Here is a 121,896-nt window from a genome sequence, read left to right on the forward strand (position 1 = left end):
CTTGCTAGAAGTACAATATGCATAAATAATTAGACATGTTACACAAGATCAAGCAGAAGTGCTACTTGAGAAAGAACGGAAAACTTAATCTCACAAATAAATGTGGGCACCAAACACAAAGATCCTGGCCATTTGGAGATGCAGATGCATTTTAAGGCAAAATGGGACAAGTTTAACATGAGGCTTAAATAGGATGCTTGCTTCAGAATAGGAAATAATTACAGATCAACCACATAGTGACTTAGCACTCCATTTCCTTACTGAACTACTATAGTGGTATGTAATTTGCATTATATCCAAGGAAGACGTTTCACTTTTAAACATCAATGATTTTATTAATAGCTTCTGGAATATTAAATAGAAATTAACATCACAAAAACTACCCACTTATTCAACTCATGCTTAGAATATTCAGATTCAAAAGAAATGTATTTGGGATTAAAAAGAAATACCTATGTTTTGCTAAACACCATGTTCTTAAAATAGTGATCCAAGAGCTTCAAAGTAAGCAAGTGACTAATACTATTTCCAAGATGAACTGCTTTTTTGTAATATGATCATACAGTACAACGAACAATGGGAACTTTGCACATGAATTTTAGGAGGTGCTGCTATAAAATACCATTGTTTTCCACACTTTCCAAGAGCAATAGCTAGGATGTGGCCTTGACTACCTCAGTTATTTCTCAAAAAGAGGGAATTAATTTAGGTCCAGAATTTTTTTTTATTCCTTTCAAAAGAAAAAATTGTTTGCCCATGACCCACTGTAATGTTTTTTTATTTATTCTGAATTGTTAGAAAGCAATCTCCGCAAGTGTTTTCAAGAATGTGTTGATGTTTTCAGGTTACTACCATGTGTACCATAGATGAACTTTTGGCATGTACTGGCAAAGTTCTTCAGAGAATCAATCTGTCCATCTCCTTCAATATCTCAGGATGCAAGTCCTGTATGCCCCAATTACAAACCACTGAACCCACATCAGTGTTTGAAATATTTTAGTCTGCCTGTCTCCATCTCTATTCCTCTGTTCCTCCTTCTTCCTGCTCTTACACCTGTATTCCCCCATATCACACTAAAAATACTTTATTTGACATAATATGTACTTGATCCTATTATACATTTTTGGGTTTTTTCAAATTACTCAAACACATTAAGGATTGTGTAAATATAAATTGACCACTTTAGAAAGTAACTCAAATATATGAGAATTTTCAAAGATAGTACATGAAGAATGCCTTCCTAAACATAAGCTATTTGCATAAATCTTCAAGATTAAGTTAACGCCAACTAACCATGCAACAAAGAGTGAATGCTGAGCCTGTCTGAAGGGGGATTTGGCAAACTGTGTTCAGCAAATGGCAGCAATGAACCCCTGCATCAGTAACTTCTTACACTATATTCCAGCCACGCTAAAGCATTAGAGGGCAGCTGCTCCCTCCTCCTTCCCTCACAAGGTCAAAAATACTAATTTAAAACAAAAGAATGAAAGAGAGGGGAAATTCCTAGAAGCGGGCACTGGCCTTGCCTGACTAGTAGCTGAGACTTGTGGTTGTTTTGGCTGATCCACTGAGTCTTCTGAGTGAATACCAAGCAGTGTCAGTCCACCTGCACTGCAACACATTTGAGAGACCACTCAGGAACGGCCGCGGAAAGGGAGCTTTACCCGGGTATCACGCGGCAGACATTTTGCAGGCTGCCTGACTGGCAGGCAAAAGGTGGCAACGACACTCCAAGTCCCATCCTGTGCAGGATTAATCAGGCTAAACTACAACAGTTTGATCATTTTAAGTCATCTGTTCAACATTTCCTTATAAAAGGAATGCTCTGAGGAACACTCAGACTATCAGTGACAAATGCATGACAATTTAAGAAGCAGCCAATTTTTCCACTGCAGTGAAAGCATGTCTAGCCTCCAAGACTCCCAACTCAAACCCTCATCTATTCTTTCACACCCATATGGTGTGAGTCTGAGCTTGCTCTCAACTATGGGACTGGTCAGCTCATCTTCTCCCCAACTGCTCTGCTATTTTAATCACACTGTGCTTGAAATTAAGCGTGACAGTCTCTCCACTACTGACCGAGTCAATCACTGGTGCAGCCCCAGTAGCGTCTGTGGCAGCCAATAGCACACATACACGTAAGACAGCAGAGGACACAGTTCACAGCTCAGCCTTTCAGAACCTCACCAAATAATTTCTTACATTGATCTTCAGGAGAGAAAGCAACAGGAGAGGTGTGATGAACTGAGAATCCCAACAAACCTTTCGGTACCACACAGGCATCGCCAGGTGCCATGAGAAAGGATAATCCCATCCATCAACAACCGAACCTGAAACCCAGACGTCAAATTACAGCGACAGCTGGCAAGAGCCAGTATGTCTCTAATGATGAAGCTTTAGCCCAATGCTGCAAAATTGCTTAAGTGAGTAATTTTGAAACGTCATGAAGATGATAACACAACTAGGTCTCGTGTTTTTCAGATATGCAAGTTTTACCATTGTGCTGTAAAATTAACCAATCAGCAACACTTGCCTGTGTATACAAAACCCCACAAATGATACTGGAGTTCAAACTTTGCTCTCACTCAAGACTACCATAAGCCCAGTTGGAGTTTTGAAGTCATGACCAACCTAGCGCTTCGACCAGACTGCAAACTGTTAAGTAACTCATTGCCAAGGTCAATTTGTAAAACTTAAAATTGCTGTTTAAATTAAAAATCAATTCTGTATAATGTGAGTTAGATTTCTGACTGAAAAGGATATGATGAATTCCACCACTCTAAGAGGGTTACATGAGAACAATTTATGGTATTGAGTCTCCAAATCTAGAACACTTCTAGATTTTTTGTATTTTGTTAACTGTTTAAGTATATCTATGGTCCTCTAAAAGCAAATACATGTATTTGCTTTATCTGAATTTAAAAAACACAAATGGTTTTACTCTGCAGCATTGGCTGCAAAATAAACTGGGCATCCTGACTCAATTCTTTTTCTTAAGAACAAACTATATTAGGTTATCATTAGTGATCAACACAACTACTGTTTTCTGATCAGCCTTTAAAGAAAATAAAGCGGGGAGAGATGTAAATTTGATTACTAGAGAGCAGGGAACAATAAAAGATAATGCTGAATGAGAACTGCCGACTTGCCCACGTAAACTTTGGCTCTTTAGGTTCATTTTTTTAATGTTCACTCCCTCCTGCAGTCTGCAGTTCTGAAGGCTAGATGCATTTGAACCACCTTTTTCCATGAAGCCCACCTTGACACAAATCCAATTTTTTATTTCTAAACATACGAAACACTGACTTATGGAACCGCGATGAGTGGGAAACCCGTAACGTAAAATTCCCCGGAGTTACTGATGCGTAATTTATAGGCTCGTTCTTTGCTCGGTGCTCGGCGACAGGTCTGCTCCGCGGTGCCGCCCTGGGCATTCCCGAGTTGCCGGCGCTGCTCCCCGCCGGCCGCTGCAGCACCCGCGCTGCCGGAGGGCCGTCTTGCTTCTGTTTGACCCACAGGAAACTAAATGTACCGAGCCGAAGCCGTGGCCCACCTGAAGATGCCTAGGCGAGGAGTTTTAAAGTTATTTTTGTTCGCTTTTCCCGCACCACGCCGGAGGGCTCCGCTGCCGGAATCTTTCGCGTTCAGCTTCTCTGGCAAGAGAGCCTCACCGAGCTCACCAGCCCGGCACGGCACGGCGGGAGGATCTACCCCGACCGGGGTCCCCGCGACCCAAGGCCGGGAGTAGGCGGCCGCCCTCGGGCGAGCGGCGGGGCAGGGCAAGCCCCGGCTCCCTCCCCGCCGCCCCCGCGCCGCCCCGCACGTCTCCACCATGTTGTCTCGGTGCGCAGCGGCGCGGAGGAGGGACCGCCGCCGCCAGCCCGGCTCCGCGGGGGCCGTCCGGCTCCTCCCCGCGGCCTCCGGTTCGGGCGCGGAGGCGCTGCCCCGCCGGGAGGCGCGGCGATCCCGACCCGGAGCGCATGGAGGGAAACGCGGTGCGGAGGAGGGGCCGCGGTGCCCACCGGAGATCCCGGCCATAGGGGCGGGGAGTCTCCTCCTCCTCCTCCTCCCGCAGCGAGGTTCCAGCTCCCCGCACGCACCGGAGCGCTCGGCTCCCCTCCTCCTCGTCCCTCCTCCCTTCCCCTCCTCCCCGCTTCCCTCCCCGGGTCGCCGCGGCTCCGGGAGGAGCGGGGGGGCCCCCGCTTCCTTCCCTCCCCCCCTCCTTCTCCCACCCGCCACGCCGAGGAGAGGCAGGTGAGGCCCCGGCCGCGTCCCCGCTCCGCCGCCCCACGGGAGCGGCGGCCGTGATGGCGGCGGCGATGGAGGCGCTAGGCCCCGGCCGCCCGCCCCCGGCCTCGCCCCGCCACCGCGCCCCGGGGGCGTGGGGCGTCCCGCACCCCCGGCCCCTTCTCCTCTGCAGAAACTTTCTCGGCAACTTTCTCCCGGGCCCGAGCCCCTGCCCGCGGGGCCGAGGGGTCGGGCGGGCGGGAGCCGGGCTGGGCTGGGCGGGCTGCGTGGGGCGGGCTGCGGGGAGTAAGGTAGTGGGGGAGGGCCCCGTGACCCCTGCTTGGCCCGGGTCCCCTCCCGGCCCCTGCCTCGGGCGCCGCGGCGCTCGCCCCCCGGCGGAGGCGGCGTTCGCCGCCCGGGCTGGTGCTCGGCGTGAGCCGCTCCCGGCTTCGCTCCCGGCGCGGGGCCGGAGGATGTAAAAAGGGCAAAACTCAGGAGTCGCCTGTAGCTTGGCCTGCGTGGTTTTATATTCTATTAATTTTTCTTCCCCCCGCCCCACTGTTCTGGTTTATCCTATTATCGAGCCCGGAACATGACCGCTGTGCATTTCTGAGTCATTAATTTAAATGTTCAATCATCACACTTCATCAAGGCTTCTTGTCTTCCTTACTGTTTAAGAAAAGAATGTGTTGGACACACACAGGCCCCTGTTCCTGCGGAGTCTGCACATAACTTTCTGCTCTCCGTGGACCCGCAGGCTTTATGTGCTTAAACTTGTGTGCTCAGACCAAGGGCTAGTGTGACTCCTCCAATTTTCATTATTACAAATCTGTGAAGTTTATGATATGGTTATTTATTATGTTAATGTATGGGCTTCTGCGTGTCTTGTATGCATGTGGGTATGGTCCACTTGGCACTGGCAAACTAGGACAGAAATATTTCTGAAGCTCATATTGTAAAGGTGTATTCAGATGTACCTGCTGGATTTAACCGTAGCCAGTGGCTGGTCATTAATTAAAAATTAGGTGTTTGGATTTACCTAAAGTGGCAGAATGTTCCAAAACCAGTTTTGAAGCTTGGAGTGTGTTGACAAAGAAAGTGTATTGGTTTTCACTTAATATAATTATTAGATAGTTGAATGATATTTCAGGCAAATTTTGCAAACAAAATTGATCTTAAGTCGGGAGGCAGATACAAAAGTTTACTTCAGAGTCTTTTTCTTTCCTTTTTGGAAAGTAAGCATTGAAGAGGGATAGAATTGCCTTGTCGGTTACCTTTGCAGGACCTCTGTTTGTAGGTGTAGCCCAGCCATAACCATGTTTTTGTTGGCTTCACAGAAGTAAGAATGTTTCCTTTCCAAACAACAAAATCTCGTACTTCCACTCTTACTTCTGGTGTGTATCTGTAAATTTAGTTATAGGAGGTTCCTAGTGAGCATAAGCATAGAGTGGAGACTCTGTGTGTGTTCTGCACAGCCAGGGTGTTGTGGTTAATTTTGGGACAAGGTAGCATCTCTGATGGCAACAGGGACAGCAGCATGGGCACTGTGCTCCTGCTGAATTTTGAAGAAAAAGATCCTGTGGTACCAGGTGTGGCAGTAGTTAGTAGCAGCAATTGCTAGTAATTAATTATTCCACGTGCTTTGTTAGCTTTATTTCTTTAACAGGTGCAGCTCAAAGAGAGCTATAATCTCTGTGTGCCTTCAGTCTCTCTAATAACTCTTTTAGCTGTTAGAAGATTTCAAATAAATTTGGCAGCAGAGGTCTCCCAGGTGGGCTGTTTCTACCAAATTTCTGGAAGTAAGGAAGCCTGGTAGAACGGTGCTTTTAACCTGCACAGCAGAGAATTCATGGCAATGCTTACCTCAAGCTGGAAATTGCTGCAGGAAATGGGGCCTCCCTGGTTTTGCTGCTTGCAGAGCTACTGGTCCAGTTTTCAATAGTCATTTAATAACTGAACCCCAGTACCATTCTATTTGGAATGAGACTGGTGAGCCCAAGGTAGCTTTAATCTGTATTTTGCATTACAGTGAGAGATTTTCAAGGAAATACTTGTTACTCAACAACCATTCTTTGGGTACAAAACAAATGAGTGGAACTGAAAGTATACTTAAATTGCTGCATTATTTTGAAATAGGTGGAAAAATACGTAATACATTTTTGGTGCGCTGCATACTGTGTAACAGAATTACTGAAAAACTTCACATTATAGGGGTTTTTATCAATATTCATGCAACAGAGCAGAGAACTAGTCTTCTGCACCAAAGAAATGCTCTTTATTTTGAGCTTTGTGCACTTCTGCAGCCCCTGAAGAGCGAAATTATCGCTCTGTTCAGTCTGATAAATCATGGCTGTCACGTGACAGCGATGCAAAAGTCTGCAGTGTGGCACACATCAGATTATGTGGTCAAAGTTTACTTTTTGAACAACCTGGCTGCATGGTTTTACTTTTCCATATGCGCTACCTGTGGACAAAAGCTGTACATTTTCAATAGACACAATTCCTTGTGTTCAAAAAATTAGTTACAAGAAAAATGTTCTTTCATTCATATTCCCTACTTGCATCCAACTTTTCCACATTGTTTGATCACAGTTTGAGTGAGGTGCCTTGATGTTAATTTAAAAATTGGTGTCAGTACTAACACAAAAATGACTTTAGGAACGCGTCCTTATTCTGCTGTGTCACATCAAGCAGCCGTTTTCAGATAGGACACGTTCTGTGCATACGTACACAGCCTGTCGTTTCTGTGAAGTCCTCCTGAAAGGTTTCAGGCTTCTAGTACTAAAAGTCCTGTGCCTGTTGATGGAACAGATTGATCCATGAGGAAGAACTGCAGTTTCTCTAACTACTGTTACAGAATGGGTTCGTTTTTGTCTTGGAGGAGCCACCTCCCAATACAAGTAGGTAACTCGGTCTCAGGATTTTTTTCATTTCTGTTCACCTTTAGAGTGCCAGTAGGAGGCTGTTTTATAGTGATGGATTTTATGATGTGATAATCACTATTTTTTATAATTTTTTAAAATACTGCTTTACAATTGCCATATGGGAACTTCCTTCAGTCACTACAGTCCCTGGCTGCATTCACACCAATTATTAGAGCTGTAGGGTTCCAGATTGTATCACCAATTGCCAGGTTTTGGAGGTAAACCTGGACATGTGTATGCTTAGTTTAGTAGGGAAAATGTAATATTGAAAAGACGCGGTCAACTAATTGTAGGACAAGTTTAATTTTAGAATATAAGAGATTGTTCTTACTGCCTTTTGCACTTATGGGGATTTATCCTTGATGGTGCATCAAAACAGAAACTGGCACCAAAGTAAGTTATTGAAATGAGGGGGCTGCACCCTTAGGTAAAGTTAATACGCATGGCTGATTGCAGGATCAGAGATCAAGATGATAGTAACTTTAATGCCAGAAATTGAGCATGAGTTTTGTTCCTTTTAAACACATATTCTTTGAAAATGTAAAGGGTAGCTGGAAAAAGGATAGGAAATGCTCTCTGTAGTCATTTTGCATAGGCACTGCATAGACCACTGGGTTTCACGCTGTGTCCTGTAAGTCAGTGGACCAAAGCCATGCACAGCTGAAATCAAGCCCTCGAGCTGGACTTCTAGCTAGCCCTGGCTGGTTATCTGAGCCTCACAGCTCAGTGGGCTGCTGTTGTAGAGGTCATCACTAATAGCATGTAAGGTTGTGTTGGCTGTTGTGACCAAGACTGGGGTTTTTTTTCGATTTTTCTTGTCTGCAATATTAGGTAATGTTATAGAGCATGGTTGGAGAATGCTGAGGAAGTAAAACCTTGGACTGGAATAATTTGTATTTTGGCTTCTTGAACACTGTTAGTTGTTGAGTAGAGAATTGGATAACTTTTTTTGCTAACCTGGCTGTATTTTATCTTTGCATTTTTGGAAGGTAAATGCTTTTATAGTAGTGTTACATGAGACTTTAATAAATACCAATATTGACTGCACCATCTTAAATGTTTATGTAAATTTTGAATTCTGATGGTGATCCTGAACATCAAATAATTTGTCTTTTGACTTGTCACTTCAGGGAAATGAAAAACTTCTCTGGCTTAAGGTGTTTCTATGGTTTTCTTCACACCAGAAGTCTAGAGAAGTCTGGGAAAAATAAATGATTCTTCAGAGGTGATGAGCCCTTTTAGTTGAAATTTTAGGATTATCTAGATGAGGCTTACAAGAATGAACAACTTTGTTTAGTTCCATTGACAGTGAAGTTGAGTAAACACACCCACATAAGTAAATCTTTGCAGATCAGGGCCTTTAAATTTGTTTTGGAGAAACTTTCAGGAGACTTTTGTGGCATTAATCACACATTGAAACTCAGTCTTCGTATTGGAGGAGTTTGATTTAGTAGGGTTAAGTTCCTTTGCACATGCTCCGAGCACTCTGTAGTGTTGCAAAACCAAGGCAGTAGTAGTGTTTTATTCATGATGTGAATTATGGAGTTTAAATGCAGTCAGGCCTCAGGTATGCTTCCCAGGACTGACAGCCCTTATAGAAAAAAAGGGTCAGAGTGGAGGATGGTGTTCACGTTCCAAACGTTTGCCCATAATTCAGGCAAACATTTTGATGGTGCATGCAAACTTTAGAACTAAAATAAAGTATCTGGGCTAAAGGTTTTGAGATTTTCGACCCTACCTAATGGCTTCACAATTGTGAGAAAAGGCAGTGCTTGTGCGAAGTATTTAAAGAGTAATTAGAGGGTGCTATGGATCTCTCGTGTATTGCAATTGTATAGCATTATAACTGTTTTGGCAGTCAGCCAGGAAAGGGAGACTTAAAACAAATTAATAGTGAACAATCCGGTTTTAATAAGTTATTTTAAGTATGGTTAGATAACAACATTAATATTTATGCTTGAACTGTGACAAAGAAAAAACAGGTCTCAGTTGTTATGTGTATCTTCTTGCTTTTCAAGAACATTTTATTGGAAACTAAAATCATGACTGACACTTGTAACCACAGAAGAGTAGAAGAAAAACCCTCCAAGGTCCTTCTCTTTCTTTACATACTTTTCATGTTTCTGGTTGATTTTTACCAGCTCAGCCTGTTCAACATAAATACTTTATTTTGCCAGTAATAGTACCCCAAAGTCCAGAAGCTAAAAGACTGCCCCAAGGACAGCATGGCCACAGACTTTCCTAATTCTTAGGCTCCCTTCCTGAGCATCCAGTATTGCCCAGCATTTCAGATCGTGGGGGCCCATGGTGAACCTCTGGTCTGACTCAGAGGTGTTTGGGCTTGATGGTCTAATTCATAAAAACTGGCCTTTCGATAGGCTTAACTTAACATGTGCCTCACAGATGAACAATGCTTTTAAGGTTTTTAAAGTATGCTTCACTGAAAAATGAATATAGAATTAATGTCTAAAAAATATTCTTGTTTGTAAAGTGCACATTTATCTGAAAAATAGCATTTGTTTGCCAAACTTAGTAAAGAAAACATTATCAAAACTGAGATTGAGGGAGGAAATTTAAAAATAAATATGAAAGTTCTGTATTTCATTGTAAAGTGTTAAAACCAAATCACCATGATTAATCATAGATCTTTTTAGTTCTCTCATATGTCCTTTCTTTGCCTTGATTTTGATCTGTTTTTCTGGAGGTCTGCAGTTTGAGATTAAAACCTTACATTACTGATTCACAAATGGTGGTCTTCAGAAGAATATTAACAGAAAAAATATGTAGTGCTTCAGTTAGAAGTTGATCAGACTTAGTCTGTGAGAAACACAGAGCTAAATGTAACATTTATATCTGAAATTTGTATAAAACAGGGGTCTCCAAACATCTTAAAAAATTACAAATCTGCACCAAACCTAATAGCAAAGTTCACATTTTAAAAATCTGTAGAGACATGGCATTTATATTCATGTGAAGACTAAGCAAGGGTGAGATGAAATGGGAGGAAAGCTTATGGTGATAAAAGCAAGTGGTTTGTGTCCTTCTTCTGGTACCTTGAGCTGAAAACAGAACATGCCAGCGGAACATTTTCCGAGTGCTGGTGTTTTGTTCATACCTGGTATTTAATGTTTGTGACCAGCTCTGATTGTGGTAGTCAGTTGAAATACTGCCCATTTCCATAGAGGTGTGAACTTACAGCGATGCTCTGATGAAGCTGTGCATGTACTTAGTAATGCATCTTAGGAGCTCGTAGGTGATCTCTCCGAACAGAAAATCCTGCAATACTTCAGTGACAGGTGAGCGGGAAAATACAGATATTTGTCGTCTTTTTTCCTAATGCAAATTTATGCAAGGCTTAAATAAGTTTTGCAAGACAAAGACCATTCTCTGCTCTGTGTGATGACTGGCCCAGGTGATTTGTGTATCATTCTTAAAAGAAGCCTGTCTCTTACTGAATGGGGATGGAAAACTTGTAGTTTTCTTTTGTTTGGGGTTTTTGATCCTAAATCTGAACAAAGTTTCTCTTTGATGCACATGTTCTTTAGGTGAAGCCTACTAAAGAGCAGTTGTTATAAATCAGACCAGAAGTCTATCTAGGCAAATATCATGATAAATTCTGAATGTCTCAAGTAAAAATTATTGGAAGTTTAGTTTGAGGCTAATTTTCAGAATGAGTTATTTGAGCAACAGATGGTACTTCTCATTCTGTCTGTCCTAAATAAAAAGTATTCAGGTTTATTCCAGCAGCAATGCCTTAAAATGTAAGTGTGCTCTCTGGCTTCTGAGACATGTGATATGTGGGGTTTTTGCCAAAGTATTTTCTTTGGTTTTGTTTTTTTTGGGATTCCCCCTGCCATATATTTTAGAATATAAGTTGCATTACAGAATGACAAAGCCCTTAAAGCAAAGAGAGGATCGGTTTGTTGATACTGGTGTTTAATATTTGTTTAATGGATGATTAAAGGTTATAATAGCATTGGCCACATCAGCTCATCCATACCTAACTGAAAAACATTCACTGGGGAGAGAAAAAAAGTATATTAGTCTTGCTGTAGACAGCCATGCTGAATTCTATTTTCATAGTAAAGTTAAATACTCTATTCAGGAGCACTTGGAGCATAGAGCAAAATAGTATTCCTTTTGAAAACAATTACCCATGAAGAAAAGGGAAAACAAGGATAATTCCTGAGGTGTTACTACTAGTCAGTTGGGGAAATTTTCTTGAGTAATATTTCTTTTCTCAAGCCTGAGAAGTAGGCATTGTATTAACATTCTGTAGTTGGTGGGAAAAAAAGGGTTATGTGTATTTATTTGGTGGGTTTTAAGGGGTGTTTTTTGGCTTTTGTTGTTGTTTTTCTGTGGTTCTGAGTGAGAGAGCAAAATGCAAGTACAAAATTTTCAGCTTCAGATCACGCAAAAATTAAATTCTAACTGTATATGGCTAGGAAGCAATAGTAATATGGGTACCTTTTTATTTTTTACTTTCAAGTACAATTCTGTACTGTATTTTAAGCACAGCTACACACTTAAAACACAATTCATAAATCATAGTGATTGAGGCTATTTAAAGTGATAAGCTTTCAAAATATCTTGCTGAATAATTGCATATTATGTAATTTGCTAAAGATATCAATCTTTTTAGTTTTAGGAATTATTTCTTATCTTGTACACTGTAGAAACCGTAGAACTGATTGATTCAGGCTATCATGATGTGCATAAAATGAGACAAGTGTTAGTTTATAGATGAAAAATTATTTCCCTGGAAACGTTTGACTTGTTCATGCATAGTAGGTGTATTTGAATATTCTGGAATTCATTTGCATTGGTTATGAAATCTAGGGCTCTTTGATTACCTCCCCTTCCCTTTTGCTTAGGTCTGACATATCATCAGAATACTATTTAAATCTGGTGCATACATGGTGAAGTCATAGCCAAGTTAATACATGACTTACATTAACAAGCATAACACCTTTATTTTATATGGTTACTTTAAATTACTATTTTACCTCAGATTTACACTTGGGCTTCTTCGTTCTTTTCCCAAAGAAAGACGTTGAGCCTTACTAGTCAGTAAAATATATTGACTCTACATATTAGATTTATACTAATTCTGTTAGCTTTTTGCCAGGGGCATGGATTTTCTGTGTGTATGTTTAATGTAATAGTAAAGTGTCTTAATAATTCTCTTAAGCTATATACATAATTATTTAAGCAATGACAGTGCAATTTCTATGCAAGACATTTTTATTTCTTCCTAGCATGTGTTCAGTGGCATTTGAATGGAAATTCTGATTGAAATTCATATAAATAACCAGTGTTACATTTTAAAGTACAGGTTAATATGTTGCTTCCTAGATAAGGATATGGAGGGCAATAATTCTAGTGCAAACCACATTTTGCTTTAAATCTGATAGATATAGTTACAAAAGAGAATGTTAGCTTTATTTTGTGAATAATTTTTGGTCACTACAACCTCTAAGGCATTAGAATGGATAGATCCCATATTTCCAAGTTTTTGTTTTCTTAGATACATAAATAGAAACAAAAAAATCTCTCCTCTGTCATTTAACCTTGTCTTCCCTAAATGTGTCTGAGATTCAAGTGAATCACTATGTGGATGACATTGAGGGGTGGAATATTCTTTACACTTGCTACAGCTTTGGTTACTTTAGATATTTGAATATTCAAGTTCTGATTTCAGGTGGTTATGAATTAGGTCTGCCAATTTGGTGATTTAAATTTGTTTAAAATTTTGATAGCTAACAACATAATTTGAGTATGTTTTAAAATTCAGTATAGGTTTTCCTAAAAGTAAATCTGTGTCTTTCTAGGAATTTCAGTTAAAAATAAAATTCTTTCTCCACTTTAAATATTAAAAAAAATGCCATCAGAAGGGTAGTTTACTATTATAACTATATAGGACATGTAGTCAGTCTGTGTAAGACTGAATTTGGCTTCACAGGTCTGTTGTATTTTTGCTGTTACACAAATAGTTAGAAATAAACATTGTTTACTGCATTATGTGCAGTACAGTGTAGCCTGGTAACCAGGTAATATATGTGATGGAATCAAATAATATTTAGGCCAACAGAGTAACCTGCAAAGACTTCTGAGCCTGTTGATTTATCACAGTGTAAGAAGTTCTTGAGGAAACCCTGATTGCTCTGATGGAAAACTGAAAAGTTTGCTGGTCTTACTGTTGCAGGATTTCTACAGCTTGGAAACCATGCCATTAAACTGTTGCTTCTCTTAAAATATTTCCTAGATTTGATGGATTTTTACTTTTCCCTCTAGTTCCCCTGAAACTGAAAGCCAAAGCAGATGCAGATAGTACAGTTTTACAGTCAGAATATCTGAATGGGATCATTCTCTTTAAAAACATTGCCATGTTAAATAACTTCTCACATGCTTTAAACTGAAAGGGAAATTCAATTTTTTTATTTTTAAGAAGTTTGTTTTAGGATTGTTTGTTTGTTTGTTTGTTTGGGGCATTTTTTGGCTAATTAGGACTGGAAAATCTGAACCTGTTTTTATTCACAGATATTTTAGCGTTGCTATTCTAGGATGTGATCCTTTTTCACACTGAAGTCAAGTGCAAAATTCCCCTTGACTTCAGGGAGAGTTGGATTAGCTGTACACAAAAGGACTAAATCGTCCTCTGGGATAAATGGAGGCAACTCTATTGAAATAGACTTCATTAGAGTATAAAATGAAGACAAAAAAAGTGTTGCCTGCCTTAACAGGCAGTGAAATTGGATCTGTTAGCTCAAACAACTAGGTTAATTTAGCAGTTGAATCAAAGATTTTTGCCCTTTTTCAATTAGATTGTGGTTATATTAGTTCACTGCACTGAGCAGTGAATAACAATATGTCACTTAACCTTGACTACAAATATTTTACAGAAACTAGAATCTCCATGAACCTTTTTTTGTGGCTTAAGAATTGTCATGAGAAAAACACTTGGTAAACGTTAAGCAAACTTTGGAGGAGTTTATCCTTAAGTAGATTAAAGGAATCTGTTTGATTTGCTGTTTAAATCTAGGCTTTATATGACAACTTGTGTGAGGTTTGGGAAGCCTTGTTTGTATTTTCAGCCTCAGGCTGGCATCTTGAGTGTCTTTATGTAGTCTTGCTGAGGTGAGAATTGGGTAATTCATTTACACCGAAAATTGAACTGGATGTTATCTCACGTGTTTGCTGGTGGTGTCTGGAGTAATCCCATTGAGTTCCACAGTAGACAGTAGTGCCTTTGGCTTCTTCCACTAATGCTTTTACACGACGCTATCTGTTTTGTGTACACAAATGATGAAGAAATAATATTTGACAAATGAACTCAAATGTAGTGATTACCTATGTAATACTCTGCTATACTTCTTGTAAAATGTAACATTTGTGCTCTTGTGTATCAAGATTTTTCTTTTGGTGCTTCTGGTATCTGTTGGAATCATTAATTAATTCGATTATCTGTGTGATTATTATAACCTAAGCACTTTCTGTTTGGGTTTCTTGTACTTCCTCTTTGAAATTTCACAAGGGGAAGGGGGATGGGAGTATTGTAATCTCCTTAGAATAATTTGAGAATGGGCCCTTAAATGCTGCCCCACATTCCTTTATTAACATTTCAGGGGTGAAATAAAATCCGCTCCCTAGGAAGCTTCACAGAGCTCTTAGCTGTTTAGCATACACAGCTCTGGAAAAAAAACCCTCCCCAAATAACTGTTGCTGCAATATTTAGCTGGTGTTAAGGGGTTAAGTAGTAAACTGAAATTCTCTGAAACACTTGAAATGCTAAATTTACAAAACAAGACACGAGAACTGTTTTAAGATTAGTCATAGTTAGGAAGCTTATTGAAGCACCGGCACCTTCCTGGATACATCCTGTACTTTTGTGTCTTCAGTCTGCTTCATCTATTCACGGTCCTGACTGTTTTTGGTTTTTAGAAACTCTTGCTGCAACTTCTTTGTGACTAAGATGCATTGTCAATCAGTCTGGTCCTCCCTATGCCAGCCAACTGCCCCCTTAATGCAGCAATTCACTTGGATGAATAGTGCTCATACTTTAAGGAGACAATTGTCTACCAGAGATAGAGAGTGCCAAGTTGATTTAACTTTGTAAGGGTGTGAAAGAATTTTTAAATGGGTACTGTCAACTAGCATTGGCCTAGAGCATCAGCTGCTTGAAAATTGTGGTAATTGTTATAATCTGATTATATGATCTGAACAAATCAAAATTTGTTCAGAATATTTTAGTCAATCACAGAGCTGCAGAGAGCATTAGTACCCCAGAAGTGGTTGTCAGACAATCGCTCGTGGTCTGTCCAGAGCTGTAGCAGACGTGTCCTGGCTGGATGTACAACATGGCTTTTTAAATGGACTTCTTTTTTGGCAGTGCATCATTAAATGGGTGAAAGAATATAGGATTTATGTTGTAATCTGCTCTTCCAGTTCCATTTAATGTCACAGTGTGTGTTTGAAACACTTAGTTGGGTGTATAATACAGTGTAAAACCACAACTGTAACCTATTGTTACTGTAGTGCCTACAGAGCTGAGCTACCATTTAGCCAAGCCAGCTACTTGGATTATCCATTACCTGGAATTGTTTAAAAGTGGACAGAATTTATGAAAATTGCATTGCTTCTTTGCTGACTAAAGTTTTTTGATGCAGTTTTAGTTTTAGTGGAGGTTGAAAGGATGGTTGCCTTCTAGGTACACCATCACTTGAGTGCAGAGGGTTTCGTGCTGTGCTTTCTTTCATTCATGATAGTGTAAGGATAGACCTTTACTAAGCATAATCTGGGCCCTGATATTTCTTCACTGCACTTCTGAAGGGAAGAGAGGGTGAAAGAATTAAGAAAAAAACATATGGAGAAGAATGCTCCCTGAAATTCCTCATGTTTCTTTTTCAGGGAGGCCAGGAAATCTGAGAAAATAAGTTACTTCTGTCAAGAGCCTGACAAAATATGGTTATTATCCTAAATGTGTAGAAAGGATGCTGTTAACAAAATACTCAGTTTAAAGGAGAGAAAATTTCTTACGGACATGGTAGTAAGTAGTGAGTATATTTGGGGGCAGGGAGGAGGGTGTTTTCCATGCATCTCTGAGGTCATTAGGCCATTACAGCTGCAACAACATTGCTACTAGCTTACATACATTTGTGGAGAAAAAAAGAAGCATTGTTGTTTCAGTGCCTGGCTGGAATAAGCAGTTTGTTAAGCAGCGCTGTAAGATTGTTGTTTTAGGGACATCTCCATTAGTAGATGTGCAAATATTAGTAAGTGTATTGTAGACATCAAAATAAAAAACCTAAAAAACCTAGATTGGAGAAGGTGAAGAACAGGAGCCAGAATAACTTTCAAATATGAAAGACAAGATATTGATTTGAATTTGTCAGCATAACATGGAGAAGAAATCATGTTTAACCACCTTGTCTGATGAGATTGGCTGGGTGGATGAGAGAAGAGCAGTGAACATTGTTTATCTTGACTTAAGTGAGGCTTTTGGTGTGGTCTCCTGTAGCATCCTTATAAACAAACTGATAAAGTGCATGCTGGGTGGGTGAACAGTGAAAGCAACTGGAAACTGTCTGACCTGATGGGCTCAAAGGGTTGGCATCAGTGGCACAACTTCACAAGTGGCTCAAAAGCTGGTGGCCAGTCACTAGCAGTGTACCCTGAGGCTCAGTACCACAGACAATCCTGTTTAACACCTTTGTTACTGACCTGGGAGTCCCACAGAGGTGCACCCTCAGCAAGCTTGCAGGAGGAACTAATAGACCAAAGAGGGCTGTGCTGATATCCAGAGGGACATTGACAGAGGAATTGTCTGATGGGAACCTCCAGAAGTTCAGTAAAGGGAAATTTAGTGATCCTGGGGAGGAACAACTCCAGGTTCCAGTATGTGGTAGGGTCCAATCAGCTGGAAAGAAAGTGCAGAAAAGGACCTGGGGGTCCTGGTGGGAAAGATGTATATGAGCCATCAATGTGCACTTGCAGCAAAGAAGACCAGAATTGTTCTGGACACATTAGGAAAAGTTACCAGCAGATTAGGGTGGTGATTCTTTCCCTTTACTCACCACTGGTAAGACCATGCTTCAAGTGCTGTGTGCTTCTGGGCTCCCCTGTACAAGAGAGACATGGACACACTGGAGAGAGTCCAACAAAGGGCCACTAAGATGACTAAGAGTCTGGAGAATTTCTCTTACAAGGAGAAGCTGAGAAAGCTAGGATTGCTCAGCCTGGAAAAAAGAATGCTTGGGGGCACCCTATGTGTGTAAATAACCTAATGGGGTGGAATAAAGAGGATAGAGTCAGGCTGCTTTCAGTAGTTTCCACTGATAGCGCATGAAGTAATGGGCACAAATTGTAATGCAGGAAATTCCATTTAAACATCAGAAAAAAGAGAGGTTTTTTGTTTTAAGGGTGATAGATCACTGGAACAGGTGGTCCAAAAAATGTTTTGGATTCTCCATCCTTGGCAATAACTCAAAACCAGCTGGACACAGCCCTGAGCAACTTGCTGTTATTTACATGCTTTGAGCAGGGGGGGTTGGGGGAGGCATCCTCCAGATGTCCCAGTTTCAGCTGTTCTGTGATTTTCATTTAATGATTTAAGAGGGCCAAACTAATAAGTGTGGCAGTAGAAATTAAATACAGGTGTTGAAAGGCAGAGTATTTTTGTTTGTATTCACAGACAAGTTTGTTTGTTTATTTGTTCCTCCCAGCTTTCTTATGACAGCTTGGGAAGAGGGGAGAGAACTCTTTGTAACTGCATTGTTCTCTGGGGTGCCTTAGCTTTCTGCTATTAATATCAAGGCTGTGTATGGCTTTATTGTCAGCTGTGTCATCTCACTCTCGCAGCAGCAGCAGTGAGGCTGCTGTTAACTTTCCTGCTGCCCAGAAGACTGAGCAGCACCAGAGGCTTTAAGACAAGGAAAAGTTTTCATCTCGTGTCTGGAAAGGTGTTTTTTCAACATCTGTAATTAGGGTAATTTTTTTTTTCTTCTTAATACTGTAAAAACATAGGATGTGAACACTATGCTTGCTCCAATGGTCTTTTTTCCAATCTTGATGATGTTTTTCTTAAAATTTTCTCCTTACATTTGATTTAAACATTCTGAATTCATTCATCCATGCTGCTCTTCTGTTGGTATTAGAACTACAAGCTTCTATTAGACTGATGCAAAACACGGAGGTGAAAAAGGAGATGAAACAGTTGCATATGGATTTAAACATTCTGTTATATGTAACTGTAACATCCTGCCAGTAGAAATACGGTCACAATGAACATTTGAGCTTGCACCACAGAAAAGCACTTGATCAGTTTGTAAGACTAATTTTCAACTCTTTGTCTTTGGATATGTGAGTTAAAAGAGATGAAAGTTGGCACTATGTTTCAGGAAATTTGTGTGAATTTAAACCTGAAACTTAGATAGCGCTTAAAAATTTTGTAAAACTTGTAAAACTTCAACTTCACACAAAATTGGTGAGCCTGAAAATACTTGTGTACATTGTTTTAGTCCTTATCTCAAGTTGCCTGCTTGTTAGTTGTAATTTCCACAGAAGTTCTCCAATTCCAGAAAGATGTTGAAAGTTTTACTTCTGTTTAAATGCTGTCTCATTTGCAAATGAATAAGTGTGTCTTCACAAGCTCATTTGTGTTTTCTGGTAATTAGGACAGCTATTACATAGTTGAATGGCCACTGCTGCACAAGAGTATATATTTATGGAACTGTTATTTACAGACTGGAAAGATGAGAGAGACTTTTTGATGCAATTAAATGTTTGTAGTATTACTGTTACAGTAAATTTTTATGATGTACTGATCTTCCTAAAGATAATGCTTAAACCTTCTGTGGAAAAAATGAAAACCACTTTCATGTATTTAGAGAGGCCTGCTTTGCACTTTAGAAGTACAACTTTCCAAACAGCAAGCAAGCAAGGATCATTGTACTGTAGACAATAAGCAACAAACACAACACCTAGCTAAGATACAAATTCATGTGTGTGTGATCTATAGTGTCCTAATCTGTATGTGATACTATTTTTAAAGAAGGCTTCAGGACAGATCTGGGGAACTACAGATTACTAAGCCTGACATCTGTTCCAAGTAAATCAGTGAAAATAATAATAATGAAAATAACATGGATAAACATGATGTATTGAGGAAGAGTTAGAAGCCTGCTGTGAAGGGATATCATGTTTTGCAAACTCGCTGGAGGTTTTTTGAAAGCAAGTACATGAATAAGCAAGATCTGACAGAAGCAGTTTCCTTGGATATCCAACAAGCATTTGACAAGGATCACTACCAAAGAATTTTGAAGAAACCAAGCAGTCATGGGATAGGGGGAAAGGATTTTATGTGGTTAAGTTAATCTCTAAATTATAAGAGAAGGTTTGGAGTAAATAGAGTAGAGAGGAGCTCCAGGTAATAATTCTCCAGGGTTATGTTAATGGAGCATGTTCAAGTTAATAAGGTGTATAGAAGAAAAGTGAGCCCACAGTCTTCACTGATGGGTAGCAGATGCAAAGGCAGACCCTAGAATTACACAGGGACTTGACATTGCTCAGCAACCAGACATTAAAATGGCAGATGAAATTTCCCATAAATTGCTTTATGTGTTCTTTTTGGAGGTGGAGAAGAACAATCTTGCCTTCTCATCTAAAAAGATGACTTCAAAGCTGACTATTGCCACTAGAAATGGTTAGGAAAGAAAGGGAGAATAATGATTATAACTTCTAAGAAGTTTAATCATCTTTGCAGTTTTGCCCTGCTTACACCTATCCCTGTCATTGCTGTAAAAAGAACATAGTTGCAGTTTCAAGGAAGAGAAAATCTGAAATATGGAACAATTTCTGTAAGGGGAGCAGCATGAATTTGCTAAGGTAGAAAAGGTGACTGAAACTGGTGTGACAGCATCCTGTTAAGTGTTCAGCAACTAATGAGACAAAATAGGGGGTGTTTATTCAATGTCTTTTTTTAGTGCATGCATGCTAAGAGGTATCTAATGAAAATAGCAGCTGATGAATTGAAAACAGACAAAAGGAGGTGGTTCCCAACAGAACGTGTAATTAAGCTATAGAATTTCTTGCCTCAGGAATTTAAGGAGTCTAAACATTACATCAGTGTAGAGGGAAACTGCTGTTTCGTGGAAGAATCATCAAATACCTACCTATTCCTGTTCAGGAAATCCTGCTTCTGCAAACCATTGGGGGATCAAAGAATATTCTTGGGAAACATTCTGAGTATCTATTGTATTCTTGCATGCTCCACTCTTGGCTGCTGTTAGTGAGAGGGTATTTGAATGGACATGGACCTCTGGATCTTACTTAGTACAGCCATTAGTTTGTTTCAAAGCTTTCCCCTTTTTTATTTTTATTTCTCTGTTATTAGTTTTCCAGAATCCTTTCTAACAGTAGTACTCAGACTTTGGCCCACAATGGGGTGCTAAGATATTTAAGGAGGGTTTTAAGGCCACTGGTTACATATTCTTTTCTTTGTGAGACCTTGTGCATGCCATCAAAATATAGAATCTCCAAAATATAAAATCTGATCATGTTCAGACCAGGGATAGGACTGCAGGTACGTGTCAGTCAATGGCTTAATTTCAAAAGACTTTATCCTCTTACTGCTGGTGCATAGAACATTTTGGTCATGTAATGGATGTTCTAAGGAAGAGGTGGTTTTGAGTGTGTATAGGTCAAACAAATGCATGGCCTGGGCTGACTGTAGACAGATTATTTCTGCTTTCCCTTCTGACTCCTTTGCAGGGATTTTTTATTGCACTTCCTCCTCCTCCAGACATGCTTACTGGTAATAATATACTTCTCTATGTCTCTAATGACTATTGAAATAATCAAGATATCTTACTACTTGTAAATTTAGAAGTAATACTGTGTTGGACAGCAATATTCCATTTGAGAATCTTCACACTATTTGAAACAAGAGACTGCTATTTAGTATAGCTGTCCTGTTCCTTTTGTGAAGGTGGCAGCTCTGCAAATAACAGGTTTTAACTGTTTGGTTTAATCATAATGTATTATTTTGATTTAGTACTATACTTTACTATGTAGCTTATTATTAAATCCTTAGTTCCTGCTTTCTGTAGAAACATTTTTGAAGTTTAGGCTGAGGTTAAGGAATTAGTAGACTTCATAAAATATTTTCATCCAGTTACACATTGTTATCTGAAGATATAGATTTCCTGATAGCTTTCCTTATATAGTTGCCTTATTTTTAAAAATTATTTCATATTCAACAGATATCAAGATTTGTAGAAAGATGTCAGAAGCATGTGTAATAATATTTGAAAGGTGTGCTTATTTTTCCATGAACAAACCCCTATTTGTTGTGCAGGGGGAAAATAATGGGTGCTAATATATACATACAACTTAAGCTAATTCCAGTTACTAATTTGTGGCAGTGCTGCTTCTCACCCTGTTGAAGGACAACTTTTCTAGCCTGATTTTTTGAGACTGTGGAAGGAGATGACCATTAGGCATGCCATGCCACTTAAACTTGTGCATTCATTAGCTGTCAGGAGACAGGTTTGTTAATGCCAGCTTTGGCTGCCTATACATGAGCTGGTTCTGCAGGCTCCCATTATAGTCAGTGGAGAGAAATAAGCACTTTCACTGCATGATTCATCTCACCCCCAGATGGATGTCTAAATTTGGAAGATGAATTCCACCTGAAGTCCATTACTGAATATAAATGTCATTAGTTTAAACTAGGGAATTATTTTTAAAGGACACTAACTTGACTGGCTCAACAATTGAGTAGAAGTCTTTTGTTTTCTTACATGAATTGTGTTTCAGAGGTTTAAAATCAGCACTCTGTAGCCTGTTTCATATTTTGTGTTGTTTGGAGCTGCTCTGCCTTTAAAGCAGGTTTGAAAGTTACAAGTCAGATATATTCACATTGCTTCATTTCTAAGTGTCTAACTCTGCCAGGGTGCCCGACTCTTCCTGACAACTGGTTTGATTGCTGGTGTAAGGAGATGACAACAGGGTTATGTGCCCTGCTCTTCTCATTATGCTAGTTCCTGTTGTCAGAAAGATGTCTTTCTGCTCGGAACTTTCTGCTAAATGTTAGGCGTTAAAAAAAAAAAACAGTGTCCTTAAAATCATTACTCCTCTACAGAAGCCTGTGTCTCTACAATGGTTATACACAAAACTTGTGTGAGGTCATCCAGCCTTCAAATTTTCAGGTACAAAAAGTAGGCAGTGCAAATACCTTTGTTGTTTCTGTTTGTCTGGAACAGACACTTGGTATGACTGGTATCCTTTTAAAGTACTTTTCATGCTGTGCCGTGGTCACACATGCCCAGAATGCACACACACACCCCCCCCTTCATTTTCCTGTTTATAGGTGTTGATTCCTGTCATGGGCAATCTCAGTCTATTCTTTTTTTTTTTTTTTTCCTCTTGGAAACACTGCTTTTTGTGCCATGATTTGTGGCAACTTTTTCTTCATGATCACACTGATCAAGTCCTGCCATCAGATTCTATCCTAATACTTGAATCAAATATAAAGAATTATTACAATCCCATTGCTATTGTACCACTTCTATTTTTCTATACCATTTACTATTCTTATGTCCACTTATATATCAAGGTTGGTAGAGTTCTGTCAGGTCTGTTGGGTTTGGGGTGTTTTTTTGCATTGAAAGGAGTATTTTTTAGTTTCTACATCAGCCTGAAGGTTCTAGAAAAATAGTTTGGGGTTTCAAAATAACTCACAAGAACATTTGAAGTTATGTATATAATAGAAAAATATATATATATATATGTATGTATATATGTATATAATAGAACATCCTTTGAGCATGTTACTCCACCAGATACAACCATGGTGGGGAGAGGAGTTCCTCACTAGGAACTTAGAGGAAATCAGTGGCTGGAAACTTGGACCCAGAAGGTTATTGGTGTTCCGAACTGGGAGGACTGGATGTTGTACTGATAGTGTATGGGCTCCTTACTTGTACTGACAAGGATATAAAGCAGTTCTCAACTCTCTTAAAAATAGCAAAAGTGAGAAGTAGCAGCTATGTCAAGCTATGGAAAGATATGCAGGCAGGTAAAACCCATCACCAGCCCTTAGCACTAGCAGAGAATTTATCAAATAGAAATTGCCAGGCACTTTTAGAAAAAAATACCCCCTCGAAGAGGGGACATAAAAATCCTATTAGTCTCTACCAGTTGGGAGTGGCTGGGTAATTCTTCCAATTCCTAACCTGGCAGTTTAATGCTGAGTGTTGTATGAGCAGAAAATGCAAACCTGTCAGTTTGTGCAATAAGGAGCAGTTGCTGAGCTCTCCATTGGATGTTGAATAGGACTTTGCTTGGGGACAATATCCCTTCTTCCTGTTGAGTTACAGCCAGTACTCAGTAGAAATATGAAGTACTACCTACTGCTCCCCTGCAGACAGTTGCAAAGGGGTTACTCCCTTCTGTATATTTTTCCTTTTTTCTTACTGTGTATTTGGGATTTAGTAGTGTATTGTGTTGATCTTACCTTAGACCAGTCACCAATGAACTGTGCCACTCCTTTGGTGGCTGCAGGTACAGGTATTTACCTCTAATTCTGCTCAGGCTCAGAGTTATCCCTCTTAGTACTACTCTTTGTGAATAGCAGTAGATTCTGGTGCACAGGCCACAGATTGTTCCAAACAGCTGAACCCGTTTTTCAGCAGATCCATTTTGTGTTTAGTCCAAAAGACAGTGTTCAAAAATATGCAAAATTAATTCTTAAAGCTAACCTGTGGAATGATAGTATTGCATTGCTTTCTGCTGGAAAGATGACATTTAGAAGTATTAAGTTTATAAAGCTGGTAAGGACTTAAGGAATTTTGGAAATTTAGGAGCTTAGCAAAGAAATCCCATTTCTGCTGGATAGAGATGATGTAACTTTCTCTCAGATACATCTTGCTTCTTCAACTTATGAGAAGTGAGAAATGCAAGTTTTTACACATCTGTAAGCTATCAGTATGAGAAGAATTAAAACACTGAAATAAGTAAGAAAGCTACATAAAAGGACTTAAAATATGTCTCCCCCACCTTCCAGAAGAGACATAGGGCAATAGGAAGACTTTTTCCTTTTTCTTGTTTTACGGTGACATGATAAAATTATTTTATATGTTATTTTAAATGCTTATATTTTTTATTTTGTTTTCAATAAATACTTGGGCTTATTGAAATTTTCAGTCAGACATTCAAATCTGCAGCAAAATGGTTTTCATTTAAGCTGTTTTAATCATGCTGCTTATTTTTGAAGATGAGCAGTTCTGTCATTGAAATATCTCTATCAGGCAACATTAGTTCTTTTTGAGTAGTGTAAATTTGTTGTTTCCTTGTTACTCGTGACTGAAATCATTCTGACCTGTGACCAAAATGTAAAAGACTCATGCAGGTTACTGAGGAGTAATTTGTTCGGCGTGCGTGCTTCTGCTAAATCCCTAACAACTTCCTTCCACCCTTCAATTTAACATTTAATTGAAATGGAAATAGTCCTTCCTTCTGGCAGTACTTCTAGAGTTAAAAGAATATTGCTAAAAGCCCTGCTTACTGGTTATGAACAAGAAAATTTGTTACTAAACAGCAGTTAATTAGCCTGAAGAGAATTCTTAAACATACATTGTTTACTTCTGAAAACAAGGTTACTAGAGGGATTGAGAATACAAAATGGCCAAGGCCTTACTTACCTATTTATAAAAACATTGCCTGAACTGGTCAATAAAAATTGAAGGATGTCTTTGTGCTGTGGTGTACCCTTTTGGAAGTTAACTGTATTTACTAACATGAAATATACCAAAACTATTTCCTATTGCTCTTTGATTATTAGTGGTTTGTTTCTCTTTTAAAGATAACTTTCAGCCCTCTAGGTGTTGTTCCAGCATCTCTTCTCTCCTTTACTCACCCTTCTCTTATCTATTGTTTTATTTGGTATCCTGTACCATGGCTAAAACTTATCAAAGTTATCTGTTGTGTTCACTTTGCTCATGTTCAGGGAGTGGTGACTGATGATGTGTGTTACATGTTGTTGGCCAGTTCATACTTGGAACATATATTAGAGGGAACTATGTCAGAGGAAAGGCCCATTGACTAATATGGAAAACCTTCTTTTAAAAGGGAAACAAAACTGATGTCATCTCTAAAATATCATTAGAAGACTTCAACATTGTTTTTGAGCTGTATCTTGATAAAGCTGCCCATCACAGGAAATAACTAAGATGGTTTCCCTCTGCTTCACTCCATCAAATAAGAACACCCTCGGGGAAAAGTTTGTCTTTGACATCTTTTGCAGAAATGCTTTTATGAACTGAGTTTAAAGCCCTTTCAGTGGTTTTAAGTGGTAGAGTGAAAATCAGCAGAAGGTGAGTCGAAACAAAAGCAAACAGAATAGGAAGCAAACACTATGTGGTTCCACATGGTTACGTGCTGTCGTTGCAGGCTTGGTATGAGTCTCTGATTGCTAGTCTGGAGCTGGAAAGGGTTGAATATTTTAATCCCTTAAGCAAATGAAACAACATGGATGTAAGGGAAGGTAGTATCCTAGTTTTAGAAAGCAAAGAATGAATATTCTTTTTTTTCAGTAGCAAGTTAATGAAGTCACTAGTGAAATGCCCACATTTGGAAGAAAACTTTTTTCTGCTGGGGACACAGGATACACCTACTTTGCAGGAACCAGCCCTTGTTTAGCACAAGTGGCTGTAACCTGCAAATAAGCTAGTCCTGCTTACAAAGACAGGAAGAATGTGAGTGCTTTCCTGTGGTGATGAGCTTGTTGAGGTGCAGCAGATATGTCTTCATCCTCCAGAAGCAAATTAACTTGGAAGGTAGAACTGTTGCATAGCTGAGATCCATGCACGTTGCGAAACAGTGTCAGGTGCTTGCAGGGCAGATGATGAACAAGGCAATGCAGGATTGGCCATAATCGTAAGAAATTCTGGATAGAGTAGTGGTGAGACTCTTACTGTGTCCTTTTGTCTCTGCTTTCAGATAAGTGATAGACTTTTGATTTTTTTTTTTTCCAAATTTGTTTTGAAGTTCCAGGATTAGAGTTATCTGGATTAACTGAGAGTCATGTCTGTTTAAAGCAGAAAAATTAGTACTTACATTGAGCAAGAAGGACGTGCACCATGCTTTCAGGATATGGAAAATTCTGTTCAAGAGCAGTGCTTAAAAAGATCTAAGAATCATTATGCTGCTGTCAAAATAAATACTAAAGATCTCAAATGGGCCCAGGGAACATCATGATTTTCCACAAAGACAAGTGCAAGGTCCTGCTCCTGGATCTGGGAAATCCCCAGTAGCAATACAGACTGGAGGAGGAATTAATTGAAAGGAGCCCTGCAAAGAAAAAGGTGGATGTTGGTGCATGAAAAATTGGGCATGAAGTGACCATATCCTGGGCAGCATCAGAAGTGTGGCCTGTAGGTCAAGGAAGGTGATTCTGCCCCTCTGCTCTGCTCTGCTCTGGTGAGACCCCACTTGGAGTGCTGGGTCCTGCTCTGGGGCCCTGAACATAAGAGCAGTGTAGAAGTGTTAGAGCAGGTCCAGAGGAGACCACAAAGATGAGCAGAGGGCTGGGGCATGAGGACAGGCTGAGAGAGTTTGGATTGTTCAGTCTGGAGAGGAAATGGCTCCAGGAAGAGTTATTGTGGACTTTAAGTATATAAATGGAGTGTGTCAGAAGCACGGAGAGAGATTTTTACCAGGGCCTGTAGTGACGGATCAAGGGGTAGCAGTTTTAAACTGAAAGACCATAGCTTAGTATCAGATACAAGTGAGAATTATTTCAGGATGAGGCTGGTGAGACACTGTAACAAATCACTCAGAGTTGTTGTGGATGCCCCATCCCTGGAAGCGTTCACAGCCAGGTTGCATGGGGCCCTGCACAACCTGAAAGAAATCCCTGCTCAGGGTCGTGTGGGCTGGAACTAGATGATCTTTGAAGATCCTTCCCAATGCTAAGCATTCTGTGATGATATGAAAGAAGGATTAAGGAATATCCCCTACTTTGAATACCATGTCTGTTCCTGATGATCACTGTTAATGGGAGTTTCTGAAAAAACTGAGAGATCTTGGAGGAAATGAGATGATTGAGTGACTGAAGAGCCATTTGATAGACTGGAACCTAGTGAGACTGCATGCGTCTTGTCAAAGGGAAGGTTTAAGCGAGCTGTGATCTTTATTACACTGGAAACAGGAACAGGGTAGTGGTAGGGCTCCAAGGCAAAGGTGTTTTCTGGATGTTGGCATTAAATTCAGCTGGCATGTGAGGCGTGTACTTTTAGTGGTTACTGTGCTCAAAATGTCGGACTTGTCCAGACTGTGGGTGAGCTTTCCGTAGCAGTCATTTCAGATGAGTTTGGGCATGTGTATACATTCAAGACCATAAAAGGAAACATTAATTTAGGGGAGCCCTATGGCCTCTATTGTGCAAGTTGCCTGACAAGCTAATTAAGATAATTTCTCCTGGTCTTCTTGCCTATGAACGCTGTTATATCTATCAGTAGAGAAACAATAGAACATCACTAATGATAGCTATTAGCATAATAATTCTTGTTTAAAAATCATCCAGCTCTTTCCTTTTCATAAGGGTGTTATTTAGAAGGTGTCATCTTTTTTGTTTGTTTCATTTTGAATTTCCTTACAATTTAATTGTACTTTTCACTTTTTTATGTACAAAGGAAAAACACTATTAAAGCTATTGATTAATGAAGAACAATGTACATGTGTGTTTGTAATTGTTTATACATACTTTCACTTTTTGTTTTAGTGCAAAGGTTGATCTTTTCCAGCTGTCTTCTTGAAATCTTTGCTGTTACTCAGCAAAGAGCTAATTGAAGGAGGTCTGGGTATATGGTCCTTGAATAAATGAGCTGCAACGTTTTGTCAGTAATTTGACTTAATAATTGGATTTAAACACTTTATTTACTGATTTTTTCTTAACATGGTAATCATGTCAAGTATATTAGGATAAAACAGCATTGAGAATAAAGGATAACTTACTTTCAGCTTAGGGTGATGTTTGGTAAAGAGTAGATGGGAAATTCATGTCTGCAAAGCAGGAATGTGCAAGTGTAAAGTACAGTGTATCAAACACAGAGCAAATAAATAATGTCTTAAGTGCCATGAGATTCCTTATCAGTGACCTTTGCTATAATTTGGATGGATATAACACTATAGGGTGTTTCATTGATATATCTCTTTAAGTTGCTGCAACTGTTCCTTTCCTTTATATTTCTAAGTTGACTAATGAAGTTGCAAGAGGATTCTTGCTGATATTGAATTCCTCTGTCATCTTAAAGTATGCCCAGCTGACAAGATGAAAATGATTCATAAGAACTTCAGTATCTGAGTTTCTGGGAGCTTGCAAATGTTGTCATCCTTTTTTCATATGTAGTTCATAGTTGAACATTGAAAGAAATTCCTTCTTAAATTATCTTCTCAGAACAAAAATGCTATTTGTTCTTCTCCCATGTAAGTTTAATGTTGGTTTTTCTGTAAGGCAGATGTCCCTTGGGAACATGTGTTGCATGCTTCATTCTGTGAGACCCAGAAAGCCAATGTTAGTTTAATTCAGTAAACAAAATTTAAAAGTGGCTTTTTAAATAACTTTTGGATACTTTTTTAAAATTCTAAATATACTTAAATAGAATATCTGAAAACTTGATTGTATGAAAATGGTATAGGTTTGTTGTTTTCCAAATAAAATTCAATGAAAACAAGATATTTCTATTTATAAACTGATTCCGACATCCTGTCTAAAATATCCTGGATATCTTTGACAAGGTATGACATGCCTTAGAATCTGAAACAATCTTTTGGCCAGACTTTTTAAATAAACCAAACTTTTTGCTTTTAAGATACTTCTAATTATTTGCAAGTTAATAAAAATAGCCATTACACTATTAAAAAAAACACAGCAGAATTGTTCTTTTCTGCATTTATTTATTGACTATCTACTTAAATGTTCAAGACAATGCAGCAGCAGTAATATTGTCTAGACAATATATTGGTTGTTTTGTCTCTAGTATAATCTGTTGTCAGAGAAAATGTCTTTGTGTGGTAAGGGCTTGAAATTGTATGGCTAGACATTGTAACTCTAAATTTTAAAAATGGTCTCATGTATATGTATTATATATTTCATCACATAAAACTGCTTTTGCAATTCTGATATTTTAGTTAATCTCTCCCTTGTGATCTTGATTGCTGGAATAAAGAAAATTAATCCACCAGTGTTACATATTTTGCATTGTCTGCCTTTTCACCCTTTCTGAAAGTGAAAAATATGTTGACTTCAGTCAAAATTCAGTATACATCCTGAAAACAAACTTTCTTTATGTAGAAGCTGTATTTGGCAGTTGGTAGGGGTTTTAAAAATTAATTTTAACTATTTAACTTTGCCATATTTTCTCTGCTCTGCTTTGGAAGTTAGAAACAGCTCCCTCTTGATGTCAGTCAGGTACCCCAGCTAGGCTCTCTGGCTGCTGCACAGGGTTTGGGGTGTTAGGCATTTTGTTGTTTGCTTAGGGTTTTTTCCCACTCAGCAACTTCTTTATTTTGTGCTTTCCATTGTCTTGCACACAAGGTAGGCAACTTCCAGCTGAAGTGGAGATTGCTCCTGTGAGCAGCTGGAAGCCAAGGAGGTTGATGGGGGGAATGTGCTTTTTCAGATATTGAGCAGTTTGAATGAGGCAGCCTTGCACTGGTGTATCAGACTAGAAGTCAGGCTGCTGCAGTTGCACTTGCAAGATGTGAGTCCTGGCCTTGGCTGTGATACTCACCCCCTGTGGGTTTTCCTAAGCTTTGTTTAGATCAGAATGTTTCTAATGTTTAAGTCAGTGTCAGCATAGTAATAACTACTTCTATTTTCTTGGATAAAATTATTCTGACTTAAGCCAGTAAGCGTAAAACAATTCAAGTGAAGACATACTAGAATGCAAATCCTGTGCAGATGTTGCATCTACATAAGTACATTAGTTTAAATTCATAAGCTGGGACATACCTGTTGGTGTTTTCTTCAGGTAGCTGAGTCTGTAGTCTTCAAGTGGAATTTCTGAGCTACAGGTTGGTGGAGGTCAGACCAGTCTGTACTCATCCTGCTTGTCTCATGTTCCAATGCATCTCCTGCTGATGGCTCTTTATAAAAAGAGACAGCCTTTTTTTTTTTTTTTTGTCACAGTCCAGACCCACAGTGAAGGGTAGAACTCCTGGTTGGAGGCAAAGGCCACTATTGAAGACAAAATAATAAACTAGGTCTTCTTTGACTAGAAGTGTGTTTAAAATTACAGTAGGCTTGCTTTCTTCCACTTCTAGTGTGTCATTCTTGGCCACTTCCTAGACTGATTGGAAGAGCCACCTTTTCTTGCATATAACATCTGGTCAAAGAAAACCTACTACCCTAGATAGTGTAGGTGAAACTCTGACTATAAATAAGCACAAATTTATGAATATGTATGTTTTGCAGAGCCAGCTGCGTATCAGCCATGATACGGTCATTGTCTCCAGTATGCTTTTGGAGCCTTTGCCTGTCTCTAAAGTAAAAGACGCTTTGGAGGTACACAAATCTGTACCTTTACAGATTCAGCTGTCCAGGTACAGAGTGAGTGGGAGGAGATCCTACATGTGTTTGACCCAGATTTTTATCTGGGAAGAATGTAACTGAGATAAAAAATACAGTGTTCACATCTCTCCTAACTTTGCCTCACTGATAACCCTTCATTCCACTTTTGTTTTTAGAACTTCTCTTTGCCATAGTCAGTTATTCCTTCAACTTTGCAACCTAGCATCCAATGGGACCTTGCAGTTGGATTGCTAGGGCCTGTTGTGCACTGGTATTAGGGTTGTACTGCCTGCTGGGGCAGTTCCATCTCCTGCGTGTTAGTTCTAACAAGGACAGTAAGTGTTTCTTCAGTAGAGAAGCCTTTGTTTGGGATGATCCAAATTGGAGGACTGTAAATCCTTAGGCTCCTGCATAGGTACGATGTCCAAAGTCTGATACATCTGGGTAAATCTCCCATCTCTAAGCCATTCAGACCTTAGAGGAAACATTGGAACTTCTTCCATTCCAAAAAAAAAAAATCAAGGAAATCAAGGAAGGACATGAAGGATTGAAGGACCTTATTCTTTTAGCAATTTCTGCTTATTCTTGTTTTTCAGGTAGCATTTTGGAATCTCGTATTCCTTCAGAGCACGGTTGTTGTGATTTTGTAAGCCAGTTAACTGGTTCCTCCAGTAGAAGGATCAGTATCAATCATTAATTTAAAGCAAATTCAAAATTCTGCAACCTGTAAAAAACACAAACCAGAATAGCAATATGTAATATTTCCAATATCTTTTGACTCTGGAATGCAAAATATCCACCTAAAAAGCATTTTTATACTCAGTTTTTTCTCTGTACAGAATCCTCTGTTTGCCATAATGGGTTTGCTAGCTGTAGCTTTATTAGAAAACAATCTGGAGTGTGTTCTGTTGCTATGAAATCAAAATCATTATCACAGCAGCCCCAGATTTTTTTGTTTAATGTGTTTATATAGTCATGATCAAAGAAGCACTAAGTCTATACAACCATTAGGATTCAAAAGTTCAGATTGCCTTAGTAATAAAGAGCATGGTTTTTAATACCTATTTTAGTGTATGGGCAAGATGAGGTCTAATAGTACTGGTTTGTAGTTACTTTTTGGTGTAGAACTCCACAAAGATGTGTGGTAAACACCGAAATTCCAGTAAAATAAATGCTTGCTTCAGTGGGTTTTTTTTTGTTTTGTTTTTTTAATGCTTCTTCCTTTATCTTCACTTTTTGTTCCTTATTAGATCGTTAATTGCAAGGTCATGTCAGTTGCACTTTAAATGCATAATGATGCAGACTCTCTAAGGCCTCATTACACTAATGTTGCTGCTAATTATAAAACTGAATACAGTAGAACATCATTCTTTGAAATGTCATGGATTGTTCATGGTAAAATAAGCAAACCCTGCAATTTATGACAGCTCATAAAAGATAAATTATATCCCATGATAAAAAACGCATAATTTTTTAAAAATTGCATGTACTCTGCAAAGAACTCAGGGCAATTCTTTAGTTTACTGTCCTTTATAAACAAGGCAGGTTGTTTTGTAGACAAGAAAGCCTACTCTTGTTTTCATACCAAAGCAGTGACCTGTTAAAGATGGACTGAATTAGCTGGATGTTATAGTATTGGCTAAAGACATGTTAGCCTCTTTACTAGTGGTTTTCAATTTTTTCAGTCCGTGTCACATCTAATAAATGATTTTTCAATACCACCAGCTGAAGCCAGCTGTTTGGCAGATGCTCTATGCTGTTTGCCCAGTGTACAAAAAGCCAGTATAGGCTCTGTGTCTCCAGTGACATGTGGAATCAGCTCTACACTTGTTTGAGCAAATAGACAGCTGCCAGCTAATGGATCCATTAGCAAACTTCCTATTGAATGTCCTGTCTTTAGCACTGCATGAAATTTTAATAACTTTAAATCATTACTTTAGTTGAAAGTTAAGAAGACCTTTTTGTAAGACCTTTTTGTAAGGCATTTTTTTCACAGAAGGGAAGGCATATCTTTTCTTGACAGAAACAATTATTTTTTATGCTAACACAGAGAAGTGAAGCTACAGTAGCAGTGGAAATCATCAATGTTTTTTTCATCTTTTTATTAGCTATTTGTGAACCTCAAATTATTTTTCTGTGTTAGGTAGCATGGGGAGTTACTTTTTAGTTGGAGGATTTTTTGTATGTTTTAGGTGGGAAAATATTTGCAGTCTTGCCTTTTCCTTCTGGAAAGAAACTTTTTGCTTGTTCTAACTTGACTTACTCTTTGTAGTAAAAAATCACTTCTGTGCTCTTTTTTAACTGTATGAACAATTTCAGTAATCAAAAGTAATGAAATCAAAATGTTGCAAACTGCCCTTCCCTTAGTGATTTTCTTTTGCTATACCTCTTAGTTATGGTAGAGTACCCAGTTTATATGAGAGGTTGAAAAGAGAGGAAGTCCCTAGAGCATCTTTCCTCTTGTGGTGCATTGAAACTGCTACATGTGAATGTCACTCCTGGCCTTATTCAAGATGAAATCTCCAAAAGGCAAGTGGGACATGTTGCATTGTAACACAAGAGCAAGATCAGAGGAGTATTCAGTTGGCCCCAAAAGGAAATACCAGTTTTCTTGTATGTCTTTTGTTTGGTTGTTTTGTTGTTGTTGTTGTTTTTGTTTTGTTTTGTTTTTAATAGTGAATGGGTTTTGTTATCAAATGCATTACAGCAAGTGAAACAAACATGAGTCTCTCCCAGCCCTTTGGTACAGGTTTCAGATGCTAACACCTAGCCCTCAAATTCTCAGTGCTGATGGGGGAAAGGGAACGCAGTGTTTAGAGGCATTTGCAGGCTGCTTTGCTCTAAGGCATGTGGCTGGAACACAGTCAGTTTATCCACCTGAGTTGAAATCCCCTCTTTCAATGAAAACTTTATCTGATCTTCCTTCATGCCAGTAGGAGACCTTCACTGAAGCACTCCTGACAATCCTGTGTCCGAAGGAACCAAGGAATAACTTCTGTAACTACCAACTGGAAGGAGCAAAGACACCTTAGATAAACGAGTAGGTTCTTTGTGACACCCACCTCTCTGGGCTGGATGGACAGGGCTGCAGACACCCTGAGGGAATTTGTCAGTATGCTAAGATACAATGGCTTTAGAAGGAAAACTTGTTTTTCTTGGTCTGGTAGCTTATCCTTTAAGGAAAGCAGAAAAATGCCAACACAAAGACTTTACTGGCCACACTTTTCAATTCTTGTTGAACAAAGCTTTCCTCTCATCTGGCACTCTGCTATAAAAAGGAGTTGGGAAGATAAGAGGGCAGCATTGACTTTCTTGGAGCTCTCGGTCATAGTGGCCTTCTTCATTGTCTGAGATGTTTGTAGAGTATTGAATGACAATTATCTGTTGCCCTTTATATTACTTCTCCAAAAAGTGCAAATCCAGTGAGATGCTACTAAAATTTCATTTGATTCCTACTTCCTGGGGTACTCTCAATCTTCTGTTGATTTCTGTGGGCATCCTGTTAACCTTCAACTGTCCTTAACAGTGATCATTTTAGCTTCTGTTTCTACTTGAAAACATTCTATCTAACATAGGTTTGTTTTCATCTAGAAGGTGGGACAAGACAGCTGGGTTTATAAGCCATGCCTTTCTGAACATGGTTTCCTAATAGACCTCCAGCAAGCTGACTGCCACCCCCTCCCACTCAAAATGTTTGGGCACAGTGATCAAAATCAATAGGTGAATGTTTGTTTCAAAGAAAGAACAAGATGCTGAAGTTACTCAAATAGATTGCCTCAGACACCAGTTTGGTGTGAAATAATGATCTAACTAGTGGGAAGTCAGTGGCTAGTGAATGAGATACCTTGGGCTAGCATTTCTTTAAATAGATGGACATCTGCAGTGCAAATAGGAATTTCCCATTTGAATCTATTTCTAAAGAGTTCAGTGCATCAGAAAGAGAGCTGTTAGTTTTTTATGACAAACATGTATTCCTTAATATGTTTTTGCTGGCCAGGCAAAGGTTGATAAAAATAGGTGTAAAGTTATTTCAGTTACATACATTTTTGATAACAAATGTAATACCAGAATAATCAAATCCAGCATTGCACACCAGCTGCTTAGGGATTTTTTGTTCTTTATCCAGCAATTTATTATAAGACCAAACAGTACTAAGTCGTTGGGGGTTTACCCCCACAGGATGGGCAGTCAGGGATTTTTTTACTACTCACTCTTGGTTTATGTCTTCTTCCCTCCCCTTATGCCTCTAACTCGTCCTCACAAATCCATACAGTATTTTACTGCAGCTCTCACCTATATTTTTTTGCTTTTGAAAGCTAAGGAGTTTGCTTAATTTTCTTTCGTGGGTATGCAGTTATAAAAGTGGTTTACATTTTTGTCTGCTTATTTCTGAATGTCTTTCTCTTTGAAGTGCTGATTGAATCTCTGCTGTTAATCTCTTTAACCCCTGGAAGAAGATTACCTTAACAGTGAAGTGGCTGGGGAGGGGAGAAGCAAGGGAGAGGCTGATTCTGTTTATCTAGAATGAATTCAGGTCTTCAGTAAGGGCTTTTCTTTGTGACACTTGAGCGTCCCAATAGTAAGTTCTTGCTGCTAACACAGCCTTAGCGGGTGAGCAGGGGTTGATAGTAGTTACCAGCCATTTGATCAAATCAGCAATTCCTTGGGCAGAATCCAGCAGTTTTACTGGACTTGGTAAATTCTTTATTATCTGTTTTTTACTACTTTTTTTTTTTTTTTTGTTTAGTCTTGAGGTCTTATCAGCCTGCTAAAGTTAGGCAAATGGCAGAAGGAAGGAAAAATATTTGTGATGGGCATTTGGACAGATGTCTGTGTGTTTCCCTTTTAATCTACTTGATTAACATTAGTAGTGTGCTGGACTTTTGAATTGTGTGCTCAACTTCCAGCCAAAGGCAAAGAATCAGTGCTACTAGAAAAGGCATTTTTGTAAAGGTGATTGGATTTTTATTCAATGCTAGCAGAAAACAGAATTCAAGTTTTTTAGAAATAGTCAAGTAGGCCTCAGAGGAAGACAAGAATTCACAATAGGCAGCCACATGGCCAAAAGAAATTATTTTGGATTGTAGTGTCTATTTGCAGTGGTAAAGAAATTAAAAGGATGTGATTCTGAATGTTTGACTTCTATTGTGAATTAATAACTGGCTTTTCTACTGTAGTTAGCAATGTGGTTTTTGTAAAGTATTTAGGCACATTGCATTCTTATTCACATATTTGAGCCTTGCTCTGTTAAGATTTGTTCATAGTTAATAAGTTGGCAATAATAGTATAAGAACTAAAAATAATTGAAAAGGTGTGCTTTGTGATGATTCATTATTCTGTGGAAAACCTTAAATGTGATTTGTAAAAGGCAGTTATTTGACTTCGTTGCTGCTTCTTTCTGCATCAGTAATTGTATTACATTGCAGTATTAGGGGCTGAAATGGCAGGGTGAATATACTTAATCTTTTTCAGCATTAAATTTTATAGGGTGTTTCACTGTCTGTGGACCTTGTTCTTTTCAGGAACTCTGATTCATGGTTCTTGAGGAAATTACAGTATCTTTATTATTGTAACAGTTAGTTATACAGAGGGTGTTATTTTCTCTCAGCGTGACTATATTACAGCAGCATTTGTTTAGTAAAATTTACTTTGTTCCGTATTTCTGTGTCTAATAGTTAACAAGGTAAGAAGGAATTGAGAAGGAAAAAAAGAATTAGACACACACTGGGAAATACTGTGTTTCCCTAATTGTTAGTTAGAATCCATGAAATTGTTGTACTTATCAAAATACGTGGTTTTCATGCTTTCAGGCTCCTGCTGTTTATTTTTTTAATTGATTCATTAGAGAATATGGAGCAGTTGATTTCCTGTGTCTGTAGAGGTTTTACTTTTGTAGTTAAAGTAGATTTTTAAACCCCCTCATGTAAATAACACAGGGATTTTAATGCCAGACTAGTACTGCATCTAATAGATGCTGCTGTTTTCTTCCTGATTTGTTTCCCAACTGGGGTGAGCCAGAAAATGCCTGCTACCAGTTGTCACCACCTGATAAATCACAGGTGGTGACTTCTTACAGCTCAGTCGGTGTTAATTGCTGGTGACAGGTCTCCTCTGATTCCCTTCAGCAGCAGGTGATAGGTGCCCCCACGGTAAACAGCTCTGGCACTCTCTGCCTGTAGTGGGAGCCGGTGGCAGTCCTGGGCCATCAGGGATATAAATTGTCACCTGTCTGGGCACGGTTCAGTTCCTAAATCCCTTAGGATATTGTAATTACTCTTGGGTTTTTTGCAGTTTTAGTTACTCTAGAGCTTAACCCTATCCTGTGGCTGTGAATGTCTGAGGTTTGTTTGTGAGATGTATTTTTGGGGCTGGCAATGGTTGAAAACTTCTCTATGTCTTTAAAGATGTCAGCCGTTGGTCAAGACTTCATTGACAGATGCTTAAAAAAGAAAGCAGGGATGCCCCATTCGTTTTCTTTGTATAATTGCTTTGGATTTGCTTCCTATAATTGAGTCTGGATTTGTCACATGTGTTTCCCCCTCCACCCTGCTATAGAAGACTCCAGTGTCTTTTTCTCATCTGTCACCTGATTCCCCCTTTTTTGCTTTGTTACCATTTACAGTCTATCAAGTAACCAGGATGAAGAGTAATCCAAATGTGCTGTTATTATGTAAAGTTGTAGGGGAAAATAATTAGGGCTTCCCTGGTCTGGTAATAGTGTTGTTTTTATTCCAGAACACTTTTTTGTCAGTTTACACTCTGCATGGGGTTTATCAGTAATAAATTCACATTTGGATTAACATTTTGGGAATATCCTGTGTTAGCTGTCTTAAGACAACATGAAGGTGAATTCTTTTTCTTTTTTTTTTTTTTTCCCTCTCATCCTCACAGAAGCAGCAATGGGGTGCATTAAAAGCAAAGAAGGTAAAGGCCCAGCCATGAAATACAGAACTGAAAATGCTCCAGAACCTGTTATTTCCCATGTCAGTCATTATGGATCAGATTCCAGCCAAGCAACACAGTCACCGTCAATAAAGGGATCAGCAGTTAATTTTAATAGTCATTCCATGACTCCTTTTGGAGGGCCTTCAGGAATGACACCCTTTGGAGGAGCATCATCGTCATTTTCAGCTGTGCCAAGTACATATCCTAGTACTTTAACAGGTAAGTGTTACATAAAATGATGCTATTATTTAGTATTATAGTCACTTGGCAGCCATAGTAAAAAAAATACTGTGACACCTTGCAAATTTAAAATTAAATTGCAAATTTAAAATAAATTGCCTTTTAGAGATTCCTAATTTTCAGTATCTTTACTGCTCATGTAATAATTCAGCCTGTATTCACTAGTGATGGGGGCATGAAGGATGACTGTTTAGGCTTTTATTTTTGTGGAGACAATTAAGATCACAGCACAGAGAAATTTAAGAGTTACTAAAGACAATAATGGGAATAGTTACATTAGAAGTTGTAAGCTGGTGAAAGGATCTGTATGGGACAATGGCTTTAAACATGGAGAGATGTACAAAATGAAAAACACTTCAGCTTCAGGAAATTGATATTTAAAACTGGTTTTAAGTCTGATTACTTTTAAATTACATTAATGAAACATTGAATGAATCTAAAAAGCTAAACAGGATTTGCATTATATTCATGTACTTTACTATGGGAGCAATATGTGTGAAATGAAAGAGTAGAATTCCCATTTCTGGTGGTCATATGAAAACCAGAATGAAAAATGTAAAGATAGAATTTGCAGCATACAAAGACCTTTTTGGCTGAGGTATAGAAGATACAACATTTTAAAGCAACATGCACATTTGATGTTATAAACCCACCTTAATTACAAAAATACTGATTTTTGTCCCCGTAACTAATTTCATCATGTTGATGGATATTTTTGAGAGGAAGCTGTGATTTATTCTTTTTTTGAGAGACACTAAAAATACAGATTAATTTATTCTAGAAGCTCTGTACAGACACTTCAGACAACAGAGTAAATAATTCCTTAATAGTCTATTTCTAGTTTTCCCACAAACCTCTAATGTTGGCACAATTACAGTGCTGAAGTGTTTGCATTGTTCCAGTGGCATTTAAAGTCTTTTAAACACATTCTGACCTTGGCAATTCAGGAAACCAAGTATGAATTGTCAGGTAATGATCACCTTGTAGTCCTTTTCTTGGGAATACATTAAAAATCAAATAATTAAAATGAACATCTAGCCTGTATCATTTATGAGTCAGCTCTGAATCCCTCTTTTGGATGAACATATGCAGAAATTGAATAAGGACAGCATTTATTTATTTTCATTAGCTCTGCTGAGGAAAGTTTATTGTGTTTCATCTCCCCCAAGAACATTGGAATATTTCTTCTTACTAGATCTGGTTCTTTGGTCATGTAGGAATCTCCAGCAGTGCATGCAGGCACTCCAGGGCATAACCAGACATCAGGGATGTAGCCCCCCACTGGGTACCACAAATCCTTTGCTGCAGAGACCAGAAGGGATGTTCTCTTGCCTGTTCCTGCTGGTTGTTAAGCATGTTATCTCTTGAACCAGAGTCAACAAGAGAGATTTCTCATGAAGAGAGAGTCTGATATCTCATCAGTGTGAAATCATTTATCAGCAGGCAGGCTGATTTGTGTGAATGCTCCCATTGTTTTGCAATTAGGCAAAATTATACTGCATGTGAAATTATGCCTTCTTGTTCTGTAAAACCAGCCCATCCACAAAAAAACATACATACATAAATACATACATACATAAATAAAATTGCACTAACAATTATTTGGTACATTCAGTACTGCCTTTCAGATCAATCAAAATTGGGTGTTTTTGTGAGCAAATGAGATGACACCCTTCATCTGCTGTAAGCTTTTTGTATTTGTGACCAATAAATCACTGGATCACATTCTGTCAACCTTTGCTTCACAAGAGAGGAGAATAGATGGGCTTGTCAAACAGCATGTAAATGTCAGTCGTACTTATCCAGTTGATCAGTGATGAGTGACAAGGGGATGATATGGTTGTCATCATGGCCTGTAGTGAGGCTGAAAAGTTGAGCCATCTTTTATTCCTCTAGAGCAGAAAAGGAGAAGAAATCTGAGTTAGTCACACTGTTCCTGTATTACACACTGTCTTCAGATACTTTGAATTCATAGAATATTGCTGAAAATCAAAACAGAAGAATGGACTGCTGTTCTTGCCTTCCATGAACCTATGCTAGTGCTCTGTAATCCCCTTGCTGAACAAGAAGGTAAAGATTTCTCTCCAAAACTAGTCATAGATTAGAGGATGGCATACTGACCTAATAAAAGAAAAATCTTTAAGGGAAGTCTTGTGGCTACAGATAGTTCGAGCAGCTAAACTAGATCACCTCACAGTGTTTCACAAAGAAAACAGCTGCAAGTACTTGAAATATCATTTGACAGTATCTTTGTTTAAATCAGTCTGTGCTGATGCCATTCTCTTCAGGTATTTTATTACTCTTTGCTATGAAAAAATAACACTTGTGACTGAGAATAAAAAGAGGTTGTATGGTAGCTGAAATTTTTCGAGTTTCTTTATATGCAGTTAAAAACTTCTGTGATATTGTGACTTGAGATTAATGACTGTTTTCATCTGTTGAAGAACTTTCTGGGGATGGTTTATTTCCATAAGACTTGCTTTCTGTTTATGTGAATACAGTTGGTATCATCACTATTTTCTTGCTCCACATATCAGTTTGTGTCATCAAAAGAATGTAGTAATAAAGAGAAAAAATGGTAGAAGTGTTTTGATTTTTAACTTAAATTAGGAGGTGCTAACTTCTAAGGAACATTTTAATTCATTTTGAGTTCATAAATCACACTTAAAAAAAAAAAAAAAAAAAAAAACACCTCAATTACTCTAACCTCCTGTGGGGATTTTGTTCTGTTTTTCTTAGCAGAACTGTAAATTCATTTCCAGCTGAAGCCTGCTGAGAGACTATAACCACAGGAAGACTCCAAATCAAACTATTTAGGTGATTAGGAGGAGCTCTTATATCAGAAAGTGTACATTGCAAAAGAATATTGCTTACAGACTGTCCCCATTGCATTATGTATTCTTCCTTTCTGATCACAGTCATGCTAATTTTAAGACCTAAATTAGATGCAACATGTTTCTCTTGGTGGACTTTCATGTATATCCTGATATATACATATGCATATTAGAGATGTAATATTATACATTTAAAAATATGTTATTGCTTGGATGATCATTAGGCTTCCTAAATGTTAATTAGACTAAGAAATAGCATTTCTAGGGCCTAAAAAGTCTTTCTGAATTGTTTATTTGTGATTTTCTGTTTTAACTTTCTCATGGTTATGGTACATGGTTCTTTGTTTTTGCTAGTAGCTTGTCATCTCAAACAGCCTGTTCTCTTTTTGCTCTTCCTCTTCTCCCTCTTCCCAGTTTTATAGATTAGTTCTTTGAAGTATAGAAAAATGTTTTCTGCTGGTAAGTGTAGAAGCCTTCCTGTCATCCGCCTCTCTCACATCTGCCCTATTTGGGGACATGTTCAACAGTGTGAGCTATACCAGCAGTGGGATGGGAAAGCAGATTCCTTAGGGTTGGTGGAGTGCAGCTGTTCCTCTTATGTCCTGTCTTGGTCCTTGTTCTCTGGAGTAATGCACTGATGGATCATCCTGAGCAAGGGTCTGCTTCACGGGTGGGGAGACTTGGTGGCATCAAAAAAATCATTAGTGCTAAAGCAGAGGAATGTCTTTGTCCCCAAGAGAATACTTTAATTTCTGGTTCAGTTTCTTAGGTAGGTCTTGATGTGTAACCTCAAAAAGTTGGGAATGCATCAGTTATTTATAGCTAAGTGCTATAAACTTTCACTTCTGTGAAAATTAGTGGCTGATGGTTCACCATTGTGGTGGTGTAGGTTCTTCCAGAATTGCATTTCTTAACAAGAAGCAAGCTTAATAAAGAAGCTATGGGTTTGTGTTTCTTTACTGATGATGCATCATGCAGGTTTCTGTATATAAGTGCTGTAATTATTAATGTAGTTCCAGTGATGTGTCTAGTGGCCTTTTGTGGTGTGGAAGCATATTTTCAGAATGTCTGTTTATAGGCATAGCTCTGTCCTAAGAAATTAGCAGGTTATTGATCTGTCTTCCAAAATGAGATGCAACCCAGAGTGTTTAGTTGCTTCCAAATCAAAACTGATTTATTGTTTCATGGACAAGTCCTTAAATCAAGTGTTACAACATTATTGATTTATCATATGGGATTTTTTTCTTTTTCCTAAGGTGGTGTTACTGTATTTGTGGCCTTATATGATTATGAAGCTAGAACTACAGATGACCTTTCATTTAAGAAAGGTGAACGGTTCCAGATAATAAATAACACGTAAGTGTTCTCATTCACAGACCTCACTGGGTTGTTTGGAATAATTAGATATTTAGTTCTTCTGGAAATCCATGTATCCTATTTCAGTGAAGGGTAGGTTTGTTTTTTTTTTTTTTAAATACATTCAATATTCAACAAGCATGGGGTTAAAATATATAATACTGCTAAGACAATAACTTTTCAGGTTGAGATCAGGGTTTGGGTGCAGATGTAGAACTGTAGCAACTGCAGTAACCCCAAGCTGCTTCTCGGTTAGGTGACTTCCTTCCCCTCCCTGCCCCAGCAAGGCACAGCTACCCCTTTTGGGGCAGCAAAGGTGGGCACAGGTACTGCTTCATCCCAGACTCTGCACCTGGAGTTACTCTCTGATCTGGAGAGGCAGATGAAAACTAGACAACTCAGAAGTTTACTTACACATCTCTGCCATAAAGCATTTTGGTTTTACACGAAAAAGAAAGCAAGTCCCAAATCTTTAAAATATGAAATTCCACTAAGAGGCATTTGTGTTGCTCACAACACAAGATGTACGTAGGTGCAGCGCAAACTATTTGAGATGCCCTCATAATTAAAATAACATGTTACCTAAATTTACCTGCCTCTCATATGTGAGTACATTACAGCTGCTACAGAATTATGTGTTGTTTATATGTGGAAGAGGTAATGATGTTTCATTGCAGGGAAGGAGACTGGTGGGAAGCAAGATCCATTGCTACAGGAAAGACAGGCTACATCCCAAGCAATTATGTAGCTCCTGCAGACTCCATTCAAGCAGAAGAGTAAGACATTGTATCCTGACAATTTTCTACACTTCCTACCCTGTGGTGATACTGTTTTTTAAATTCATTATGTGTAACATTTAAGGGTAAAGTAGGGAAATACTGTTAATGACAGGATAGCAGTACTACTTGGATTATGTCAAAGGTGTAATTATTAGTAAGCATGAGGTGGACACGCATGCAGATGTTTTCTGCCTGCTTGCTACATGCAGAGAAAGGATGGGAGAATTCAGTAATGATAAAAATTGGAGGGCATGCCTCCAATTTTGCTTTATCATATAAAGCAAAAATTTATGGGTTTTAGCTAAAGAGTTCACACACCATCAATTATAGGTTTTTATCCCTATTTTTGCTTGCCAAACCGTGAGACAAGATCAGCTATATACTTGGTATTACCTAACCTTACATTCTAAAAAAGCATTTGTGTGCACAATTATTGTTAACCTATTAATCTGTAATAACTCTTTGGTGGTAAAATTGTTTGATATGCTAAGGACTGCTGTGAATTTGGAAAATTATACTGCTTTGTGTACCAGTACTTCCTACATTTATTTAGTAACATCCTGGAGTGCTTAGACAATCACATAAAATGACTGTGGAACCCGTAGGTTGGAGTAGAATCTTGGGTTATCTTTGTTCCAAGGGATTATATTGGTTGTACTAGAAATATAAAGTTGCACAGCTCTTGTTTCAATATACAGGCATGATACTGCCAATCAGCAGTTCACTGATATGTGATCTGTGCACTTCTGTTTGCTACTGCACATCTGGGAAAAGTGCCTGATTTCCAAAATGTTCCCTGAATCTCAAGCTGAGACTTTAGCATGTTGCTGCTACTGCTGCTCTCACTTGGCTCTGAGCTATTAAAACATGACTGCATCAAAGATGCTCTGTTATTTTACACCCTTGAGTTTGATCTGGTTTTAAAATTATTAACTTTTGTTTATTCTTTGGGATAAAAGGTTAAATATTTATTTTTTTTAAACCATGCAATAAGAGCTTAAGGCATTACAACTGCAGTGGTCGTAAAATGGAAATTATAACCCTTTACAAAGAAAGTATGGCTCCTAAACACTGGCCAGAACAAAGTGGTGGGATTTGTCATAGGTTTATGTGATGACTAGAGGTGAGAGTAAAGGGTTATGAATGAGGAACCTTCTAAAAACTGTTTATTTTAAAGAACCAGTGCTAATTTTATGAAATATCCCCACAGCATTTGGAATGCAGTTCATTTGCTTTAGAGTTTGTTAGCCTTGTACTTTGATAGAGTCTGTAGATTTTGTGTAGCGACTGCAATTAGCGATACAAGTGCAAATGCCATACAGAGCCCCAAGTGGCCAAGATTTTGTCTTTGGCCTTTTCTAAGCCTGGAGGCATTTATAGCAGAAACTGCTTTTGACAGGATCCATGTTATTTGTGTGCTTTTTTTAATGACACCATAATATAAATGCTTAATTGTCTCTAAAAAAGAAAGCAATTCAACCCTGCTATTATGTTATAGGTAGTGAAATAAAACAACACTTGACAATATAGTTTGTAAATTGTTGTAATCTGGGGAAGAGGCATTTTCATGTGAAGTTATGAACTAGGATTCAAGTTTGCTTCGGTAAGATTTTAGCTTACATCCAGATTGTCTCCAGTGTATATACTCTCATATCTATTTCTAACTTTGCACATCTCCTTCAACACTCAAAATTGCAAATATAACAAAATGTAAGAATAAGTTTCAAATTCCCATGTGATTGCACAGGCCATTCTGTTCATGGCCAACAAAGTGATCCCTCTTTATCTACATTTTTTCCCCAGAAAATATTTCACACACAAAGCCATTGTTTGGCAGCAATTTCCAGTACTACTTTTCCCGTCACTCATGAAGCCAAATTAGCTTGACGATAAGATAGTGACAGACAAAATGTTTGAAATTTACACTATACATCACTTTGTAACTTCTGAGGTGTTTAATAAAAATAAGATGTAGTTAGAAATAAATCTTATTCCAAAGTCTGTGGATTCATATGAAGATGGACTTAAAATTATCACTGGCTCAGGACAGCACTGTGTATAGGCTGTTCATCAGGATGGGCATGCTGTGGGAGTATGGAAGAAAAAACTCCTTATGCGAAAGAGCTGAAGGCAAGAAAAAATGCAAATCTTCTAAAACATCTGTGTTCTTTTTGGCATCAGAATAACTCTGCAATTTGGAATGTTACTCACGGGGAAATAAATGACCTTACCGTAGGGTAGGGTCCTAAATGGTCAATAGGAAAAGGTCTCAAATGTCTCTACTGAGGTAGAGAAAGATGGGAGGCAACAGAAATTGAAACAGGAGAGTTTCCAGCTGAATATAAGAAACATTTTTATCCTGTGGACAGCCAGGTGGGGGTACAGCCTGCCCAAGTTGGTGGTCTGTCCTTCAGAGTTTCCAAGCCTGAAGAGGACTACATCCTGAACAGCTAGGTGTGACATCACTGCTGACCCTGCCTGCAGCAGGAGGCTGGACCAGAGAACTCCAAGGGTCCTTCCAACCGGAATGAATCTGTCATCCAATGATATTTATGAATACTCACTTTGCGTTAAATATTGTTTTCTAACATAAAGCAAAAACTTTTTAAAGAAGGGAGTTTCAGCTGCTGAAGCTTTGAATGTGCTACCAAAGTGTGTTATCTGATTCATCTTGGCCTGAAAACTTAGCCTGAGGAGGGTGGTCCTTTCATTGTTAACAGTTGATGTCCGTTGTTAAACCAGCAGAAAACCATAGTATTTGCAGATACAGGCCTCTTTACATGTATTTTGTAAGTAACAGAAATGAGAGTCGTATAGAAATAGGTCACCTTAATCTTTTGTTTATATGAATATCATTGCTTTTGTTGATTTGTGTCTGCTTTGGGATAGTTGTAGCCCAGCAACTGTTTTGGAATATTAGTGGATATCAGTGCTTGAGATATCTAAATCTTTTGCTTATATGAGTACCAAAGCATAGGAAGCTTTCATTTACACATTTCCTTTTAAATTTTCTAGGTGGTATTTTGGTAAGATGGGCAGGAAGGATGCAGAAAGGCTACTTTTAAATCCTGGAAACCAGCGTGGTATTTTCTTAGTAAGAGAGAGTGAAACCACTAAAGGTATGTATGTGTCTGTGTATCTCTTCTCTCTCCCATTCCTTGCTCTCCCCAACACCAAGGTGAACATTTTTATGCCTGTCCCATGATACACATGAATGTGCACACCATGTACAATGACACTTGGGGAGATAGGTTAAATACCTTTTTATATTTTGGTGAAGAACCAGATGTGACTTTTTTCCTAGGTGCTTATTCCCTTTCTATACGTGACTGGGATGAGGTCAGAGGTGATAACGTAAAACACTACAAAATCAGGAAACTTGACAATGGTGGATACTATATCACAACCAGAGCACAATTTGAATCTCTACAGAAGTTGGTGAAACACTACAGAGGTAAGCCCAAGTTCCAGTGTCCCAATGTTACCCTGTGCCTACTGTGAGGAAGGACTGCGTCCATAGCTTATTCTTAAAATTCACAACTATAAAATTTCTTTCTGATTTCAACAAAAAGTAAATGGACTAGATCTTCTTTATCAACATTAAGGCATTACTTTTGTTATAGTCTTACCCTTGCTTAACTGTGAAGTTGTTAACTACTTTTTCTGTTTTCCAGAACATGCCGATGGGCTGTGTCATAAGCTAACAACTGTGTGTCCCACTGTGAAACCACAAACACAAGGACTAGCAAAAGATGCTTGGGAAATTCCTAGAGAATCTTTGAGGCTGGAAGTTAAGCTGGGCCAAGGATGTTTTGGTGAAGTGTGGATGGGTAAGAGCTTAATGTGACACATTTCAGTTGTTCCTGTGAGTGTTTTATTAGTATTTTAAGTAAATCATTATTGGGATCTGAAAAGAAAATATCATAGAGAAATGAAGGGGAAAAATACCAGTTATGATCATGCATGTAATGGTAAAATTAATATTCAGTATAGTTCTAGTTTATGATTATTCTGTTAGCTAAGAAAACAGAAGAAAAAAAAAGTTTCAGCAGAAAATCTCTTTAGTATTGCAGTGAGGAATAAAACCTGATATGTTTTTCTAGGAACATGGAATGGAACCACAAAAGTAGCAATCAAGACACTAAAACCTGGTACAATGATGCCAGAGGCTTTCCTGCAGGAGGCTCAAATCATGAAGAAACTACGACACGACAAGCTTGTTCCACTGTATGCAGTCGTTTCTGAGGAACCAATCTACATTGTCACTGAATTCATGACAAAAGGTGTGGGACAGGATAGTTAGAAATACTACATTTCAGAGGTTATTTAAGACCTCAGGAACAAATCAAATGTTTAATTAATGTTACATATAAGCTAACTGGAGTATAAGTGTTAATTTTGATTAAATTAAAATGAGCAACGGTTGACCTACTTGGAACAGTTCTGATTTAGATTGTGGGCAGAGGCATGAGTTTTTTGCACATCTGTGTCACCCTTGCTAATCTTCCAAGTACCAAGATTGGGTTTTTTTTTCTCCTTATTTTTAGTGTGTACTGTCCATCACATTTAAATGGAACAGCATAGCTGGGAGTATTATTATGAGAGTATGTCTGCCTGTAGACAGGTCATGATAACAACGAAACATATTGAGCTTTGGGTCTTTTGTTGTGTCTTTCCCAGCAGAGTAATAGTAAATTTTAAAAAGGTTGAGTGTTCTTTTTCCCAGACTCCCTCCTTTATCCCCTTGTTTTCAGTCTTTGATCCTTCTTCCTTTGCTCTATGTCATTTCCCCCTCCCCCTGCTGCTGAAACAGAGATTTAGAGATTTAGGCGGAATGTAGAAATAAACATCATAAGCATATGACTGTTAAGAAGCAGCAGATTTCCAAGTCAATTATTCCATTTTTTATAAAATGCAGACATCTGTTCAACTCATAGAGAAATTTTGCGGTCCTCATAAGATACAGAAGCAAGGGAGTAGCTAGTTGTGTTCAGTACTACACTACAAATGCATGGGTTTACTTTTTTCCTGTTGGGATGGGATTTTTAAAGGGTTATATAAGATTAAAAAGGTAAAAAGGAACAGAAAATGTAAAAACTTCCTTCTGCATTTTTGTTCCTAATAACACTAGACATGCAAAATCAGTTTTCATTGTTCAGAAATCAGGCTTCAGCAAGGCAGTAAGGAAAGAATATTTATAACTGTCTAAAGAAAAGCAAAGCTCACTACCAGAAGGGGTTACCTTGTAAAAGCAGAAGTAAAGAATTATAATTTGTCTAAATTATGGATTCAAAATGCTGTTGGAAGCTTCTTTTTATAGCTTTCCTTTCACTTTTCATATTTTACAAAAAAAACCCTTAGAACTCCTTTGTTCTAAGCTAGTAGAACAATTTATTTTTATTTCCCCTTTTACAAGGAAAAGAAGCAGGTACAATTGCAAAGTATCCATCTGTTTTTTGCCGTGTGGACAGGTTACTAGAAATCAGTGTGAAATCTTTGCTCCTCTTCAGTCCTTTGATCTCATGAACCAAGGTCACAAAAAGTCTGTGTAAATACACACAGCAAACAGCAGCAGCAGTGTGGGTCTGGCCTGCCACATTTTTACTTTCACTGTGCAAAATACAGCAAGTTACTAAAGATATGTTGGAGAAATCTAACTCAGAGCTACTGCTATGAACTGCTATGAATCCACTTCAGGATATGCAGTCAAGTGATTTCTTTCTCCACCATGGCTACATTTATAATTTTGTTACTGTAATTTGGACAGTGACAAGAGTGATTAGGTACCAATCTTTACCAGTTTCTTAGGAAAGAGGTCATATTCTTACCTCATGTGACATAATGCTACCTGTAGGGAAAATGTTATGTAGAGACAAAGCTTTACTGCACAAGTAAAGGTTGGAGTCTTAACAGAAGCACAGGACCTTGGGACTGATTTCAGATATTGCTCATGTAATGTTCTGGGTATGATTGCATTATATAAATGGGAGAAGATAAGGTCTCGTAAAGAGTGGAAGATAGTTTTCCCTGTAGGAAAGAAAAAGCAACAAAATTAAAGCAACAATTTCAGGATAATTTCTCTAGTATATGATTGAGTCTGGCAGAAAAATGTAAGTAAGGTATAGAGGTTTTTTTGTTCTGGAATTCTAAATCTCACAGTGGAATAAAGTCCAGCTAGGAGGAGCACAATTCCAGTGTATTGCCAGAAACAGCAGTTTGTTTTATTAGTGTTTAGTTATTTGCATTGTTGAAATGGATTCCAAACCACTTGGATAGAATTGCACTAACTAGGTACCACTGCAGAGGTAACTATGGGCATGATCATTGGGTCACATATTCTAGTAAATGATAGATTTCATGAGATAAATGTCTAGTAAATGACAGATTTCATGAGATAAATGTGTCAATCATAATGTATAAGAAAAAAATCTCATTTGTGTTTTCAGGTCAAGTTAATGTTTATGTTTTTTCCTCTTCTTTTCCCCCAAAATGTGTTATGTTTTACAGGCAGCTTGCTAGATTTCCTTAAAGAAGGGGAAGGGAAATACTTAAAACTTCCACAGCTGGTCGACATGGCTGCTCAGGTACCAAAAAAACTGTATTTTGTGCTTAGAGAAGAGGTATCACATATCAACTAAACATAAATATCAAATGCTCTGGCTGTTGTATGCTGCTCTGTGTTACACCTTCTGTTGTGGGTTTGTAATTTGTCAGAAAGGAAACAGTCTGGTTTGCAATTAGCAGATACTGCACAGCCAGACACACTAATCAGTGCCAAGCTCTTGGTTGCTAAGCTGCAATTCCTATACTTATACAATGGGAATAAAGTTAAAATAAGGGTATGCAACTTAATGCTTGGGAGAAATGTATATAGTAATGAAAAATAACCTTTTATAACACTTTTCTTTTTGAGATTGCGGATGGCATGGCTTACATTGAAAGAATGAACTACATCCACAGGGACCTCCGGGCAGCTAACATTCTTGTAGGAGACAATCTTGTGTGTAAAATAGCAGATTTTGGTTTAGCAAGGTTAATAGAGGACAATGAGTACACTGCAAGACAAGGTAAGGCCAGTTAATTTATTTAATAAGACCAGTTGCCTTTCAATTGCTTAGAACTATTACATTTAGCAGAACATGCCTGTGTATTTTGTGTTCATGGATAAAGATCATGTGCTTTCACAGCTCTGTTTAGGTGAGCCCCTCACCTAAGTGCAATCCTAGTAAACTTCCTTTGTTCAAAGTTATGTGGCAGTTTGTTGTGTTTTCAAAAAGCACTTCTAATTATTTTTGGGGCATAAGACATGCTACAGTTTGAAGAGAGATGAGATTCCAGAGAAACTGTTCATCAGTTTCACTTTTTGAAACATATTTAAGTAAGACTCTCAAATGTCTTTAGTGCTTCCAGATATTGTAGCCAGTACTTGCTGTCCTAGTTTAAGAAATATTAAAATACTATACCACCTTGAATTTTATCAGTAAAGCAAAGTATAAAAATATTATTCTTTTCAAAATATTTTGAAGTGTAAGCAAACTGTGGATTAGCAAGGGAAAATTGAGAATCTGTCTTTCCAATGTTTGTAGGAGCTAAATTTCCAATTAAATGGACCGCTCCAGAAGCAGCGTTGTATGGTCGGTTTACAATCAAGTCGGACGTGTGGTCATTTGGAATTTTACTGACAGAGCTGGTAACTAAGGGGAGAGTGCCATATCCAGGTAACAGGGAGATTTAATAGATTTTTCTTTTCTTTGTTGTATTCTCTGCCTCTGAAGTTACCTTTTGTACTTTTTCCCTTCATTCAGAGCCCACAGTTGACAAGCAGAGACAAAAACTTAGTCACACCTCACTGGTTCCTTTCACAAAGATACTTTGGTTATTTTCAGATTAAATATTGCATATTTTAAAATGTTTTAAGATAATAGCACTTCTAAATGTGACTGACAGTTTATTTCAGATTAGTGGGTATCCTTATATTTTCTATCTGTTTGTTCCTGATTTTTCTACTTTTGACATTCTCCCAGACTACAGAGAGCATCACTACACTGAACCTGCTAAACCAGTTTTTGAAACTAAACATTTTGCAGCACATATTTTGCTGGATCTGGAATGTGTAAGGCAGTTCTGTTAGGGATATATAATGCCTTTTTCTTGACCTGATTTCAAATTAAGTGGTCCTTGAGTGGAACCTAAGGCAGGGATAAGCTATATGTGCTTGAGTCTCCTCTCTGAAAGGACAGGTCCAATGCAGTGGGAAAGGGAAAAGGACCAAGTGTTGAGGAATTACCAGTGTACTGAAATATTTTTCAGAAAGAGTATTTAATGCAAAATGTAAAAATTCATTCATTCACTATAAAGTGTGTTCATTAAGGGTTCTGTTCTGATAGAATCAGATGCATTGCAGCTGCAGAAGTTCTTGAAAAACTTTGGGAAACTGTTCTTTACATGATATCATTCAGAGCTAATATGCTTTCCTTTTAGGAATGGTGAATCGAGAAGTTCTGGAACAAGTGGAACGTGGCTATAGGATGCCTTGTCCACAAGGCTGCCCAGAGTCTCTCCATGAGTTAATGAAACTCTGTTGGAAGAAGGACCCTGATGAGAGACCAACATTTGAGTATATACAGTCTTTCTTGGAGGACTACTTTACTGCTACAGAACCACAGTACCAGCCTGGAGACAATTTATAAGCCAACAGTCTATATAACAAATGCACAAATCTGCCAAATGTAAAAGACTTGCAAAGAATTCCTGAAGTCTCTAAGGAATCACAGGAAAGAAAATCTTCGCTACTTTGCATGCTCTTAATGGCAAACTGGAATTTCATAATGCAGTTGCACAAAACCACTTTTAAAGTGTTATACTCTGATTTACCAATGACATATTTTTTATTTTTTCCTCTTTCCCATCTTATTTTCAGGGTCCAAAGGAAGCTTACTGAAAATACGGGGCAGAAAAAATGAGTGTTGGTGTGAACAATAGCAGAAAAAACAATGTTTCAAATCCTTTATTCTCCTAGTATTTGCTGATCATTCTACCAATGAGGGAATTGTCTGGAATTAGTGATCTTGGGGTAAGGCCTTTTTAAAGCAGAAGAACTTTGTGGGACCAAGCAATTCTATTCCAGTTCAGTAAAACTCCCTGTGTTTAAAACTACGTATGTGTGGCCCCCAACCCTCGCAAAACAAAAGCTGGTACAACTGTATTTGATTTATAGTCTCAATCTTTAAGCTTCCATTTCATGGACTTAATTAGGGTAGGCAGGTAAAAAGAGAAATTGGAACAGTGAATGAGAAACTTGATCTAAATGGTAGACCTCAATAGTGAGATTAGAGAGCATAATGCACTGTGTTAATCCTTGTGTTAATATAACTGGAAAGTAGCATGAGAGATTTTTCCTTTTTTCTTTCTGCATAGCTAATTAAGAATAATGAAGGTAACTAGAAAATGAGGTAATATTTTATAAAATTATGTTGATAAAGTATGATGATATTTGAACTTGAAGCTATGTAATACAATCACAGGGGGAAAGCCTTTAATCTTTTAAGCTCCAGTGGAACAGCGAGCTTTTGTATGGGAAGACTACCTGAACAAAGTTACAAAGTTCACCAGGAAAGTAAGACTGAAGCAGGTAAATGGCCACCTTTTAGTCCTTTTTCAGAGACAGGTTTGGTACTGTTGTATGTGGCTTGTAAGAGTTAACGAAGGTGGTTGCCACAAGTGCTATCTGTCACTAGTTCAGGGATTTGATTGCACTTTTGCTTTTCTTGGCTATTAAGACACACACACAGTTGCTCTTCCCACTTCTGCCCTTCCTACAGAATTATTTAACTAAAAACAAGTGAAAGAAAATGTGAAAGTATAAAAAGTAAAGGGATAAAATATATTTAATATTGTCCAAGTAATTAAATTTGCTGGTATTCAGCCCAGCTGACACTACATCTGGATTTATTTTCTTTGGCTACTGACATATCAAGCAATAACATCAAGTCTTTTACTCAACAATTTGCATGAGGTTCTTGAATTTCTGATCAAGCTTATATACTTTAATTTTGAAACACTCTTACTTAGTTACTGGCTTGGAATTCATATTATCGTTGTAAAGCTATCCAACAAATGAATTCAGAAAAGCTAGTAATATAGTTCTGGTACTAAACTTAACATTCATGGGTTTACACTACATTGAATCCAACTACCAAACAGATCTGTGTAGGAGCAGTGCCATCATTTTTCATTTTCCCTCATCATTGCTCATCAACTGTATATCTGTGGTTATCAAATTTTAAAAGGGCTTTCTGTAAGAAAAACAAAAACAAAACAAAAAACACATACACAAAATACTCAAAAAAACCCAAAAAAAGATGATGAAATTTTAATTTTTCTAAATATTTTAAAATTAATAACACAATCATATGAGTTTATGTATTAATACAGTCATAACAAAAAATGCCAAAAATGACACTGGCATTGTATGGATTTTTAATTACTGAATGGAACAGTTCATTGTAATAACACTTGTATAGTAAAGGAATAAAACACTAACTTAATGAACGTGTTCATTGTAAATGGTTGTGTATTATAAAACTTCTCCAAAAGAGTTTGTATGTTTATGAAAATTTATTTGTTTCACCTGAAGACCTTGATGTGGTTCTTACCCTAACAGAGTTTAAAATTCACATTCACACTTTTTATATAAATAGTAATAAGTTTAATTATGTAACTAAGTATTTTTATAAAGTATGGCATTGTTGAACTGTTTTGCAGAATTGGTTCAAAATAAATTTCACCTTGATTGCATCTGCTTATTTGAGGTGGGGCAGGGGAGAAGGTGGGAGGGGGACAAAATCAGAATAGCCTTCACATTGAGGGGAGAAGGATGGGAATAAAACATTCATGAGATTTTTTTATCCTCTGTAAATTGTACTTCCATACAGGATTGTGAGTTCATTGTGCATTATTGTTGTTAAAACAGAGACATTTTCTAGACCGGTTCACAGGTCCTTGGCACGAATGGGTTAGAGCAATTCTGCCTGGGTTTAAAACAAACCCCTGTGGTGGACAGACAGATGGACTTGGGATCCTTGTGAGAGCAAGTCCAACTTAAACTCTCATCTGGCAGTCACTCTCACATTGTAAGGCAAGCACATATCCTCCCTCTTGTTTTCTCTGGGATTAGCAGCCACTGTTCACTTCTGTCTAATTTTTCAGGGATACATTTTTATACATTAGTTCTTGTGATAGCCAGTGTTTTATCTCAACCTCATTGAATGTTACCTGTCTCAATGGCCAGTACGACTCAAGGTGCAGATCCTGGCATGTATATACAGTGCCACTGTAGGTCAAGGAGCTAGTGCTCTTTGAGTTTCAATAATAACTAACATAGCACTAAAACCATTCTTCTTACAGAACCTACAAACTGCACAGTTTACTGTATTTTTAGTATTTCATGTAATGTAATTAATGTTTTACTATTTTTAATGAGAACAATCATGTAATTTCTGGTAATCTGTACTCCTCCCTGTTGTCCATCCAAACCTTGTGATTCCCATTCTGCATGCTAGGCTTGCAGACTGTTTCTGTCATGCATTGTTTCAAACTGTAGTATTTTAAGAATATTTTCATAGTATTTTTGAGTAAACTTCCAAACATAAACATGTGTACAATCCTACTATTTAGATAAAGTACATTCCTACTTTAACATAAAGCATTATGAAAAGAACCTTATGTGTTCTTATCGTTGCAACCACTGAATTGTCATTTCACTAGACTTGTGAGTAGCCCTTATGATTGAAAAGTAGCCTTGGAAAGGTTTGGAGGGGGTTTTGTTGGGTTTGGTGGGTTATTTTGATTGGTTGGGTTTTTTGGGGTTTTTTTTTGTTTAAAGAAAGACTTCTAGAGTTTGCTGATGGGCAGAAACAAGGGAGAATGCTGTCTTACCCACAGTCATCTACAATACTATTTATTCTAAAACATGTTTTCTGCAGCTGGAGTGAGTATAAATGAGTAGAAAGAAGTAAACTTAATGAGCCCCCACTTTTGTTATTTATTTTCAACTGTTCAATAAACTTCTCAGTTTTTAAGTTTTCCGTGGAGATGCTGTAGGTGATTGTATTTGTGGCAATGTTCCCCCGACACGACTTCACTTAGAGCTATGCAGTCACGTTGGGTTTAAACCACAGGAGCACTCAACATATGCTAAGCAGGAGGCTCAAATCTTCACACCTGGCTTGAGGAATTTAGGGCTAGATTGGAAAAAACTGATCTGGGCACCAGAAGCAGATCTGGGTGGATAAGTGCCTCAGTCTGGAACTGTTATTCACCCAATAACTATTGCCTTGTGCAGTAGGTACTTGGGCTCTGTGCAAATGTCTGAAGTGCAGGTGCCTTCATGGATACATCTTGTTCCCACTTCAGCCTCATTGTAGTACAGGAACAAAACTGCCTTTGACCTTCCAGGCCCTGCAGGAGAGTGACTGTCAGTGTGGGGCTGGGAGCACACCCCAAATATACATCTCTGACAGACACCTTTCCAAGATAGGGTGGGAAGAGTCAGGGGACGGAGATGAGGTGGTTGTATCTATTTTCGATGTAACAGCCTGGAGTGTAAAACCTGGGTTCTGATCAAGAATCCTGGCTAGCTGGGTGTCAGCTGTGAGAGACTGTTATGAGGGTGTTGAGAGTTGGAAGCAGAACCCACAGAAGAATTTTGCCCTCAGCTGCAGACTTTAGCATTTCCTCAAGAACCAGATTATTTTCTTTGCACTTTTTCCTAGTGACACAGAGAGAGTGTTAGCTACAGAAACAGAAACAGCTTCCCTGCTTCTTTCTCCCTTAGCATAGGGGAGAAAAAGGGGGCGAGTGGGATAGAAAGATGGAGGCAAGCAGCTGAGGTACCACTCTTCATCACTGGGCAGAGGGAAGCAGGCTGAGGGGTGTGGCATGGCAGATGTCATATATTCTTGTCTCTCTCATATTTTGAAAAGGAGGTGGAAATGCAGGGGAACTGAAGAGCATCTGTTCCCTTGTGCACAGTGGAAATGGAGCAAGGCTAATGCCAAGTGCTGCTTCTATTCTCTCTGGTAGCTCTGGGCAGCTCACCCTGACTGGTTTCTAGAAGATCTCCTTCACATTAGTTGTGGAGTCCCAAGCATTGCTTTGCTCTCAGAAATTTCTAAGAATGAACCTTGATCAGCTCTTAGGAAATTTAAAAAAACAGAAAACAAAAACAAGATACTGAGAGCCTGACCAGAGAGTTATTACTGGCCCCTGGATCCCAAATGACAGCGTATCAGACTCTGGGAGGTGGCTTAGCATTCCTTTCCTAGCGTACGTATGTGGATGTAGGATTTTGTGTCAGGTTTCCCTCCTCTCCATATATAGGTATGGTGTGCCTAGGAACTTCACAGAGCTGAGACATTACCCATAGGACCCATGTTCTTCTCTGGTCCTACTCTTTGAGCTTATTTTCCTTGTTAGTTCTGCATGCAAATGTGCTTTTTGTAGGTAGTACATTGATAATATTTTTTTAACATTCTCTTTAAAGGCATAGTTTTTGTCAAATTGTAACAACCACTGTTGTTGGGGTATCAAAGTAATTATTTTTTGTGTATTTTTACAGAACACTGTCCATCTTCTCTTAGAATTTAATATACTGTAGGCAAGAAGAAACGTGTTGGCCATTGTGTTGTTTTTGTTTTGTTCTTAAAGACAGGACAGATACCCAGTTAATCCCAGCAGGGTCTAGATACAGACTGGAAATCTAAAAGGGAAACCTGAATACAAGCAGTCTTGATGAATTAGTCATGTACCAACTGGAAAGCTGACTGCTGTGAAAGCATTCCTTTCTTTAATCAAAAAGCTACTGCCAGTAGGAGCACTTCCTTTGTGCCCTGCTGCTAGGTTATTGAGTCTCTAGCTGAGGCTGCTGGTAAGTACATACTGGGAAATAGATAAATCTGTGCATTTTACCTTTGTCCCTGAAAATCCATCCCAGGCGTGCTAACTGCACCTTTTTTTCCTGCACCTCCACAGGTGCCAGCTGCTGGATTCACCATTCATTCAGTACCCCCCAAACACACACATTTATTTACATTTGTGCCAGTCTTCCAGGAGCTAAATGGCTGTTCATCCTTCTCTTGGCTTCAGTGTTAGGCAATGCCAGGGGTGTCTTTGCTGAAATAAGGAAGGGTAAGGAAGCATTTCTGCTCTTTCAAAAACAAAATATGATAAATCTCAGTTCATTATGACTCCTATGATAAAAGTGCCACACGTGAAGAGAACATCTAATCATTTGATTGCAACTTCATGAGATCAGTGAGGACTTTTCCCTGCTTCTCCAGCAAGTGTAGACAATGCCACTCAGGGAGATGCTCATGGTGTGCTGTGGAAAAGGGAATGACCATGCTGAATTGCAGCCCTGTTCAGTCCTGCTGAGGAGGCCAAGTCAATGATTCTGTCCTTCTGGAGAGTTCCCAGGAAAAGTCAAGAGTGTTGGTTCACATTCCTGAGTGAAAGCTGGTGACTAGATGACTTGGGTTCCTTACATGCCTCTCTCCAGCTTCCTCTCCTCTCAGTTCTAGCTGGGGTGTTTGCAACCAATCAGCTTTTATTTCTCCATTGTGGCTGTGCAGTAATAGCATGGACACATATGAGAATTCACAGGTTGGTATTTTCTCTTTTTTAGGTGGAAGGTGCCTGGCAAATTCAGCAGCTCTATAAGAGCAAGGTTAAATCTGTACCCCTTTCACTGGAGTTTTGATTTTGTTCTGTATTACCCTCTTCATTTCTGGAATGACTCTGTCTTTCAAAGTAGCTTAAGACTACCACGAAAGTATATTATTTCCATTATGCTAAAAGACTAGAAGTACAATAGAAACAATTTCCATATTTACATTTTAGTCTAGTGTTACTTGTTAAAGTGATGGCATCAAAATCTGTCCATTTAATTTTCTTGACATCTTTACCAAAAACTGCCATTTGCAAGGAGAGGATTTTTTTTTTCCACATGGAAGTGAAGTTCAATCAATTGCTTCAGTGAGTTAAAGGTTATAATGAGCAGATTACAAGTAGGCTAAATATGAGCTCTGGCGCCACTGTCATTAGAATGGCCCCAGTCTTTTCAGACTGCTACTAAGTGTTCTGAAGAGCAAGGGTGTATATACTTAGCAATAGATATGCCCCTGATTTCAATTGATCAGTAAAGTAGGAAGGAATGACCTTTTTGGCAACCTGGGGATGACAAAGAGCATTCAGGAGGATAGTGGGATACATACCCACTATGAAAGGTCAGCCTATCTTGTGGAAATGCTCTTGATCTATTGACAAAATAGCTTGGGCTTCATTTGTTTTTTGTTCCAAGATAGACACTGTTATGCCAGGCAATAAACAGAAATCTACTGAGAGGCAGCATCTCTCCCAGGGGTTTCTAAGGCATTTACTATCCTGTCCAACAACCCTTATTGCCTAATACATAGCATTTCTCACACACTCTCAAACAAATGAGATCAGTGTCATTATCTCTGTCATTATCCTTTATCAAGGGGAAAAGGGGTGTTTTGACTCATCCAGGGTCAAGTTGAAGACAGTGATCAAGCAGCAGCCAGAATCTAGCATTTGGTTGATTGAACATTTCCTTTCAGATGGGCAACTTTTAGCATCACCTACCAACCCTGACCCCTGGTCTTGAGCTTGGAGAAGAAAATCTGCAATAATTCCCCATTATTGCTCACAATGGACACCTGAGCTACTGAAGAAAAAAAAAAAAAAAGCCAAGGAGAGAGAGAGAGAGAAAAACTTGTATAAAACCTGTGGGCCCAGTCCTGCACAGCAATCTGGCTGCCACAAAGCCAGTGTACCAATTACATCATGAAGACAGCATGGAGCATGGATCTCTAGCCTGGGGCTTGCCCAGGGGTCCCGGGATGCAGCTAGCCACATTTCAGACAGCCCACACGTGGGTGAGTGCTGGACCTTGGCCTCTGAGAAAGGCAGTGACTGTCAATGGGATCTGCCTTCCCAGCTTACTGAGCTGCCACATGTCAGACACACGGCCAGGGGACAGGGTTTTGTTAGGCAGTTTGGACAGGACACACACAGCTTGTGTGACTGTTCCACAAGCACTGCCCAGTGAGCACATTCATGAGTTCCCCTACGGTTCTCATTGCTCCCTTCTTGTACCTTGGTGTAGGTTCCAGGCATCACTGGTTTGCAGCAGTGCCCTTTCAGCCCTACACCACAGAATGAGCACTTCCTTCTTTGCCATTCCAATCTGTTTCACTGATACTGCAAATATGTCAAAACCCTCTAAGCACTCAGCTGAACACCCACAAAACCTCTGACTTGATGATATCATGCCTTTTCCTCCTTCAAGCTACCTTTGCAATTGTTTCTCACAGAAATGTCTCGTTTGTTTTTTTTTTTTTTTTAATTCACTTACAATCTAACAAGTACGTATTCAGTTATTTTAAGCTTACTTAGGAACAAACCATTATCTTTAGTCAGCCTAAGACTGGAGTCTGTGTATCACCTGTTTTGTTATAAGATGCTGAAAACCCTCCCCGTCGTCATGGGTGAAATGTGCGTTGTACAACCTGCCTAGATACATAAATTACCTCAGGCACATGTAGTATATCCAAGAAAAATGGGATGGGATATTGTTCCCACAATGCAGTTGTGAACAGCAGAGGAACAGAGACACAGGCAAGGAAAATGTCTTAGCCAGAATCACGCAAAGGAGTTCTCACAAAACTGTTTCAGACATTAGTTACTCATACCTCAAGCAAATACCCTAAGCAGAGGAGAACTTACAGAACTGGAATCACTGTCTCTTAACTCTCAAGACTGTTTATTCCATGCTGCTGAAGAAAATGATGGCTGGCACAAGGCTTATGCTCTGTCTGTCCTTTCTGTGACACTCTGCAGTTTGCTGAAGATTGGCATATGGTTTACCCTGACAAAAACCTTTGCTCAGAATAAATGTTGACATTGAGTAGTGGTATGTGGGACTGGAAAAAAACAGTTCTGGTATGGCCCTGAGTCCTGGGGACTTGAAACAGCTGGAGCACAACTGCTATTACCTCACTGCCAGAAACAGAATGCCTTATGAGGAAATGAGAACTTGAACGTGACTGCAAGGACCAAAACAACTCAGGGAGATGCAGCAGTGGCTGGGAAGAGATGGTATGTAAAGGCTGCCGAATTTGAAGAAATGCTGTTTTTCTCACAGAATAAGGGGCTCTGATGGCCTCTGTCCCCTTAACAGTGTTTTGGACTGCCAGTCTAGGGTGGCTGTTTTCTTCCTCTGTGGAGTGGGAGGTGATACAGAATAACTTTCATCTTGAAAGCCCTTTGTTATTATTTTTTTGTTTTGTTTTTTGTTTGGTTTAGGTTTGGTTTTGGTTTTGGTTTTGTTTTGTGGGTTTTTGTTTGTTTGTTTGTTTGTGTTTTTGTTTGTTTTGTTTTTTTGTGGGGTGAAGGGGTAAGCATCTGGAAACAGGAAGTATAAGATGGCCACTCAACTAAACAGTGGCCACCCAGGTCTGGCACAAAATGAATGGTTCCATGCTGGTACTTCAAATTCACAGACTGTCTGAAAAGGTTAATTCTCAAAGTATCAGCTGAGGAAATGGCCCACAATCCTTCTGTTACAGGCATTTGGATGTAATGAGGCAGTAAATTCGGCTATGCTTGGCAGTCATATGTGCTGTCAAGGCTTTCTTTATTCATGTGGTCAATAGAGACATGGGAGAAATTTTCAACAACTTTGAAGGCTTCTCCAGAGAGCTTATCAGCAACAGGCAACTCTGCTGGAAGACACATTTTAAGGTGCTGTTGTGAAAAGGACGGTAACAAAGATGTAAGTTGTGAATTTTCACAAAATAGTTCCATTTGCATTCTTAGAAATTGGGAACATGTGTTGTTCTCAGCAAGCCAGTGTGAAAGTGACCGGTCAGAATTCCAGGGGGGTATTTGATGCAAGTTGCACATTTCTACACCTTCTCTTTTTTTTTGTAATTTTTAATCAATATTACTTGTTTTTTGTTTTTTGTTTTTTGTTTTTTTTTTTCAATAGTGACTTTTCCGCTTGCTGCGCTATCAACAGTGCAGCCTTTTAAACTGTGGGGAACAAAACACCATTTAACAGAAACTGAGACACCAATGAGTATCAAACCACTGTGGATGACACTGAGGCCTCTACATTTTTTTGCTCAGTAGATTGGACCAGAGAAGGGCATTGTCCACTTGGCTATAGCTGCTGTCCAGAAAACTCTGTGGGCCAAAGAAGAGGGAAAGGTGACGCCCATGGGACTTCAATGTAAGAATGCTTATTAAGTCAGAGACATCCTGGTTGCCCTCATTTGCATGTGGTCTTGATTTTGAAATAATCTATACATGTGATTGGCTTTAAAATATCAAATAAAATGCAGTCATTGCTGAGTTCTTGGAGAGTCTGCCCATGCTTAATTTTTGCAGGATGGAAAATTGTAGCCACTGCACAGTGCTTAGTGCTGGAATTGGTTGGAACATTACAGAGTAATTTTGTGGAACTCTGGCATTTCTAAAAGAAAATATTTCTGCTGAGTCCTGTTTATACCCTTCTCTTTATTTCATCTTTTTTACTCACATACTTTAATCTGAGATTTTCATCTTTTAGCCACTACCCTACTGAATATGCTGTTGATCTGGGAGCCATGCATACTTAACATGTTACTATTTATTAAAAATAGCCTTTTTAGGCAGTGATGTGCCATAAAGGCAGCCTGGTTAGAAAGGAAAATGACTGAACAAAAGATACGCCTGCTCAAAACAAAACAAAAAAAAAAACCCCAAAAACAACTGACATAGAAAGAGCTGCCTGGAATTGCGAGCCTGGGGACCAGCCCTGTGAACTAGAGAAAAACATCCTTGAAAAGGGCAGCTGGCCTCTTTGAAGTGCAGCTGAGGTACCTAGAAACCAGAAACATCCACAGATACCACTGATAAGCACCAAACAAGGAGACTGTAACAACAATTTGTCATGTGAGTGGAAAACAGTATGAAAAAAATAATAGCTCTGAAAGAACTGAGAACAGCATCCCCAATTGTCTGTGAAAAATAGAAATTAAACAGGATCTATTGGCTGCTCAATGCCCCACTCCCTCTTATGACTATGTGCTATTAAAACACCTTATGTTCATCCAAAAATGAGCCTGAGAACTTCTTGGTCAAATCCCATAGAACCTTTCTATGAGCTTTTGGGCTCTCCCCAGAGACACCTGGCTAAAAAAAGTCTGTGATACAGATCATTTTGGAAATGGGACTCTACCAGCTCTCTTACTGTCTAGGTCTGTCCTCCTCCCTTTCAGGAAGGGTTGGTCCCCCAGGCTGTTCCCACCTTTTGAGTTGGTTTTGCTGCTTTTGAAATCTGGCAAATTCACTTCATATCAATAGCATAAATATTAATATATAAGTAAACATAAAAAATCTGCTGTTATATCATTGATAAATTTGCTTCATTCATGATAAACAATAATCTAAAATAGTATATAACTACTTTGTTGCTGTTCTCATTGGTTGTACCACAATACTGATTCATGTTATTATTAATTGATACCATGCTCTTGTTTGATAATATATATTATTGATGGCAGATATTAATTTGAAATAACTTGATATATATTCATTCAAATTCATTTTATTAACAATAGATATGTTTTCTAGTGGCAATTTTTGTTGTATTTGTGGTAATCTGTAATAAAGGAAAGAAATTTAGTGGGCAAAGCTTTCACATCCTCATGTATTACAGACTCCCACAAACCACAGCTATTATCTCTCCACGCCTTTTTAAATAATCACTCCATCAATACTGCTTCCATGATGAAACCAGGTTAATAAGGATGCTCAATCCTTAATGATTTTCAAGAGAAAGTGTCAAATGTTCTTGCTTGGTGTTGAGAACCATTTAGCTTTGGTGTCAGGAATTAATTTTGCATGCCAAATGTAAATGTTACTTGCATTTTGTGACATTTCATCATAAAGAAAAAAAATCCATATGTTATGGCATCACTGTGGTTCCAGTTATTTAATTTGTTATTTTTTTCTAGTTTATGTGAAAGTTAGAGGTCACTATGGTCAGAAAGTCTAAAGGAACTGGGCGTTATTAGAAGAGTACATGTTTTACCTGGCATCCAAACTAAAATGGTCTTACAGCTCATTTCAGACAGAAGCTATGTCACTGTCAGGGAGTGTTGCTTTCTGCCCAGAGAAGTCCTTCCCTCCTAACATGCCCTCTTCCAGTGTCTGTTCTTGAGCAGAGATGCAAACTAGCCCCTCTCCCAGGGAAGCTCTACAGCTTGTCTGTGCCTCTCTTGCGTCACAGCCGGCAGTGGGGACTGATGTCTACAGCTATAGGAAGCTGTGCACTTAAAGAAGGTGCTTTAATCTGTAGGACTTTGTTTAGGGTTTGGACAAGAAGCTGCTTTTATTTAAGTCTGGATAATTGTGAGTTTGTTTTCATTTTTTTTAATGGCTGGGGGCTTTTTCACAAAAACAATTCCTTGCTGAAAACTACAAACTTGGTAATTTAATTGCCTTTGCTACCATTGTCTGCTAGTAAACATTTGGCCTTCATGTGTTGAACTGTTTGCTAAAGTGATCAGTCATTCTGGTGGGGGGGGGGTGGAATTCCCTTCAGTATCAAGATCTAAAAGATCTTAATATAAGTTTTATATATATGTATATAGTTATCTTACAATAACTGGGTATTTCCTTTTCTGAGAAAAGGAAATAGGTATTTCCTATTCTCTGTTTTAATTTGACAGCTAAAATAGTGTGACTTGGTTTTCCTGTTTAATCTTTCACTCCTGCTTGGGTAAAGTTTAAAAAGAAGCTGAAAAGGGCTTATTATCAACTACTCACAGCCATGAAATTAGGCAAACACACATTTGGCAGTGCAACACAAGCTGATGAGGGAGGGGGGTGTGAAGGTTTAGAATATCTGCTGTTTCAATTCCCCGCTTGCTTCAGAAAAATGGGGAAAAGATTGACAGGCAATCCTCAACTGATTAGCATTACTTAATTTTTTTTTCATCATACTGTTTTATCATGCTAGGGTTTTTTTTTTATTTTATATGTCATGCTTGAAGCAGGCTGCCAAGCATTTGCTATCTGCATGGAATACAGATACATTACTGGTGTGCTACCAGAGGAGGAAGCTTATGGTAAGTCATCCTTCCTTCAAAGCTGGAGTTTTGGTACCCTCCATTTTCCTAATCCTGGACTTGTCTCATCAGTTTTGATGGGAGTAACTCTGTCAGGAGCACACCATCAGCCTGTGAGACTGACAGGCTGGAGGAACAGTGGTAATGATGAAGCCTGGAGTGTGAGGAGAATTTGATCCAGTTCAGTGTAATTTGATATTCATTCTTGTTCCCCTACAGAAATACTCCAAAATGGTCTGCTTGGGAAAAAAGAAAGGTGTGATCTTAAGTACATCAGTGCTTGATGAAAACAATTACTTCCCATCTCTTAGAGTGGGAAGGGACTGTGTGAGATGAAACCTGTTGTTTGCTGGCATCTTCCTGTGTGTCCCAGGAGTGCAATGTCAAACATCAGGTTTGTGCCAAGTGGTGATGTTTTGCCATGTAACTCTTTGCATTGGGTTAGCAGGGAGCTTGCACCGATCTCTCCTTCTTCCAAGGATTTATCTGCTTTGCAGTTCTTTTGCAATAAAATAGCTAGGGAGAAGAAGGAAGGGCTTATTTGGCCAAACTTATCTATTTGATTAAAATGCCATGTTTTGGGAAAAATAAAGAAGTAAAAACATCCTTCAGTTTTCCCAAATAATGTTCTTTGATGCATTATTTAACAAAATAATATGCTGTTAACTAAAACACAGCCTGACTTCTAATTATTCTTATCTGCTTCAGAACAGAAAATGTTAAAGTATGGACATCTGACTTATTCAGGATCCTATTCCTGTCTGGGCTACTCAGACCAGCAGTTAAAACAGGTTTGAATGTTCAATTTTACAGCTGTAAGATTTTAAATAGTATGTGAAGTGGGAAATGCTAACAGATGATGATCAATTCTCACTGCTTGCTCCTAAACACAAGTTTTGCTGATTGACTGAAAATCTATCATTACCATTTGGGCAGGTAAAAAAGTGGGCTCAATAGCACTTCAGTGATTTTCCCAGTTAGGCAGAGTTTATGAATGAAGATATATCCATGGAACTAACATAGAAATGGAAATTTCTTTGTTGGTATATTGTGTGTAAGAGTGAGTTTGCATGGGTACAGCTGTTGTTGGTTTATGCAAGGGGCTTATGCACATGGGGATTCTCAGGGGAGTGCTATGAATTAACCAAAAGTATGAGCATTAGGAGTGTTAGTGAAAGTACATAAAATCTGTGCTTCGATAGCCACATTGAGAAGCACAGTACCCTTATCCTGTGGTAACTTCATGGATGAGAAATGGAGATGCCTTCTTCAGAGTCAATATGAACCTCAAAATTTGATAAATTCTGGTTTAATCTATAAATTCTGGTTGCCATCATTTTGAGGGATACTCTGGAACTGTCAGTAGCAGAGGGCCCTTGGCTTCCTTCATAAACAGCATCCCTATTGCCAGAGAGAGCTGCATGTGCTTGACTTCCTCAGTTTATTGGTGTCAGATCAAGTTAATACTGGTATTTTTCTTTCAGAAAATACACACCTTGATATACCTAGCAATACTGTTGCCAAGTTATGGGATGTTCATATCTGGATTAGAAAAATGTATTATTTGTTACAGTTAGCTGGTATGAGGAGTTTGGTTCAGCTGTATGTTACCAATATATCTGATCTCATTTTCTGATGATTTCTTCTAGCTACTTGTGAGGAAGAAATAAAAAGCTTATTCTAATTACATGTAAATTAATATTATTCTAGATGCAGTGTGATGGAGTTATTTGGAGATGTATAATTAATTGATGTAACTTTGCTTGCAGTTGCACACATAGGCCTTGAGAGAAGGCTGGATAATGTAAACTCTTGATCTGAGTGTTCTACTTCTGTGTTTTATGCTTTGAAAGGACAAACTGGGTTTAGTCTAACTCTTGCAGGTCTGTGACATGGGCAGTGATGACTTTGCTTCTGTATCTCTCCCAGACACTCCCCCCTTTCACTACTGCATAATGCTGCATTGCAGAGAAACAGGAGTGGTGCGGGCAAGCTGAGGGCTGATCACAAGTGAAGACAAACGCGTTTCCGTTGACTTACAAAACGCCATCGCCGCTTTATTTTCAGAGTAGGATGAAGCTTACTCACAAGGGAGGAGAAGTATCAAGGAAGTTCTTTCTGTAAGACAGTCATGCTAAAATTGTAAAATCTAGTTTATGGATTCCAGTTTATGACCCCATTAATCATTCAGAAGTGATCTATTGCATGTTCCAAGTATGCATATACGTTCAAAGTAAAAGTGGGTGCTTATCTACAGGATGATATTTACAGATTGAGATCTATACAACAAAAGATTGGCCAGACAAAATAACTGTGAACATAATTTTTTGCTACTATACTATGTTATTTTCTATTTAAAACCATTAGGTGAAATATCTCTTATATGCATTTATTGACAAATATTGGATTTTTCCTTCTTCAAATCCTGAATAATGATATCAACAAATGTTGATCTATTTCAACTAATAGCAGTATTGGATATAGCTGAAGTAGGTTTATTACTAAGAATTTTAACCTGCATTTCTGTGCCAGAAATTTGAGTCTGTGGGGGAACCCCACTGCCAGGATTGTCTTCTAGAAGATTTAAAGTGCCTTTTATATTCAGAGAGGCTTCCTGTTAATAATTTTTAATGGCTATTTGGCCAAAAATAAGCTGGAAAAGAAGTTATTCAAACTAACATATTTGAGTGAAAATGAAAAAGTAGATGGAAGTGACTCATTTTTATTTTGAAAGGTTACTCTGCTGACTGCTATGGGTCAGATTCTGTGCCCCATACGTTCACTGACACACTACAGCTGCTGACCTACTCTGGGTGCTGCAGTGCAGCACAAAGCTTTCATGGGATGCCATAAATCATGGAATGCTGAACCAGAAACTCTGTCAATATAGAATGGCAAGGACCTGAAGAGCCTGCAGAGGATTTATGATGTAATTTTCAGATGATTCATTTTTTATAGAAAAAAAAATTCCCTTGTGTGGGAGAGAAATGCTGCTTCAAAAACTCATCTTATTTAAACTATTGCACTTTTTTTTTTTTTTTTTTTTTTTGGTCAGGAAGCTTTTCTGCTGAAAATTTCAGGCAGCCATGGGTATATTTTAGGGTGCTTAACTTAAATATATGCTGCCAAAGATATACTCATTCCCACAGAAGACTGCTCTACTTCCTACAGGTCCTGATCTGCTTAGTTTGAACCTAGTCTGGATATTGACATAGTCATTGCGACACTGAGTAAGTACAGCTAAAAGTACAATACAGACAGAACAGCAATTCCAACTTTTCATTTGCTTTCTACTTCCTGAATTTTGAACTCCATAAAAAATTTGCAGTTTGTCAGGAAAAATAGCTCTCTAGAAAGCCTCACTGTATTTGACTCTTATTTTTCTTACCTCAGATGCTGAATGCAAAGCAAAATGGGAAATAAAGGAAGCAATACAGTGGGTCACTGAACCAGCTGGGTTTAAAGCCTCATGTATTAAGGAGCCAACTTTTCCAGATGAGGATATACATATCCAGATGGGACATGCAACTGTTTCAAAGCTTGGAGGTTTAATATTTTATTTCAATAATACTACAGTGACTCCAGTACTGATGTAATGTTCATACTGTTCCTTCACATATTCAGAGTTCAGTTCGAGTTAGTGATTCAGAATACCATTGAATGTATTTGCTACAGCATCTTAATACATATTCTGCACCTGTATTCCCTTAAGCTTAAATAAATAGTTTCTTTCTAAAAAAATATGTAAAAGGACTGCAATGCTTGCATAAGGAAGGCAGCCAACATTTAGTATGAAATGGGAATGGACTTTTCTTTAAATGTATGGTTTCCAGTGAAATTGGAAGTTTGGTTCAGAATTTGTGTTCTCAACATGCTATACCTAGCAGCACTCTTAAAACCCCATATCTACTCTATGTGTATTTCTTTACTGCTGCACACACCCTGTTATATAATCCTTTACATTGTTTATGGACAAGAGAAAGCAGAAAAACAATCAATAAAAAGTTTTATAACATGTTACATTTTCTATAAAACACATAGAAAACAGTGTGCTATTATTCCATCCTTTGTGCTACTAACTCCACTGGGAATTCGGAAAACCAGAAGCAAGTCTTGAATGTTTGTTATTTCCTTGAAGGCCTTAACAGTGCTAGGAATTGGTGCAGCAACCAGAGAACATGTGAATATATGTATAAGTACTTTGGGCTTTTTCCTAATTACTGTTTGTTTAATGAATCTACTACATAACCTTTGGAGCAGGTGCCAAAACTCCTTTGCGTGAAGTTAAACACCAAAGCTGAAAATTACTTGGTCTCTATTTCAGCAATTCCCTACCAAGATTGCCTCTCTTCATCTTATCTCCCTGGCTCATTCGTTCCTACACAATTTCTGTGAACAACCTGGAAATATCTGGGTTTTTTTTTTTTTTCACTAGTATTATGAAAGTAATTGCCAAAATTTCATATTCCTACATCAGTGTGAAATATGAAAGAATGCATCCTGTGATTGCCCATATGAAGGCTGGAGAAGCGAGGTACAAAGGTGAAATCCATGCTGCTCTGTGGAGCACACTGCAGGTCCATGAGGCAGCCTGGATATCACCTGTGCAGAAGAGTTCAGCCTGCACAATGTGGTCTGTAGAGCGCTGAAGGGCTGATGAAGCTGATATCCCCTGCAGCCCAAGGATGATTATCCAGCTCCCATTTTCATTTTGCTCTGTGGGTTTGGTGCTTCAGCCAGTGTTTTGCTGCAGCAAAACACTGCACAGCAGTGCATGTGTAGACATGACTCTGCAGTGGCTGTATGAAGGAGAGGGGTTTAGAGGGGAGAGGTTCCAGGCTCCTCTAATTGCACGAACTCTATTTGGGCTGCCCTAACTCAGTTGTAAATATCACCATCCCAGGAAATCATGCTGTTAGCAAGCTGCAAGTCATCCTCTCAGTGGTACCAGTGGCACTGCCAGGGGTGCAGGAGGGCTGGGGAACCAGGAGCATGGTTGGCAGGGCAGGTCTGAGGGAACAGCCAGAACTGGGAAGGTTACCAGACGAGGTTATGGTGCCAAGACAGCTCTGAGGGCAAGCTAAGCTCTTTCCCAGTGACAGGGACCAGGTTCAGACAGAACCCAGGGACTGCCAGCCTGTCCATGGTGTTGAAGTCAGGCCCAGGTCAAGCAGGGCTCAGCCTGTGCTTCAGGGTCTAACCCAGTGAGGTCCATGGCTCTGCACAGCTGCGATCACACCTGGGGCAGCTCAGGCAGGGACTGGGGCCATGTCCTGAGCTGAGATGGGTCCAGCAGGGCAGGGTTGATGGGGGAGGGCTTTTAATGAGGCTGGGCAGGGCTAGCAGGGCTGCTTCTGCCTGGAGCTGCCTCCAAGACAGATGTATCCTCTCACCCAACAGAGAAGTGGGCTCTGATGGGATTCCTCTGAAGGGGAATTTAGTTGCTGTGGGGTGTAGGGGGCATTTCAGGGGACACAGAACCAGGGCAGGGACATGGAAATGGGAAAGGGACAAGGATTGTTGGAGCCAGGTAAAGGGCTCAGGCAGACCCTGCATAGCCCCAGAGCCCTGGCAGGCTTATTGGTGGGGGTCAAAGTGGGGATTCTCAGATGGCTCCTGAAGATCATCAAGTCCCCTTTGTGAGGGGTTCAGTCAGACTCAGCATTTGGGCAAGGTTCATGCTGTGGGAGGGTATGCTGGTTTTGGCTGGGCTAGAGTTATTTTTTCACAGTGGCCAGGGAAGGGATATGTTTTGGATTTGTGCTGAACACAGCGTTGATAATATAGAAATGTTTTTGTTATTGCTGAGCAGGGCTTGCGCAAAGCCAAGGCCTTTTCTGCTTTTCATACTGCCATGCTGGCAAGGAAGTTAGGCATGCCTGGGAGTTTGGGAGGAGACACAGCTGGGACAGGTGACCCAAACTGACCAAAGGGATATTCCAGACCATGTGGTGTCATGCTCAGTGTATAAAGTGGGGGGAAGAAGGAGGAAGGGGAATATTTGGAGTGGTGACGATTGTCTTTCCAAGTAATCATTATGTGTAATGGGGCCCTGCTCTCCTGGAGATGGCTGGCCATGGGAAGCAGTGAATTCATTCATTGTTTTGCTTGGTTTGTGTACCAGGTTTTGCTTTCCTCATTAAACTGTCCATATCTCAAACTATGAATTTTCCAGCTTTCTCCCTTCAATCCCACCCCTGACCCCGATGGTGGGGAATGAGTGATCGGCTGCCTGAGGCTGGGTTTCTGGCTGGGGTTAAACCAGAGCCCAGAGTCATGCCAGGTTTGTAGGGCAAGGTCTTGTGCAGCTGCAGGCCTGGCTCTGCACTGCTGGCTTAGGGTTTGAGGCAGCCTGAGATACCTGGCAGGCAGGATGCCATGGGGGCCAGCTCCTCCCAAGGACTGGGAGCTGTTGGGGAGCCCCATGGGGGCAGCAGGGCAGAGTCCTCCCAGCCAAGCTTGTCCCACCTCCAGGGGTGGCAGGGGGCAGTGAGGTGGCCCCAGCCTCATCTCCCTGGGGATGGGGATGAGCAGAGGCCAGGAGTGAGGAGAACCACGGTCAGACATGGCCCAGGGTGTGTCCAGCCAGGATGGGGTGTTGTTCCACGGCCAGACACATCCACAGCTGTAGCACAGCTGGAGGCAGGTACACCTGCCATGCCCCGGGTGAGACCGGTCACGGTGAGGTCTGTCAGTGCACTCAGTGCCCCGTCTGGCCCTAGGAGGAATTTTTCTGATACATTTGCAGCTATTTGAAAAGGGTGACACCTGTCTTTCCCCCCAGGGAAACTCATTGCTAGCATTAGTAATAAGTCACTGCCATCAGCTATATTTAAAAACTTTTTGCATTAAATATTTTTAATGGGTCCAAAGACTCATTGAAAAGACTAACTCCCAGATATATCATAAATAGCAAGGTGTCAGCAGACAGGCTGATACTTTTTAGAATACCACTCTCCAGATTAAAGTAAACTGGTTTTTATTGCACCCATCTTTTTGCCAAGTATTGACACCAAATCTACAGAGCCAAACAATGTGAATTAACAAATTCTTGGTTCTCTGCAGCAACTGGAAACAACAGTGATGACATTAGCATAATTTCTCTGCTGCCAGTTTCTCATGCCAAGCCCTGCTATAAAAATATTTAATTTTACTTCTCACTCTCAGCTGTTGTCTACCAATAGATAGGACACTTTATTTGCAACAGGGGGTGTTTTATAATGAATATCTATTAGGATGAGTTTGAATTACCCATTAGTATAGCCTTGCTTTACAAATTAAAGGCCAGTCCTGAATTTTGGCTTTACTGAATGTTTTATATAACCTTTCTCTTCTTTTCACCATAGCACCTGAGAACCACATAAGCATTTAATGTATTTATTCCCATGAATAAGGGGAATACAATTATCTGTTCTAGAAACACAGGAAATTAATATGAGGCCTGAAATGACAGAACAGCTTAGTCCAGCTCCAGACAGGAAATCTGTAGCACAGCTAGAAACTGAATCCTGACTCTTTTCCAAGTGTGTCTCAGCTACACAGCCATCTCTCATCTGGCTGGACTGGTCTCCAGGAGGAAGAATGATTTCCTACAGCAGAATCACTGCTATTTTCACTTTAGCTGCCTCAAAATGGGAAGAGCTGCTCATTCACGTAGGCAAGCACATCCCAAAGCTGTGCAGTCCCAAGCATGCTGAATCCTGTCTCCAGAGTGCCCCCAGTTCCTGTCTGTGGACACAGCTGACCAGAGGAGTGTGAGTTGGCTCCCAAAGGAGCCTACATGCTAAAAAAGATTTTGAGGGAGTGTGTGAGGCAATTATCTGGCAGAGCTGCCCGATCAGTTTGTGTGAGCATTACATAATAGTCTCACTACAAACTTGGCGTGCCTTTGTGCACATTAAGCCCATGTCTGTGGCCTGGAATGGAGCAGCTCTTTTCACTTGGCATTTTCACTTCACTTTCACTTACGGGATTCAACTTCCAGTTAAGTGGCAGTAATTTCCAAACTCAATCCAGTACAACTATGCCCTTTGGCACACACTGATTTTTATTCAGTGTACCTCAGTTCATTGTGGCAGGTGTAGCATTCTTGACATTACAAGTATAAGCTGATTTTAAATACTGACAACATCCTTGAAGTTCATTCAAATTCTCATGTGATCTCTCATTTAAATTTAAATGATTTGGATTTATAGAGACACACACAGGAGGGACGTTGTACAAATGCTTTTGTATGAGTTGCCAGCAGCTCTTATAATATGTTAATTTGGGAGTCTCCTGGTCTTAACTTTCCATTTTCTCCCTTACACTGCCACAACAGAGTGATATTTAAACATCTTCTACAAGCCAAGGCCTTGAGTTGTCTCCAAGTTGACAGCTGCAGGCTGGGAAGTGTGAATGAAAGCTTGTCTATGCTGCTGATGGCCAAAAAGTTCCAGAGAAAGGCTCTGCAAATTGCAGCAGCAATGAGAAAATCTTTCTCTCCCCATCCTTCAAGGCAGTCTGATTAGTTTCTTCAGCTGTCATGATTGTGATTTCTGAGCATAAGCTTGCATGCACTGCTGTAATTTTTGTTTCATGTTACACACCAAAAGGTTTTGCATGTCCCAGTGTGGCAGTCATCTCTAGTATGGATATTGGCCTCTGTCAATTAGTCCAGCACTTGATTGTGTTTGATTATATCCAAGTATCTGAAAGGTTTGAAAATAGGTTAGTTATATAAAAAAATTCCAATAACAACTGACTAAGGTGATTGCTCTTTTTTTTTTTCCTTAAAAAACATGTTGCTACATCGTGGTCACAGCTTGTATTTGTGTTGTTACCCCACAAGCTCACCTTCCTGTGGGTTGCAAAGGGAGGTTAGAAGGGTGGGTTGAACTTCAAGCAGGTGGATATGAACTGTTTGTGGTTTTAATAAAGGCACTTGAAACCTGGGCTGCATTCCACATTCAGACACTTCACAGGTGCCCAGTCACTATGGTGACAAACTCACCAAGTCAGGCTCATTAGAAGACTTGATTTTGATGGTTGATCAGATGAATGTTTATCTCAAAAATTCAGCAGTTCTTCATTTTCTGATCCTTCACCTACCATAATCAGATAATTAATATTCTTTGTGGTACTGCAAGGCAAATAAGGCAAATTTTGCAACATATCATAACATGTCAGAAATAGTATGGGTTACAAAACTCGTCTAAGAAGGTGGAATATAGAAGTTGGTATTTGACCAAAGTGGTAAGAAATTTCACTGCTATCTCTGAGTTGTTGAATGGCCCTTGGAAAATGGAGAAATGATACAAAGATGCATCTCTTGAAAGTATCAAGCAATATCCCATGTTTTGTCTAAAATACTGCTCTGATTATGGCCTGCAATCCTAGTAGTCATCTTTGCAGCATGAGCAGTGTTCATATTCTGCAAATCAAAATTCCTTCAGTACCTCCTGTTTAGCTCCATATATTAAAATTCTTTGAATATTCATATTTTGGATTAAAGCTCCTAGAATTCTCATACCTACAAATTTTAAAATGTATTTTTACTTTTACTCACATTAAAGTGTGCTGTTGAAATGCTTTTTATATCTTTCTGATCTTTTGAGAACCATAAACCTTCTTGGTCTTCAAGGTACAAGCTTCACTTCAACTGCTATTGGTAGTAAATGATGCTGATAAAGGGAAACAGTGAAGTAGTAATTAATTCCTATACTAAAATCTAGGAGCTCTTCCAGAGCTATAGAGACTGGTCTGCTTATGTATGCTATGTATGCCCATACACCTAACTCCTCTGCAATTCATGACGAGAAGTAAATGATTCCCATTCTGAATTCTTCTCTTGGCTAGGTATTCCTGTCCTGGATAACCACTGAGACTGCTAATCCCCACTAGTAAAGCCCTGAGGCCAGCTTTATTTCACATCCTCTCTGGCTACACTTGCTAAAATGTCCGGCAGAATCCACCTTATCTGCAGTGTTACATAAAGTGGATTCCAGCAAAAAGAACTTTACTTGCTAAGTGTAGGCAGAACTGTTAAATGAATGTGCAGCTTAATCTGTTTCCTTGTACTTTAGAGGAATGTAGGAACACTCAAGAACCTTTAACTTAAAAAAGTATGCACATGGTAAGAAGTGGCTGACAACCTACAGCTGGGACATACCATTAATGAAAAGGTAAAACCTGGACCATCTGAACTACAATAGACTAGTCTGACTTTAGATTATCAGACTAGTACAGGTGAGATGAAGTTTATTACTACCTGTGAGTTCAGTAATTTGAGAGAAGACCCAAGTGCTTTCTACTGCAGGCTGGCTACTGAGCTTCCATTTAATGTAGCCTCAGAAAAGGATGAGGTTTGACCATTCCAAGCTTCTCACAGGATCTAAGCTGACAGAGCTCAGTCTGATCATCTGTCTTCAAGAATGATGCACTACAGTGTATACTAAGAAACTTTCTAATAAGCAATTGCCTCTTTACATTTGGTGTGCTTACAACAGGCAGAGATATGTTTTTTCTTGTGCAGTCTTCTTGTGTTGGGCTAAATGTCAGGAAAAGAGAACAAATTACAAAAAATTTTTGTATGATTTTCAGAGTTGTGATCAGATTGGTGTAAGAAAGATTCGGTGGTTCTCTTATGCAGGACCCTGAATGAAAGCATACTGATTATTATATTCTTCAAATTATTTGAAATTGTACACTTTTCTAATACTTACCAGTTTACTGACTTTAAAATTTAATTTTAAAAATTATTATGCATTTTTCTACGTGTTCAAATATGTATTGCCTATCCTATGAATATTAACCACATATCTACTCACAATTAAACTGCTGAAGAGGAATTTTATGAGTTACTGCAGAAGGTACAAGGATAAGAAGACTTGAAAGCTGAATTCTGCTAGAATTTAATTAATGAACTCCATTCCTAAAAACACTATGATCTCTAGGTTTTACTGCTCCAGGCTGCAAAATCAGTCCATATGTTTGTGGGATCTGGTTTTAAATGGGGACAGACAGCTGATTACTAATATTATCTGGTAACCTCTGTTTAACTGCAACTCTTTTTGATTTATATCAAATTAGTAATTTCTGTAGGGTTGGGGAATAAAAAAATAATTGCTGCTACAGAGACATTATGCAGAGATTGCATTTCCAGTAAGATTCCATTAAAATCTTTTGACTTCCTGATGGTTCATCTGTGAAGACCATGGGAAGTTTGTTTTTCCTTGCCAGATGTTACCCTCCAAGACATTTTGCTTTCCAACCCTTTTTTACTACTAACTGTAAAAAACCACACCAGAATTAAATATGCATAATGCCTTCCAGAAGATTTTTTTAAAAAAGCTTTATTAAACATACACTCTTTAGACTATATTTAACTATTTCTCCCACCTTAAAGGAATACTCTATCACACAGACAAGTTCTTATTTTCAGTCCCTAATCAAGCATGTAAGCCTGTGCTACTCACACACAGTAACTGAATGGTAACAGAAATGGCCACTGGTAACTGAAACAACTGCTTTGTGTAGAAAAGCAGCTCTCTAACAACTTAAAACTGGGTTAACATCTGCATGGCATATCAGGAGTAATCATCCATCCTGTACAACTACAGGGTAGGAGCACTGAAGGCAGACCTGGCCTGTGGCTATTTAACAATAAAACAAATACTTTTGAAGTACATAAAAGCCACACCACTTTAGAGAAACTAAGTAGCTTAGGTGCACTTCCACATTAATATTTACTGCTGGTTTATAGCATTAGACAGCCATTTCCATTTTAATAGGTGGATGAGGATTATAATCTTCAATCTGCAAGTCTTCTGCCTTGAAGTCACTGATGTCTTTAATCTCACGAAGAATTCTGAGTTTGGGGAAAGGTCTTGGCTCCCTCTGAAGCTGAAATAAAAGCAAGCTTACTGTATAAAGCTAATAGTTGAAAGCAGAGACTCTGTTCTCAATTTCAAATCAGATTACACCATGTAGGCTTTCCCTTCCCACCAAGACTTACACTAAGAAAAAAAAAAAAAAAATTGAAAATTCCAAGAAAGGTAGAATCTATCTTAGTATTTTCACACAGAGCAGTAGCAAAATTCTCAGGTGAATTCCCTGATCATCCAAATGCACTGCAAGTACTTTCAGCTGGCAAATCAGTTCTGGTGGTTACAGATTATATTCCTTCCAGGGAAAATTAAATTCGAAAATCTGACCCAAACATGCTTCAAATATTCTACAGCTTCTCACTTCTCATTGTTAGGGTCTGAATGAATAACTACTTCTCTTGATGGTTTTGAACCATACTAATGATGAGGATACTCAGTCCAAGCTTAGTCTAATCAAATCAAACACTGATTTTATCCTACTACAACAAATTACTTCATGAAGAAAATGTAGCCTTTCTCAGCCAAATAGTATTACTGATGAACTCTGTGAATTTTAAGTTATCCTGTCCTGATATATTAGAAAGGCATTTTATTTTGGGTTATTGGATTAGGTGGAATTATTTTCAAAGTTAAAAGTGCAGATTCTGGCTCTCTAATTTGGTTTTAGAGTAGTACACAGATGTACACTTCAATCATGCTTGTATTGTATTTCTGTTTGCAACCTGAATTAAACAGATGTTAATGCAGTTATTAGGATAGAAAAGAGGTAAAAAAACCCACAAAAATTAGTATCTTCAAAAGGATATTTAAAGTATCAAGGTGATTTTGCATTGAATAAGCACTGTGGAAGATAAAAGGATAGAGTACAGAATAAGTACTTACTTGGACTTTTAGCGGTTCCACATGGTTCAGATATATGTGAGCATCCCCTAAGGTGTGTATGAACTCTCCAGGCTGAAAAAGAATGAAGAATACATGTGGTTTTCAAACAGACAGGTTCTAAGAAAGCAAAACATTACAATGCTTACAGTATTGATTCTCAGCATCTGGCTAGTGTGGAATTGCCACTTCTGTACAGGACTGTATCCTTGAAAGCTGTGAAGGGCACAGGCTTCTCTGACTAATACATAATTAATGGAAAATATAATGAAATCTCCACTGCTTACCAAAAAAATGTATCTTTCAAATCCTGCTATGACAGTAGCTTTGGTAAATGAATGGAGCAATACTGACCTGCACACTGAGACAGAAACAGGTGCAGCAGTGACATTGAGCTTTTCCACCCCACTTCTAGTAAGTACAATTCGCCAAAGCTGGCTTCAGAGCAGCTGCCTCAGCCACTACTAAACAGCAGTGGAGGTGCCAGGCACAGGCAAGCACCCAGAGCTTGCAGGTTCTGTGACTTAGCAGCCTCTGAGCAATGGAATTTCACATGGGGAAGTTTCATCAGCTCTTTTACTGGCCTCTGACCAGTGCTGATCAGCCCTCAGATGTGTTACACTGAAAACCACCAAAGCCATGAGAGGAAGTGGCTGAGAGGCAACAGCTGGACATAATGTTAAACTTCACTTTTTTTAGTACCTTGGACTAATTTCTGTGGTTGCTGTGAAGTCTGGTTCTTCCCTATTGCCCTGTTTTAAGAAGTTCCCCTTCGTGTTGCTGGTGGCAGGAGGATTAGGCACTGACAGCCTTTCTAGTATAATTTTTACATGCCCTAAAGAAAAGGGGTTTTCCCTTGTACAAGACTGTTGTGCATTTAAGTTTCTCTGCCAAATTACAAAATACAGTTCTGAAGTCAGGGCAGGAGCTACTTGAGCACATACTACCACTCTACATAATCATCTACAGGAGGAAATCAAAGAAATACACAGCTGAAATTGTAGCTGAAGTTAGATGGGCAGAATATCCAGATTAGAACCTTGACAGCAAATTCTGAGCTACTTATTCACTTCCAATAAACACATGCTACAAAATCTAATCACTTGTATATTACTATCCCACGAGGACAAGCACTCAGTTCATATTTCTAAGACTAGTGAACAGGTCAGTCTTGACAGATTCAAGCCGTGAAAGAATCTTCTGCTTAACCCGAATTTTAAAATTCTTACATTGCTGATTCTAACTGTCCATACAAACTAGAGGCAATTCACGTCAAATTCACAGGGCCCTTTTTTACACATATATCAGTAAGATTTCAAACAGTATGCTCATTCCAGTTTTTCTCGGACATGCCATGAAGAGCCTTATCTTTTAGTCCCTCATTTCTCAGACAAGATTAAATAAAATGATAAAATAGCCTACCTTCAGCCCTGTGACATGGGCAATCATGTACGTAAGCAGTGAATAGCTGGCAATATTAAAAGGCACTCCTAGTCCCATGTCTCCAGACCTCTGATAGAGTTGGCAAGACAATTCACCATTTAGAACGTAGAACTGGCAAAGGGCATGGCACGGAGGCAAAGCCATCAGGGAAATATCTAGGAATTGAGGTACAGAAGGTGGAGGGGGGAGAAAAAAAAAAGAGCATTTTTCTCTTTTTCTCTTGTTTATGAGCACATGCTGCCTGAGCAATTAAGTCGAGGTCATGACAAGCTGTCTCCTGGGTTGTATGACCAGAAAGTCATAAACAGATATTTCACAGAACAGACTTGTGCCATAATGTTACACAGCAGTTTATTTCTACTCACCTTGGTGAGACAGCTGAATTCCCTAAAGGAAGACATTAAGAGTAAAATTAAGCATATACTCTAAAGCAAATTCCAACTGCTTTATCTTACTCTCTTCCCATTGCAATGTGCTTGTTGAGATATAAAAGTAATGATCATTTTTAAAAAATCAGAAACCAGAAGATCTTTTGAGTGTTTTTCTACGCTTAAAACGTGCGGAGAGTAAAATTACAGCTTGGCAAAGAAAACCTTCCCCAGATATTTTCTGAGAATACATGCCAGATCAGCAGATTTCACCTGGCAATGTTTACCCTTGAAAATAACAGCAATAGCATGTGGCATACCCTTTCAGACAACAGTGGAAAATGTTATGTGATTTTTTTTGGAGCACAGATCTATCACTGGTGAAAGTTAAACATTCTCTTGCAGTAGCTCTTGTTTAGAAGTTGCCCTACAAAGTGAATGGATATCTATGTATAAATAGACCTGATCATTCGTATGATACAGGTTCATCATATGAACCCATGTTCAAGGAGAAGATTACAACACAAATAATATTTTTGTTCTCTAGTTTTAAGAGTTAAGTTTACAATAGATTACATGGCTAAAAGCCAGACACATTGCTTTAATATAGTTTTTATGGTTTGGGTTTTTTACCTTTCTAAAGTAAGATTTACTGTCTTTGAATAGACTGTATGTAAAAGACACTGGTATATCCCTCACTTTAACCTGGAGAGAAAAACTTTAAAGTAACAGTTCATTATTTTTGAGGTCTGAACATGAGGATAAAGTAGAAAGAGAATCAAGATTATAACCCCTGGCCATTTTTACTGCACTCCTGGTAGTTTTATAAAGAATGAACAAGGACAATGAATGGAACTGACTGTTGACACAGGAACAGAATACAATTTAGCACACAGCAATATAATGTGCAACCGCATTCACTTCACGCCAGCTGTTCAATACCTTTGGGATTCCAAGCACACATAATGATTCTTCTGTCATCTGGATTGGTTTTGATCGTTTCAATCACTTTTTGCAACTGATCAACTCCTTGGTTGGAGTAATCTGAAGAAATAGAACATATAAGATTTAAACCGGACAGATTCAAGTCATGGTATTTTCTTAACACCCCACCCAAGTCCCACTGAAAAGTGATATCCAAATGACAACCTCTGAAGATTTTATTGCTACTTTGAAACTGATTAATAAGTTGGCACCATCCAAACATGTTCTTGGTCTTAGGATGCTCCAGAGATTGTAAAATTCTCATTATGATATTTCTGTATGTCCCCCCAATTTTTTTGTGTGCTTAGAGTACCTTTAGCACCCACAGAAATAGGACCATTCCTATTTATTCCATTTTCAACCACTTGATTTATTTTAAGACCAACTAAAAAATCTGTATAATCACTAAACCCCAAGAAAAAGAAGTTGCAATACAAAAAACTAGCTGGACAAAGTACTATATTTTATCACTCATGATGACTTGTTACCCAAATAGGACAAGAGCTGTACTGGAAAGGACAATATATTACCACCTAGTCAGTCATGGTATTTAGACTGGTTTGCTTATTGCATTTCTGAATTAAAATGCCTTTCTAAACATTCAATTTGCATGCCACAGTGCTCCTTCATATATATAAAACAAAACAAAAAAAAAATTATGCCCAGACCAGTGTGCCAGCATTCTTTACACACTCAAAAGTAGAGAATTTTTGACAGATGAATAAATGCATCCATCTAGCACTCTCAAGGTCATGTATGAAAACTAAATTTCCTAAACTAAATAGCGTGTCGCTCCAGAAAGGAACTTTAATCACATGTAGCACAGGATATTCCATTTCACCCAATGATACTCACAGGCTGAATTTTAGGCTTAATACCAGTTGTGTAAGAAATTTTCTGAAATTAACTGACCATTAGAATGGATTTTGGAATAATAAAGTCATTAGTTATTAATCATAATTCTGACTCATGTCAATCAATCAGCATGGCTGGTAACTACTTTTTTCTAATAACTCTTATTGCAGCAACACCAAATTATGGTTACAGGGAGACCCAAGCTGGCAAACAAGGTAGTAATCCATCCACAACTGGCATCTCAAGGAACTCTTCTGCCAGCAATACCGTGCCAGAAGCCTTGTCAAATAGTTATGTCAGTTCCTGAAGCTACTTACCTATCCATTAGTAATGCAACTGAAGGAAATCTATTTGTAAGGAAAACTATGGGAATTTATCTTGTTCTTTTTTTCCATGCTATGTTGTGCCTTAGACTTTTTAAGATGAGAAACTGTAAGTTTTCAGATGTGTCAGTTCACAATTTGCATCACTTGTGTTACCATAAAACTGTATTCTGCTAGTGGCCAACATGCCAATACTAAGTCTAATATTAGTAATTAATGTGAGCTGCAATTTGAAGCTGTATTGAAAACACACAAAAAAAAAAAACCAAAAAACCCAAAAAACCAAACAAGATACCCTACCTAGAAAACTAACCATGTTGTTAATCCAAGTTAAAAAAAAAAAAAAAAATCACACCAGATAGTGACAATCTGGTTTTTGACCCTTTTTTCTTAATGGCAGTCCTCTAAGCATTTTCTATAACCTCTCTTTCAGAGACTTGGAAAAAAGGAATCAATACATTTGAGAGTCAGTTTAAGAAACCAGTTCCACTGAAAATACCAACAGGTACTGCATCACATCAGAACTTGTCATAGCTGTTCTGTCCACAGCATCATCAGCTGTGGAAACACCCTACTTTGTTCCAGATGCAGAATGGAAAAAAATCTTTCTCTTCACTGCCTCCAGTGAATGTAGTGTACTGATGCCAGTTCTTTCCAGCACAACAACTTCGTGCACTCTGCACTGGTATACAGAGATGGCATCCTGTGTTCTGTTATCAAATGGAGCTAGCTCAGGTTTCTGGACTGCAGCACACACATCCTTCCAGAGCTATCAGCAACCACATCTGCTCTAGGTAAAAGAGTAACAGTGTGTGCTTTATGACTCATCTGTTCCACAAATTCCAAACTACAGTATACAAAGCGACATCTTTCAGGATAATTAAGATTGAGTAAGGAAAAAAAAGTTAAATTAACTCTCTCAAACACTCTTTATTCTGGCTATTAGCTTGCTGTGAATGGTTCTTTAAGAACATTCCATTCCACACAGACTTCTGGAAGTGATGTGTCACAGCTGTCTCACTGAGCACTCAAGACTGTATTTGGGTGTGATTACCTGTATGCATATCTTTGTATTCTGCTCCAAAATGCCTCCACTGGAAACCATACACTGGTCCCAAATCACCCTCCTCTCTGGTGCTGAAACCCTGCTTATCCAGGAACTCACGTGACCCATTAGCATCCCAAATCTTCACACCTTTTGCAGAGAGCTCTTTGGCATTTGTAGAACCCTACAAAACACAATGAGATGTGTGCAGCCTAATTCCAACACAGAGGGCACGATTTAGAACAGCTTTATTAAGCTTTGCTAGACAACAGTATTTCTCCACTCATAAAGGATGAACAGTGTAATTAATGTTCTGGATGAGGTTCTTGCACATGGAGACAGAATAAAACTTGTAAGCAACACCCTGGGATGGAGTTTGAAGCGCCACACTGCTGTTGTTTAACTCAGGATTCTCACACTTTGTGAATGCACAAACAGCCTCAAGGTCAACTGTGGAATGTCATTTCATATTTGCAGAGAACAAGATGTTACTTTACAGATTGATGAAAATAGACTAACAAAAAAAGTATGGCCTAGGCATGGTCTTTTCCAAGTCACCTATAATAAACTTAAGGTCTTAAAAATCCTTTTGTTAAAATGACAAAAATTAGAAAATAACCCAGAAAAATGTCACAGAATCCTGCAAGATTCCAAATCTGTACCCTCAAAAATCCAACACAGAAATTATGCTATTTTGGGGAGTGTGTAGTCTTTTACATTAAAAAAAAAAACACAAAAATCAAACAAAACCAAAAGCTTTTAAAAAATCAACTTGTATTTGAGTCCTGCTATCTAGCAAATGCTTATGTAGACTCTCCCATATTTGCATAATATCACAACATAGAAAGGAATACTTACATTGTAATGAACTAACTACAGTTGAATTTTATTATACTAGGGACAGCTATTAGCTCTATTAGATCTCGGTTTTTTGTTACTAAAAAGTCTAGCATTTACATCAGTCTTACTTCACCTGTCGTTCCACACAGCTTGTTTCTGTTCAAATCAAGCTATCTCAATTTTAAAAAGCAGATAATGAAATTGCCTACTATCTGTCTCATATTATTATTTCTGATTAAAAAAAAAAAAAAAAAAAAAAAAAAAAAAAAAAAAAAAAAAAAAAGACTGCATTAGGCTTTACAGCAGTGGAGTATACTCAAATTAGTCCAAGCCCTCAGTATTTCAAATTTTCTCCCTTAAAAAGAAATAGAAGAAAAACTGTTCTGATTGCACTGGCAGCAAAAGTCTGCACTAAAATGCAGAATGTCTTGAAGATAACTGCCTTCCATATGTGGCCACAATATTAGGGGGTTGCACTTCTTCTGTAAGAACAGAAGCATCTGCAGTTATCCAAATGCCTTAATCCACTGGCCAGCAGTTGGTTCTGTTTATGCCACTCTCGGGCCCACCACCCACAGAGACACCCAAATACCGCACCTTGATGAACCACAGCAGCTCCTCCAGCACTCCCTTCCAGAACACCCTCTTCGTTGTGAGCAGTGGAAACTGATCTGGAAAAGAGTTCCAGAGTGTCAGCGGGGACCAGCCATTTGACAGGGTGAACAGACTTCGGCTTTTCTCCACATAGAGGGCAATGCCACCACCTGACATTGTGAGGCTGGGATATGAAATAGGGAGTTGGGAGAGGATGTGTAGCTCCCGTGGTCAGACCCCTCGGGGGGAGGGGAGAGCGGGACAGCCCTGCCGTGTGAGACCCCCCCACACTCATCCCGGCTCAGTGCATGAGCAGGGACAGGAGCAGGGGCCGGGAGCAAGCGCAGGGGGCCGGGGGTCCCGGCGGTGCCCACCTCTCAGGCTGTACCGCGCCTGCATGCCGAACACGGAGATGGTGCCGGTGCCGGTGCGATCCTCCCGCCGGTGGCCGTGCTGCAGGATGTGCCGCACCTGCTGCAGGTACTGCTGCTCGCCGGGCTCCGGGCGGGCGGCGGGGCCGCTCAGCCGCTCCCCGTCGGCGGGCATGGCGGGCATGGCGGGCATGGCGGGCATGGCGGGCATGGCGGGCGAGCGGCTCCTGCGGCCGCGCTGGGCTCCGGCTGCGCGCCTCTCCCGAGCCCGCCAAAGCCCGATTTCCCGCCAAAGCCCGATTTCCCGCCAAAGCCCGATTTCCCGCCAAACGGCGCCGAGGCGCGGGCGGGGCGGCACCACCGCCACCTCCTCCCTCGCCCATAACCTTCCCTTTCCGCCTCCCTTGCCTTTCCCAGTACCCGTGGGTGCTCAGCGCTGCTGCCTGCACAGCCGCCCGCTGTAGTCCCGCACGGCGCTGTTCCCCCTGAGGGAGGGCTGGCCCGAGCCAGTGCCCCGAACCATACCGGCTCGTTTAGATTGGATATTAGGAAGTTTCTTTGCAGAAAGGTTAATCGCATATCAGAACGGGCTGCCCAGGGAGGTGGTGGAGCCACCCTCCGTGGAGGCGTTTGAGGAAAGACGAGGTGGCATGTAGTGCCATATTCTAGTAGACACGGTGGTGTTCGTCAAAGGTTGCACCCAATGAGCTCAGAGGTCTGTTTGTACTTGATTGATTGTGTCATTCTGTGACTTCATTCTGCTCTAGTGGCACCATAAGCGCTCTCCAGGTTCAGCCCGTGCTGGAACGTGCTGTTGACATTTGTCATCTTCCTCCCTCTCTCTGCAGCCTCAGGCATCCCATTTGGGAGCTGAACAAGACCGAAGCCTTCAGCTGGGCCTGGCAGGCTGCACACATCTGGCACTAGATCCTCCCAGCCGGGATATCCCAAATGGCCAAAGCCCCCTTGTCTCCCCTGCTGTGGGGGCCCTGCAGTGCCATGGCCCATGCACAGCTCACCTTCCACATCCAGCAGTGTCACCCTGACCTGAGCTTCCAAAGCCAGGTTCTTTTCATGCCATGCCATGTCATCAGGTTCCCGCTTCATATTTTATTGGCACATTTGCTGCTCACTAAGGTAGTACTCATCATTTGGGTTTATTGGGTCTCATCGTGTTGATCTCAGCTTCTCCCATGTCCTTGTGTCATTTTGCATCCCAACCTGTGTCTGATTGCAACTGTTCCCAACATGGTGTCCTCTGAAAATTTTCTAGGTATAATCTCTGCTAGTCAGAAGAAACTGATTCTTCTCTGAATATTTCTTCATTAGTGTCTCTTGGAAGTCAAGAATTTCACAAGTCACTTATCTCTGAGATAAAGCCCAGCTTTCGTGATGTGTTTACAGGAGTTATGACTGATAATATTTCATGATTAGGTGCCTGAAATACAGGTGTATATTATGGAAATTAAGGAGCACAGAGGACTGTAGATTAGAAAATGCTACCTTTCTTTGGAGCAGGCAGAAAATCATCTTTTCCACTAATTAAAAGAGTGAAATAGCTTTTTTCTCGTATACTTAATGTGTATGTATAGAAGGAAAAGAAAACATAAAGTGTAAGTAGGGTGTGGATATTTTTCTCTGCTCATATCTGATAAAGACGTTTTTGTAATTTTGAGATTAGCTTGAAATTAGCGTGCTTCATTTAGCAGAGCTACAGATAGGAATGGTGCATATACCTGTGTGCAAAAAATGCTTAGAAAAGTTTTGCATGGCAAATGATACCAAATCACCTAGAGCTCTGCTTCTAGCTGAGAGATATATCAGTTCTTAACCACTATTATAATTTACAAATACCATTGAAAGCTGTTGTGTATAATTTAGGGAGAAACAAAGTTCTTTACTGATAAAGGATTTTAATTAATTAAGAAATTAACTCCAGGGACAGACAACTGTTTGTAAGAAATGCCAAAGGCAGAAGACTTACTCATTAGTGCATATTCAGATAAGTCATTTAATGTACACAATAAGCTTCAAAAGCAACTGGAAGAAAATTTGAATATTTTCATTGCAAAATAATATGCTACATGCAGATGGAAATCTGGTTCCTTCAGACTTAGCTGAATGTGCAACATCTATAGGGATCAGTCTTGAAAAAGCTTAAGAATGTGCTTGAATATAAGTATGCAAATAGTAATTACTTTTATGCTTACAGCTGATTATGTCCTTAAGTCTTCGCATAACCAGAGCCATAGCTTGTTATCAAAGATTACCTTACTGACAACACAAATAACATTTTATTTAAATAAATTAATATTTAAATGGATTTGGTTTTGGGTTTGAGTTTAAAGATTTCTACAGTCTTTGGTTGATAGCTTATATGTCACAGTATTTAGTAAGCAACATTTTATTTATACGCAACAATTTTAACCACAGTAATATAACAGTTAGCTATGTTGAGAATAGGGGTAGTTCAACTAAGGAGCATATACTTTATTTCAGGAAGAAAGAATCCACACTTCTTCTTTCCTAGGAGGAAAAAAAAAAAAAAAAAAGAAAGATTATACATTTTCATTTTGAATGGAGAAAAATATGTTAGAAAAGTAAGTATATGTGGAATGTACCAGTGTCCTGCTATAGAAACATGCATAACATAAAAACCAGACAGAAACTTTTCTTTTTCCCTCCCTTTCTGTTCTTATAGATCTGTCCAGTTTTCTTGTAGAGTTTTAAGTCTTTTTTTATCTATTACATTTTCATGTACTCTAAGCCTTGTGCAAACTGAATGGTGGTGTGATTTTGAAATGAACACTGCTTACTTTTCCCAGGTATGAAATGGCTACACAAGATATGTCCACAGGAAAATCAGACTAAGATTCCAGCTAAAATTCATCATCAAATTACAGAAATAATTATTGCCATCATTAGGCCCTTAAAATTAGTATTCCATAATCTGAAAGAGTGTTTATAATTTATATTTATAACTGCATATAAGTTACAGAGAATTTTGAAGAAAAATTGTAGAGAAAGTGTTGGAGCATTTTATTTCATATGTTTATAAATATCAACATTATATGTAATTTCACCAACATTTACCTAAGCAAAGTACATGGTTTATTCTAGTATGTCTAAATTCTGCAGCCCACCTCAGCCTCTCTGGTGGGAGTGATTTCTTTCATCGGCTCAAAAAGTGTGCCTCTGACCTCAAAAGAATAAGCAGATTTAATACAAAATGCTGAAATCTTCTTCCTCTACTTTGTTAATATTGAATGCTCTTTTCCTGCCTCCTGAGACTTCTCTTTGTGTGCAGGTCTTGTTTCAGTTGCTCAGTTGAGGAAATCAGCTATGACCTAAAGAGAAATAATGTCAAATCTGGTCCTTCTCAGAAGATTTGGGGATGCTGCAGTGATTCGCCTGAAAGTCTCTTGTGTATTGTGGCTCTATTCCCCTGGAAGAGACAACTCTGAGAGTCAGAGGCCACTAAAGCTGTGTGCATCCCAGGGTCCCCTTGGAAGGGAAACACAGGGAAGGGTGGTTTACAAGTTTCACAGTAGCGTGATGCCACCTAAAACCATTCCATCTTTCCTGGGGATTCCCTGTGGGATTAGAGAATATGAAGCATTTGTCCTCCCTGCCTCTCTGCCTGGTTCTTCCTTCCTCTTCTTGAAATGTCTTAAACAAGGAGAGAGCCTTCTTGTTTGTCCTTCTTACAAAAATGGTTAAAGCCCATGAGTAGGATCTTTCTGTACACGATCCTGCAAGTTGAACTGCAGTCTCTATTAATAAACACTGTTAATCTGAGCAGTGTGCTGCTAATGCAGAAATGTTATGGCAAGACAGCTCTTCCAAGTCCTGGTGGTGATTCTCACTTTGCCCTCCTTTATCATCGAAAATAATATGAGCATGCTCTCAAACACTACTGAAAATAAAAGAAAAAAACCCGTAATGAATAGTGGTAATTCCAGTCCATTCATGATGAATGAACACAAAGAGATGTTTTTTGATGCCAAGACACGACTGTGGTTGTGAGGCAATTCTTTTGTGAAGAAATATTTATTATCACATTACCTCATCCCAGCTGTTACTTAAAGTTTGGGGGTTTCACAGATATATAAGTCAAATCATTTAATATCAGGATGTCTGTGTTTTGCAGGCTAGAACATTGAGTGTTTGTTTGTGTTTTCCATAATACTTGTGTTTTTCTCAATGTGTCCTTTCTGAGAAGGCAGTCTTGTATACACCATGATTGAATCTTGTTCCAACTTAAGTTCATTGCAATGTAAACAGCTTTTATGAGGAAGTGTGTTCTCTGTGAAAGCAGAAAGAATGAACTTACCATTTAAAAATTCTGCTTATACAATTGAAGTGCTTTCCCAGCTATGTATTCAATGAACTCAGGACTCTTGGGATCTAAGTTGGGAGGAACTTTAATGGTGAAAGTAGGTGAAGTCAGAACGTTCACATCTACCACAGTTTCGTCTTTACTGGAGGGATCCCCAGGTACCACCTAGAAGAGATCAGTACTTTAGACACCACAAACTGCTGTGTGCTTTCAGTTTTGTTTATACCTGCTGTGCCCACTCTCTTTAATAGGGGAACGTTAAGTAGGGGAATATTTTAGACTTGTCTACTTTCTTTAAATTGCTTTTTTCTGAAAAGACAGTGGGTGTCTGAATTTATGTAGGTGGTGGAAAGACTTGACATGGCACTGCCAAGACCATATTAAGGAACTGCATGCTAATGTCTATATCATGAGCTACATCTATAAAGAGCTTCTGTTCTCCTAATGAAAACTTCTGAGCTGTCCCACTAAGTTCAATACAATATTTGTGTGATTGAATTTATTCATTCCTGTGTATTTTTCTAAATCAGACTTAGTTCTGTAGCTTTATTTTCCTAGAACAGAGATCTCAGACTCAGCTGGGAAAGTGTGCCTGTCTCCTGTTCCTATTTTGGGCTTTTTCTTTTTTTTTTTTGGTGGATTGTACCATCATTTTGTATAAAGTTCTGGTAGTAATAGTAGTAATTCACTATATATGAGTGGATTTCTGAGTTAGAAGAGAGAATACGATCTGTCCCTTGCCCAGGAAAATGTATTGAATTTACCTTGGATGTATCTTGGTGTGTGAGACACAATTAATCATTACGTATTTACTGAAATATTGACCAATGCTGTCAAGCATGTGCAGGTTCCATTGCAAAAATCTGTATAACATTTGCCTTCTTTGAACTTTATAAGTACTTTATATAAGTACAGACACAGAGAGCTAGACATTCATCAATCCAATGGAGGTGTGTTAGTGACTGGTGCAGTGCAGTTTATCTGTGAAGGTAATCTGAGGCCAGTCAAAGCTGCTAGTGTCAATTTACTCTTATCAGACAATGATTCAGGTTAGCCATCCATCAGACTAAAAGGATTCAGAGGAAAATAGTTTCTAATCTCAGGAGTTTCAGCTCATTGAGGGATTACCAAGCACACACAAATTCAAGATGATAGGAAAGTCATGTTGTAAAGCCAATCATTACACACGTATCAACATCTACAGGAGCGTAAACATGAGCAAAATGCAGTTTAAAGGCAGCAATAGCTCCCATCAGAAGACAACCCTTACCTTAACTATGTTGAAAATGTTTTCTGGTCCAATGGTCATGTTGGATAACTCAGACACCCACCCAAACCTTTCTTTCATTTTGTTCAGCAAGTAGGAAGTGTCCTCCGTGTGATGCCGAACCACCTGAAGAATCTGCTCATACTGCTCCCCTGAGAGATTAACCAGCTTAAAGGCTTCATCAAACTTTATGTGCAGCTCAGGAACGTTTGGGCAATCTGTTAGAAAAGACAGTGTTATGTCTTGTACTTTGTCTTTTCTGTCTGAAGAAATGAAAACTGTAAAAAAGCCTAGCGAGGGCGCATGGTTTGGATGGGTCTTTAAATAATGCTGAAATAAAAAGAATAATTTTTGCTTACTGATTATGGTAGATTTAGTTTAGACTCAATGACTAAATGAATGCATTATCCCATTTGTTGTATTAAAGTCATTATGTATTATATATCATATAATACGTTTATATAATATTTCATGGCAATAGGTTTTCTGTTAATGCTAAATAAGATCTGGTAAATTTTACATATAGCAACTTCATAGTCTTCTTATACATTATGGGTTCTTTTATTAGCTCATATTCCATTATGAATCTATCCCAGGTATATAGACTGCAAGGCAGGGGCTGAGGGAGCAAAGTTCCTTCCACTGTAAGAGGAATTTTAAGTCCACGTGAGGGACCTTAACATATCTAAGTGTGTGGGACCTGAGGAGTCCAGAGGGAATTGGCTGATGTTGCTACACTCCATGATATTTGAAAAGTCATGGAAGAGAGGTGAAGTCTCTGGTGACTGGGAAAATGGAAATATTTCACTGATTTTTTTAAAAAGGGTTGTAAGATGGACCCTGAGGACTACCACTCTGTCAGCCTCACCTCTGTGCCTGGAAAGATTGTGGAACAGATCCTCAAGAAGCTCTGCTTAGGCACATGGAAGATAGGGAGGTGATTCGGGACAGCCAGCAGAGCTTCACCAAGGGCAAGTCCTGCCTGACCAGTCAGTGGCCTCCTATAATGGAATGATTCCATCAGTGGAGAAAGAAAGGATTAGAGAAGTCATTTATCTATACTTCTGTAAGGCCATTAACGTGGTCCCCCACAACATCCTTCTCCTAAACTGGAGAGATAAGGATTTGATGGTGGAATGTTTGGTGGATGAGGAATTGTGTGGATGGTCGTATCCAGAGGGTAGTGGTCAATGGCTTCATGCCCAGATAGACATCATGGACAAGTGGTGTCCCTTAGGAGTCCATACTGGGACCAGTACTGTTTAATGTCTTCATCAATGACATGGACAGGGGGATCAAGTGCACTCTTGGCAGGTTCACAGAAGACACCAAGGTGACTGGTGTGCTTGACACACTCAGGGGTTGGGATGCCATGCAGAGGGACCTGGACAAGCTCATGAAGTGGGCCCAGGTGAACCTCACGAGGTTCAGCAAGACCAAGTGCAAGGTGGTGCACCTGGGTTGTGGCAATTCCTGCTATCAACACAGGCTGGAAGATGAACAGATTGAGAGCAGCCCTGCCAAGAAGACTTGAGGTGCGGGTGGATGAAAAGCTGGACATGAACTGGCCATGTGCGCTCACAGCCCAGAAAGCCAAACACATCCTGGGCTGCATCAAAAGAATCATGGCCAGCAGGTTGAGGGAGGTGATTTTGCCCCCCTACTCTTCTCTCATAAGACCCCTGAAGTAGTTAATCCGAGTCTGGATTCCTGGATTGGTTTGCCACAGCCTGGTTTTAGGTAGCAGGGGGCCACAAAGACAGTGAGAAGCTGCTGGAAGCTTCTCACCATGTCTGGCAGATCCAATGGTTGATGGCACTGAAGATGGCCAAAAATGGGCCAATGACAGAGGTTGGTAATGCCTCTGTGATAACATATTTAAGAAGAAAATAAAAACAAATAACGGAATTTTGCTTCTAGTCAGAGAAGAGAAGGAGCTGAGAACATGTGAGGGAAACAACAGGGAGACACCAAGGTCAGTGGAGAAGGAGGGGAGGAGGTGCTCCAGGCACCAGAGCCGAGATTCTTCTGCAGGCTGTGATGAGACCATGGTGAAGCAGCTGTGCCCCTGCAGCCCATGGGGATCCACAGGGGATGCAGAGATCCACCCACGGCCCCTGGAGATCCACAGGGGATGCAGAGATCCACTCGCAGCCCGTGGGGATCCATGGGGGATGCAGAGATCCACCCATAGCCCATGGGGATCCATGGAGATGCAGAGATCCACCCACAGCCCATGGGGATCCATGGAGATGCAGAGATCCACTCGCAGCCTGTGGGGGAGGTGCCCATGCTGGAGTGGGTGGATGCCTGGAGGAGGCTGTGATCCATGGAAGACCTGGTGGAGAGAGAAGGCCCCTGCTTCCAGGCTGGAGCAGCCTGTCCTTGGAGGACTGCACTCCGTGGGAAGAGAGCCACGCCCAGAAGTTTTGGAAGAACTGTCTGCCTGTGGGAGAGACTCACGTTGCAGCAAGTGCAGTACGACTGCTGCTTGTGAGTGGACCACACCGGAGAATTTCATGGAGAACTGTCTGCTGAGGGAGGGACCCCACGGCCTCACAGGGGAAGGACTCCTCTTCCAGAGCAATGGAAGAAAATCTCAGTGATGAACTGAACCAAAAAAAACCCATGCCCTGCACTGTTGGTAGGAAGGAAGGAGGGGCTGGGGGGAGAAGGTGTTTTAAGGGCTTATTTTACTTCTCATTATCCTCCTCTGTTTCTGTTAGTAATAAATTTCACCTTGCAACTAAAGTTGAGCCCTTGAAATATGTATCCTGGTCCTTATCTCACTTATGAAGCCTTCATTAGTTTTTTTTTTCTTTTCCCTCCTTTGCCCAGCTGTGGCAGGGGAGGGTGAGCAAGTGACTCTTGTGGGTGCCTGGCGTTGGGCCAGTGTCAAACCACAACTCCTCAGCACAGAATGGCATGGACCTGTTGGAGCAAGTCCAGAGGAGAGCCACAAAAACTGTTAGAGGGTGGGAGCACCTCTCCTATTTATTAGGACAGGCTGAGAGAGCCGGGGTTATTCAGCCTGGAGAAGACAAGACTCTGGGGACACTTATTGTGGCCTTTGAATCTAATTTGTGACCATCAGCAACTGAAGGGTGCCTGTAATAAAAGATGGGGACAAGAGGTAATGATTTTAAACTGAAATATGATATGTAAGTTTTTACAATAAGGGTGGTGAAACACTGAAACAAACTGCAGAGAGAGCAGGTAGATGTCCCATCCCTGGAAACAGTTAAGGTCAGGTTGTGTGGGGCTCTGAGCAACATGATCTAGATGAAGATGTCCCTGCTGATTTCTGGGGGGTTGGTCTAGATGACTTGTAAAGGTCCCTTTAACCCCAAATTATTATATGATTCTGTGACAGAGGTTATTACAAGAAAGCTTGTATTCCTCTTGAGTGGTAAAACCTAATATTTATCTTACAATAGCTAGGCAGTAGTATGAGGCTAGCACCATCTGCCACAAATTCAGAATTGAAGATTGCTGTTTTTTTTTTTTTTCTTTATTAAAATATGGATTTTAAACAAGAAAAATTTCTATACAATAACTGTTCTGTAAAAATTCAATTTCTTTTCTGGATTATCAAGGGGCACCTTCAAGCTGATGGAACAGTAATAAACTGGTATCTTTAATACCCATGTGGGTGTAGATAGAAAGATAAGTGGTCAGATATTCTTTTTAAAGTGTTTCATTGATCATTAATGTTTGCCCCACTGGAGATATTCTGAAGACATTTAGGTTTAAGCATTAAGTTTAATGCTTAAATGCTCTTAGATTTTAAGATCTAAATAATTCTGGAAAGACAGATATGTTTTGCTGCAGTGGGAGTCCTGACAGCAGTTCTAAGTGATAAGTCTGAAGGTTTTTCAGGTGTTCATGGATGGTTTCGACAGAGCTCTGCCATCTCCTTATATACTGACGTGAAGTCCCCTTTTTGTCCTTCATGTCAGTTCCATTTGCAGACAGGGTTCAACAAAAAGTAATTACAGGCTCTTCAGCACCTGCTTTCATTGCGAGGAGCTGAATGATACCTGAGGTTACACCTGCTTGTCAGCAGGAGAAGCGACTGATAGGAGTTTGAGCTTCTCCTCAATTTCTGCTCAGCCCTGCTGCACCCAGGCAGGATCGACTGCTGCCTGACATCTTGCTTCTCTGCAGAATCGCAGCTCTAACAAAATACCTGTACATTTTGTTACAGGCTGTGGGACGTCTCTTTGGAGCACCAGCGGTATGTTAAGAACTGAGCTATACTGACACTCTGTGGAGACAGTGGGGAAAGCTAATTGAAATCATCTGGAATGAGGAATGGTTATTGTAGCCGTGGTTACAGTAAAAACTCAATAACTAAATGTTAATTCCAGTAGAAAATTAAAACCTCAAAATCTATAAGCCAGTAATCAATGCATTACAGAAAGAAAAAGGAAAAAAAGGAAAATAGTTATTTACCATGCAAAAGGTTGTCTTGACATTTCTGGCATCTCTCATGAAACTGTGGGCATCCAGAGGAGTTCTCCCGGAGCTCCCTGCACTGAAGTCTCTGGTGCCCTGACACAATTTTTGAAAACATGCCACTTCTGTCAGGATCTAGAATGAAGTCATAGTATTTTTAGACTGCTGTTAAACTTAGAGTCTTTATAAGTATGCATTCATTACTGAGACTGAGTGCTAGAATATAATTTCTTGTCCTTAATCCAAAGTATTTTGCATAAATCCCCTTCCCTACCCCTCCACTTCCCCTCCTCCCCACAAAAATAAAACGAATAAATTATTAAAAAGTAGAAGGCAGGAGAATATTCAAATTGTGTTTTCTTTCAAGGAATTCATGCTGTAGTATATTCCTTTATAAAGACTTAGGAGTGTATTCCCCAGACATACCCAAACAATTGCTAATATTATTACACATTATTTCTACAGCATGTGAGTTCTGGTAAGATCTTTTTGACCCTTAGAAGTCAAGATGTTTCATAATCACATACAGTTACATGAGAACATAGTACCCAAGTCTGTTTCTGAAGTAACATGGCTTATGATATAGAGAAAAATTAAAAAACACCATCCAAGAGTCACTTAACTTTGTATTTCCTGATGATCATGTAATGTTTATGTCATGTCACCTGCCACTCAGAGTTAAGGCATGTGCTCACTGTGATTTCCCTGTAGACAAGGACCAGCATGTATTTGTCCAGTTTGCAATAGTCAAATATGAGGCTTATTTGTGTTCTAAAAGTCGGCCATGGTCCTTTTCCTTCACTGAGTGCCATCACCAACGATATGCCCAGAATTTTCTGGTCACTGGAAAATCTGACAGCTGGTCTTTGATTGGCTGGTATTTGATTGTCAAATTACATTGCTGCTGTAGCCTGCAACAGGACTTGCAGCTGTCAAGCTGAACTTAGCATCATTTGGCAAGGGCAGGGGTATGCCTTGACATCTCACAGAATTACCCTAATTTTTTAGAATTGGTGACCATGTCAATAAGAGATGATACAAATCATATCCTGACAAATGCTGAGATTAAATCTGTCAGTCAGCCTTATAAAAACCTGCATCCACCCTGAATTTAAGTACTCCTGAGAAGCTCCTCAAATGCTTTCAGAATTGCCATGAAAATCAGGCTGTGTAGTACCCCTAAGTCCCCCTGGAACATTTCTCTGAGATTTCTAGTTGACTTATATTTGTTCATTTAACTGATAACCTTGACCCATAGCCTCCAGAGTTTCCTTATGTATCTCAGACTCACGTACTGAGTAATTCACTGTAGTTTAGCCATCCCAAGGGGGTTGATGTCATTGACAGTGCAATCAATTTTCATCTTCTAACACTTGCCTTTGGTTTGTTCTGGCACATCTCTTCTATAATCTCTGTATTCATCAAACACATCAGTGATCACCTCACTGACACCTTCAAACACCGTCCTACTGAAATCAAAAACTATCTGTAAGAAGCCGGGCACGCCCCAGCCTCTCTGCGAGCCGTCGCTTCTGGTGGTGACCTCGGGTAAAGCTGGCATACTGGGGGACTCACTCAACTCCAGGTCAGACATGAAATAAGTCTGAAAAGACTGGTCAAATTCTTTTTGCATGTGCTTGAAAAAAATGAAACTTCTGTCGAATATTGAGCCCACATCTGATAATAGCTGGCTAAATAAATTTTCCATCTTTACTAGCTGGGTATCCTCTTTCTCAGGCTTTTCATTGGACTGGATGTCTCTTCCTTGATCCTCATGAAAAGTAAATATGAGTGGAGGTATTTTCCTCAAAAAATCTTCAACCTGTGTATAAGAAGGAGACAGACAACTTATCAGTTTCTCTTCTCTCAGGTAAGTGTCTCTAATTTTTCTTTTTCAAATACTCAAAGAAACAATGCCCTCTTAATTACTGCCAACACAGTGTATTCTCTGAAATAATTTAAGACACTAGACCCCAAAGAGGAGAAGTGCATTCATTCTAAATCATTCTTTCCAAATCAGATGTAAAGTAAAAAGTCTGCCAGTTGCCCTTTATTCTGTGGGGGCTCAAAGTTATTGTCAACATTTGGGTTTCTTCCAACGGACAGCTTGGACTTTTAAAGATGTGAGATGCATTTCTGTCTGCTTATGTGCAGTGTAGCAAGCAGAAGGTGATTTTCTCACTTGATTTGTAAAAAACCTGCTCTCTCTCATCCCTGGGCAAATCCTCATGTCCTTGTGTGAATGGAAACCAGCAAAATCAATAAAGCAGTGGCTCTGAGTGCATGGTTTATCATGTAAGAGGCCAAGTGTCAGTTATGCTATCACAGAGTTCCACTTCCTGGGTCTTGGTCACTGGTCCCCTGCTCCCCACTCTAAGGCACTACTTTGGCCTGAGCCAATAGAGTGGCTTTTTGAGCCACACTGCATGGCATTAGAAAATGGGTAAGGGGTAAGAAGCACCTTGCTAAAACACACATATATAGATATAGATATAGATAGATATAGACAGATATATAGATAGATAAAGACAGTTATATATATTAAATTTTTTTTTTTTTTTTTTTTTTTTTTTTAGAAAACCAAATCATCAGCTTGATCTGACCACTAGTGCAGCTTAGAGGGAAGGTGAAGTGTGAAACAGCACTGCAGGAGCAGCCTAAGCCAGTATTGCTCCTGCTGTCTGTGTGTCCTCAGCCATAGCTACCATCTTTGTCTTCTTTCTTTTCTTTTCTTTTCTTTTCTTTTCTTTTCTTTTCTTTTCTTTTCTTTTCTTTTCTTTTCTTTTCTTTTCTTTTCTTTTCTTTTCTTTTCTTTTCTTTTCTTTTCTTTTCTTTTCTTTTCTTTTCTTTTCTTTTCTTTTCTTTTCTTTTCTTTTCTTTTTTCTTTCCCCTTTCCCCTTTCCCCTTTCCCCTTTCCTTTCTTTTTTTTTTTTCTTTTTTTTCTTTTCTTCTCTCTTTCTTTTTTAATGACTTAGGTCACAACACAATTCTTACTTTGAAGGCTTCAAATAAACCAAATAACTCATGGGGGAAGTTACCAAGAGAGTCAAAGACAGTGACAATGCAGTGTGTAACTTTTACTGCAGTAATTGCAGCATCCACAGACTCTTGAAAATCCAAAATATTTATATGAGCTACCCATGAGCAATATCTAAAAAGCTAAATGTATCACAAATTGTCTTAAATTTAATATCTTCCACATTTTAACCTGAATTATTTTAAGCATATGCAAAAATATTAAACACCTGTGCTCTAAGCCCTGCCTGAAACACCACGTTTAATGTTTTTGTATTTTTCAGTACATGGAGAGGTAAAAGCTAGGGAATCTGGCTAACATTTTAGTAGCAGCAATTACAGTTTTGCTTCAGAAGTTTGTTGAGCTTAAAGCATATGCTCAAACAAACAAAAAAAAAAGTGATTACAATTGTTTAATTTTGTAGTAATAATGGGCCAGTCAGGAAACCATATTTTCTTTCTAGTAGAATTAGGGGAATCTCCTTTGCTGATAGGTTCCTTTATTATAAGAAGTTAAGAATTTTAAAGTTTTGTTTGTTACTTAAAGAGTTTATTTAAGATAAATATAGGAAAGAATGGTTCAATAAGTAGGTGATTTTTTTTCTCCCATGTAATTTTGCTAACTACATCTACACTTTTAACTTTGCTGATTTTCAGACAGACCATAAAGAATCTATGTGGTATTTTTCACAAACAGTTCTTGATCATGTTAATGAAAGTCCCACTGTAAGAGAAAACATTTTATATCTGGAATGAATCTGTTGGAGTTAGGGGAGTCATCAGTTTCCATGGAATCTTGCCAAGGTGCCACTGAATGCATTTTGGCTCAGCATTCCATGACCATAATCACATGTAATCTTTACCATATAACTTCATATTTCCAGACCTCCAAATGAAATTAATTTTAGTAAGCTGATATAACTGGCAGACCTAGGTATTGAGAAAATAAGATGTGCTGTCTCTTTGGGTAAACTCAAGAGTATTCTCCAGATGCAAAGTTTCTTCCTACCTTTCTCTTAAAGGTTGACACACCATGTTTGCACGTTGTATAGTATCTCATGCAGGTACTTTCTAAACAGGATTCACATTCACCCCATAGATTTTTCAAGGATACTTGACATTGTCTTTCCTCTTCTTCCAGTCTTGCCTTTACTTCATCCATAAGTCGCAAGGCTTGCTAAGTAAGGAAAAAGATTCAGTGAGGGCAATTTTCAGATTAGTATTCTAAGTACTTACTCCAGTGTTCATCACTCATTTTGGTTATTTATGGCTCCTTTTTTTGTTAATCCCTAACCACTAGGGTTGGTTGCCTTCTCAGCTTCAGTCACATATGGAGGGAACTGAAAATTGAAAACCTTTTCCCTATAGGATTTTTCTGATGTTGTTATCTCAGGGGGCACAGCCTACAGGAACAAATGGATCTCTACAGTCTACCAGGATTTTTGATGTTAAGAAAAAGACTCACACATCATTCTGTGTAAGAATTCAGCCTCCCCCATGGTCATGTGTTCAACTCGTGTTATTTTTGCTCCATATCATCTGAAGACTCTTCATCTGTCCCAGAAATAGTCCTTTTCTGTTGCTTTTCTCTACCTTTAAGGGTTTGATATTTCATGAGGGCAAGTCCTTGCCATAAAGTCTAATGCAGAAATATATAAAAGTATAGCATCTCTGCTGTTTGCCAGTGTACTAATCAAAAGGCTGTAGTAAGGGGATTTTTTCCTGCACTTGTGGAAGTGTGAGGAGCCCCTTCCATACTGAAGGGCAACAAGATGCATTTTACAATGCTGCTTCTATTTACTTCATCAGTTAGGGCACAAAGCTGAGCAGATCAGAAGCAGTATTTTTGGAATAGACTTGACAATGGAAAGAGAAAAATTCTTCCTATTGAAGTAGATTACACATCCTCGATTTCTCTCTCCAATTGCAACATATTTCAATAGTTTTGGTTTCCAAACAATGTTCTAAGTTATCTCTAAGTATGACAGAAACCTTTTAATAAATGGAGTTTATTCCTTTTTGTCAGCATTCCAATAGGGAAGAGACTCACATAAAAGAAAACTTCCGTCAGAATGTGCTTGATGGAGACTGTGACAACAGTTTTCATCGTCTATGTTTAGTTATTTTCTGATCTTTCTAATACATTTATTCAGTGTTTTATGAACTCTCACTGTGGATGTAAATCCTGTGTAAATGAAATCATCCAGTAAGATCTAACAAGAGTGTTGATTGTGGGAGTGCAGTGGTGTTCCTTAGGATGTTAGAAAGCTATCAGTACCTACTTTTTTAGTTTAAATAACTACCAGATGTTGGGCCAGGAGGGAATTTTCCTTCAACTTTGTTGAAACAAATTTAGGATATTGGTGGTTTTTTAAATATAGAGTAAACCTCTGTTTCTTCAGATCATCTGAGCACATGGCTCTGAACCTAGGCATTGCACTAAGACATTGGAAATTTCCCTGATTCACTGTACTTTCTTTAGAGCACATTATCATTTGTGGCTTTGATATTCTCCTGCATGTCTTGCATGTTTGCAAAGCAAGCTGGAAAACATCTTGTGGCCCCAGGAGTATAGAAACATGGAGGGCAGAGCTGCTGGACCTTCTGCACAAAACACTGTTCTGCAGTAGCCTGCAGTTGCCTTGGTGTGAATTCAGTGAAGCAGGGGTTTTTAGAAACAAGCAGTATGTGCAATTTTCCTCTGCTACTGAGACAAAGGGGCAGAAGCAGATTTTCTCTCAGTCCCGTGACTGCATGAAACTATATGTACACTGCTTGTTTTGTACATACAGTTTGGTTTACATTATTCCCAGAATAAACGTAAAATCCCCACAGATGCATTTATGTTACCTGTTTTTCTTCACTGCTCTTCTTCAAGGTTTTCATCAGATCTATGTGCTTATCTTCATTTCTTTCCATCATAATTTTCATCTGCTTAATACCAATCAAAGCTTTCTTTACCTCTTCATCTACATACTTCTCTCCAACTTCAGATAATTCTAAAAAAAAAGCCAAATTATACAGTGACTTAATCAGATTTTAACACTATTGCAAATTGTCATGCACTGATGATGGAGAATGAAATAGTTCTATGTTTCCCTACAGTGGCAGAGCCAAATCTGAGATAGTGAGTGCTGAATGACACTGAGTCAAGACAATTTCCATCAGATAAGAATCTTGCCCAGAGCTTTTGCAAGGATCAGCTGTACGTAACTCAAAAGATATAGTCAACTGTCCCACTGCTGAATACTGAATCCCAGAACAATTGAGACTGGTACCTCTGGGGATCATTGAGTCTGCCCCCTGCCCCCCTCAAAGCAGGGTCAATTACATCAGGTTGCACAGGACATCATCCTGGGTTTTGAATATCTCCAAGGATCACTCATCAGTTTTCTAATGACATAACCTTTATATTTATCTTTGATCTGGTAGAAGCCTGTGACAGCTTCCCTCTACATTTTGAAAATGTAGAATACAAGTGCCTTCAACCTGTTTTCATAAAAATACAATTTCTAGACTTCCTATGAAGTAATGACCATACAGCTTTGGTGAAAACCTGGGCTGGCCCATGCGTTGCACCTTGAAGCTCTGCATGATTGCCTATCCTTTATCTATATTCTTTGTGGAAACACCCTGACTATCACTGGAACAATAAAAAATGAGTAAAACCATATAATCTTGAGACTGCCAAAAACACATTGATCACTTCTTCCTTTATATCTTTCTTTCTCACACCTAACTTCTTGTTTGTTTATTACGGAAATCTTGTCAACATAGACTGAAGCACAGGATTGTTTAATGGCTGATCCTCTTTCTCACCACAAAATAAAGCCATGCTTAGGGGTGTGTGTGTGTGTGCAGAATAGCTCCTATTTTCTAAATTAAATAATTTTTTCCAGTTATTTGTAAAAGCCACCTTTATCAGTGAAGTATGTAAGTGTAGAGGAAATATTTTCAAAGATTATTTGAACAAACAAAATAGTTCAAAATCTGTTGAATTGAATTCTGGGTTTGGTTTCTACTCTGAGGATCTACAAGGAACCAAATAACCTATAAAAATCCTGTAAATACTTTTTTCTTTTGGCAGCTGATGCTTATCTGTTAATCCCTTTACTTTCTCATCCTGCTTGTTCTTATCTTCCTACTGTGTGTGTGTGTGTGTGTGTAGGCATGCAATCAACTTTATGATGGTTTCTAAGCTCCACACATGGAAGTGGAACTTGTTGATGCCAGTGAGTGTGGAAGTCAAGATGCCCTCCCCAGCTGGAGACCTGGGCCCAGGGGCTTCCAGCACACCCTGCAGGAAAAGCATACGTACGCTTGAGGTTGTCGCGGAGATTCATCTCCTCCTGCTTCGTCGGCGCGCACTGGTGGCCACTCAGACACAGCACGTGTATTATAAATATCCAGGAGGACCTCATGTTCTTTCTGTTAAAGAAAAACAGCTCGGTGCAGTTACATGTAAACATTGTCAGGAAGCTCAGATGTCTAGGTATACTAAGTAAATATAAACACTGACTATAATACCAAGTGTCTTACATGATCCTGTTAATTTTGTCTCTGACGATGGTTAGTATATGTATAGTATGCACCTAGGTGAAAATACATGAGTAAGAAGCTTGACCTCATTTGTAATTATCTATATTAATTAGATGAATTCCACTGAGTTTGAATAGTGGTTAACAGAATCAGGAAATGTATATATAAAATCAAAAGCTTATGCTGCTCAGTCTGTCCCTTTTTTACTTTGTGAAACACACTAATTGCTGATCTCATATCATGTCCTTAGTTCATATTATAAATACATCTATGCTAAACACTACTGACAGTTTTAAAGAGGGAAGTTTCTGGAATGTTGTTCCCTTTCTTGTGTCCAAGCATGCAATTCCTTTCAGTGTCCTTCAGAACAAGACTTAATATAAGAGATGCAACAAAAGATGTGTGTCACAAAATCAGCAATTAGATCAATTTTGTAAACAAACAGATCACCAAATGAAAGAAATCCCTACAAAATAAGGGGGGGGGGGGGGGGGAATGCCATTTCCATTATTTCCCTCCTAAGAGCAGAGGCAAAAGGTTTATTTTTCAGAAACCATGCAACTGTACTTTATGGTTCTCATCTGATTAAGTGAACACAGTATTCAGATGCCTTGTAGTTAGCCAATATAGCCTTCTTTGAGATGCAATTACCAGCCACAAAAGCATAGGTAAATTAAAAGCCTGGATTTGTTTACAGCCTGGATTTACTTCTATAGTTACTTGCATATTGTACCTTTACGTTTACAACGAAAGATCAATTAACTGCAAAGAAATACAAACACACAGCCAAATAAAAGTAAAAAAAAAAAACCAAGTATATTTACCATTAATATTTTGCTCCTCTTCTGCAAAATTGCTTCCTATATCAGGAGGGGGCTGAGCTGTATTCTGAACCTATCTCTGGGAGTGTCAGGGATTTTGCCATGTTCTACTTATCTGATGAGAAGGTACTTAATCCTATTAACGGGACATTTAGTCGCTAGGCTGGAGGATTCTGCGTGTATGCGACTTCACGTTCATCTCTGTGGGCAGAACCACCAGGGGGAGTGTTGGGCAGAATTGCCTGATTTAATGTAATTTGGAACTGCTACTTTTCTGTAGCCATTTGTCGTGTTAGGTCTTCCATCGCCTTACTTCTTACGTTAGGAGACACCTGCAGCTTATGCTATTAGTGAAATTGATACCATTAGTTTGGCTAAAAATAGCTTTCAACATTTAATCTCTTCAGCATGGTTTTAGCTTGCTATAAAACCCACTTCATTATGTAAGGGCCTTCTTTGTACACCTTCTAAAGGTACAGGAGTTGAAAAAAAATAGGAACCCACATGCAGGCTGGCATATGAGCAGATTCTGGAACTAGATAAGCAATTTTTGGCATTTTGTACATCATTGTACTTGCCAGTGTTTTGGGGGTTTGCCCACTTAATACTATTTCCTTCAGTTTCTCCATGTCTCTGAAATATGTCTGAGATCTGACTTGTACAAAGTTTTGGATACTTTGAAATGAGATATTTAAATACTAACAGGTGCTTAATATAACATATGGACAGGTACTGTTAGCAAATCATATCCCACCTTGTGTTATTTGGCAGTATATTCAGACTACAAGACTCCCTTGTAGTCTAAGAGGAGATGGGGAGAGTGGATGATTGTAGCCCACGGTCTGTAACAGCAACTTTAAGACATTCTATTCTATTCTGTTTACCTAATCATTAATAAAGGCCAATTGATGATTGATGGCTAAGATCTAGCATGATTAATGCTGCTTAAGCAAGAGATTTCAGGGATTTAGTTTTAAATTATCAGCAAGAATGGAGAATCTATTGGCTCTAATGTGAACTGCAAGTCCCCAGTTTGCATTAAAAATTAGGGTAACTTCACTTTTTTTCTGAAAATTATGGATGGAATGGAATGTGTATTTTGTTGTAATCTATATGAATTGCTGTCTCATTGAGTTTCTGCTTACTCCTTGACCAAGACTTATCACTACCCAAAACATTTCAAGTTGTCTTCTGTGGAAAAACCAAGCAGGCACCCTTGAAGACCTTGCAATGCCCTGGTGACTGTTTGTTAAGGATCCCTGGGTCTTGGACGGAAGTAGAAGGGGCAGTCTCTCTCTCACCCCCTGTGAACCTCACACTCAGCTCAGGAGAGAGTGAAACTGGAAAATACATTTGCACAAAGGAAGACAACCTATTACAGGCACTTGTGAAACATGTGCTATTAGCCTACATGTATAATGAATCCTAACAAAGACTTTTATCTTTCACTGCAAGGGTTTCTCCACTCATTTTTGACATTTCTCTTTGCTAATATTAATTTACCAGCAGCATTCATTTTCTGGTCTTTCTGAACCTGACTCTGTATAGAGAAAGCTTTATTCAATCTAGAGTAAAAAGGGTGATTTCAACACATCACTTGTAGTTCACAGGAGTTTGTGAGAAAGCAGGTGGCCCCAGCCCTGTGGGGAGGGAGAGCTGCACTCCTGCCCCAGGGGAAGAGGCTGGAGAATGCCTCTGGCACAGATCCCACCACTTACTCCCAGAATTGTCTGCTTTCTGAAGGTCTCCTTTGGAGTCTCTGGTCAAGCACACACTTGCACCTTGCAAAGCCAGTCCTTAAGCTGATGCTGAGACAGAGTCCTGGTGCGTGTTGAGCTCCTGTTCTCAATTCAGTTGATTTTGAACATTGCAAAGTGCCTTGCATCATCTTAGGTGTTACTCGTCATACTTTATTATAACCATTATGTAACCACATGGAAATAGGCCCTACTGTATGTATCTATTTCTTTTTTACAAAACCACAAAATCCTAGTCCTTTGCTTTCATGTTATTTCATATATATCTGATGGCTGAAAGAGGAGGTGTAAGGAACCCAAGGACAAAACTGATAGAGCTAGTATGTCTGTTAAATTTAATCTTGGGCTTAAACTTAACCTTAGAAGTGCACCTAAGAAACCAACACCCTGTTCCTGAAAGGCAGTCCTTAATCGTGCTTACTCTGAAAAGCTTTTCCTCTCTCATTTCTGTTTTGAATTTAATTAAACAAAAATCTCATCAATAATACCTCCAGGTTTTATGTGAAAAATCCACTCTCTTTTCTTTTAACATTCCGAATCTGATTTGCAGTGACCTGTTGTGGAGATCTCCATTTTTCATTTCAGCTGCCATGTTCAACAGTTTCCTCTTAATATTTTATTTTCCTCTGAATTTGAGTGCTTTGATCAGCCATAGTATAGCATGTCATGACATTATGCTGACATTTTCAATTTTTCCCACTCTTATACAAGCAGATGATTCAATGCTGCTGAAATTAATAAGGTACTCTTCTAATATTGAATCATACTAGAGAGTCTGAAGCTGTTGGGAGCTAATTGTAGAAAGTGTCTTTTTTCCTACCCCTATTATTCCAATACTGCTGTATTTTAATTGAATTAATATTTATTTATTGAAAAAAAAAGGAAAATAGCTTGAAAAGGAGTTTCAGTTATAATAGATTCTTTTTGCAAGATACTGATAAATTGAAAAGTAAATAATTGTAACAAGATATATAGGCATTGAGCTTGAACCAAGCTGAACTTGAGCAATGAGAGTTGTAGCTGCTTTGTGAATTTTTCTTAGGTCCTGCTGGATGACCTCCACAAATGTGTAACATTTTTTCACCATGTACTGTGACTTCTCCCTTTTTGTTGATCCATTCCACCTGGCAGGATTAAGCATCAAGAAATATGTTGAAATGGAATTTCCTGTGTTGTACATCAGCTATAGGATTTTGTTCCAGATAGATATTTACACAATTATTTTCTGTTTGTAAGAGTTGTTTCCTACTATGCTACACATTTCCTAAGCATTTCTTTCTGAGCTAGGCCAGGCTGAAAATACCTGTACATATTTATAGACTCTATGAGTCATGGGAAGGGCAATATACTGACATTAAATCTCTTGGTATTTGTATGAAATAGTCCCTAATTCTATGAAATCTTAATTAGCTTTATTTGTAAGCACTATTATTAGTTCTACTGCTTTCAATTGAAATTAAATCCTTGTGGGGGTTCGTGGTGTAATTACATGGCTAATCTAAAGCATGCACAAAGCTTTGCTAAAAGTTAATATGGGTTTTAAGGGTACAGAATTGAACTCCTGTGCTGTAAAAGTTTGTTTTGTTTTGTTTTGTTTTGTTTTGTTTTGTTTTGATCCTTCCCAGTGCTTCAGGAGCCCCTGAGTGGCTTCTGCTTTCTCCTGTATTTCAAAGGCTCTCAAAGTTCTCCTGAAGTTCTGTATTCAGTCTTTGAGCTCTACCTGGTTACCTGAAGTTAGGAACCAAGGCTCCTTCTTTAGCCCAGAGGGAGAGGGATGCTCCTGAGGTGCTCTCAGTCATGCTGGAAGGCCTCAGACAGAGGAGCTGAGGCTGCATTAAGCTGAATAGCTACAGTCAGTCTAGGCTACACATCTTGCGAAAATACCAGCTTAGGCGCCCAGCGTAGCACAGCTGTGTTAGCATGACAGGATCCCAAAGTTCACAAGCCCCGAAGCTCAGAGTCAGGCTGACACAATTACCCTGTCTGGAGGAGGGTCAGGCAATGCCAGGTCAGGACGCTGCGCTGTGCTCAGCACAAACATGAAACCAGCAGAAGACAGAAATCAGCCTGCGAAACTTAGAGCATCGCACTGAGAGTTAATGTGGCTTTAGCTGGAATTATTAAGCTACAGCTTTTGGGGTCAGCCAGACCAGCTTCACAAGGCTTAGCATGCTTTAAAATGCATGAGCCTTTTCTGATTTCCTTTTGCTCGTCTATCCATGGATGATAAGGATGACAATCCGGTGTGGGGAAAAAATCTTCCATTTCACTGCTGAAATTTTTTGTTTCCCAAGCCCTTCAGGGCTTTGACACAAAGTTCTGAATACCAGTCCCAGCTGTAACATGACAACTGTTGTTTCACAGGGCCATGCAAAGTTTTTTCCCACCTTATCCAGAGGCATTGTGGGAGGAACCTATGGTGATAAGGAAGACTGTGTTTGGGAAGGCAAAACTGTAACAAAAATTTAATTCACTTTACCAAGTAAAAGTTTAAACCTTAGGGTCGAATGAAAGACAATATAAAGCTGAAAGCTAAAAACTATGCAGTTGTCTTCAGAATCTATGCTTAGGATATCAGCTAAATATTAAAGCTGGAGAAGCACTATTACTGACATTACAGCAGGAGATATCAAAGTCAGTGCAAGGATAACAAAATGAACTAGAAACAATTTATTAGAAAGCTATGAAGCAAACCTGCATGGTACAGTTACACAAACAGATTTCAGGAAGTATTTAATATTAAAATGCTGAAGTTTTGAACCAGATGTTTTGCAAGGGTTTAGTTTCAAGCTTCCCTAGGAACGTAAAGCACAAAAAAGTTTTATTGCATGCAGACATGTAATATATCAGCTTTCATCCTGCAACTGAAAGGAACAGGGTGCCTTCTGTGTATTCATCTGGTTTGCTTAAGCATATCTTTGTCATTCAGCTTGTATCCCCTAGTTAAAAGAGTGACTGATTATTGAAAACAACTCCAGAGTTTATTGAAATTGGGAGGACTGAGTTACCAGTTTGTGAGGTGCAGAACAGCTCCTGAAGATGGTAGCTGCTCTAACCTGCTGGAAATGGATTGAAGGCAATCAGGATAGGACCTTGATAATATTCAATGAGGAAACTGGAAATTGCTTAGCTTGGCCTCTTGTTTCTGCTGCATTTAAAGTGGACCGTGCTCTAGTGCCTATGGGACAGCAAACCCATAGAAGGATGTCTGAATATAAAGCTTCCTCATGTAGTTGATAATCAGACATACACAGTTCCCTTGCTTGCAGTAGCACAAAAGTGGATTCCAGCAAACCTGGAATGCTGCCTGAAGCTGACATTTCCTCCATTTCAAATATTAAGGACAATTTCTAAGAAGACCCTTATTGCAATTATGATTAATGACCTCATGCTTCTAAGAGTTCTTGCTTAATTGCCATTGCACATGTTTTTACAGCTGTTCTTTTATATAACTGGTACCCTGCCCTGTGCATTTGCCTCAATATTCAAAGATTTTTAAAGCACTGTGAAAAAAACCCAGTAGTTACAGAGACTTGACAAATGGGAGGAGAATAAAAAAAAAAAAAAAAAAAAAAAAAAGAAAAAGAAAAATTGAGTTCAGACAAATGAGAATTAGGAATGAAAGAAAAAAGGCAGAAAGGAAAAGGAAGGTGAAATAGGAAAGACCACAAAGTACAAAATGTCAGGGGAGACACGGAAAGAACAGTGTTTCCTATTAGAAGTATACAAATTCATATCCTCTACCAACAGCCAAATTGTTATTGCATGCAAAACTAATGTAGGAATCCCATGAAGATGTGCATGTGGCAGAACAGGATAACTCTTGAAATCTTTTATTGTTCCTCATATTTCCTTCGGCTCTGGTAGGAAGCCATTCTGGGAAAGATGGGGGGATTTGCCCACACTTCAATACATTTTCAGGTACTGTGAAATGCTAAACACCAAGAAAATAATTGTGGAATTCACCAGTCCAGATTTGTGTGTGCACAGTGAGTGTGTGCACCTCAGCTAGCAGGAAGCAACCTGATCTACAGGAAGATATCCCCTACCTGTGACAGGGAGGTTCAATTAGATGATTATTTTGGGTCCCTTCCAACCCAAACCATTCTGTGATTCTATTATTCTGTGACATGTATGATACAGGCCAAAATGGGGGACTTGGATATCCTGCTGATTATGGATTTGTGCAACATCTATCATGCATGGAAGCTGGCAGGGTCAGATCATTCATACTTACAGCACAACAAATATAGAAATTATTTCAAGTTGTAAAAAATCAAGTCTGCCATTTTCTAGCACAACTTGCAGTCAGATGAGATGGCAGCTACCATGTTTAAATCATCATCCTTTTGAAAACATAAAGTGTTAAACTCATAAAAGATGAAGGGAAACTCCTACAGAGCACAATAATATACTTAGCATTAGGCTCTTAACACTTCAAAGTCATGCTAGATTTTCACTTGGGTCAGCTACATTATAGTGTCCAGAACAATATCACACATCCTACTTTGTGGACAGTGGTTTGTAGGGATTCATTGTTCCTTATTCCTTATGTTTTTATTTTGTTTCTGCAGACAAAGTATGTTTTTAAAAATCCTAGAAGACAGGGTCATTGTGGACATTTAGCACAATGGACAAAATGCTCTCAATGGACAAAATGCTTCTCAAATGAAGAAATCCATGAAATTTCACCTGCTGGAAGGATATTTGGGGTATGCAAATCTGAAGTATTGGGGTAGTACTGTATTTTAAGGAGTAATCTCACTGTATATTCTCACCACCTTATAGCAGGGGTTTGGCCCTGCATCTCGTCAACAGACTAGATACAGGAATCTTCAGAAAACAATTGAAACCATGAGCTGGGTAATACTTAGCTTCCTGACTGATCTGAAATGGTTGCTACGCAATGTTTGCAAAAGCAGACAGAACCCCTGGTTGCATATATGTTGGGCACAAGAATGGTCAGTGAGTATTACTGAAAATTCATCAATAATGCATACACATTTGAAACACCTTAGGTGCTAGAAAACTTTCAAATATCCACGGAACAGGCATAATTATGTTGTAAATATTATTCAGAAGTATTTTGCTATTGGTACTGGAGGGCAATACCACATTATGCATTTCCATACTTGACCTCAGGAAGAAATGAACTTTAATTTCATCCTTTGCCCTTGTGCCTCCAATATTATTATTGTGCCTCATATCCCAAGAGCAGACAGTTGAAGGCCTGTTCCTCTGCCTGGGTCTTACATATTTAACTGCACACATAGACACATTTATATATTAAAACAGTAGTCAATGGGTCAGATGGTTAGCTGATGTAAATAAGCAAGCTCCCTTGTCTCTGCAGACAGCTCTGATTCATACCAGCTGAAGACCAGTACATTTTCACTAGGTCTGGATTCAGTAAACCACACACACAGAGTGCAAAGCAGCCTATTGTTTGAAGGAAACCTTTCTTGTTTAGGGCACTGCTGAACAAATAAACTAGGCAGCAGAGGGAATTAGCAGGAATGAAGAGCATTAGATCCTCAGAGAAAATAACATCGAGAAAAGCCCTTGGTATCCATCAGTCAGAATTTCTTCAGTCCTAGACAAAAGCTGCAATGGAAATTGCTGTGTTGTAACCTGTGTGATCCCATACTGAATGATTTATTTGAAACACAGTGCTTCCAACACTGTGCAGATCAAGTAGCATGAGCAAGGAAAGAAAGTAAAGTAGAAATTAGAAAGAACTTAAATACTATTCAAGCAAAGCACTTAACCATGCATTTAACTTTTAACCTGAGAGCAGTCCCATGGAAGTCAATGGGATTACTTACGTACTTAAGCAAATCATGAGATTAAGTGGTCCGGTGGATCGGGATTTTAAAAATCTGCATGGCTGTTACTTCAAAATGGATACAGTACAACAGAGTACAACAGAGGAAGAAAAGGAGAAAAATCTCTTTTCCACCCTCAGTTTCAAGTGTACTGACAAAGGCATGATAAGATCTAGCACTAGGAAGTTAAAGTTGGAAAAATCCAGCCTTGAAATAAGACATTTCCTTGTAGCTGTGAGGAAAATATTGAGGTAGCTTATGAGAAGGGAGTGGATTTACCCTCACACAGAGTTTTTATGATGGGGTTAAACATATTAAAAGAAAAAGGAGATTAATCCAGATTTTGAGAGAAAACTCAAGGAGTTAAAAAAAAAAATTAAATTGCGCAGTTCCTGGAGAAGAGACACCTCCACCAGTTAATTGCAGCATACTGGTCCACATCCAACCTCCAGCTCAAAAGATTCCTAAACCACTGATTATGAGACAGATGATTTTATATTGCTCTGCTTTTTGTATCTCTTGTAAGCATCTGCTGCTTTTGAAAGTACTACTTGGCTGGACATATTTCTGATTTAATCTCGTACAATCATATTTCTTTTCAATACTGTACTATACATACACACATCATGAGAGGATTAAGCTGGCTGGTATTTGCAGTCTTTTCTGGCCCTATAGTATGTCAGCCTGACTTGTGCTTACCCCCTTTGTTCATGAGTTTGATAGGAAACAGCATTGATTAAATTTCCTGGCACTGTTTGACAATCCTGAGCTTCCTTCAGGATTTGGGAAGGAAGTGGGTACTGCACTGCACAGGCCTCTGTGACTCAGTGGCTGTCCATGGAGCTGGAGTCATCCAGGAGCTTCTCTCCTGAGCAAGTCCCAGCAGCCAGGGTGCCACACTGTGACAGAAGGACCTCCATTTCTCCTCTCCATGGCACACGCTTTCTAATCTCCTAAGGAAAAAAAAAATGTTATTTCAATACTGTCATATCTGGATTAAGCTTGTATATCCTGTGGTTAACTAGAGACCAGACCAGATGACCTCACTCAGTTTTTTCTGGCTCCAAATGCTGTAAACTCTTGTCCTGGGCTAGAGCCCATCAAAGCCCATCTGAGCCCCTGGAAATACTTGTATTGACTTCACTCTGCATGAACAAGACTTCAACCCAGTGTACAGACTATGCCTGAGCCAACGGGGGTCCAAAAAGAATGTGGCTCAGCTTGCAGTAAATACATGCACCTAAATGACCACAAGCAGAGCTATTCAGAAAGGACTAGTAACAGCATCGTCACAGAAATTTAATGTGTGAAAGCTCAATTAGCTATAGATATCAGCAGGAGATATTCTTCTCAGCTTTCTGTATGAAAGGTCTGCTGAAGTTAAAAGTATTTATAGTTACTTATGGGGCAAAAATTTAGGATGGACTATAGGACCCTACAGGATTCAGCCACTGGAGAAAAGCTGTTCCACCACTGTTTGTCCATTTCCCAAAATGAAACCGACATCAGTCCACATAATTTAAAGGGTTCTAAATGAGAAAAGATTCATGCTTTAGGCCAGAAGCACATCTGGTATAACCCTAAGGACCTAGTTCATAGCAGTAATATTTTTCTGCAGTTTTAAGCCAGAGCTTCTGCAAGTTTCAGTATGAAAGCTTTAGACCTAAGACATGGCAGAGTGCTGGGAGCAATTAACTGTGCACTTTTACCCTAAATACCAAACTTAAATATGCCTTCATCTCTCATTGGAGAGAAGTGATCCCAGTTTAAATGTTGGGCTTTTTGTTAAATACTGAGCTGTGATTTTCCTGTTCTTTATGCAGTGATGTAGAACCATTGAGGGATAGATGCATCTTTGCATATAAATGGAAGTCATCATTGTCATAAGAAAGGTGTTTATAAAGCAGCTATTTGTGTGCATTAAAATAACCCCATTTACATAATTTATATATTTAGGAATGTTAGTTGGGTAATAAGGAATATTTCACTTTGTACAAGTTATAATAACACACCTCTTCAGCTTGGCATTGTTATTATCTTTATGTATAGCCATAGTAAGAGAGATTTGCATGATAGGTTTGTGTCTTTGTGGGTAGATTTGCCTTCTACACCTTCCATCTGTGGAATATAAAAGCTCAGGACTTTATGAGGCAAAGGTAATGTGAGACATAACCCTGTTCAACTTGGCAATTCAAAATTCCCACATGAGACCAAAAATTTTAAAGCGTATAAAGATTAGGGTCTGTTTTCTGAAAGTGGGGATATTAAATTAGGGAGGTAGATGGTTAGCCAGGCATGATAACAAAGACCCCTTGCAGAGCACAAGTGAGAGCCCAAGGTCTGGCTCAGCCTCAAGCACTGTCAAGCAGAGGAGACTACATTCCTGGACACTGGGTGTGATAGAGAAACATTAGAAAACATGGAGTACTAATTATGAACATGTGAGCAAAAAATGTGGTAGCAGGTCAGATAGCAGGACTGTGTGTGTTTGAGAGAGATGACTAACCTGGAAAATTTACTTGTGGCTGATAAAATAACCTGTTTTCATAAGACAGGGATTTTTTTTTCCTCTGCTTGTTTGTGAGTTATGCTTTCTTTGCATTTGTTTTCAATTCTATTATTTGTAATTTTTGCGTTTTCCTGAAAAGTTATAACTTTGGCATATACAGTTGAAAAACAGTTTTCATCTATGCAAGAGGCATGCACTCAAGACAATTAAAAGTGAAGTGTTTGCTTTTTAATAAGAAATTAGCTGTCACAGAAAATTATCTTGGCAAAAAAAAAAAAATCCAGTGAAGGCTGCCTTTGCTATATGGTATATTTTAGAATTCTCTAAACTGCAAAAATGCTGCCTTTCATTTCACAACACTCTGGGGAAAGACAGCTGAATCCCACTTTTAATTGTGAAATTATAGGCACAGTTTCATGCATTTGGAGGAATGTAAAATATTTCCATTATCTTTTCTTGTTTTTCTGCTTATCCCTGTCTCCTCTGTCTCTCCTTTCCCCCTCACCACTCAAAGAAACATCTGGGAGGGGGGAGACATTTATCAGGAATTCACAAGCATTCCCATGGAGTTTCATAGAAAATAGATATTGATTAGAGGACAGGAGGAACAGACTTTTTCAAGAACAGGCTTAGCAGAGGAAATTGAGCATTTGATACAGGAGTGTGGAGAGAAATGCTGGACCATCGCCATAGGGGCTGGCAGCCAAGGAGAGAGCAGAACAGTGTGGGGGTACCAAAAAGAGGTCAAAAAAACAAAAAAAATAGCCTAAATATACTGTCACTGTTGGACTGGAATAGAGTCCAAAGGGCAGGTTTGGTGTGTGAAGACAGAGACTGGACACAGGATCTGAAAGTGCTTCCTGGGCGAGAACAATGCACTGACAGAGAAATGGATGCATGTCCATCAGCTCAAATACCAGAACCACAGACACGGGACTGGTCATGAGCTAGTAGCTTCCACACGGTGATACCACAAGGCTGCAGCACTTACACTGTCTGTTATAAACCCCTGTGAAAGAGCAGGGTACCCAAGAAAGATGAAAAAGATGTTTAGCACATGGACAGAGAGACGGGAGACCTGACTTCCATATATCTCAATACCACATCCTTCCTGGTTGTCTTATTTGCTCAGATGCTGAGTTTCCTCTGGAGACAGTTAGTTCCAGGGAAGCATCTCAATTATGTAGATCAGCAAATCACAGCTGTTTCTCAATCCAGATGTTAGAAACTGCCTCCAGCAAGCTTCTTGCAGGAGCTGAGCTGCCTGTGAGTGATTGCACAGATATCTCCCTCCTCCCTGCACCACCAGCCCAGAAAGCTGGTCAGTGCCACCCCCTGTTCCTCTGTGCCACCTCACAGGGCTGGGAATTATTACAAGCCAGGACAGGTAAGATTCAGTCTGACAGTTCAGAGCTGTGGCTGAAAGAGAACTGGATCATTAAGGAGCTGTGTTTCTTTCAGACTCATAAGCAATGATTTCATTGCAGATGAGGATACATAGGCAATGTGTAAGTTTTCAGAGCTGTCTTCACTCCCAGTTTCTGGGTCCAGGCTGTGGTCTCTTTCCAGACTGATGTTAGGCACTGATGTGCACCAGCCAGCCATCTCCCCTGTCCACCCAACTCTGACATGCCTGCACAACCTACTCAGCCTACACAGCCAAGGTACTGGCTCTGAGGATCCAGGCATAGGTGCCACCTCAAACACACATGGGGAAGCATGACTTGATGTATCTTTCACTAATTGGGTGATGAGACCAAGAGAGATGAAGAACAGCTGTAGGAGCTGCACAGGAACTCATCTGCAGCTTTTTAAGAGCCATAGCTCCAGGGGAACTGTTGTTTTGCCAGCCACTGTTATGCATTACCAAATAAAAGGGCTCCTGTCCTCTCCTGCCTCAGTGACATTCCTCCATTATGGGCTTGATTGTCTCCTTGGCTGTTACTGTCTGTGGGAGGGGGATATAGCAGGGAAAGAGTCATAGGAAAACTGGTGGAAAACAAAGTATCCAGCCAGTACATTTAATTCAGTAGGTAAGTTCAGTAGGGTCAGATTTCTTAAATGTCTTCTGTGCATCTGACCTAGGCTAACATTTAGACTTTGTTTTTTCAAGATAAATTTAATTTAATTTACTATCTAGAATTTATTTAAGTTTACTATATAGAGTTGCAACTCATAGTTTCCTAGTAGTAATACAGCTCCTTCCATTAAATTGCATTTTTAAGACTAAATAATACCCATGCTTTTACCTATAAATATATAAAATAGTATTTTTCCTCACTTGCAACAAAGGAATTTGATGCTGGATTGTCTCCTGTTATTAAATGAGTTGAATATTTTCACAACATCTGAGGAAACAAATCAAACAGGGGTCACCTGCTTTACAAAGTATACTTTAAAATGTTTATTTTGCTCCTTTGAACTATTTATTTCTTTTCACTGCTATTACAGAAATATATGGATTTATACTTAATAAACATCAGTGAGAAGCTTTCTATGCTTGTGTAAACAGAAGTAAACTCAAAGACCTTGTCAAAACAAGTAGGTTAAGCTTGACTAATCAGCTGAACTCATTCTATTAATAGGCAAGGTGGCATCATTATTCCATTAAATTTTGTCTGGAATATTGGGGGCAGGTACATATATCCATACAGAAGACATTAAATCAGATGAATCTTTCCAAAATGAAAATACAGTAGCAGTCATTTACTCTCTATTTCTTCACTCTGGGAAGGAGTATTGTGCCTGGTTAAAAAAAGTAAGGATAGATGAAATTGAGGCTTTTTCAGAAAACTTCATTATGGATTGATTAGGTAGAGTTTGAAGTGATATTGACATTCTCACGGAATATGGCCACAACTGTAGTTAAACTATCTGCCAGTAGAGACATCAAATGAAATCTGATGCAATTAAGATTACTTGGGAAACTCAGATGCACTTTTGATTTCTGTCAGTCCTGTGGTAGGATATAAAATTGCAAAGGAGGTAAAACAGGTCTTACATTAACATAGGTTAACTAAATGCAAATTTATCAGCCTCATCCAAACCATGATTGATGGAAGCTCACACTTTGCCATTATTCACCATTTCCTACAGCCATAACATGAGTCTCTTAATCTTACAGTGCCTTGTGTAAAGAAGCTAAGTCCACTTAAGGCATCCACTGACAGCATTTGCATATAATTTTCTTTTTTTTTTTTTGTGATGGATTCTCTCCAGCACTAATGGATGTTTGTCTATGGTGATGTCTTAAGTTTTAGCTTTTATATTTTTCAAATTCTATACTGCTTTAGTGTGTAGTTCTGAGCTTCATATTAGGGACAGTAAGCTCTCTTCACAGAGTAGGGGTGGACAGAGCAATTCCCTTTCTAGCTTGGGACCGAGGAAAACTGATCCAAATTTCAGTCCCAAGAGCATAAACAACGTGGACTGAAGAGAGAAAAACAAGAAGGATGGGGCTTCATAACCTAAAGCTATAAGTGGACAATTAACTCCAATATGCTAATGGTCCAGAACTTATAAAAGTGAGAAACCTTGGGACCAGCCATCCATTTTGTGACCATTTTGGGTTCATCTTGGGTGTTGCCCTGGCTGGGCCCTTGTGCTGTCCAAGGTGTATCCATTGAGGCCTTCTAATAAATACCTACTTTATTCTTTAACTCTGTCTAGCCTCTGTTCTAGGTCAGCCTTGACAAGGCATCAATGGCTCCAAGAGGGAGTCACTTTAGACATTTCTGCAGATAGTTTCTCTAGGTGATAGTCAGCAGTACTGAGAAATCCAGGCACTTATTCATGAAAACTCCCCTAGCAGAAGTTTCTACCTCTGAGCTGTCCTAAGAAACTGTTTCCACCTCCGAATCTTTAGCCCAACAAACAAAAATGCAACAAAATCTTTACCTAAAAGGCCTGACACTAATTTTAGACATTGCTTTTAGCCACCAGCCAAGGCAACAAACTGCAACTGAAAGCTGCTATCTGTATCCTGCTGGAACCATACAGATAAGCAACTAGGAGAAGCATTCCCAAGGTCCCAAGTATCTGGATTTTAGATAAGAGCTGTGTGAGCCACCCAGAGTACAAGGGTCTAAGAGAAAAACCTGTGGTTCAGCTTGCATACCTCTGAAATATTAGCAATATCACTGAAACATGTTTCTCATGTTAAGAATGTGGAAGCAGCAAATGGACAAATGATCCCTATTTCTTCAATAGCTGTCATAATACTGTGGAGCTATAGGGCACTCAGATCTCACTGTTTCAATAAAATCATTTAACAGAGTTGCCACAGTCCTTTGTTGCCATCTCATGGCATCTATACTTTTTCACTAGAAGTATAATCTTCTATTGCAATGGTTTCTTACAGGTGTAAATAGCCATGACTTGAGACATGGCAAAAATCAAATCTATCTCATAATTTATGGGGGCATTAATGAGAAAAAAAATACACTGCAATTCCCCATCTGCCTGAAATGTGTGTGTTAAAAGAGCTGCATGTGCAAGGGCACAGCAGATTAATAAGATGCTCTCATGTAAGTAATAGCAGGGGCTCCCTACTTTTCTTATGGGTCGTTGTGTTAACAAAGGGCTTACGCTACTGCAATCACAGCTAATCTCTGTTCTTGCTACACATGACAAGGATTGTGGTGTCTAAGTCAGGCTTCAGTTCTCACGTATGCAAACAGATTTAGGAGCTTTTGTCACTTGAGAAGCGCACACACTCCCATGTAATTCAGAATGGAACAGCTTCCAAATTATGATAAAAACTCCTGTTCTGTGACACAGCAGTATTAGAAAATAGTGGTTGTTTTAATTGTCAGATTGTGTCCAAAACCCACTTCCAGTTTTCTTGAAGAATGGAAGTGGGTTTGGAAATTAAAGATATGTGCTTAATTTTGCTGATAGCTACTGTCTATTCACTCCTTGTAATTTCACATGGGGAAGTTTTCTTTCCATTCCTTTCAGCTCAAGGAAGAGCTTCCTTCCTGTTCTAGGTTCAGAGCTAATACATGATATTTCCTTTTTTTTGTTCAGAGACATAAGTATAGATACATTTCAACTGAAACTTCTTCAATGAAATGCTTTCACTTCTGCTGTGAGGAGCCAATATGAGTGGCTGTCAGAAGAATCTTCACATGTGTAACCTCATCAGAAGCATCCTCTTCTGGCAATCCAGCAAACATTTTCAAGGACTGAAACAGCCATGTGAAGTGCTCTCTTATCCCTCATATATCTTGACTTACACCTGTTGTCACCTCTGACCTGTTGTCAGAGCAGGAAGCAGTTTAGAGAATAAAGCCTTACCATCTACTTATTTCAACACTAGTCAATATTAAAGAGAAACATACAGCAACCGTCTTCCAAGTGGGAGCAACCAAGGAGTTGTATTCACTCTATTACGTGCACTTAAGGTAGTTGCTCTTTGCACGAATAAACCCCAAACAAACAAAGCAGTATACTTTACTCAATGTTCGTGTTGTTTGCTTGTGGTTAAAGAGCATCTGCTATCCTTGGTGTTTGAACTTACTGCAGAAATAGAAAAGGGATTTTTCATGTCGTGGATAAAACAGAAAAAAATAATTTTGTCAACAACTCACAACATTTATTCATATCATGTGAAAAGTCCACTTAAATGAGGACATTTGTCAGAAATAACAAGTCTAGGAGAAATAACAAGTCAGAAATAACAAGTCCTTAGCACATAATTTTTCTATTTCTTACTTGGTAACTGGATCCTCCAAGGTCTTGCTCTTCCATTTCTTATTCATTGTGTTCCAAGCAGTCAAGAAACTGATGGTTAAATGAAAGAGAATTATTGCCAGACAGCTCCCATTTTGTGATTATATGAAAACCCTATTTGCATATGCAGATGAGGGCATTTATATTAAGAACCGAGTTATCTGGCTGCTTTTTTCACTCCATATTTTCCAAGATATCCCCAGAGCCTCTCCAATCAAAAGCTTTTTACAAATGTTTTCTATAAATCATTTTGCAGTTCCACTGGCAGGATTATTCACCCCAAGAGCTGCAGCTAACCCCTCCATGCCAAAGGAAGCTGTGCTGGCTCTGTCTGTATGGCAAAGATGGAACTGCCCAGCGAGGAAGACTTCCCTGGGGAAATCTTAGGGCTGGAAGAAGTGTTCATGGGATTTCCTACCTTTTCAATCTCTTTTAGAATGCTGTGGGTCAAGGTGGCAGTGTGGTACTGAAGGGCATTGGGCTGCAATAGTGACATTACCCACTGCTGAGAGATTGCTATGCTCCCACCCGTGAAGGAGCACTCTGTCTTCACACAGGGTAAAGAGTTTTGACCATATGCCATTATAGAGGTAAATCTATCCCTCTTGCTTAGCTTTTTGGATTTCTTTCACAAAACAGTGTGTTTTGTTCACCATCCTGTTTTAAATTCATTTGTGTTGATAATAGCAAACTGCAGGCAATGTCTGCGTATTGCCAATGCGATCACAATAAGGTAGATGCTTTATATTCCTTGAGAGCATTTGGTATATGGTGCATTATCTTGCATTTTAATTTTATTTAATCCTACACCATCAAAACACCAAGCACAACAGATCTGAGAAAGGACTAGAGGAATTTACCCCACCAGCAAGGGCCCATTCTAAGTAAATGCTGCCTCCTCCTATCTGATGATATACCAAGCCTAAACTGGAGAAGAACAGAGACATTCACTGTATTCTCTGGTTTCTTCTTCAAGTAACCCAGAATATTTGTAGAGATGAGGCCTGCTCTGCTTTGCCTGGAGTATTGGCTCTAATATGGCAAAAACTGCTTGGTACACCCAGCTCATGCTTAATTTTAGCTTCTTCCCAGTTAGTCAGGACAGGAAAATTTGCATTGCCTAACATGCCAGAAATAAAGGTATTTCTGCTCATTGTCACATTTTCCATAACTCCAAGTCTAAGGCCACCTGCTTCATTGCTTTCCTCATTATATTTTTTGAATGTGTTTTCTTTCTATCAATTTAGATCGTGGAGGTAATATATGTTTTCTGAAAGCTTTTGGGCTGCTTTTCCATTTTTTCAGTATGTCTCATTAACTAGAGCAACCTCTTAGGGAAGTCTCAGGGACTTTAATCCTACTGCCTCTGTAAGCAGTTGTACAAAAGGGAGTATTCGGAGATGGGAAGTACCCATTCTCCAGGCTCAGGCTTGGATTTCAATATATTAAGCAATGAACATTATTAGTTCAGTGTCTGGGGAACCTCTTGATGGAGATTTCTGTGGGATTTGTCTGAAACCACAGAGTTGCACAAAAGTAACCCCGCTGTAAAAGGGCAGGTGTTTGCAGAGTGATGGCTCACCTGCTGACAGATAACCTGCTTTGCTAGGGGAGATAGTACTTCTGCCCACTAAGGGATCCTAGGAAAAATCAGATGTGGTAAGTTCAGTCTGTTTTTGGATTATTTGGGTGGTATTTCTACTGAGGAAAGCAAGCAGTCCCACTGACAAGCCTTGGGGAGAAAACTTGGCTTGCAGAGTACATCCTGTAGGAGCACCTGATCCGAGGCAGTGGCCTCCCAAAGAAACATGAGATGCTGCTCTTAGGTTTGGTCACAAAGTAAGTGGTGTTTTTCCTGGATAACTTTGCTCTTTTTTTTTTTTTTTTTTTTTTTAATCCCTGCCTGAGAATTTTGTATGATTTTGCTAATTCTTTTTTATTCACCAAACAATTGTCGAAACTACTTGGTGTCTCTCAGCTTTTTGTTCTGTATATGGGGATGGAAGTGAGCAGGATTGCTGTGCTGCTGTCCCAAGCAGTCCTTGCAAACACAGCCACTGTCATGTCAAAAGAAACAGTAAATCTCTGGCATAACAAAAGAGAATCAAAGTGATTTACAAAGAAATGTTAAAGCAGCATTTTTTCCCCAACACACACCCCCCCTCCCCCCAGTATTGTAGAAAATTCCTTAAGCAACAGAAGTGGAAAGAGAAACAAAGTTTAACATTTCAGTGTCTTACTCAGCGAAGTTTTCTGAGGAAAACAGATCAGTTGAAATAGTAACCCTTGTTAGTTTTTCCATATACTTTATTCAAATAAAGATATGCGAGCTACATGTGTTCCTGTTTAATCCAAAGACTTTATTCTAAATGCCTTGGATTGCACATTAACTTGGTAATTTTATTTATTAGTTATTGAAAAGAGTGGCATACAGGAATAATGTTGAATGTGCTGTAAATCAGTGTAGTATTTATCTTGTAGAGGTTTAATTAGAAAAGTTAGATTTGTAGAGGGACATAGTATCTTTTATTAGCCTAGCTGCCAGAGTGGGAAAAAAAGAGAGAAATCTAAATGCTCTGCCCATTTTTCTAATTAGGTCCTTCCGTCTAATAAAATAAAACAGTACCCTTAAACCACAAAAGTTACAGCAACACCAGTATGATGATACAAAAGATGAATCATTTGTCCAGACATGGTCACAAACCTCTGTAACCTCATTGTCCACATCCTCCCTTCTGCCCAAATATAAAATATGGTTATCACGTTCAGAGCTAATATTATTTTTTAGAAAAGGGGAGGCTGTATTTGATGTATTTCATGAGAGAAATGAGTTCAGGCAGATAAGAGTAGCCTGTCTCAGCCCACGGAGCAGGCAGGAGGATGGTGTGTGCAGGACAGCTGCAGTGTAACACAGACTTACAACCAGGGGCAAACTCTCCATTTCAAACCCTGAACACTTGCAACAAAACAAAAATAAAGCCCAGCTCTGTGATCCTTGTTTGAGTATTGCTCAGGCTCATCAAAAGATGCAGGATGGAGTTTGAGTGACAAGTTTAACCTCCTCTTAGGGCAAAGGTTTGAAATTCCTTTACTTAATGAGTAATTGTATCATACAGTGCCTGCTGAGCTGCTAATAGCAAATGAGAGACATTTTGGGACAGAAGGAAGCTAGGAGTCCTTTCTAATTAAGTGTGCCCCTTTCTGAGTCTCTAGATAAATTCCACAATAGTTTTCAGTTCATGATTGCATACTACACCTTTTTCTTCTTTCCCTGTTTTTTCCTGTGTGCTCTGTCCACTGCTCTGCAGGCAGAAAATTCCTCTTGAATTCCTTTTGTGTCTGGTCATTCCATAGATTAAATCAGAGCCCCTTGGTTTATGATAAGGAATGCAACCCTCACTGCTATCAACATGTCTCTGGACCCTTCCTATTACTATTTCCAATTTGAAGGCTCCTTTGGGTCCTTTGTTATATCAAATGTCCTGTTTCCCAAGTCTTCTTGAACTAGGATCTGTGAATTTTTGCATTATCTGGTCTATCACCAGTGCGCTTTTTGACACGAAATAGCAAAAAATGTGCTCAGTTCTGCTGTGGAGGTACCGCCACTTGTCTCACACTTGAGCTGGATGTGTGCCAGGTCATGCTGAGCCCAGGAGCCATGGAATGACTGAGGTGCTCTGTAGGGAGCCTCACCTCAGATTTGCACACTCTGGAAGTGCCTCAACTCAGATTTGCACCCCATAGCCTCTATGCCGCTTGGTGAATCACCCCAATTCCTCTCTGTGTCTTCATGAACAGGACATTTTCATTCCCCTCACATCCCACATGCTTCCACCACTGCAATACGGATACCCCCTCCAGCATGTTTCAGTGTCCCTAAATCTTATGGGCAGCAGAAGTTGTGGCTGGCTGGGACGTGCCCACATGCCAGCTGGCCAGCCTAATGTGCACGTGGGCGTGGGTTGGATGGTCACTTCCAGACTGAACAAAGGC

The 121,896-nt window shown here is 39.3% G+C and overlaps 4 protein-coding genes across 5 annotated transcripts; 2 read left to right on the plus strand and 2 right to left on the minus strand.

Annotated features, from left to right (window-relative positions):
• Nucleotides 1-4,063: 4,063 nt before the first annotated feature.
• YES1 (YES proto-oncogene 1, Src family tyrosine kinase) lies at nt 4,064-53,671 on the plus strand. Of its 2 annotated transcripts, XM_053982083.1 has the most exons (13): nt 4,064-4,254; nt 33,657-33,760; nt 37,612-37,884; nt 41,996-42,095; nt 42,773-42,871; nt 45,890-45,993; nt 46,179-46,328; nt 46,549-46,704; nt 46,978-47,157; nt 49,382-49,458; nt 49,788-49,941; nt 50,461-50,592; nt 51,356-53,671. In XM_053982083.1, exons 3-13 carry the CDS (start codon nt 37,620-37,622, stop codon nt 51,562-51,564), a joined length of 1,626 nt encoding a protein of 541 aa, XP_053838058.1. In that variant the 5' UTR covers nt 4,064-4,254; nt 33,657-33,760; nt 37,612-37,619; the 3' UTR covers nt 51,565-53,671. The 2 variants fall into 2 exon arrangements, with proteins under 2 accessions (XP_053838058.1, XP_053838049.1); XM_053982074.1 differs by lacking the exon at nt 33,657-33,760.
• A 6,707-nt stretch (nt 53,672-60,378) lies between these two features.
• On the plus strand, nt 60,379-72,581 carry ENOSF1 (enolase superfamily member 1). Its single transcript, XM_053977693.1, has 11 exons — nt 60,379-60,439; nt 60,567-60,697; nt 61,088-61,187; nt 64,000-64,071; nt 64,291-64,327; nt 64,780-64,795; nt 66,287-66,368; nt 67,287-67,301; nt 67,465-67,617; nt 68,220-68,249; nt 72,379-72,581. Exons 1-11 carry the CDS (start codon nt 60,379-60,381, stop codon nt 72,579-72,581), a joined length of 900 nt encoding a protein of 299 aa, XP_053833668.1.
• A 2,793-nt stretch (nt 72,582-75,374) lies between these two features.
• On the minus strand, nt 75,375-84,163 carry TYMS (thymidylate synthetase). Its single transcript, XM_053977817.1, is given in 9 exon segments — nt 75,375-75,954; nt 76,821-76,892; nt 78,240-78,415; nt 79,571-79,672; nt 81,845-82,019; nt 83,273-83,346; nt 83,644-83,865; nt 83,868-84,040; nt 84,042-84,163. Coding segments are annotated over 9 exon segments (1,254 nt in total). The 3' UTR covers nt 75,375-75,816.
• Nucleotides 84,164-87,976: 3,813 nt separating this feature from the next.
• Nucleotides 87,977-102,158, minus strand: CLUL1 (clusterin like 1). Its single transcript, XM_053980977.1, has 8 exons — nt 102,083-102,158; nt 101,038-101,147; nt 99,570-99,718; nt 97,729-97,896; nt 95,082-95,526; nt 93,702-93,839; nt 89,250-89,464; nt 87,977-88,144 (listed from the first exon to the last, which is right to left on the minus strand). Exons 2-8 carry the CDS (start codon nt 101,138-101,140, stop codon nt 87,977-87,979), a joined length of 1,386 nt encoding a protein of 461 aa, XP_053836952.1. The 5' UTR covers nt 101,141-101,147; nt 102,083-102,158.
• Nucleotides 102,159-121,896: the final 19,738 nt, after the last annotated feature.

This window comes from Vidua macroura, chromosome 1, assembly GCF_024509145.1.
Source record: "Vidua macroura isolate BioBank_ID:100142 chromosome 1, ASM2450914v1, whole genome shotgun sequence".
NCBI classification, from domain to species: domain Eukaryota; kingdom Metazoa; phylum Chordata; class Aves; order Passeriformes; family Viduidae; genus Vidua; species Vidua macroura.

What these genes read in the sequence shown, in the direction of transcription:
- CLUL1 (XM_053980977.1), bottom strand. Translation starts at nt 101,140, where the DNA reads ATGAGGTCCTCCTGGATATTTATAATACACGTGCTGTGTCTGAGTGGC. An exon ending in TCTCCGCGACAACCTCAAGC is followed by an intron (nt 99,719 to 101,037) that starts GTACGTATGCTT and finishes CTTTTTTTTTAG; the next exon opens with AATTATCTGAAGTTGGAGAG. An exon ending in TGTCAACCTTTAAGAGAAAG is followed by an intron (nt 95,527 to 97,728) that starts GTAGGAAGAAAC and finishes TCTTATACACAG; the next exon opens with GTTGAAGATTTTTTGAGGAA.
- ENOSF1 (XM_053977693.1), top strand. Translation starts at nt 60,379, where the DNA reads ATGGCCACTCAACTAAACAGTGGCCACCCAGGTCTGGCACAAAATGAA. An exon ending in GACGCCCATGGGACTTCAAT is followed by an intron (nt 61,188 to 63,999) that starts GTAAGAATGCTT and finishes TGCTTGAAGCAG; the next exon opens with GCTGCCAAGCATTTGCTATC. An exon ending in ACCAGAGGAGGAAGCTTATG is followed by an intron (nt 64,072 to 64,290) that starts GTAAGTCATCCT and finishes GTTCCCCTACAG; the next exon opens with AAATACTCCAAAATGGTCTG.
- YES1 (XM_053982083.1), top strand. Translation starts at nt 37,620, where the DNA reads ATGGGGTGCATTAAAAGCAAAGAAGGTAAAGGCCCAGCCATGAAATAC. An exon ending in TTCCAGATAATAAATAACAC is followed by an intron (nt 42,096 to 42,772) that starts GTAAGTGTTCTC and finishes GTTTCATTGCAG; the next exon opens with GGAAGGAGACTGGTGGGAAG. An exon ending in GTTGGTGAAACACTACAGAG is followed by an intron (nt 46,329 to 46,548) that starts GTAAGCCCAAGT and finishes TCTGTTTTCCAG; the next exon opens with AACATGCCGATGGGCTGTGT.